The sequence below is a fragment of the Molossus molossus genome, unplaced genomic scaffold (genome assembly GCF_014108415.1).
Source record: "Molossus molossus isolate mMolMol1 unplaced genomic scaffold, mMolMol1.p scaffold_m16_p_9, whole genome shotgun sequence".
Lineage (NCBI taxonomy): Eukaryota > Metazoa > Chordata > Mammalia > Chiroptera > Molossidae > Molossus > Molossus molossus.
Genome location: NW_023425403.1, coordinates 89204327 through 89348505, shown reverse-complemented (window position 1 = coordinate 89348505; position 144179 = coordinate 89204327). Strand labels below are relative to the sequence as shown.

The 144179-nt window shown below is 39.4% G+C and overlaps 2 protein-coding genes and 1 pseudogene across 3 annotated transcripts; 1 reads left to right on the top strand and 2 right to left on the bottom strand.

Moving 5' to 3' along the window:
• Positions 1–40984: 40984 nt before the first annotated feature.
• LACC1 (laccase domain containing 1) lies at positions 40985–54041 on the bottom strand. Of its 2 annotated transcripts, none has more exons than XM_036249979.1 (7): positions 53804–54041; positions 52510–53131; positions 51198–51379; positions 50292–50457; positions 44820–45045; positions 43583–43743; positions 40985–41745 (listed from the first exon to the last, which is right to left on the bottom strand). In XM_036249979.1, the coding sequence occupies exons 2-6, from the start codon at positions 53069–53071 to the stop codon at positions 43584–43586; spliced, it is 1296 nt and encodes a 431-aa protein (XP_036105872.1). In that variant the 5' UTR covers positions 53072–53131; positions 53804–54041; the 3' UTR covers positions 40985–41745; position 43583. The 2 variants fall into 2 exon arrangements, with proteins under 2 accessions (XP_036105872.1, XP_036105873.1); XM_036249980.1 differs by having other exon boundaries at positions 41558–41745; positions 51198–51376.
• Positions 54042–54408: 367 nt separating this feature from the next.
• CCDC122 (coiled-coil domain containing 122) lies at positions 54409–98114 on the top strand. The gene is made up of 7 exons (XM_036250213.1): positions 54409–54439; positions 58089–58172; positions 66307–66388; positions 66894–67009; positions 80540–80938; positions 81947–82063; positions 97881–98114. Exons 3-7 carry the CDS (start codon positions 66343–66345, stop codon positions 98091–98093), a joined length of 891 nt encoding a protein of 296 aa, XP_036106106.1. The 5' UTR covers positions 54409–54439; positions 58089–58172; positions 66307–66342; the 3' UTR covers positions 98094–98114.
• Positions 98115–100333: 2219 nt separating this feature from the next.
• Positions 100334–136900, bottom strand: LOC118622435 (annotated as a pseudogene).
• Between the last annotated feature and the right edge of the window lie 7279 nt (positions 136901–144179).

Genomic DNA, 144179 nt, shown 5'->3' with positions numbered 1-144179 from the left:
AGCAATGTAGACTTCAAGGGCTATGCTTCCAGGTACCAGAGGTTTATCATATTAAATTTATGGAAGGTTCTGGGCCTCTATTGAGCTTCACTCTGTTTTACTCCAATCTCAAAGTACATTTTAAAGAAGGAAAAGGAAAAATTATGTTCTTTAAACTCATTTATTAACTGTGTGCATTTGTCAGTTAGATGAAAAACCAGATGCCAGCCAAAAGCCAAGTGGAACTGAGGTTAAATTTAGACATAGTTAAAGAAAACCATACTAAATATAGTTAGTATTTTATCCATAGAACTATCTATCTAGATCTCTCTATATATATATCAATGTACATTTACATATTTAGAAATATAAGGATGTAGCAGATGTCTGCTGACTTACAGATAGTGAAATTTGTAATACTCAATTGGAAAAGTCTTCAAGGCCATACTTTTTTATTCAATTGCTAGGACCAGTCGATCCAAAACAAACTCTTAATAACAGCATGAGCTTTGTGAAAAACACAAGGAAAAAAATTTTGAAAACAGCTAGTGCCAAAATCACGCTGAAGACTCAGGGCATCTGCAGTCCAGGGGGCATCTGCGTCGGGAGTGGTCAACCGGCTGCGCAGACCGCTCGCAGCCAGGCCGGGAAGAGTTCTCTCCGCCACCCATTTGGATTCCGCATGAACCTAAATAAATACATTCTTTACCTAGAGGTGTGTGCCCACCTTCTGGCGTGTGTCTAGCGACCGGCTTCGAGAGGAGTGGAGTACTGAAATCGGCTGCGGAAACTGGTTCGCAGCGCCTCTGAGCTGCAGTCTTGTTTGCTCTGGGAGAAGCTGGCTGCAAGGAGGAGGCACTGTCTTGCTTCTCCACTGGATCTCAATGAGCAGAATCCACCACCCAGGTCAGGACCCTGTGCGCCCTGACAGGCTCCGGGGCTCTTCCGCGGCGATGCCTCGGTGGGATTTGAGCCTGACATAGAACTTGCCACATTTAATGTTAAAGAAACTTGCAGCAGAGGCATGACTCCGAGAGGCTCTTCCTCCTGGACCCCAAGGGCTGGAAATTGTGGCTGCACGCCTTCCCCTTTCTGCCCTGATGTCTGAGGCTACTCAGAAATAAAAGGCATATTCTTTTGAAGAGAGTTATAGAAACAATGCGTAATACTTGCTAGTTATACATTTTACTAACATCATTAGCAAATGCCACAGGTTATAAATTGCGAATGCTTGAATTTAGAATAGCATTTTGTCCTTAAATTCCCCTTCCTTAAAAGTTGAAAGCCCGTACATTCAGTATAAATCAATTCCACATTTTGGGGAATAGGCAAGAGAGCAGGCTTAAGTCCAGTCACCAGGAGAGCGAAATTCCAGGGTTCACAACAGATGCTGGCACGTCTGTTTTTATCCAGTCATGTGTTGGTGGGAAATCGTTCAGTTGCACTAACTCTTTCAGTATGTAGTACTCCTCTTAGGGTGTCTCCAATTCCTTTCAATTTATTTCACTGACAAAAAGCATGTTTTTAATCTTCCTGCATCACTGAGCCAACTGAGAAAATGGGGAACACAAAATGAGCCCCATTGCTTAGAGAGTATTGAAGCACTTTGTCAATGATGGTAAATCCTGAAGGTAGGTGACAGCCTCTGACGCAGCAAGGATACAGCCCAATCTGCGGAGCCTAGTGGGGAAAAAGGAAAGAAATTGCTTCCTGAATGGAAAATTAAAGAAACCACTATTTAGTTTGGGTGGTGTGGCTCTGTTGGTTGCACACTGTCCCATGCTCTGATAGGTCGAAGGTTGGATTCCCTGTCAGGGCACATGCCCGGGTTTCAGGATAGATCCCCAACAGGGGTGTACAGGAGGCAGCTGATAGTTGTTTCTCTCTCTCCCTCTCTCCCACCCCTTTCTCTCTCTAAAATTAATAAAAAACATTTTATTTATTTTTTAACATATCTTCATTGAATATATTACAGATGTTTCTCCTTTTTCCCCCATTGACCCCCCCTCCTCCCCACTCCCGCCCCCCTCCTGCCTTTACCCACACTGTTTTCTGTGTCCATTGGTTATGCATATAAGTTCTTTGGCTTATTTCTTCCCACCCCCCTACCCCCCTTTCCTTTGAGTTTTGTCAGTCTAACAACCAATTAGTACTTCTCAATCCCTTCACCTTTTTCACCCATTCCAACAACCCCCCTCCCATCTGGCAACCAACAAAATGTTCTCTGTATCTATGAGAATGTTTCCGTCCTGCTTGTTCATTTTGTTTGTAGATTCAACTGTCAATAGATATGTATTCATTGACATTTACTTTGTTTATATTTTTTGGCTTTTTCTTCAAGAAGACCCTTCAACATTTTATATAATACTGGTTTGGTGGTGATGAACTCCTTTAGCTTTTCCTTGTCTGGGAAACTCCTTATATGGCCATTGATTCTAAATGACACCTTTGAAGGATAGAGTAATCTTGGTTGTAGGTTCCTGCTTTTCATCACTCTGAATATTTCTTGCCACTCCCTTCTGGCCTGCAAAGTTTCTTTTGAGAAATCAGCTGACAGTCTTATGGGAACTCCCTTGTAGGTAACTAACTGCTTTTCTCTTGCTGCTTTTAAGATTCTCTCTTTGTCTTGAACTTTTTGCATTTTGATGATGATGTGTCTTGGTGTGGACCTCTTTGGGTTCATCTTGTTTGGGACTCTCTGTGCTTTCTGGACTTGTATGTCTGTTTCCCTCACCAAGTTAGGGAAGTTTTCTGTCATTATTGTTTCAAATAGGTTTTTGATTTTTTGCTGCCTCTCTTCTCCTTCTGGCACCCCCAAAATGTGAATGTTGGCACACTTGAAGTTGTCCCAGAGGCTCCTTACACTATCCTCATTTTTTTGGATTCTTTTTCTTTTTGTTGTTCTGATTGGGTGTTTTATGCTTCCTTATATTCCAAATCGATGGTTTGCTTCTTCGCTTTACCTACTGTACTATTGAATTTGTGTAAATTATTCTTTATTTCAGTTAGTGCCTCCTTCATTTCTGACTTGTCCTTTTTTATGCTCTTGAGGCCCTCACTAAGTTCACTGAGGTTCTCACTAAGTTCATTGCACATCCTTATAAGGAGTTTTTGAACTCAGCATCTATCAGGTTGTTTATCTCCATTTCACTTAGTTCTTTTCCTGGAGTTTTGTTCTGTTCTTTCATTTGTGACCTGTTTCTTTGTCTCCTCATTTTGGCTGCTTCCCTATTTGCTTCTGTGTGTTACTTAATGAGAGGCATGGGGCTAGCTGAGACCAGGTGCTGCTCCTTTGAAAGAATTTAGGAAAACCTGAAGCAGGATCCAAGACAGGCCAATCCTATGGTTAAGCAACTGGCAACAGCTTGGGTGGGCCTGAAAGTTGGGTGGGGCGGGGCCTCAGGGAATCACCTGGGCGGGGCTACCAGTGTGAGCCAGGTTGCTAGAGTCCCAGATATGGCGGCTGTCTGCTGCCCCCGGGAAGGGCTCACCAAAGGAACAAAAGCCTCTGCCAGGACGTGTGTCCAGGAGAAAGCTGCCTCTCCAGCCCTCGCTCCAATGCCAAACAGCTCTATTCTTCCCCATATGTTTCTGGTGCCTTTCAATCTGCCTCCCCCACACTGGAGCCTGGAGGGTGCGAGTCCAAGTAAGTCTGTGCACGGGCCCTTTAAGAGGAGCTGCCTGGGGCTCCAGCTGCCTCAGCCTCCCTGAGCCTCAGTTCCCACTGGTTTTTCCAGCCAGAAGTTATGGGGATTCTCTTCCTGGTACTGGAACCCTGGGCGGGGCACCTGGTGTGGGACGGGGACCCCTCAGTCCTCAGGGAGGACCTTCCCAGCCGAGGTGTCCTCCTGATTTTTATCCGCCACATGTGGGTGTGGGACCAGCCCGTCTGCTTCTGCCCTCCTACCAGTGTCGATGTGGCTGCTGATTTAATTCCGTAGTTGTAGGACTTCCATTCAGCTCGAGGTCAGGCGGTTTTGAATGATGGTTGTTCTGTAGTTTAGTTGTAACTTTGATGTGGTTGTGGGAGGACGCGACACCGCGTTTACCTGCGCCGCCATATTGACCGGAAGTCCAATAAAAACTGTTTTAAAAAGAAATCCCTATAGATTTAGAATATGTTCTTGTTCTTTCTTTCACATCTTACTTGGTTGGGATCAGTGTCAACTAAAGTGATTTAAATACGTTTCAGAGAAAAGCTTTTGGGCACTTAATACAAACACCTTTTATACTTCCTATGAAAGGGTGTTTTTAAAAAGTATATAAAATAAAACAAGCCCGTTACTTTAACCACTTGATAGAACTAAAATAAAAGCTGCTGAATATTTTCATGGAGTCCATGAGCGTCCCATTCTCCCTGCCCTCAGTTCTAGTTCATTTTCTATGCACTCAGCAAGCATTTGCTGAGGTGTCTCAGTAACTTCTTCTCTGCTCCTTTTGAAACAAATGTAGTCTCGGAGGTATTTAGAACTTCTTGGCCAGCAAAAGGGTAAGATAAAAAAGGTGATTCCCACTATACAAATAAAAATTTTTCTGTTGCATTAATTTAGAAGTTTATTTTATCCATCCTACATTATAAAATGCCAGGGAGCAGCAAATGTTAATCATGTATTTTTGATTCAAGAAACACCATGAGTGCCACAGAGTGATTCGCAGTGGACTCGTGGCCTGCTGTCAAAGGGAATCAGAGACCAGCAGGTATCAGTTAGTTCCAGTGCGGCCCAGCCTCGGGTTGGGAGGTGCCCTTCCCCTCACAGCCTCAGTGACCTGCATCTGTATGTCCCTAAGAGTGAATGCCTCCTTATGTGTGGCACCCAAGTACGTCACTCGCCCACCTCAGTCCAGGCCCTGCCTCAGTAATACTACCTTGGTGAGCTCTATGACTCCAGAGACATCCTGGGTATTGACGAGCCTGTCTCTCTGCTGTCTCCTCCTAGTGTAAGACTACTGACTCCAAGATTATTGCGCCCCCCAAGCCCAGATGTGGTAGATGCTTTCCAAAGCAGCTGCCCCGTCCAGGGTGAGGAAAAACTGCAATGAGGGCAGTTTCTAAATGCTGACTCTGGACATTCTTGCTCCCTGTTAATTGCTCCTCTGGCTCCTGTCTTGTGCTTTGGCCCTGAGCTTTGTGAACTGTAACTTTTGGCTCGGGCTCCTTTCCGGTGTCTGTCTCCTGGCTTCCCCCATATCCCAGTAGCAGAATATCCAGCTCCGACCATCAGCCCCTGACCTGGTTCGTTGCACATGTTCCCTTTAGGTCTCCTTTCTTTTCCCCACAGTCCTGGGCTGCAGTCCGAAGGTCACTTCAAAATCCATGGTCTGGTCACTGGCAGCATGTCCTGGAAAGGAGAAAGGAGGCTACAAAAGTTTGTCTTCTCATGTCCTTTTCCTACCGTGAAAAACAGACTGAAAATGTATTTCGCCCTTTGGACTGCATAGGTGTCATAAAGATCAGCGCCCGCGGAGCCTGTGTGGATTAATGTGAAAAGCAGCCATGTAGACGATTGTCCAGCTATTGCCTTGGCAACATCGCCACATTAGGAAGAAACCTATAACACAGCTATAATTATAAAGTAAGGAGGCTGCTTTCTTTTGATGAAACACACCAAACTCTATACTTCTAGGTGCCTCTTGTCTCCTTCAAATTAGCCACTGTGGGAAACCATCACTTATTTCACTCTTTCAGAAAGTAATCTCTGTTCACAAAGATGTTTAGAATGACCTTTTGGTATTTCCTTTAGAACTGGTGGCACTTTTTTTTTTTTTTCCAAATTTACTTAATGGTAAAAAATATATATATATATCTTTGTCCTATTAGGATGGCCCTGAATTTAAAACCACCTAGTTTGGGGCACAATTAGCCAATTATTTAGGAAATATTGGAGAGAGATGAAGACAGGGAGGCAGAGAGAGAGATTCCGCCGGATTCTGAAGTGATGGGGGATGCGTGAGCATGCTTCACGCACATGGAGTGTGGGGGTGAAGGACGAAGCGAGAGAACACATCCCAGGTGCTTCCATGTGTCGCTAGTGACTTGACATCTCACTGAACAAAGAATGTAAATCTGACAGGCCATGCATGCTACAACTCTCGCCCCTGTCAGGAAAATTTCTCAGCTTCAGTCTTGATTGGAAGCACAGGGTTTTTTGGGCTTGTTTGTTTTTGCTTTTTTGAAACAGATGATGCTGTCAGCTGGAAGGCAGAAAGTCCCGGGGGGCACCCCACATGAACGAAGGTCTTTCTTCCACCCAGACTTCACAGAGCCTTGTCATCATCTCTGATTCTTCGGCTGCAGCCACGCAACAAGGGTTGAACATGAAGACTTGTGAATGCTTTCAACTGGATTTTTGAGAAAAAGGTTATTTTGCAAATTGGTCAATTTGCCCCCAAGTTGCAAACTCTTCCCCTCCCCACTCCAATCACTCTCCCCGCCCCCCCCCCCCCCCCCCCCCCCGCCTTTAGTCTCTATTATTCCTTCCCTCAGGCCTCTCTCTGCCTCTATAAAGTCAAGCAATTATTTTCAGCTTCAAGCAGGATGCTGCCCCTTAGGGGACCTCCAAATGCCATAAGTCTGGGGAAAGGTGGGTGATTTACAGATCAACAGAACCTGGCAGACACTGTGGGACACCAAGGGACTGATGAGCATAGCTTTGCTAGCCATAGAAAAATCTGTAAGGAAGAAAGAGAATCAATCCTGTCTCCCTCCTCTGGAGGAATCTGGTTGCTTCTTTTTGTCCCCATTGGCAGATAATTCCACTTTCAGATGCCTACAAAAAAGACAAAACATTCTCATTTTGTGAATTGTGGTATTTTTTTTTTTTTCTTTATTGATTTGAGAGAGAGAGAGAGAGAGAAACATTGATGAAAGGGAACATTGATTGGCCGCCTCCTGCATGCCCCCCACTGGGGATTTGACCAACAACCTGAACATGTGCCCTGACCGGGAATCGAACTGATGACCTCTTGGTGCATGGGTCAATGCTGAAACACTGAGCCACACCAGCTGGGTAAATTCTGGTATTTTAAAACTCATACTGTGTGTGATTTTTGGTTAACAGTAACAATGGACTGAACTCCCTGGGTTTGCAATACTTCCTGGATCCCCAGAGGCCTCTGCCTGTTGGATTCTACTGAGGACCAGGTGAGGCTAAGTCAGGACATAGAAGTCCAGCCCCTGTGTTGCTCCTAATTCTCAGCAGTACTATTCACCATCTCACTCTGTAATTGGCATAGCCACCTTCCCTACTTGCCAGTACTGCCAATTTGCCAAACTTCATGTTTCTATGTCCTATGTTCATGATATATTTTTTTAAATTCCTCTCGTAGATTACTGCTGTATTTTAGAGTAGATTAGTTGGGTCTGTTTTGCCTGCCAGTTAAATTCAATTCAGCTTAACGAGCATTTAAGGAATCATTTCTAAGGACAGATATAAAAGCTGCAGAGTTTACATAAAAAGTTAAGACATAGTTCACAATCTAATTGGGTTTATAATTCAAGTGCAAAAAGGAATGTAAGATAGGAGTGTAAGATAAAGATAAGAGTCTTAGGATACATAAAACGTTGTTCCTTTTCTATTACACTGTAAGAGTTTGGCCATCAGCGATGGGATACTGATGAGAAAAAGGGTGAACAACAGAAAAAAGAAAATGGGCATGGGCTCCGTCAAATATTTCTGTAATGAATACGTTTCGACTTGAGTTCTGAGAGGACACTATGCCCCTCCGGCTACACTGGAAGCCTCTGGATAGTGCTATGTTTGTGTGGTCAATCTATTTTCAGGATATACATATAAAGAAGCCATTGTTTGATTTTTTTTTTTTTAAGACATATTTTTAGAACAGTTTTAGGTTTACAACAAGATTGAGAGGAAGTTACAGAGATTTCCTATATCTGCCCCCGCACATGTCTAGCCTACCCCGCTATCAACACCCCTCACCAGTACGGTGTGTGGTACCAGGAATGAACCGACACACATTGTCACCCAAAGTTCCTAGTTTCACTGAGGGTTCACTCTTGGTGTTGTACATTGTATGGATTTGGACAAATGTATAATGACATGTATCCACCATTATAATATCACACAGAGTATTTTCATTGCCCTAAGGAGACCTTGTGCTATCCCTGTTCATTCCCTGACCCCGGCAACCACTGAATTTCTTATGGTCTCCAGTTATGCCTTTTCCAGAATGTCATGTAGTTGGAACGTATGGATCCTTTCCAGATAGTGTTTTTTCACTCAGTAATATGTATTTAAGGTTCATCCATGTCTTTTCATGGCTTGATACATCATTGCTTTGTAGTGCCGAATAATATTTCATTGGTCGGATGTATCACCCTTTATTTATTCATTCACCTACTGTAAGGAAACACTCAATTTTTCTCTGCCTAAGAAGGAAAAAATGCCCTTCTTTGTCTTTCCTTCCTGCATGTCTCCTGCATTATTTACACAAAACACTTCACTTCTGACACTTCTGGTTACCAAATGCGTGGAAGTTTTTCCTCACAACCACGAGCAAGCCTCTAACACCTGCTGGGTGTCCAGAAGGTGTCGTGGTACCTCTCAGGTTCTGCTTTGCTCAGTGCAGGCAGTGAAGGGAGGCTGAGAAGAAAGCTCAGAGGTTCTTGCAGAAGGGCTATTACTGAACAGCTGAACATACATGTCTGAAGTTCAGAAGAGGGATCAGGCTAGAGGTTCTGATTTGGAAATCATTAACAGGCAGGTGGCTGTTGAGTCAATGGAAACCAAAGAGGTTCTGGGGAGAGTGTGTAGAATGAGAAGTGACCAAAGTCTAGAGCAAAACACTCAGAAATAGAGGAAACCGGTGATCTTTCCTACTGACCCAGAATTGGCATTATACCCTCAGTTTAGATTTTTGAGATCCTCTAAGGGGCTGTTGGGAATTTATTAGTTTGGGCTTAATGAAATATATTTATGTGGTTCTTAGCCATTTTCACATATATTTAAGTTACTGCTAGCTGTCCTAATGTGAGACATTAGGACAGTTCCTACCACTTACCATGCCCATGGTCACAAAACTGTGAGAGAATACGTGGCCCGAGGACGTGTAGTGATATCGGCATTGCAGCTGGCACGAGACATGCGTAGGTAGCAACGAAGTATGGCATGAAATACTCGGAGCCAGAGGCTAGTCTGTGGAAAATTCCTCCAATTACAAATCATGTATAACAGAAACTTGACTGAGGTTTTCCAACTTTGACAACAATCCTTAAAATGTATAAGATTATTCCTATGATGAGTTATGAAACTGAAAAACTGTTTTAAACATTATAAAAAATGAAACAATTTTTATTAACAATACTTGAAGACAGATAGGATTATCTTTTATTATTTTAATAGAAAATAGTATAAAAAACATTGTCATATAAAGAATTAAGCAAAGGTTAAAAGGATTTGCAGTCAAAATATATTTAAGCAGTTATGCAATTAAATACATTATTTATATCTTAATTTATTGATGTTTGGTTCTTGTCAGCTTTCTAAAATTTGTAGTTTATTATGATCTCAGAGATAAACCAAAAAACTTATATGCATGTATGGTGTAACCAATGGACATAGACAATAATGCTTGGGGGAGGGGGCAGGATAGGGAGGAGGATATCTGGGGGGAAAAGAAGAAACATCTGTAACAAAAACAAATTAATTAGTAAAAAAGAAAATTAAAATAAATAAATAGAAAAATCATAGAATTAAACTCAACAACATTACTAATTATATCAAGTATAATTGTTCTAACCACACCAAATAAAAACCAGAGATTGTCAGATCAGTTAAGATGTCAAACACAGCTGCATGCTGTCTACAAGAATCTTACTTTAAATATAAAAATGCAGATATAATTAAAGTGAAATAATTTTTTAAATATAGTCCATGATAATACTAATTAAACAATATCTGGAGTTGTATTACTATCAAAGTGATTTCTAACAAAAGAATATTAGCAAAGATAAAGAGGGTCATTTTATAATGATGAAAGAAGCAGTTCATCAAGAGGACGTAATTCTAAATGTATTTGTACCTATCACCAGAACTTCAAAATACATGAAGCAAAAATTGATATTACTAAAAACAAATAAAGAAACAAAAACCAGACAAATCCACCTGGGTATCAGAGATTTTAATACTGCTCTCACAATATCTGACAGACAAAGTAGATAGAAAATAATTAAATATATAAGAGGCTTGAAAAGCACTATCAATATATCTGATCTAATTAACACTTACAGAAGGATCTATCTAATATTAGCAAAATATCCTTTTTTTAACAAATGTACGTGGAACATTCACCAGATGTTATTAGTTTTCTAAGGCTGCCATAACAAAATAGCACAAATTAGGTGACTTAAAAACAACAGAAATTTATTCTCTCATAGTCGTTGGATTAAGGTCCACCCTAAACTAGAATGACCTTAGGCAGACCTGCAAAGACCCTATTTTCAAATAAGGTCATGTTTACAGATGCCAGGGATTAGGACTTGAACACATCTTTTGGGGGGAACACAAGTCAACCCATTACACCAGATCAAACCATATTCTGAATTAAAAAAAAACAAGTCTTAATAAACATAAAAGGGTTAAAATCATATAATGTACATTCTCTGACCACAAGGGAATTAAAAAAATAATAAACAAAAATATATTCAGAAAATCTCAAAATATACAAAAGTGAAACAACACACTTCTGAATAACCCATAGATTAAAGAACAAATCATGAGTAAAATTAGAGATTAAGGTGAATGAAATGAAAACACAATATATCAGAATCTGTTGAATATACCTAAGGAGTGCTTAGGGACATCATATACCTGTATTAAGTGCTGGTAGCATAATATACTTACATTAGCAAACTAGTAGGACTTAAAATGAATGACTTAAATGTGTACCCCAAGAAACTCAAAAGATAAGAGCAAATTAAGCCCCCAAAAAGCATAAAAAGGAATTAAAATAGATAAGAATAGAAATCAATGAAATAAAAAACAAAAGGGCAATAGAGAAAATCAATGAAACAAAAACTCAGGTTTTTTTAAATTAATTAATTTATTTTTGTTACAGATGTTCCCCTTTTTGCTCCATTGACACCCTCTTCCTCCTCCCTCCCTGCCCTGTCCCCAGCTTTGTTGTCCATGTCCCTTGGTTATGTGCACATGCATATAAGTCGTGTGGTTTATCTCTCCCCGCCCCACCCCCTCTTTTGGGGATTGTCACTTCCACATCTCTGAGACTACCCTGTTCTTCAGACTGTTATGTTCATTATATCCCACAAATAAGTGAGATCATATGATACTTGTCTTTCTCTGCTTGACTTGTTTCACTTAGGATAATACTTTCGAGGTCCCTCCATGTCATCTTAAAGGATAAGAGCTCTTTCTTTCTTACAGCTGCATAGTACTCCACTGTGTATATGTACCACAGCTTTGTTATCCATTTGTCTACTGATGGGCATTTGGGCTGTTTCCAGATCTTAGCTATTGTAAATAGGGCTGCTGTGAACTTGGGGGTACATATATTCTTTCAGATTGGTGTTCCAGGCTTCTTAGGGTATATTCCTAGAAGTGGGATCACTGGGTCAAATGGCAATTCAACTTTTAATTTTTTGAGGTAACACCATAGTGTTTTCCATAGTGGGAGAGCATAATTGCCAATGATACATCAGATAAGGGGTTAATTTAAAAAATATAGAGAGTACTCATACGACTCAACAAAAGGAAGACAAAGAACCCAATTAAAAAATGGGCAGAGGAGCTGAATAGACACCTCTCCAAACAGGACATACAAATGGCCAAGAGACATATGAAGAAATGCTCAACATCACTAATCATCAGAGAGATGCAAATTAAAACAACAATGAGGTATCACCTCACACCTGTCAGAATGGCAGCCATCAACAAATTATCAAACAACAAGTATTGGCAAAGGTGTGGAGGAAAGGGGACTCTAGTACACTGCTGGTGGGAATGCAGACTGGTGCAGCCACTACAGAAAAACTCAGTTCTTAAAAAATCTAGCTAGACTGATCAGGTAGAAGAGAAAACACATAAACTACCAAATTCCTTGAAAGATACAAATAACCAAAGCTCACCTTAGAAGAATTAGCTAGCCTAGATTACCCCTATATCTTTTTTAAAAATTGAATTTGTAAATTTCCAAATGCATGCAGTTTTTTAAGAGTTATCTTTTGATATGGATGTTCATTTTCTCTAGTGGCTTTTAAAAATCCTCTCCTCATCTTTTGTGTTCTGTAGGCTCAGTCTAATGTTGGCTTGCATATTTTTTGGCATGGGAGCCATGATGTTTCCTAAATCTGAGGATTCATTGCTTTCATGCACTCTGTAAAAGTCTCAGCCACACTGCCAGAAGCGAAACCTCCACCGTTCACTCCTTACTAACGGTGGCAGGCTCATCTTTGCCCTACAGCTGCAGACTGTATTTAGGCATACTGCTCTCACCTAGCTCAAGTTCCAGTTCTCAGAGGCACATAATGATTGAACTTCTTTAAATTTAGATAGACTTTTTCTTCCTCAGTCCTCACCCGAGGACATTTTTCTATTTATCTTCAAAAAGAGTGGAAGGGAGGGAGGAAAGAAAAAAACATTGACAGGAGAGGGACACATTGACTGGTTTCTTCCCGCATGACCCGGGCCAGGGCCAGGGACAAATCACAACCGAAGTACATGCTCTTAGCTGGAATCGAGCTTGCAACTCCTTGGTCTACGGACTGACACTCTAACCACTGAACCAAACTGGGCAGAGCCAGATAGATTCTTTTAATAAACCACCAATGCCTTGTTGCTAACTCACGGAATACTGAAAACTACAAACCTGAAGTAGACACCTCTTCTGCTCTCTGCTGAGTCTGTGCCCCTTCTTTGTAATTGTTCTTACCTGAACCCCTGCTGTTATATGTGCACTGTATTACCTCCTCTCCTTTAATTAAGCAAATCAACACAAAGATGAATACCTTGCCCAAATTGAGTTTCCTTTCTGAGAATTTAGAATGAGCACACATGAGACTGAGTCACTTATAGATGGAAAGAAACCAAAACAAATGAAGCAAAGGCCTTTTGAAGGAAGGGCCTAATGTAAGGACCAGAAAGTCCAACTGGTAACATCTCCAGAACTGGCACTCTTCCTAAAAGGATCACATTTCACTGAACTTGAATCCCCCCAAATTACACGGTTTACTTAAGACAGGTGGTGAGGGGATATCCTGGCTCAACCAAAAAGTCAGCATCCCCATAGCAACCATTTTCCAGTCATAAACCCTCAGTCTTTGAGCTGAAGGGTTTACTGTCAGAATAGTAGGTTTGTCATAGAATCGAATGTGTTAATTACCAACTAGAATTCTAATTTCTGTGTCACGAATCTTGTTTTTAGAGATGGCCTAATACTTGTAGTTGTAAACATATGATTACCATGGGCATAAGATAGTTAAACATTTCACCCAGAATTCACTGGAAAGAATTCTTTTGCCTCCTTTAGATAACAAGTGGTCAAGTGTCTTACAGTGCTGCTGAGGACCACTTCTGGCTCCCAGGTTGATTTGCTCAGTGACCACAGGAATGGTTTCACTTCCTGTTCTTCAAGCATAAGTGGAAATAATAATTTCACTTTCTACATGACCAAGAGTTTCAATATGGATGTGTTGATAAGGCAATTTGAGGTCTCAAATGATGGAAAGGAACCAGAAGGGTCAAATGGTGAGTCCTAGGAGAAAAAGGAAGATTATTCTTATTCTTAGAGATTGAGGATTGTCTGCTGTTGTTGAAATCGCAGAGAGGAGTGCCCACGTGGTCCCGGTTATTTCATCAGGGACAGGAGCAGGCAGGCCAAGGTGTGCACATTTGATGTTGCTTTTAGAGTTGGAGTTGAGGGTACTTCATTTACATATGCAAGAAAACTCACACTAAATGGATATACTCGCAACTGCAGGTGAGCACTACACACCAGGACCACAATAGGGACCAAGGAGAGATCAAAGAAAAGACCCCAGTATAGGGACTGACAACTTCAAAGTTCTTTTAAAGACAATGACAGTGACTGCGTGCACACAACTAGTTCTATCATCCCCCCCACTCAGTTCCATCATCCTCATAAATGGTTATGTAAAAAAGTAACTTTTATTTTCTTCTAAAAGAAAAATATAAAAGTTTAATTCCTAATACTTAAGCAAATAATACATAATATTTAATCATACTCAATGCACAACATTAGTTCTATAAATTACCCTTTAGTCCCAATTATGGTCCATTAAGGGGAAAAAGGGAGGAAAGGGAGGGGAAGGGGGCAATAAAAGAGAAAATAGAAAAGAGGAATAAAGAGAAAGGGAGATAGGCATGAGAAAGGTAAAGAGTAACCAAAAAGAGTCAGATATACAAATAAATAAGAGAAACAAATGTAATGACTATTGATAACAGACAAATTTTTTTTTTTTTGGTAAAAACTGAAATAATTATAAAATACCTCTCCCTTCCATTCCTTTTGCTTCCTCTTTATTGAATTTGTAACGATCTTTCCATTTAAATGTCGACAATGAGAACTTATACACATTTGCATTTTCTAATGTTTTAATTTCTAAGTTTTAAAGAATTGTAAAAATATAGTTATCTGGACATTTTCAAATTCTAACAAGGTATCATTTGACAAAATATGCTAAATCTCCTTCTTGCATCATTTTGAAAGGCATCATGATGCAATAATTTGAAAAGTTGAAATATAGAAAGAGATGGGGGGAAAGCCTTATTTATTTTTCCACTTTCAAAGTTCCATATCTTTTTCACCAGAAAATGAACTCTGAGCTTGTTTTCAAGGGCATGTCAATTATCTCTCTGAAACAAAGGAAGAAAAAAGATTACGCTTCTCAATGTCTGTTAGTTAAAATACAATGGAGCTTCTGTCTCTTTCTCTCTTTTCTTTTTTCTTTTTTTTCTTTCTTTTTTTCCTGGCAGAAGGGTTAAAGGGTCAGCCATTTTGTTTCTGTCAAATGAATCTGTCAAAATGTAAATCAGATGAGTGGACAAAGGGGAAAGGTTGCTGGAGATTTGGCCATTATTCCCCATAGCCATGATTACAGCAATATTACCTAAAGAAAGTTTTAAATCATCAGATAAAATTCATAGCAAAGGTCCCATTCTAGAGTGACATCATGCCTAGTGACTACTCCAAATGGCTCAACTATCTAAATTTTCATTTCTTAGTAGGTCAGATTTCCTGCCAACTATAAAATTCTGATTTCATTAATGTACAAAACCTCTACTATAATGTACCCATGGTGCTGAGATTTTCAGGTATAGATTCTCAGCTCTGCAGGATAGGACACCCAGAGTGTCACCTCGTACACACTGGTGCTCTGGGTCAGGTTTGGAAGAGACATTGATTACTATTTTATCACCTAGACTAATATTTCTCACTTAAGTAAGTTATGAACTCCCCTTAAGGGGATAATAATTCTAAATAATCTATTTATTTTATTTTAATGAAAGCATACAACTAGCAATAAATTTCTTACACTTTAAACAATTATACAATTATGAAACCAAAAGGAATTTACAATTATATAATATACATATTAAAACGAAAGTAGGAAAATTTAAAGCTACAACAGTAATTCCGTGCATGGTGGTTTATATAGATTTGCCTGTTCTAGATATTTCATATGAAAGGAATCATCTAATATGTGCTATTTTGTGTACATGTGAATCTTTTACAGGCCAAGACCAAGTCCTGTTCATGGAAGGAGCAGTTCACGAGCAGGAGATGGGCCGTAACAGAAACAGAAAGAGTTTGCAGCCACACAGACCTGAGTTAAAATCTCAGTTCATCAACAACAACAAATTTTGACTTAAAAAAAAAAATCTCAATTTAGCTATTTCCTGATTGTGGAACTTTGGACAAGTCATTTAATCTCCTAGAGTCTCAGTTTACAGATCTGTAAAATGGAAATAACAATTCTTCTCCTGAAAGATGGTTGTGAGGTTTAGGAAAAGGATATAAAAAGTTCTTAGAAAAGAGGTTTCTCAATAAATGGAAGCTTTGATTTGTATTTATCTCTGTATACCCACCATAATTTGCATAGTAGATATATATTAACTAATTAATGGGTAAGTGATGAAGAATTCTAATGCCTTTCCTTCAGAATGCCAGTGGACTTTCAAAGGGTGCTTTGGAGAAAGAGGTAGAGCTCCCAGGGCCAGATCTGTCCTGGAAAATCTAAACTAGTTCTTATTGTTTCTCAGCCACTGTTGTCCCTCAGACACTGGTCAGTGCAGAGAGATAACCAGGCCACCAAACAAATCAGGGATCTGTAATCAGAGAGGAAGCAATTGGGTTCTGGTCCTGATACTGGCATTTTAATGGTACTTTTAAATTTAGCCCATCCACCTCCACTTCTAGTTTTCATTTGCATAGACTTCCTTAAATAACCATATCTGCTGTACCTAATCCAGGACAAAGGACACCTGAATCACAGCTGAAAAGGTATTGTCCTTAAGATAGAAGAGCAATTCTTCTTTAAAAAGAAGAGCAATACCATCTGAATCATGAGTAGAAAACAGTCCAGAAAGAGAAAGGCACAGAATAGGTGTTGATCCAAAGGAAAGAAAAGTCCAACCACCATAAAACAATAAAGTTATACCTAGAGTAGCTACATAAATTAGGAACCTTCCCCATGAGATCAGTCTCCCTCACAGGAAAGAAAGGCACTACTGCCCTGGCTGGTTTGACTCAGCAGTTAGAGTGTTGGCCCTTGGACCAGTCACAGGTTCGATTCTGGCCAAGGGCACGTGCCTTGATGGCGGTTCGTCCCCAGCCCTGGTAGGGTTGTGTGAGAGGCAACCAGTGGATGTGTCCTTCTTAACATGGTTGTTTCTCTCTCCCTCTCTCTCCTCCCCTCTCTCCCACTCTATCTGATGATAAATAGAAAAATATCCTCAGGTGAGAATTAAAAAAAGAAAGGCGCTACCAATCCCATCCCCAAAATAAAGGGAGAAAAGAGATAAAAGAAACAAGTCATAATAATAAGTTTAGCTGAGTCATGCCTATAATAGAGGATGTAATGATTGAAAGAACAGCATGAAAGAAACGGAACACTCTGCCTTAATACAAAAGGGTGCACAAGTAATTCAATCTTATGAGGGATAAAAATGGCAGGAATTTTAAAAAGGAAAGGATCTAGTTTCCAAAAGACAGTAGTGCAAGTACCATGAGTTTTCTGTAGGACTCTTCTTTTTTTTTTTAACTACCATAATCCTGCAAACCATGGGAATAATTAAGGATATAATAATTTAATTTGGAAACTTACTATTGAAGCAATTTAGTTTTACAAAACAAACAAACAAACAAACAGCAAACGTTCCTGGAAACTTGCTATTTCGACATTTTTTATAAAGAGCCAGAAAAATTACCTTCCAGCTAGAAACAACTATGTAAAATTCAGATGTTGAAATATCCAATTGTCGCATGGAAACGCTCGGATTGATCAAGTCTAACCCTTCCAAGCTGGCTGAGGACAATTTCAAACATAGCCATGGGGTAAATGTCCATTACCAGCGTGGAAATAGCCTGAGTGGTCCCATCGCAAGTGGATCTAACTCTAATTTACCCTTTCCCGAGTAATTTATCCTATGATGAGAGAGTGGTCATCCAAAGAGGGCCAATAGGTTTTCCATCCACAAATCTCTTTAAAAATAAGCCAGAAAAAAAAAAAAAAAGAGAAAGAAATATTGATTTCTAACAGATAAAACTCCTTATCAGAGTTGCCTGCTCACATATGTTCATGGGCAAGTCATTTTATTTTATTTTTATCCTCACCCCAGGACATTTTCCCAGTTTTGTTCAGATAGAGTGGGAGGGAGAGGAAGCATGACGTTAAAGGCTCAGTGGCTGCCTCCTGCACGACCCCGAGGGGCCAAGGAGGAATCGCAACCGAGGTGCGGGCCCTTGAATCGAACCTGCGACTCATTGGTCCGCAGGTCCACGTTCTAGCCACTGAGCCAAACCCGCAGGGCTGGACAAGTCATTAAAAACTTCATGCCATCTCCTGGCCTCCCTTTTGTGTGAACAAACATCCTCTCAGGAGTTAGGGACACTTGGGCCCCCGTTTCTCCAGCAAGGGCACACAAGTGGGTACAGCCGCTGTAACTCCCTCAGGAGATTTGCCCGCTGGGAAAGAAGACGTTCTCGGGGCACCCAGACCTGGAGTTCGCAGTGGGGAGTCCCTGCGGGCCTTGTCATACTTCCCACTCCAGCGGGGTCCGTGGAAGGCGCAGGGGATACGTTCCACCGAGGCCACCGGAGCGGCAGGCCCCGCGCAGCCGCAGTGCGCATCAAGGAGGGCCAAGGCCGGCACTTCGCCTGGGCCTCGGGGCCAGAAATCTCGAACCGGAGACAGATTTTCAACACCGAACACCCGTGAAGGGAATCCCTCTAGGGCTGACAAGTTTGGGAATTGGGGAGAAAACTGCAGTAACAGCGTATGGCATTTGGTATTCCCCTAAGTATAACTGAAGGGCACCAAAATCCAGACCCCCAATAACATGACACTCACTGCAAGAAATGAACAAACGTCGGACACCCTTCTGGTAGAACGGAGGCTGGAAGAAACTGTTCCGACTCACCAAGCTTCCTGATCCTTTTAACAGCCACCGTTACTCTGGCTCTTGCCCACGCACTAAACGTGCTTATTCAATTTCTCTCTGACAGGCCACACAAAATGAAGCTTTAGTGATTGGATTTTTGTGCCCTTAACATTGCCCAAAAGTTTTGTTTCAAAAATCGAAATCTACTGTCCAGGCTAGACTTCTGACCTACCTTGGATTCTTTCAGTGACTTGTTATTTATCCAAGTGAAATTCATATTTTTTTTATTTCTCAATCGACTTTCTCTTTTAAAGCACGAGAACAATAATACGGTGGCTATAATTTGCCATAACAGGGTTATGGTGAAGGTTCTGTAAACATTAGCTTATGGAGTTTCTTCTGAACAAATATGAGGAGCCATTTTATATTGGACATATTGATGTAGAATACATAGTAATAGTTTCATAGTGGCTAACAGGGCTGAAAGTCATTACTGTGCCATAGCTAATTAACAGGGACTGTGTTCCCTTAAAGAATGCACCATTTGTAATAGTATTACTTCTCAAAGGAGACTATACTTTATAACTATTGAATGAATCGATTGTTTAATTGAATTCAGTCGATTACCTACTAATGTAAATGTGTTGTTTGTGTGATGTTTGCAGTGGTATATGATTAAAATTGGGGACAATTACCTGAAACAAGGCGTTTTTATTCCCAGGAAAAATGTACCATGAAATGTACTGTGAAATTTTGTTTAGTGGGAAGGTTTTCCTTTTCCTTTGTTTTGTAGGTTCCCCCTGAATGCCTGGTGCTGGCATTTTGGGCAGAAACATCTGTAAACCAGGACCAATTTGTTTTTCCTCAGGCAACAGGGCACAGGGAACTCGCCATGGGACCATGATGTGAGTTGGAGAGAAGGCAATGAGCATGACTTCTGGCCAGGGGTGTCTGGGTTTCGTTTCATAATTTACATTTTTTAAAAATTTTTTATCCTCACCCGAGGACATTTTTGCATTTATCTTCACATAGAACAGGCGGGAGAGAGGGAGGAAGAGAAAGAGAAACATCGATGTGAGAGAGACACATTGAGTGGTTACCACCCACATGACCCGGGTTCCCAACCAGGACCGGGGACAAAGTGCAACCAAGGTACGTGCCCTTAGCGGGAACCGAACCCGGGACTCTGGTTCGCGGGCCGATGCTCTAACCGCGGAGCCAAACAGGCCAGGGCCATAATTTACATTTTTAACAAACTCCCAGGAGATACAGATACCAATATAGACCGTGCCTGCAGATTGTAGATTAGATAAGTGGAAAGAAATTTTTGAAAGAAATTTGCCAGCCTCAATCATTTAACATGGTATGGGCACCAGTCAGGTTTTGTTGTTGTTATTGTTGTTGTTTTACAGAGAAGGAAATGGACATAAGTGATGAATTTTGAAAGCTAGTTAAATAGCAGTTGGTTAAAAGTGGAGACAGACTCATGGATACAGAGAATAGACTGACAGTTGTCAGGGGGGAGGCAGGTGAGGGTTGGATGAGATGGGTGAAGGGATTAAACAAAGAAATAAAAGAAGACTCATGGACACAGACAACAGTATGGTGAATTGCCAGAGGGAGGGGGTTAGGAGGTTAGGGTTAGGGTTAGGGTAAAGGGGAAGTAGAAGAGAGTATATCAGAGATAAATGATAATGGAAGGAGATTCGACTTGGGGTGGTGAATACACAGTACAATATACTGTGTATTGTGGAATTGTATACCTGAAACCTATATGATTTTATTTATCAATGTCACCTCAATAAGTTCAATCAAAAAAAAGAAATCTCTTACTTTCCATCTCAGAGTTGCTATAAACTTTAAATAAGGTTGTATCAGCACACTGCCTGGTATATGAAAGCATTCGATAATGTTATAATTATTATTACTATGATTACTATTTTAGTTTTCTTTTTATCAATTCTAAAATTCATTCAACAGAGCCAGGAATCACCTCAGCATCTTTGCAGAAGTTATTTAATTACTTGGGCCTCAGTTTATTTATCTGTAAAGTGGTTAGAATAAATGATCTTTAATATCTTATTCTAGATCTAAAACCTCTAGTTTTACATGACAGGAATCAATCACATCTGTCTTAATTAAGGTTTTATACTCACTTTCTGCCCACAATTCGGATGTCCTGAAAATCTTGTTTATTTGTCTTATCTAAATTTTTTATCCTGTGGAAAACATTTTTTTAGGAAAAAGTAGATTGGGCTTTAGGTCAGTTTCTACCCCTATTTATGGTTGGGAACTTAGAACCGAGGTACTATAAAGAGAAAAACCCAAACAGGAAAGGTTGTATTTTCTAATCATAGGGTCATACTTTTCCCATTTGTTTTTTTTTTGGTTTGTTTTGTTTTGATTTATGAGGCTTTCCTCAAGAAAACCAAAGCCCCAGGAACAAGTGGTACGGAAAGGAAGCTGCAATTGCTTTAATAAGGTGGCTCTAATTACAGTAACGTCGTAGACTATTTATCAAAAACTGAAGAGAGGAAATTTCAAGTTGTTCTAGGTTTAGAAACTGTAAATAATTCAATAAGATACCACCTTTCACTGAAGGATAACTATTTAAAATTCTGTATAATGACATTCATGTTATCAGTATAACTTCACTTATATCGTGAACAGTAACTTAAGGATGAGAAAGCAAAACAGAGTGGAAACAAAATGCATGCTTGTCAATGGTGCACTTACCACTGACTGTCTTCTTTTAGATGCTCTGACTAAGCCTGTGGCTGGACGTTCCCTTTGTGCTGGAGGGACTGGCACGTGCACATTGCCTCTGACCCGCTCCTGCATCACCGGTTTTCCCACTGTTCCCCGCACGCGGAAATGCTGGTATTTCTCCCATCCCGGCAAACCTAAGCCTCTCCTGGTCCCACAGCGCTCTCTAGGTCCTGTCCATTTCCTGCTTCCTTTTGTAGCAGTGGACCTCGAAGGCACTGTGTTCCTTCTCCCTCTCCATTTCTTGTTCCAGTGGGAGCTGACTCCTATCAGGGTCTCCTTCATTTCTTCTTCTTTTTTAACCTGTTTTTTTTTCTTTATTGAATTTTAGAAAGAGGAGAGAGAGAAACATTGATGAGAGAGAACACCGATTGGCTACCTCCCACATACCTCTAACTGGGGATTGGGCCCACAAGCTGAGCATGTGCCCTGGCTGGGAATCGAACCGGCAACCTCTTGGTACATGGGTCAGTGCTCAACCACTGAGCCACACCGGCCAGGCAGGGTCTCCTTCATTTCAATGAACTGTTACTTGATCACCTTTAACTTTGCATTGCCAAATTCAAAGGTCAATTCCTGGTGTTGGTTGATTGTCCCCCCTTTTTGAAATACTTTCTCAATTTGACTTCCAGAGCACTGCCCTCTCCTGCTTGTCCTTCCCCCTTAGTGGCTGTTCCCTCTTCACCCCCTTTCCTGAACCCTCCTCATCATCCTACCTTCCTCAATGGGGAATTCCCAGAGCCAAATCTGCAGACCTCTCTGCGCTAATTACATTTATTCTCTAGATGGTCTCTCTTCCTGTGGCTTTAAATACCACCTATGTGCCGATGAATCCAAAATGCCTCTATGTTCTGGCGTTCCCTGACCACTCTTTCTAAAATACTCCTGTCATTTTGTGTTTTTTTCTGCTTTATGTTTCTTCACAGCACTTACATTTTAGCAATGATTTTATATTATACATCTATTAATTTATGAATTCGTGTGTTTACAATGACTAGAACGTGAACTGTGTGAGGGCAGGGATTTGGTCTTATCCCTGCTCTATTGCCAGTACCCAGAACAGGAGCTGGTATGGGAAATATTAGGTACTCAATATGTATTTGTTGAGTGTACAATTAATGTCAAAATTCATTCTTTCAAATTGTTCAACACTGATTTATTTTATTATGATTTTTTAATCCTTACCTGAGGATATGTTTTTTAAATTGATTTTTAGAGAGACAGGGAAAGAGGAAGAGAAATAGTGATGTGAGAGAAGCATCCATTGACTGCCCCCCCCAACCATACGCACCCTGATCAGGGATTGGACCCAAAACTTTCGGTGTATGGGACGATGCTCCAGCCAACGAGACACCTGGCCAGGGCCACACCCAGTTGTTCTAGGTAACAGCGCCAGATAAGCAATAGCTGGAACCCTCCGGGGGGCATTGCAGCCATTCTCCACTCCGCGTGCCAGGGTGAATGCAGGTTTAGCTCAGGGCACAGTGAACGGGGAGGCTGGGGAGTGGCAGCAGTTCCAATTTGTGTCCAAACCAGGGAAAGGCAAATTCGTCCAGTCCAGGTGGGAAAACAACAGGGTGGGAGGGCCTTAGCTTGGCGGCTCGGCTTCATAACTATCAGGTGAAGAGTGCAGACAACAGGGCTCCAAACAGCAAACAAGGTTATTATCCAGGGAAACTATCAGATGTCCTGGATCAGAAGAAAATCTGCAAAGCCTGCAGGAGACCTAGTTTCTTAATGCCTGTTTTCTTCATCTCAGAGATGGATCATGGCTGCCTGCAGATGTTCAAGCCCGTATCAGATGCGGGGCTGGGCTGGGACAGATACTGTGGGTAATACAAAGATAAATAAAACAAAATCTCTGCTTCAAAGTTCCCATAGGCTCACAGGACGTGATAAGACAGCTAATAGAAGAACATTACATAACATTTAATGTGCTCAGGGGAGCCATGGGGTCACGGCAAATTATATCTGTAAAGAAGGCTATTTCTAGATTGTGTTTTAATATAGAGCTAGTCTCCTGGGTACAAGAAAAATAACCAGTCACAAATCTCTTCATCTGCAAAATGTAGGCTTTAAACAGAATTTTTAAATGTTTCTTTCCGGTTCTAAATTACTATGACTCTTATTTCACACGCATGCAAACCCTACATGGATATATATATCAACACAGAGAGTGACATCTCATTAGTTTGGACTTTGCTCATTTGGAATTTATGATCAGCATCAGGGTGAGGCCAGTTGAATTTTACTTTTACTTTTACTCTATCAGTGACATTGGCAGCTTGTTCAACACACAGTGTAAACAAATTATAAAAGTAACGCTCAGCAACTGTAAAGAACAAACTGTTTTCAAAGTGTTCAGAGCTCCTGTTTATAAGCAAATAGCTGCAGTGGACGTCAGCCACTTGGACCAGTGTTCTGACACACTTCATACAGATTCCTGAGCTAGGCCCCCTGAAACCAGGGGTGAACGCGCCCGGTCTCTGACCCCATCACCGCACCTGGAGCCACAGGACTCAAAGTCCGACTTGACGAGGGGAAGCAGGATCCAGAAGGACCAGCGCCTGGCCGCTTGGCCCCTGAATCACCTCCGGTATTTCTAGCTCTGGCCCGCAAACAGGGCTTGTAAAAAGTGAGTAACACGAAGATGTAGTTTTCTTTATGAATGGGTTATTATGTAAAATTCATTCACTTAGAACAAGTTATTAGATGCCTGCTGCGCAGGAGGCACTTTTATGTATCCTTGTTACATTATAGATTTCTCAGTACCGTGTGCTTATTTCACCCACAGCTCCTGAAAATATGCTGGAAGAATATCCCATTACTATACAGTTAGCTCTCATGGGAATTTCCATTACATTGCCTCAAACAGTTGCATGTGGACCCCACGGGGAAATGAGAATGTTAGCAAAAATAGAAACTACGTTGATCGGGAAAAATTAAAATTTAGCAAAAGCATTTAGGACCAAGGTCAGAAAATCTCAAGTTCAGAATGAGATGCAAATGGAAAAGAGCCAGAAGGGAATGGAAAAACATACCAGACACCACACGACTAGGAATTTTCATTATACCTTAGAAAAATGATCACAAAGTGAATTCTGAACAGGAGATGGATAAGGGAGCAACATAGGAGTCATACAATCCATCTGGCCGAGTCCAAAGGAGAATCAAGACAGGCCCGATCCTCAACACATTCTTTGAACACACTGAGGCCATTTCTAACGTCTGTTTTTCCTAATGCCGCTCTCCTCGCCCACTGTCTGACTTCAGACCCTGTCCATTCTTCAGAGCCACCCTGCAGTTCAGCTTCCCCTCAGGGCAGCCCCTCCAATTCCTCCTACCCCAAGCAGCAGCCACTGTCTGGGCATCTGTGAGCCCTAACAATGCACAGTTTCCCAATAAATGGCTCTTTAACGGATGTTCTTCTTCTGGATTAGACTGCAGATTCTGTACTTGCAAGACTCATGCCTTAAGCTCTTTAATGATTTATGAACCTACTTCTCCGAAAAGTCATACAAGATATAAAAATTAGATTACATTAATTTTATACTTAATGAATTGCATTTGTTGAAAAGAATAATACTGTAGGAAAGTGAAACTACCCTGGAGAATTTGGGATGTGTGGTACATGATACCTGTTACACTGAAGTCCTTAGAAGACATGAAGGAGGCACTAAAATATGTGTGGCTGGCATGTGGATTGATGGATGAATGGTAGAAGGAAGTTCTTCTTTACTGAGACCTTGCGTTCTAAATTATGTGTTAATAATGTATGAAGTTGACTAGTGCAAGTAATCAGATATGTCCCAAAGTACACTCAAGACATTTACCACCATCACCATCACCACCCCACAAAAAGCCGTTTAGCCTCCTGTATCTATCCTAATTAATAACATCACCCAGAGACCTAAGCCAGGAACCTGGTGGTTACCCAGCACGCTCCCCTTACTCTCATTCTTTATTCCCATTTGAAAGGTTCTGGGACCAATCCCATATCCCAGTTCCTCATACCACAGAGCAATTCTCTGAAACCAGCCGGGTGTGGACACGAGCTACCTAGAGATGCTGTCAGGTCCCACAGGTTAAGGAATCATTACCACAAGGCTGCTCCCCACTTCGGTTGCCAGTCACGAGTACAGGTTGTCACCTGTGCTTCTGACCACCTGGCTGTGGATCACAGGTTCCAGTGACACCCTCCTTGGGTTCAATTAATTTGTTAGAGCGGCTCACAGACCTTAGAGAAACATTTACTTACTAGGTCACCAATTTACTATGAAAGAATATAATTCAGGAACGGCCCGACGGAAGAGAGGCACAGGACAAGGTATGTGTACAAAGGCTCAGAGCTTTCATACTCTCTCTGAGTGAGCCCATCTCCCAGAATCCCCGCGTGTTCACCATCCTGGGAGCTCTCTGAACTCCACCCTGTTGGGTTTTTATGGACACTATGTGACACAGACATGAGTGATTAAATCATTGACCAGTGGTGATTGATTCAACCTCTATCTGTCCTCTCCTCTGCAGAGGTCAGATGGTGGAATTTTGGAACGGAAAGTTCTAACCCTCTGGTCGTAGGGTTGGTTCTTTTGGCAACCAGTCCCCCATCTTTAGGTTACCTAGGAGCTTTCCAAAATTTACCTCATTAACATAACACAAGACAGCTCTCCGCTCCATATCGTTGCCTGGCCAGTGTGGCCGGGTGGTTGGGCATCCTCTTGTGCTCTGGAAGATTGCCAGTTCTCCTCAAGGTCAGGGCACATGCCTGGGTTGCAGGCTCAATCCTTGGGAGGGGCCATGCAGGAAGCAGCAGATAGTTGTTTCACTATCACATCTATGCTTCTCTCTCTCTCCCTCTCCCTTCCTCTCACTCTAAAAAAAAAAAAAATCAATAAAACTATTTTTTAATAAGAAGAGAAATGAAGAAGAGACAATGGAGATGAAGAGAAATGTAGTTCGAAACCTGTACCTTCTTCATAAACATTTAAAAAATATATATCACATCATCAAATTCTGTTGACTCTCAGATCCATCCCTGCCTCTCCATCAGCAGTTTTTACCCTGGTTCAGGCCTTAGCATCTCCACCCAGGCTCTGTGGTCATTTCCTAACTGGTTGCCTTGTACCTGGCCTCCTCTCTCTCCAATCCATGCCACGTACAACTGGGGATGATCTTTCTAAAATGCGAATCTGTTCCAGTCGTTACCTTTTCCAAATATTGTAATGACTTTTAATGCCTAAGAGATGAAGCCCTAATTTTGTTGCATGTTACTCAAGGGCCCTTATAATCTGGTTCCTGCCTTTTCTTTTCATATCAACTTTGGTTCGTTGCCTATATGCATCATGCCTTCTTTCCATGCAAAATTGTCAGACTTTGAAACACCATGCCAGTTCATCTCACCACGTAAAACCATCTATGACTCTGTGTCTACTTAAACTATTTGAGTTACTTTCATACCTAACTCCAGGACCTAACTCCAAGAATCTCTTTCTTGACCATGTCCAAGGCTGATACTCTGGCCACCACTATGCCTGGTAAATGCCTTCCATATATTTGTTCATATACCCATTTTACCAGCTAGATTTTCTCTGCTCTCAGAAGGATAGGGAGGAACAGAGCAGATTCTGATAAGGTGAGAGAGACAGAGTTTGGCATGCCATATGTTGCCATCACCGTAATAAGCACTCACATGTTTGCTGAACACTGGTGAGGCAGTGATGAAAGAGTTCAAAAGAGAAGGGATCTCAGGGGAAGAAAACTGCAGAAGCAAACGTTCAGAAGCAGCAGCAACCTTGCAGTTGGCTGAGACGGTCTCAGGGTGTTGTTCCCCGACATGGCTGTATTGGAGGTTTGTAAGAAGAGGCTAAAGGTGAGGGAAGGAGCCAGTCTGACCAAAGCAGTGACTCGATAAGTAAAACATGAAATGAGACAGAAAAATAACTCGAAGACTTCTGCCCAGGATGCTGGAAAATTGTAGCACCTTCATAGAAAATGGTAAGCTTGGATTGCACATTCAGACCAGTTTCCACCATCTAATTTTGAAAATATGTCTAAGGAAAAACTGAATGGTTACCTCCAACGTCCTTGCCAATCTGAGGGCTTGCGCCACCTGGTGGCAGTTAATTCCATTTTAGATTCATTTTTTAAGTGGCTTAACTCACCAGATTGGTGCCTGCAAACCCTAGCACAATGCTAAGCATGAAGCAGGTATTCAAACATTTTATGTAGAATGAATGAATGGATTAACTAATGAGTTGACTGTATAAACCAATGCTTAAATAAAGCAAAGCTCTGTGGTGAAAGTGCTCTAATCTGAAGGTCGAGAACGTATTGCCAGGGCCCAGGGCAGGCTGCCCAGGAAATCCCACTGCGCATTTTGATGATTGTGAACCAAGATCACCCGAGAAGCAGCGAGAGCGGAAGGAGCGCTCACTCTCTGTCCCACTAAAAGCAGGAACAGTCGTCCCTGCCACTTCACGCTTTGACTTTCGGGGCTTCACTCTATCGCGGTTTTTTCAAATATATTCATTAAAAAGTTGATGGAGACTGAAAATTTGACAGCGCGCGCTCGGTTGTCTGAGTCAATTATACACCCCTGTATTACAATTAAAATTAAAAGTACCGTATGTATTCGAGCACCCCAGGAACCCTTCAACACCAGGTGCAACTGTTAGGGTTTGGAAGGGATTAACCGCGATAAACTAGGACGACTGTCCATCTCCAGCTAGCTGCCCAGTCCTGAAGGACCGAGAGATGACCCTATCGCGAGTTATAAAACCCAGGTCGGAAAAGCACGTATAAACTTCGTAATACCTTCCTTAATTTACTACCCAGGCCCAAACTTTGTTTAGATTCCTGTCTAATGAGCATTGACTTTCTTTGTTCTGTCAGTTTCTCACAAATTTATTGTTTTCAGTTTACAAACTATAAAAAAGATGCCTAGTTTGATTAATTCTTTGAGCCTCAATTTATGATTAAGCATCATATTGTGAGTCTCCTATGTACACGTATTAAATGGTCTTTTTCTCCTGTTAATCTAGTCCTATATCAATTTTATTGTTTTAGAACTAGCCCAGCCAGAAGAAGTAAAGAATGGCAGAGGGTGGGAATTCTCTCCCACTCAACAGCAGACATCTCGTTTCACTCTGTCAATTGAGTTGACCCTAAGAAAGTCACCAGATCTCTGGGTCTCAGTATTAATGTATATAGATCTCTACAGCCATGTCCAGCCCTAACATTATTGACTGTGGCTTCTGTTTATTTGTCTGGGGAAAAAAATTAGGTAGTCAATCTTGATTATTTGTAAAAATCCCTTAAAGTTATAAGATCATGATTTTTGAGTATATATAAAAACATGATTTTTCTGGAAAATTATTATCTAGGACCAAAACTCCTTGGAGAGTCACAGAATAAGAAGGTTTATCAGAGGTGACATGCAAACTGTTGGCAGTTGAATTTGAACTCACAGCTGGAGGAATCTTTCTGACTCTGACCTAGGTGCCCTTGTGATTATGTCCCTCAGCTACATATTTCTAATAATGGCTTTCTAGATGCCATTCCTCCGAGTCTGACCCAGCCCAGGGTCCCCTACAGAACACTTGACCTCTCCCTCAAATCCAGCCATACATGTGGGTGGAAAGCAAAGAGTGAACAAATACTACTATGGATTATTTTAGGCTAATATAAGGCTTAATATACAGAATTATGATATTATATGTTTGTCTAACTTCCTCAGCTAAAATGCAAGATTAAGATGAAAAGAGACTTAAAAAAAAATAGATTTCTAATACCATGTCTTGCATGCAGTAGACATTCAGTATTTTTTAATATTAATGTTTATAGTGAAGAGTTAAAAAGCATGAGTCAATTCTAGGAGTAAGGCAGGAAAGTAAGGAGATGCAAACAGAACAAAACAACAAAACAACAAAAAATGTCAAAGGAACACAAGAGTCCAACTGAAAAGGTCCCAAATGGCCAATTTGATCAAGTAAATAAAGTAAATATTTGATTATAATCCAAAGTATAAAATAAATATCCACAAGTCTATACTGGTATAAAGTACTGAATACATAATAAATGGAAGAAAGTAAACAAATATCCTGTGCAGAAACATTTCCAATAATGTATGCAGATTCGCTGTCCTCCCTAGCATGGCTGTGCACACAGCCCCTGGAAAGGGGACCGAAACAGTACCTTCGCAGTGGAGACCCCGGCAAATGCTGCTTCTGCCAGCGGATCCACAGTGCTGTCATGTTGATAGTACTTACCCTTGACGTGACTTTGCTTCTGTGGCCTTCCTCCCCAAAGCTACAACCCATAACCACGTCTAGTCATCAGAAAAATACCAGAGAAATCCCAGTTGAGGGGCATTCTACAAATACCTGACCGTACTCCTCAAAGCTGCAAAAGTCATGAAAAATAAGGAAAATCTGAGAAACTGGCACAGTCAAAAGGAGATGTGATGCCTGAATGCAAAGTGGTATCCTGGATGGGATCCTGGAACAGAAAAAGGACATTAGGTGAAACAAAGGAAATCTGAATAAAGTATGAACTTGAGATCGTTGTAATGTAACAATACTGGTTATTAATTGTAACGAATGTACCAAATTAATGTAAGATGTTAGGGTTAGAAAAAACTGGGTGTAGGATATATGGGGTATTTGCAATTCTCTATAAATCTAAAAGCTATTCTAAAATGAAGAAATAATAATAATAAAGCATAAGCCATATGGAGATTCAAAGAAATGTCAAAATATTATTAAGTACTATTTGGAAAATTAGATAGCAGAAAGAGATAATAAAGAAACAGGAATTTTTCAATCTATGAAGGAAAAAGAAAAAAGATGATTTATTCAGCCCTGGACGGTTTGCTCAGTGGTTAGAGCGTTGGCCCACAGACTGGTGAGTTGAGGGTTTGATTCTGGTCAAGGACATGTACCTCGGTTTCGGTTTGTCCCCAGCCCTGGAGGGGGTCATGCAGGAGGCAGCCAGTCTATGTGTCTCTCTCACTTCGATGTTTCTCTCTATCTTCCTCCCTCCCACTCTACCTGAGATAAATGGGAAAATATTCTCGGGTGAGGATTAAAAAAAACAAGGATTTGTGCAAAGTTATATAATTTTTTATTTAAAAATAAATATATTTTATTAAGTAAAATATAGGAACAATACAGAAGAAGCCAATAGGGGAAATATAAGCAAGCTTCCATAAATTCTCCATCTAATGCGATTATTATTATTACTCCTTTGTTTTCTATTTTAAAAATAAGTAATACATTTGTGTGGTTTTTCTCAGGTTGTAATCACACATGATATGCAATTTTACTTCTTGGAAGTTTTTCACTCTCTTAATTGAAGATAATAGAGTTAATTGGTTTTATTCTGCATTTTGGACAGAATTAATTTGAGTGAAAAGGAACTATAATACTTCCCAAGATTATATGAATATCCAAAATCCCCTCTGCTTCTCCAGGATGCAGTACAAACCAGAGGGGATGCATACAGTATGACACAGGAGCCTAATGATGTGTCTTGATTTCACTGTGGAGGAGGTGTGACATTTAAGAAACAGAATGATAGAAGGGGGATAGCTCATTGTCAGCAAGAGCCACTGAAATAAGAGGTAGGGCACTAAGAATATTGGAGTTAGAAAATAGTTTAGGGGAATTTTAAAATAGTTTAAGGAGTGAGATATGAACAACTATAAAATTGCAACAAATGAGAAGACCAGGAGGGATCATCTATTTTGCAAATGTGTGGTGTGTGAACATGTTGGAGAGGAGAGTGTAAATGGTAGGAAGTATTAGTATTATCAAAATCTCCTTAGTCACTTCTAGATACCAGCTTGAATTCAGACAATACTGTTTCTTAAGATTTGATGCCATGGTTATTTTCCAGATAAAAAAAGAAGTTTGACATCTTGGATTCAGCTAAATTGGGAACTAGAAACAGCAAACATTCTTGAGTACATATTGCCACCCAGTGGACAAATGTCTATGATGCACAAAGCGTTTGCAAAAGAAAAGACAAAGGAAGACAGATGACAGTGTTAAAGCTTTGTTTATGGGCAGTGAAAACCAGTGACCATAACCTGAATCACACCACTTATTTAAAATGCCAGAGTAGATTTTTTCTTTTATTATTATTATTATTATTGTTTTTTGTTAATCCTCACCTGTGGATATTTTCTATGTTGATTTTTAGAGAAAGTGGAAGGGAGGGAGGGCGGGAGGAAGTGAGAGACAGACAGAGAGAGAGAGAGAGAGAAATGAGAGAGACACATCAACACATGAACTGGTTGCCTCCCGCACATGCTGGCCAACGCTCTAACCACTGACCAAGCACACCAGCTAGGGCCAGAGTAGATTTTAATACACATTTTCAAAATACTCTGATAAACATTATTAGAGGCTTCCAGCAATGAGAGAAAAATGTCATGAGTGTGCCTACCACTACATTAGATACCAAAGTCTTATTAATGATAATGAAACTTATGTCCATGAATTTCCAGTAAGACAAGTCAGAGATGCTTATAGTGGAGCAGAGAGAGGGCTGTCAAGGCAGAGTTTAGACAGCAAATCTTGACTCAGTAGGGTGCTAAAAGCTTTGACCTGAAGTCTGGGAGGAATTACATTTTTGGCATAATAATCCTCAGTTTCTGTTCATCTGAAGCAAATAAATATATATAGGAATAGAGGGAGAGAGAGAGACCATGGATGCAAGTCATGTCATTTAAATGTGCATTGAGGCCATGTTTAGGTACGGATTTCTTAGTGGTTCAAGTTGGAGGGGCACTTCTCTTGGGATAACCCCATGGAATCTTCTGGTATTTCGTAGCCAAGTCTATGTATAGTGTTTCCTAGAAAGAATGAGGAAATGTATGCAATTTAAATGACATTGAAAATCCAAGGAAAACTAGTCTGGGGCTTTGTTTTTTGATATACTTATGCAGTATCCTCACCAAGAGGTTTATTCCATCCCCCTTTGAACACCATCAGAGAGGGAACCCACTAATGTGCTGCTCCTTTGTCGGGTCTGGGATATATTGATCTAACCCTACTTATAAGCCGATAGGTCGGCCTGTCACTGTTTCATGGATGTTGGCAGAAGACACGAGATGCCTGAGTCAGAGACAAAAGATTTCTCTATTCACAGTTAGCAAGAAGGATGAACATCACATTTTAGTTAAGTTTCTCTTACATCCCAAGTCTCATGGAGGCACCAAAGAGGGGCCCAGGTTTATCTTGTGCACACAATAGGCTTGTGTTTTAGGTTAAGAGTACTGAGCTTGGGGAATCCACTGCTTTTATAATAAGTGGTAAGAAAGTCCACCTTTTTTCCAAAGTGGAATCTCAACGTATCTCTCATGGTTGCTTGCTGCAAACTCAACACTGATAAATATCCTGGGCCTGCCTTGCTGGGCTACTTACGGCCCGCGGTGGACTGTCTTTCCCAGCACTCACGCTGATCCAAAATCAGTCTTCCTATTATTTCCACTAATTGATGCTATTTTTTCTATCCCTTCAACATTTTGTACTTCAAACATCTGCAGGGTTTGTCCTGTTGCCACTGAAAGATCTTTTCTCCAAGGTAATAATTTCTAATCCCTTTGGCCATTCCTTCTATGATCTGGCCTCCAGCCCCCTCACCATTAGTATTGTTGTTCTCTGAACTTCATTAAGGGTTACTTCTCAAAATAGGCTAAGTACTCCAATATGATCTAATCACTTCAGAGCAGAATAGAAACATTACTTTGCTTATTCTAGAAATATGCCTCTATATGGCTACTTAAGATCCCGTGACCTTTTTGGCAATCCCATTAATTCCCACTGAAAAATCCTGACTTTTACCGTAAACTGCTATTAACTCGTACACTTAAATTCCATCCTATTGTTATTCCAGAGGATGAAAGCTCCATGTAGTTTTACATTAAAGGAATAACCAACCAGAGTCCATTTAACATCATAGAAAATGTAAGAATAAACTCCTTGTTTTAAAATAGTTGTTATTTAGCAGTTTTAGCAGAAAAGTGGAACTCCTTATTGTCTCCTATTTTGTGAACTACAGACCTCTTCTATCTAAATTGTTCCTTCTCCATGTTAAAATAAATGGCATAGACTCTCATGCTCTTGTTTACATAAGAACCCAACAGCGAGAGGTGTGCTTCTTCCCGCCACCCCCGCACTATTCACGTACAAGAATAGGTAGTTAACAATGTTTAGCTTCTGCTTTAACAAAGAAACTGGCATGGATATATACTTTTCAAAAACAGAAATGTTACTTTAAATATTACCACCAGGGAAATAAGTTTTAAATTTTTTTGAGTTTCGACTAAATTTCAAACACACAGAAAAGTAGAGCAAATAGTACAATGAACCCTCCAGATAACCATCATTCAGATTCAACAATAATCAAGATTTTGCTACATTTGCATCATGTCCCTTTTATAATAATAATAATATAATCATATTATTAAATAATAATTAATGAAATAAAATAATAATTATTAAAGCACTTAGTGGCAACTCACATATAACACATTAGTTTAGCCTTACATAGTTCAATATAGATCAACATGGATATTTTTTCCAAAACTGCAATGTCATTAACATCTAAAAAATTAACAATTTCTTGGTACTATTTAATACCCAGTCCATATTCAAATTTTCCCAATTGTTCCAAAAACATGTTTTTATAGTTGGTTTCTTCTCATTGTAATACAAACTAGGCCCACTCATTGCACAGAACTATAATGTGTCCTGAGTTTCTTTTAATCACAATACTCCCCCCCACAACCTTTAAAGAATTCTTACCCAGATGGGAAGTATAGGTCACTTTTTTTTACCACTCTGAATTTGTGGTATCCTAAACGTAATCCCCCCACTTCCATCTTTCTTATAAATGGATTAGATTTAGACTCAATATTTGTGGAAGGAATATTTCAAGGTGGTTCTTTGTGCTTCCTATTCCAGCACATCGGGAAGCAACCGTGCCTGGTTGCCTCACCAGGATTACATTATGTTAAGGAAATATCCATTGACTCAGGTTTTCTTTTCTTTCTTCCTTCCTTCCTCCTTCTTTCCCTCCACCACTTCCCCCTTTCTCTTGTCAAGAACATATGTTGAATTTTGTCAAGCCTTGTAGGTCTCTATGGAGACAGCCACATGATTTTTCTTCTTATAATTATTGGTATGATGAATTTACAAATTATATAAATGGATGTTCTAATATGGAACTAACTCTTCTTGCATTCTCAAATGAATCCCACTAGCTTATATTGTATTTCTTAAATGTTTTTTATTCAAGTTAATATTTATTTTACTTTTGTTTTTTTATTGAACTTATTGGGGTGACATTGGTTAATAAAATTATATAGGTTTCAAGTGTACAATTCTATAATACGTCATCTGTATATTGTATTGTGTGTTCACCACCCAAAGTCAAGTCTCTTTCTGTCAGGATGTATCCCCCCTTTACCCTCTCCTCCTCCCACCCCCATCCCTCTGGTAATCACTTACTGTTATCTGTGTCTATAAGTTTTGTTTTTTGCTTACTCCCTTCACCTTTTTCACCCAGCCTCCTTTAAACCCCCTCCTCTCTGACAGCTGTCAGTCTGTTTTCTGTATCTATGAGTCTGTTTCTATTTTGTTAGTTACTTTATATTGTTTATTACATTCCAGTACAAGTGAAATCATGGTGTGTTTTTTTTTTTTTTTTTGCATTGATATTCATAAGTGAGATTGACCTGTAATTTTATTTCTTAAATAATCTTTATTAGGTTTTGGTATTACTATACGGTTATTTCGTAAAAGGAATTTTGTAGTTTTTTCTTTTTCTATACTCTGGAACAATTTAAGTAGCATAGGGTTTATCAGGTCTTCAAATATTTGGTAGAATTCCTTGGTGAAATCATTCAGGCCTGAGGCAATTACTGAGGGAAGAAGAGTAACCAAGAGAAGATTTAACTAGGACTCTGGGTTTTTAGGTGTACTTGCATAGAATTATACAAAGTAGTCTCTCTCATACTCATTTTCTTTTTCTGTTTCAAAGGTTACTTTTCCTGTGTCATTTGATATTTTGTAAACTTGTACTTTCTTAATTTGGTTAACTAATAGCTTGTTTATTTTTGTTTATCTCTTTAACCACCTCATTTTTTAAAAATTAGTTTTTGGTTTTTCTCTTTTCTAGTTCATGAATATCGGCCTTTATTTTTTATCAATTCCTACTGCTACTTTTAGTCAACTTTTTTGTTCTATTTGTATTCCCTTGAGTTGAAAATTTAATTCATTTTTATTTTAGTTAGTAAAGATATTTAATACTCTTAATAGAAAATGTAGGTAACAGTAAAGATCATGTAATGTAAGGAAGCAACAAATGTTCCCTGTAACATTTCTTCAGCTGTATCCCATGGATTTTCATTTTTTTTTTTTTTATCCTCACCCGAGGACATTTTTCCATTTTTTGTTCAGGTAGAGTGGGAGGGGGAGAGAGGAACAAAGAGAGATAGAGAAACAGCGATGTGAAAGGAACACATCGAGTGGCTGCCACCCACACAACCGACCAGGGCCGGGGACAAACTGCAACCGAGGTACGTGCCCCTAGTGGGAACCTAACCCGGATCTTCAGGACCGCAGGCCGACGCTCTAACCGCTGAACCAAACCGGCCAGGGCATGGATTTTCATTTTTATTATCATTATTTTCTGACATTCTGTTATAACTCAGTGCCATTGACCCAAACTCCCAGAGGCCTTTACGACAACCAAAGGGGTTGTCAGTTTACTCATTTACTGAAGAACATTCTTCACTAACTAATCCCTAAGTAATCGCTAACCCTGGGGTAATAACTAACCCTTGAGTAATCCTGGGGTCGGCGCCAGGGATAATCTATTGAAAACATCTTGACCTTTGAGATGTCTGGGAAACTGAGTAACAGGTAATTAACTAACTGCTAAATTCCGCTTCTGTAACATGCTTGCTTACACGTAGCAACCCCCCTTACAAAATCCTATAAAAAGGAGCCATTTTAGCTCTCCGAGGCCGCAGTTACTCCTGTGTGGGACACACTGCAGGCTTGCAGACTTAGCTCAATAAACTCCTTTTGTTAAACCCCATCTCGGCGTCTGAGTTTGGTCGATCTCCTGGGTTACAACAATTCTGGTTTGCTTTTGTAACCCCTTTTACTTTTAACAACTCTTACAGCATAGCTTCTCATCTTGCTTAGGTCATGCTCCTGTTGGTGATTTGGCCACATCCTTTATTCTTGAATTTTGAGGGATTTCATGTCATCAACTTTTGCTAAAGATGCTATCAGGGTGGGTTTTTTGTTTGTTTGTTTGTTTGTTTGTTTTCCTGTGGGGTTTTTTGTTTTGTTCTCTATCTTGTTAGTCTGTTTGGTTTTCAGTAAGAGTTTTAAAGTGATTATTCAAAATTGCTATTATGATCCTAAATCTAGAATATCTCCCAACAAATCATTCAGTAAGATAATCAGTTCATTGCAGATATTTTTAAAAGAGATTAAAGGTTATTGTCACAGAGCATTCTAACAATCCCTGAAGTTTGGGTGCCTTTATAAGGGTCCTTCATTAGAAATAACCTATACAAGCATAGTTTTGTTCTGTTCTGTTTTGCAACTAGAGGAGAAGAAACTCATCTCCCCATCTTGTGATTTATTTTATTTCCTTCACCAGCACTCTGAACAGCCCACAGTTTCAAAGCCAAGCCAGGGATTCCATTAGCACTGAGAAAAGCAGGCCCGAGAAGCTCAAAACTTATAATATGAAAAGTAAAGGGTAGAATAAGTATTTTAGCAAATGAAATCTGGGGCATATACCACTCCAATTATATCTTCAGCAAAGCCCACAGTTTTTGAAAGGGAAATGCAGAGTCCTGGTGAAGGAGATTCCCACTCAGACCCTCACATGAGTAAGATCTACAATTAATCATTGAGTACTATCCAGGCCAAATTTTCTGCATGTCTTTAAACAGATGTGATCTTTGGAGGGTCATAAATTAAAATCTATATAAGTGAAACATACGGATAAAAACAGGGTAAAGAAAAGATAAAGCAGATACAGATTCCCTCTATATGTCCTTTTATTTCTTCTAGAGTAGGTTGGAAAATTAAAGATGTGATTTTTCATAAAGTTATAACAGAACAGGACATTAGAATTTTTTCCTGTTGTAAAGTGTTAAATGGCTAAAGTTGAAAACAGTGGCTCCATAGTCCAGAGAGGAACCAGGCACAAAGCAGAATGTGCTATGAGGCAGACCCCAAACAACTCCTGGTACCCCAAAACTATCCTCCACCTGCAGAGATTAGAAATTCAATGCGGGGTTGGGGGGTTGGAAGATGGATGATTTGTAACCTTGTGTTATTGCATTCTTGCTAGCTGGCCAGACCAGGTGCAACTGACTGCTTCATTTGCATGTGAATAAGATAAGGTTTGCACGGGCGGGCTAATGGGTCCTAGGACTCAAGAATGTCTGTGTTTGTTATCTTAGTTTCAAAGTCTCTTTCCACCATAAAAAGCAAGAGACAAAACTAGGCTATATAGTTTATAGAGATGCCATCTCAAGGAAGTATTTTACATAAATCCACTTGTAACCTGGGGGTACCAATCTGCAAATAAATGGAACTGCATCCAAAGATCTGGAGCATTTGCTGCCTTGCAAAGCTCCCTCTCACTCCAAGCAGGCTGTGCTTGTAGTTTCATTCATTGCATTGCATCGATCCCAGCAGGCTGAGATGGCACTTCAAAGAGTGGGAGGGACTTGGTGAGTATTATTTTAAAGAGCAGTATCAGAGTCTTGTACATTTCCCTTTTCTCCTCCAAAGAATTTCTGCCTCCCCCACATAGCCAGGTGCTACAGGGAGCTACTGAGAAAAACATGGAGGCCCAAGATGGAACCCCTCCTGTACAGCAAACCCAACTTTCTTGTTCCTTTAAATGCTCCGCCTTCCCAGAAAAGCAGTCAGCCAAACATCAAGCCAACTATGGACTCTATACTTAGACCTTGTTCCTTCTCATCCCCAACAAGGCTGACTGTGTGACCTAGCCAGTCAGATATCTATATATAATATTTTTTTCTTTATTGATTTTAGAGAGATAGAAACATTGATGAGAAAGAACATCAACTGGCCACCTCCTGCATGCCCCCTACTGGGGATTGGGCCCACAATGTGGGCATGTGCCCTGACCAGAAATCAAACCAGCGACCTCTTGGTGCATCATGGGTCAACGCTCAATCACTGAGCCACACTGGCTGGGCAAGTCAATCAGATATTTTTTTAGTTTTCCTTGTTCTTTATTCTTTCTTTATCCCATAAAAGCTTCCTGCCTTTTGCCCCATTTTATAGTTCTCTGAATACAGACTATCTGCTTCATGAAGCATTCAAGTTTGTGTCATCTAAATAGTCTTCTTTAATATTTTTCAACCTATTTAAAACAGAACATTTAAGAAGTCTTACTAAGCTTGACCTGTGGTTCCCAAGTTCAGGGGTTGCATATGCTAGGATCTGTGCCTTACTCTCTCGTGTAAAGAAAAGATGCTGGCTAGTGGTTGGAGCCGCTTGGAATAACAGAGAAGAGGGAGAGGACTCTGTTGGGAGTATACTGCACATCCAGAATTTGAAGGGGCAAAACAGCCAAGTTTCCTGTAGGCTAAAGACCAATGCTGGACGAGTAGTCTTTAAAAAACTTTGCCCAGGAGAACAGAGGGTGGCTGTGTAGAGTGTACCATGAAAGCAGGAGCTAAACCCTCATCTGGAGAACACTTTGTCTTCATGTGCAAATGTGGAGAGGGTAAATTGAAGAAGTCTCCCACTAACTCAACCTATCTCTCATCCTTCTTTACTATCAAAACTCTGGCAACAGCAGGTGGGAAAGTTGAGCAAGAGAGTGAAAACAGAGAACAAATCGAGCCTTATTCTTTAATGCCTGTCCGGTCCAAGCTAGGAAGGGGGGAAGCTTTAAATTGAGATCAGATTGAACTTGTTAACATTCTAAAATTTGTCACAAGTTAGAAACAGGAAAGTCTAATAATTGGTAAAGTAACATGGTTGAGCATCTTAAAACCTATATCCATTACAAATGTTTTTTCCTTAGAATTATTTTAATGTAGCATTATTTACACAAATTCAACTAAATATTGAAGCTATAAAAGTACCCAGTAAAAATTGACAATAAATATACACACTGAAAAATGGTTTATCTTTATCCTTCCAGATTTTGTATTAGATCATTTCTTTCCCTCTATTTTTCCTTCTATAGATATTAGATGATTACATTGTGTTAATATGCATGCTAGAGACTAAAAATATAAAGATGAATAAGACATGGTCCTTCCTCTGATGGAGCTAATATTTAGTAGTAGACAGTAAATAGACCAACATTTAAAATTCATGACCCTGGCCAGGTAGCTCAGTTGGTTAGAGCATCATCCCAATATGCCAAGGTTGTGGGTTCAATCTCCAGTCAGGGCACATACAAGAAGCAACTAATGAATGCATAAATGAGTGGAGCAACAAACTGATGTTTCTCTGTCTCTCCCTCTCTCTCTCTCCCCCTTCCTATCTCTCTCCAAAATCAATTAAAAAAAGAAATTTTCTATTAAAAAAAAATCAGTATAGCCCTGGCCAGTGTGGCTCAGCGGTTAGAGCATCAGCCCGTAAACCAGAGAGTCCTGGGTTCCGTTCCTGCTAAGGGCACATACCTCGGTTGCAGTTTGTCCCCAGCCTTGGTTGGGGTTGTGTGGGTGGCAACCACTCGATGTGTCTCTCTCACATCAATGTTTCTCTCTCTCTCTTCCTCCTTCTCTCCCTCCCCCTCTATCTGAAGATAAATGCAAAAATGTCCTCGGGTGAGGATAAAAAAAATAAAATAAAATAAAAATAAAGCAACAGAGTATAGCATATGTAGTCACTATGCTATGCTTCACAATTTAAAATTACAATTAAATAAATTTTAGTTTGATCATTAGTACCTCCAAAAAAATCATGTCATGAACTCTTATTTGTTTCCGAAACTTAATTTCTCTTCTTAATAAAACTACAACTGATATTTCCTATTGCAGTTAAGGAACAATGTTTAGATTGAAAACAAAAGTTATTTAAAAATTATCATTGTGGTTGCAGCCTAAAAGTCCTAGAAACCCATATACAAATGCTTAAGAGTGACAGAGATCCTGTAGAGGAAATGAGGTAAAATTACTTAAAAACCTAGTCATTTTGTTTCTGAGTTACTGAATCAATACATTTCATTCAGTATAAAACCGAAGAAGACAACTTTTCACTACATGCTTTGGCACAAATAATTCAAAATCATAGATAATCAAACAATTTTTATTTGGGTTTTGAATATTTTCATACATAGAGTGAAATACATCTAATATTCTGTAAATCTGTAAACTTCAAACAAAATAAAGCACAGTGAAAAATGGGAAAGTTATCAAACTTTCTAAATGTAATGCCAAGGACATAAAAATGCTCCCCTACGTTTTTTGCCTAGAAATAAACTCCAAACTCTAACATGGCATTTGAGACTCTAAATCAGTGTTTCTCAACCTTCCTAATGCCTCGACCCTTTAATACAGTTCCTCATGTTGTGGTGACCCCCAACCATAAAGTTATTTTTGTTGCTACTTCATCACTGTAATTTTGCTACTATTATGTCTTAGGTGACCCCTGTGAAAGGGTCGTTCGAGCCCCAAAGGGGTTGCAACCCACAGGTTGAGAACCGCTGCTCTAACTAATCTGTTTCCAAATTATTTATCCAGTAGCTCCTGTCCGCACCATTCTTTCACTAGAACATATTATAAACTTTCAGTTTCATGTCCTAGTTCATGGTGTTCCCTCAATCTATTGTGGTTATTTTTGTCAAAAGCCTGTACATCTTTCAGGCCCATGTGATCTGTCATTTCCTCTGCAATATCTTTTCTATCCTGCCTTCTCGATAGCATTAATCCTTGCTTCTGTACTCTTCTACTGCTATTAATATTAAATTTAAGTGTTAGAAGTGCTTCTCTCTTCTACTGCATCACACTCACAGGGAAAAAGTCTTACTCATTTTTATTTCACCCAAGCTCCACACAATGACTGATAGAGAGTACCTAATAAATACTGAATTGATGGACCTAGTCTTGATTTATGTAACAAAGAAATAACAAACTTGAAGAATAATGCTCACCTATATAAAATGTATAAGCCACGTCCCACTGGTTTTTCTTTTTGTCAGTTATTGTTAGAATCACAAAGAAAATTATTTGGCTTTGGATAATAGCGAAAATTTACCCTAAACATGAATTGTCCAATGTAATCTTTTCGGTATCAAGTAAATCAAACAAATTTCTCTCTTGCAGTCAGTCAGCTGGGAAGGAGGCAGGAAACAATTACACAAAAATCCAGTCAAGTGTCTGTAAAAATAAATAGAAATCAAATATGAGATCCTTACTAATGCTATTAGAATATAAAAGAAAGAACCATTTAGTCTGTTAAACTCTTTTGTATGTTAAAAGGTTAAAGACATTTTGAAGACTTAAAACTTAGGGAAAACTAGATATATGCTAAAAGGTCCGTGTTAAATCACTGTCATGAAGTATTTTTGTATAACTCTAGAAAAATCTCTAATAAATGATAATTTAATGAAATTGCACTCAATATTGCTCCATGACTGTGAATCAGGTGTAAGCAAACTGTAGTTTGTGGACCAAACCAGGTTACCTCACCTGTTTTTGTAAATAAAGTTATTAAAACACAGCCATATCCATTTGTTTCTGTATTGTTTCTCTCTACTTTTGTTCTGCAAAGTTGAGTAGTTAAAACAGAGATTGTATGTCTCACAAAGCCTAACATATTTACTATCTGGCCCTTTAAAGAAAATTGGCCAATTCCTGCTGTCGATAAACAGATGGAAAAAATCTAGTTGAAAACTAAGCCAGTTTGAGTATGTGTGATTTCTTACTATTCTAGAATTTAGAATATATGCCAAGATTTCTTCTCAACACCAAAAAACTTTTTTTAAAAGAAAGTATAAGGATATTATGACCCAGCAATCCCTCTTCTGGGTATTTATCCAAAAAACTTGAAAATACTTATATGTAAATATATATGTACCCCTGTGTGCATTGCAGCACTATTCTCAATAGCGAAGATATGGAAATAACCTAAGTATCTTTCGACCATGTATTAGATAAAAATGTGGAGGTACATATAGTGCCCTGGCTGGTCTTGCTCAGTGGTTAGATCATCAGCCCATGGACCAAAGAGCTGCAGGTTTGATTCTGGTCAAGGGCATGTACCTCTGTTGGGTTTGGTCCCTGGCCCTGGTCAGGGTTGTATGGGAAGCAACGAGTCAATGTGTCTTTCTCACGTCAATGTCACTCTCTCTCTCTCCCTCCCTTCCTTCCACTCTATCTAAAAAATTAATGGAAAAATATCCTTGGGTGAGGATTTAAAAAAAAAGGATGTGGTACACATATATACAATGGAATACTTTTCAGCCAAAGAAGAGATGAAATACTACCATTTGCAACAACATGGATGGATCTTGGGAGTATCATGCTAAGTGAAATGTCAGACAGAAAAAGATAAGAACTATATGGTTTTAGTAATATGTGGGATATAAAACAAAAAGCAACAAGTAAACAAATGAACTCACAAACACACAAAACAGTATAGTGGTTACAAAAGAGGAAGAGAGGTGGGGGGAGGATGAAGCGGGTAAAGGGTATCAAATACATGGTGACAGAAGGAAACTAGATTTTGGGTGGTGAGCACACAATGGAATGTGCATTCCATGTATTTATTATAAAGTTGTATACCTGAAACCTATACAACATTATTAACCAATATTGCCCCAACAAATTTAATTTTTTAAAAAGGGAAATTATAATAGGAAATGTACAGATGTTGACTACACAGGACAGGTAAAGGACATACATACAGAATAATTTTTAAAGAACAAGTTATTTTATTTTGATACCTTTAGCATAATGAAAAATATGTCTGCCTGATTATTCTTCATTAACTAGGAAAAACAGTGGCTGTTCTTTATTTTAGAGTATATCACTGAAAATTAACTTTTCTACCACTATTGCTTCACTAAAAAGTAGAAACTTAATTCTTCCTATAGGAATAAAGAAGTAAAGTTAAATATAATTAATTATTTTTTAAAATGAGAGGAGAGAAAGGTAGAAAGAAGGAGAGAGGGGAGAGGAAAAGTGGGGGTAGAAGGGAAAGAATTGACTGTACCTCATTCTCTAATTGATATGAAGCCAATCTGTGTACCAAAATTAAAGCCATCTCGGACATGGGAGAAGAACTTGTCAGGATGGCAGGATGTACAGAGGTTCAGACCTTGCTCTTGGTCCCGAATATTCTGTTGCAGAATTCCTCCCTGTTCTAGAAGAATCCTTAGGATAAAGATTTTTCAAAAGATAGCAAGTTTATTTTGTCAATAGGTAAAGCAATATGAAATAAGTATAGATACTGGTGTAAAGGAATTCTGGGAAAGATATGCTTGGAACAGTGCTAACTGTTACTCAGTTATAGAACATGGACTAGAAAGGAAATGGTAGATTTTATCACCATTTGTCACCTAGGTTCATATATGAACTATACAATCTTTCATATTATCCTGCAGACATGATCTGGGTATAAAACTTTGTAATAAAAATCAAGTACTATTTTAGAAGAAACTTTAAAGTACCAAGGCATTTGTAGACAAAATTCATTTGACCCCAACAGGGCATGCTTTTCAGTCATTTACCACCCCCACCTCCTTTCTTCTATTACCAATTTTTTCACAGAAAATTTGCTTCTCCATAAGACTTTATGATATGAAATATGACTATAAATTAGTGATACTTATTCCACAAGTAACATTTAAGAATCAATTTCAATTCTTTCTGCTTATGTTCTAAGTAAGGCAGAACCTAGGCAAAGTGTTGCTGAATGGAATAGAAACATGATTCAAATCAGACATCAATTTCCCTTTGCAGAAAGGACAAATAATTTTTAACAGCAATTAATAGCAAAACTTCATAAATTCAAAAATGCAAGAGATCATTAAAAACTTGAAAGTGACTGTGTTTATAGTATCTATATTTTTGCTAAGAAATATATTCCTCTAGTTAGAGAATACAAATAATTTTAAAATATCAGCTTCCTGATAGTTTTATTATATTTAGGAGAATTTAGCTGAGGAATGGCTATGAAGTAAAGTACATGCCAACTTTTCTATATAAAACTTAACCTTCACTTTTAAATCAATAAGGGATACCGGCCAGGAAAACTTCTGTTATTTAAACTTAGGTGAGAAAAGATTTCATATTTAAAATGAGTTTCTGTGTACATGCAAATGTCAGCTATTTAAATATCTGCCACCTGAATTTTTCTCGGAGTTACTAATTGTTCTCTAAATGAATTTTCATTTTAGAAGCAATAAGCAATAACTAAACTTGCAGTTCTGGAATGAAATCAAATGTACCTGGTGGCTTTACGAATGTCAACATAGGGATTTGATGAGTCAAATAGCCGCACACATTCAGGATCAAGATTATGAAATTCCTTTGCTGATTCCCTTGGAAGAGTAAAACAGCAAGGTCCTACTGAAGGTCCCAGTACAACAATAATATCTTCCAAACTACAGCCATATTCTGCTATCATAGCGTTCACGGTAGCCATAGCAACACCTAACAAAGTACCTCTCCAACCTGGTAAATAGAAAGAAAAAGAGATAAGGACAGTAAAACATAAGAAAATTTCACCTTAATTTTTATCTAAGTTAAAAATAAGCACAATTTATGTTATTTTTAAGTCCAGAAACAGTAAATGAATCACAAAATTAATTAAGCTAAATAAGCAACTAACTAAATAAAACACAGTTTTTAAATGAGGTACACTATACATCATAGCCCCTGACACAGAAGTGACATTTAATGGGGGAAGGGTATCCCTTCCACTTCCTTTTATTAATTGTTTTTTTTAGGGAAAGAGAGATAGAAACATTGATCCACTGCCTCCGGCAGGCCCTCCACTGGGGACTGAACCTGAAACCCGGGCATGTGCCCTGACCCAAAATCCAACTGGGAGCTCTCAGTCCACGGGAGTACACTCAATGAACTGAGCCAAACTGGCTGGGCCCTTCCACTTTCTTTTAAAATGTCCCATAGCCCTGGCCGGTTTGCTCAGCGGTTAGAGCGTTGGCCCGCAGTCCAGAGAGACCCTAGTTGGGTTCCCGCTAAGGGCACTGTACCTTGGTTGCAGTTTGTCCCAGGTCCCGGTTGGGGTCGTGTCAGTGGCAGAGAGTTGATGTGTCTCTCTCACATCAATGTTTCTCTCTCTTTTCCTCCTTTTCCCCCTCTCCCTCTATGAAGATGAATGCAAAAATGTCCTCAGGTAAGGATAAAAAAATTAAAATAAATTAATTAATTAAAATGTCCTATACTTTTGCCTGGCCGGTATGGCTCAGTAGTTGAGCATTGACCCATGCACCAAGAAGTTGCTGGTTCGATTCCCAGTCAGGGCACATGCCCAGGTTGTGGGCCAAATCCCCAGTGAGGGGCATGCAGGAGGCGGCCAATAGATGTTCTCTCTCATCAAAGGTTCTGTCTCTCTCCGTCTCCCTTCCTTGCTCTCTAAAATCAACAAAGACAAAAAAAATTTTTTTAATAAAAAACAAAAACATCCTATACTGCTAGTTTCCACTGGCATTATGCCTTCTTAGTCTTCTCCCTCTCTCTCTCCCTCCCTCACTTTTTTCCACATTTTTTAAAACTGTGAAAAATAACAAAATTTACCTTTTCTTTACCATTTTATTTTTTTAAACTTATCTTTATTGTTGAATATATTACAGATGTTCCTCCTTTTCCCCCTATTGATCCCCTCCTCCCTACTCCTCCCCACCTCCTGCCTTTCCCCACATGTTGTCTGTGTTCATTGGTTATGTATATATGCATATAAGTTCTTTAGTTTATTTATTCCCACCCCCCTGCCCCCCTTCCCTTTGAGGTTTGTCAATCTAACAACCAATTTGTACTTCTTTTTTTTTTTTCTTCTTTTTTAAATTTTATTTATTTATTTATTTTATTTTATTTTCAAATCTTTATTGTTGGATGTAAAATGTATTACAGATGTTCCACATTTTTCCCCCATTGACCCCCTCCTCCCCACTCCCGCCCCCTCCCACCTTTTCCCACACTATTGTCTGTGTCCATTGGTTATGCATATAAGTTCTTTGGTTTATTTCTTCCCACCACCACCCCAACCCCTTTCCCTTTGAGGTTTGTCAGTCTAGCAATGAATTTGTACTTCTTAATCCCTTCACCTTTTTCACTCATTCCCCCCAACCTCCCTCCCATCTGGCAACCAACAAAATGTTCTCTGTGTCTGAGAATGTTTCTGTTCTGCTTCCTCATTTTGTTTGTATATTCAATTGTCGACAGCTCTGAATTCATTGCCATCATATTTTTGATCTTTTTCTTCAAGAAGACTGTTCAACATTTCATATAATAATGGTTTGGTGGTGATGAATTCCTTTAGCTTTTTCTTGTCTGGGAAACTCTTCATATGTCCATCGATTCTAAATGACAGCTTTGCAAGATAGAGTAATCTTGGTTGTAGGTTCTTGCTTTTCATCACTCTGAATATTTCTTGCCACTCCCTTCTGACCTGCAAAGTTTCTTTTGAGAAATCAGCTGACAGTCTTATGGGAACTCCCTTGTAGGTAAGTAACTGCTTTTCTCTTGCTGCTTTTAAGATTCTCTGTCTTGAACCTTTTGCATTTTGATGATGATGTGTCTTGGTGTGGGCCTCTTGACGTTCATCTTGTTTGGGACTCTCTGTGCTTGCTGGACTTGTATGTCTGTTTCCTTCACCAAGTTAGGGAAGTTTTCTGTCATTATTGTTTCAAACAGGTTTTTGATTTCTTGTTCTCTCTCTTCTCTTTCTGGCACCCCCAAGATGCGAATATTGGTACACTTGAAGTTGTCCCAGAGGCTCCTTACACTATCCTCATTTTTTTGGATTCCTTTTTGTTTTTGCTGTTCTGATTGGGTGGGTTTTTTTTACCATTTTAACCATTTTAAAGTGTTAAGTATATTTACATTGTTGCGCAACAAGTCTCCACAACTTTTTCATCTTGCAAAACTAAAATTCTACACAATTTTTTTTTTTTATCCTCACCCGAGGACATTTTCCTATTTTTTGTTCAAATAGAGTGGGAGGGAAAGAGAGTAAGAGAGAGAAAGAAACATCGACGAGAAAGGGACACATCAAGTGGCTGCCTCCCGCACAACCCAACCAGGGCCGGGGACAAACTGCAACCAAGGTACATGCCCTTCGCGGAAACCGAACCCGTGTCTCTCTGGACCGCAGGCCGACACTCTAACCGCTGAGCCAAACCGGCCAGGGCAGCTACACAATTTTTAAACATTAAAGTTTTAAACATTAAATCTCCCTTCCCATCTTTCCCCTGGTCCCTGGCAACCACCATTCTACTTTCTGCCTCTATGAATAGACTACTCCAGGTACCTCATATAAATGGAATCATACACTATTTTTCTTTGAGTGACTGGCTTATTTCACTTAGCATAATGTCCTCAAGGTTCATTCATGTTGTAGCATGTGTGAGGATTTCCTTCTTTTTTAAGGCCACATAATATTCATATATATACACACACACACACACACACACATTACTTATCCATTAATCCATCAATGAACACGTAAACTGCTTCAACATCTTGGCATTGTAAACAATGCTACTATTAGCATGGGTGTGCAAAAATCTTATTAAGATCCTCTTTTCAGTTACCTTGGATACATGCTCAGAAGAGGAATTGCTGGATAATATGGTAATTCTATTTTTAAATTTTTGAAGAAACACCATACCATTTTCCATAGCAGCAACACCATTTTACATTCCCATCAGGGTTCCAATTTCTCCACATCCTCACCAGAACTCCCCTCCCTTTCCCTTCCCCTTCCCCTTCCCCTTCCTTTTCTTTCTTTAACATTAGCCACCTTGATAGGTGTGAGGTGGTATCTCATTGTGGTTCTGATTTGTATTTCCCAATTATTAATGATCTATGCATCTTTTCACATGCTTGTTAATCATTTGTATATTGTCTTTGGAGAAATGTCTATTCAAGTAATTTGCCTATTTTTTAAACAGGTTATTTGTTTTTTGTTGTTGTTAAGTTTAGACGGTTCTTTTTTCTTTGAAATCCTCACCCGAGGATATTTTTTCCATTTATTGTAGAAGTGGGGGTTCGGGGAGAAAGAGAGAGAGAAGCATCGATGTGAGAGACATATCGATTGGTTGCTTCCCACATGACCTCGGCCAGGGCCAGGGACTACACGCCCTGGACAGCAATAGAACCAACAACTCTTTGGTCCCAGGGCCAACACTCTAACCACTAAGCCAAACCAGCCAGGGCTAGGAGTTTCTTTATATATTCTGTATATTAACTCCTTGTTGGATATATGAATTGCAAATATTTTCTCCCATTCCACGAGCTGTCTTTTCACTTTGTTGATTATGCCCTTTGATGCAGAGAAGCTTTTAATTTTGATTCAGAGAAGTTTTTTTTATATTAATTGGATTTAGTGATCCAATTTATTTTTAATTTTGTTGCTTGTGCTTTGTCACATTTAAAAACCCATTGCCTAATCCAAAATCATAAGAATTTACACTGTTTTCTTCCTCCAGTTTTATATCTTTAACTGTACATTTACTTCTTTGATCCATTTTAAGTTACTTTTTATATATAAGATAATGGTCCACCATCCATTTTTTTTGCATGTCAATATCCAGTTTTCCCAGCATCATTTGTTAAAGAGATTGTCCTTTCCCCATTGTAGAGTCTAGGTACCTGGTCAATAATCATTTGTCCATATATAGAAGGGCTCTCTATTCTATTCTATTGGTCTATCTATATGTCTTTATGCCAGTACTATACTGCTTTAATTAGTGTATCTTTATAATAAGTTTACACATCAGGAAGTGTGAGACCTCTAACTTTGTTCTTTTTCAATAGTTACATTTTGACAGCTTTATCTTTGTTATTTTAAAACTTTATGTTTTAAAACCTAAGAAGTAACAAATAACATTCCCTTTTTATATCCAGAACTAAGATTCAAATTTTAAATAACTTTGGCAATGTCAAATAGCAATCCTGACTTCTAGTCATCCAATTCCCTTACTTTAGTCACTTTCTTATGTAGCTATGGCCTTAAAGCAGGCATAGATTTACAAGCAGAAGGAAAGCCAAAAGATCATCCCTCATTTCACATAGATACATAACCACTAGATAATCTAAACTAGTATTTTAAAACACCTCTAGAAAACAAAATTCCATAACCTTAACACACAATCTAAACAACCTTCTTTGTTCTTAGTATATTAAACTAAATGTAATTTTCTAAATATTTCTCGCTTTTTCTTACCTCCTTACCTTTACACATGCTGCTGCATCTTAATGAAGGCCTTTAAGCAACATGCCTAACCTTCCTATTCCTCACTGCCTAGACTTCAAGGCTTCTCAGTGGCAGTACCACACCTGGGGAGTGTTTGAAAAGAATGAAGAGTTTCGTTGTTGCTGTTTTTTAATTACAACAACTGGGAATTCTGAAAGCCACGTAAACTGTCTGTAATGTAAGATTTTCTTGCCCAGACAGTTACTAGCACTCTTCCTGAGAAACAATGGCACCTAGCCAAACCTTATAAATTCCTTAAGAATTAGCCTAGGTACCATTTGGGGGGGGGGGGGGGATTCCACTCTGATTCATATCATTTGACTTAGTTACTCCTTTTATTTGCTTTTATAATAGGAGTATGCTGAACCTACCCCTATCTTTACACTTATCACCATATAAACCTGTTTGTCTATCTTGAAGTTATAATTTTTCCCGTGCCACAAAATGGTAAAATCCTACATGCTTAATTAAGCTTACTTACCAGCATGAGCAACCCCACATGCTATTTTGACAGGATCTGCAAAAATTATCGGTATACAGTCAGCACCAAGAGCTGCTATCGTGACTCCTCTCTGATTTGTGGTGATTCCGTCATAAGATTCAGGCTCCTTCCTTCCCATAACCCAGACGTCACTGGCATGATCAGTCTAATACCAAAGATGTACAATAAATGTTTTGAAAGTAGGATTTCTCATACCATAAATTTTTCTGAAAATATTCATTTTGTACAAAATTATAAAACCAGTTTAAGATTACCAGCACTCATTAAATATATTACTTCTATATATGGTAAAATACCAAATTTACTTATTGTTTAACTTTTGGTATAATCTCTGCATATTTTATTCAAAGGAAAGCAGACTTTAACATTTAAAAATTCAATACTTGCTCATGAAGAACACCTCCTATAGAGATGAGTAAGTCTCTATGTGCAGTACTTTCCACAGTTAATTAATTCATTGAAAGAAATGAATTACCAAGTCAATATTTTTATTTTTCTTAGACTCAATTAAAGCTAGAATTTTGTAACAAACAAAGCACTATCTCATCAATTGTACCCTAAGTTCCTCCTGGTGTTAACTTAGAAGATGATGGCCTTCTTTTCCACAGCTCAGGAACCTTCCTTCTAAATCAAAAAGGGCAGTGGTACCATACTCTATGATAGTTAACTGCACCTTTAGATGTGAGGAGCTCCAGGTAAATATATGGATTATAGGCTATGGTGTGCAGATCAAAAAAACAAAACACTATAAGCATTATCCTAAAGTTTTAGATAAAAGCAAATGTAAAAGTTAAATAGCTTGATTAAGGTCCATTAATCATTAACAGAGTCATAATATACTTCAAATATACTTTAGATCTTCCAAAATATGAAATATAATTTTACCTTTATTCGGTAAAATTTCTTCACATTAAATCCTGCAGCACTCCCCAGCCTACGCAGATTTTCTTGAACAACTACCTTGGGATCTCTCCGTTTGGAACTACTGAAGAGGTTGAATGAACTGAGAGTTGGTATGTAAGATATCCCACCTGTTCTTGTAGTAAATCCATGTATGAAAATATCTGCTGAAGATAAGTAGTGAAGATAAAAAATATACTATACAAAAAACTATAAAAAGCATTACAAACCCTCTCTTGGTAAGACTTTCCCTGATCATTTCAACCTGCATTTGTTTACCTGGCACCTAATTTATACAGCACTTTGTACCTCCATGTGTTCTTATTATACACTGCTTTGTCTTTGTTTTACGTTTCCTACGGAGTTACTGTTCTACAAAGGGTATCTTCTGTCCCATTTGTCTTTGTTATTTCCAATAGCATATAGTTCACAGTAAATATTATTTAACCAACAAGATTGACTATTAAATTTCATTCTTCTGTAATAATGCCAATGAGTTAAGGTTTCAAAATTGCTCAATGGGAGATGCTTAGGATTATAAATATCATTTTAAAGGAAGCCAGGGGCCCTGGCCGGTTTGCTAAGTGGTTAGAGCACTGGCCTATGGACCAAAGGATCTCGGGTTCAATTCCCAGTCAAGGGCATGCACCTGGGTTGCAGGTTCAATCCTCAGCCCTGGTTGGAGTCATGTGGAAGGCAGCCAATTGATGTGTCTCTCTCATACTGATGTCTCTCTCTCCCTCCCTTCTGCTCTAAGAATTAATGGGAAAATATCCTTGGGTGAGGATTAACAAAAAAACAAAGGAAGCCTGGGGAGTTGTCTTAAAGCTGAATTTGCATAAAGCAAATTTACTTATGTAGAGGACTGACTATCCCTTGATATCCTTTGACATCCCTAACACTACCAGACCATCCATGACATTCCCATGTTGCAACTGATGCTAATGAGTACATGAGCCCACACAATCTAGAAAAGAAAGAAGGAAAACAAGAAGTGAAAAACTCTGGGTCTACCCAGAGACATGGAAGTAGGGATCAGACTGACAAATCTTATAGGAAGGGGGTGGGGGGCAGGAAGAGATAAACCCAAGAATTTATATGCATATATGCATAACCAATAGACATAGATAACAATACTGTAAAGGGTGGGGAGACGGGAACAGGGAGGAGGGTGTCAAAGGGGGAAAAAGGAGAAATATCTGTAACAAAAATAAATTAATAAAAAAGATGTGAACAACTTCTAAAGAACAACTGGTTTTTCACATGCATGCTGACAACAAGATAGTGTGAAATATACCTGAGATCAAAGGAGATGTGATAATGGTTAATTCTCCTTTCAGTGCAGGCAGACTTCTCAAATATGTTTCTATTTCATTCTGTACAGCTTCTAGTTCTTGAGTTGTGATCACGTTTATTTCAGTGGACTGCTTCAAAAGACCTCCCTTCACAGTTACCTGTAAATCTTCATACTCAAAATTGTAAACATCAGTGAAGAGTTGATCAATAAAAGCCTTCATTAAGGGCTTCCTGTACATGGGTACAATTACCTTAATGCTGCTTAAATTTTTTTCATCAATTTTTTGTTTAATGGTATACAAAGAGGCAGCCATGCTAGGATTGCTAACAGTCTCAAATTCTCTCAAGATTGCTGATAATCCATTGCTTGTTTCTAATTCATAAGTATCATGGTCACAGCTCCTTTCACAGCTGATGGTACTGCAACCCATTATGCAAAGGAACTTGGCCTTGGCAGCATGATGGTATTGAACAGCATTCAATGTCTTCAGTAATGTCTGGTAATAGTTTTTCTGAGAGTTCAATGTCGAGCCAAAGAGATCAATTAACACTGCTTCTGCCATTATTCAATAACTTTACAAAGCTCTTCAAAGGCTTTTGTGACCCCTCCCCAAAAAAATCACCTGTAAAGAAATATTAGCGTAAATAAGAATCCAATATTAGATCAACCTTTCTACAGTTACAACAGAAATTTGTGGCTGGGGGAAAAAAAAGAATTGCATTGATCTAAAAATGTAACTCTAGACCCCTCCCAGAAATGCTAGTTCACTGTCATAAGAGAATCAAGACAATTAAAGCAAAGCCATCTGTTAATTCATTTTCTGAAAGTATATGTACATCTTCCCAGCAAAACAATAGTTCCTCTGTTTTTGTTTTTTGTTCTCATAGAGAGAATTTTAAGTAGGTAATTACCTGTTGACTCAAAGTTCTGTATTTTAATCACATGGTATCAATTTATGTGATATATCATTAAAGCTGACACGACGGGCATGTTAGGTCACAGCCCTTCCTAAGAAATGCAGGAGCCTGAAATTCAGCAGGTTACGGAGCTGCACTTGAACACCGCGTTTTTAAGAAGAAAGGCGGAGTCACGTTCCTCTGCAGGATTTACACGGTACTCCAGGTAGGGCCACGACCACGGCGCGACTGCGACCTGGAGACGTGCTGCCAGCTGCTTTCCTCCTCCCGTCGCGGGAGTCCTCACCTCGGCCCCGCCGCCGCCGCCGGCCGGTCTGGCGACCCGCTTCCGGGACCCCAGGCTTTCTCCGGCCGCCCCTGCTCACCCCACTCCCTACCGTGCAGGAGTCCCGCTCAGCTTCCTCTCGCCAGTTTTGGAAAACATCAAGAGAAGTAATGGGGTCACCGTGAAGTTCCACAAAACGCGTCTGTCACCGCCGAGTCCCGCGCAGGGCTCAGCCGGGCGCCGGTCTCCACCTGCCCGGGCACCTCCCACGACTGCACCCCGCCTCTTAAGGACGTTCTGACAGCACGCACCCCCCGGGCAGCACCCCGGTCCTCGCCTTCGAGCACCGTCCTTGGCTCGGGTACCCCGTCTGCGCCGGCTGTTAGGATTCGCCCCCGCTGCGCCCCATCCCACCCCATCCCCGAGCCCCACAGAAACCCGGAAGCCGCGAGCCGGACACCTGGAGTGCCAGGCCCCGCCCCTCGGGCCGCCCACCGCCCCGCCCACCGCCTCGCCCCGCCCACCTCGCCGCCGACCGCCTGATTCCCCGGCGTGCGCTCGGCCTGCCCGGGGCCCTGGAGTCTGCTGACTGCCAGGAGGGGAGGCCCGTGGGCGGGGGATCCCGGAGGCGCCGCCCGCGGTCGCCTCAGCAGTTCCGAGTTAGGGCGGCCTGGCGACCCCGCGACCCCGCGACGGGAAGAGGAACAGGAACCAGAGCGCCGAAGGGCCCACGCGCCGGAGCCAGGCGGTCAGCGGGCGGGAGGCCGGGCCGGGCGGTGCCCGAGGGGCGCGGGCGGCGGCGGGACCCCGGCACACGGCGCTGACTGCCGCAGCCGCCCCGCGCCCGCCCTTCTGTCCAGTGAGCCGGCACCGCCTGAGCACGTGGCAGTGCGTTTTGTCCAAGCGTCAAGTCAAGGGCCCCCTCGGGCAGGTCCCCCCCACCCCCCTTTTTTATTTCCAGAAAGGAGTTAGTTGGCCGAATCCTCCGTTGCCTTTTTCCTGAGTCTGCCTTTCTTGCCGACTGGACCGCCACTGCGGCTCCCTCACTTGTGTCGACAGGCGCCCTGTGTGCCCTTTACAAAATAGGTGCCCCCAGCCCTGGCCGGGTGGCGCAGTAGGCGGAAGCGTTGGCCCTTGCATCAGAAAGGTTTCGGGTTCGATTCCCGGTCAGGGCACATACCCGGGTTTAGGGTTTGGTCCTTAGGCCAGTGAGTTCTGGAGGCGGCCCATGGTGTTTCTCACATTGGTGTTTTTCTCTCTCCTTACCCCTCCCTCCCACTCTGCCTGAAAATTAATGGAAAAATATCCTCTGGTGAGGATTTAGAAGAAAAAGAAAAGAAACAATCCCTGGGAGTCAGTCTAGGCATGTTTTGCATTGTTTTGTTTTAATCTGTGCCCATGATTCAAATGCATACTTAATAGGTTTGAAAAAACAACTCCCCTTTTTCCAAGCCAAATTTAAGGCAGTTCCTTGGGAGGGCCACATGATTTCATCCTTTCCATATGCTATTTCTTCAACTTCGAACACCCTTCTCTTTTAAAAAAATTTTTTTTTCCTTTATTGATTTTAGAGAGAGAGGAAGTGAGAGGGAGAGAGAGATAGAAACATCGATGAGAGAGAATATCAATTGGCTGCCGGCTGGGGATCAGGCCCACAACCTGGGCATGTGTCCTGGTGGGGAATCGAACCAGTGACCTCTTGGTGCATGAGTCAGCATTCAACCACTGAGCCACACCACCCTTCTCTTTATATACTTATTTAACTGTTAACTTGTTCAAGACCCTTCAAGCTCAAACATAATCTTCCTTGAATTCCCATTTCTTCACCAAGTAAAATTAATTGCTTTTTTAGCATTTTGTTCATATAGAAGAAGCCCTCTCATAGATGCAGTCTGGACCCATAGCCAAGCAGTACATGGGAAAAAAAATGGATTTTAAACATTGAAATGTACACTAGAATTTATAACGATAAACTTGCTGGTATATAAATTATATCTAAATAAATCTGTTTAAAAGAAAAGTCAGTTAAACCAGAGTCATGAAAAAGTATAACATAAATACCTTAAATATTTTGTTTTAGTCAAAAACAGCTGTTTGCTTGTCACTAGATTGAGAAAGTCCAAGGCCTTTTCTTTGCACATGGCCTGCTGATTAAAGTTCTGCCTTGTATCTCTTGCATAAGCCATACCTCTAAACCACCCCCAAATTTTCTTCCTTTAAGAGGAAAATAACTTACAGACACTTGTGAAGCTGAATATAGATCTTTTAAAAATCTTTAAGTTATCTAATATTCAAACAACTCACCTTTATTGGGTCTTTCCAAAATATTAAACATAGATTTTTAAAGAAATAACAAACTTTATTTCCACACTATTTCATTGGTTTATATAACATTTAGTTAAATTGTGAAAGCACAGTAACAAGTACAACTGACATAAACAGGTTCAGAAACAAACACCAGTAATTTGTCAGTGTACAGATCAGCTAGTAGGAGCAGAAATGGGCAGACTCACTAGAAAGAAGCTTCCTAATCATTCAGCATGATAGGGAAATTAATTGGTTAGAGATGAAATGTTATTAGACTTAGAATCTACTGTACCTCCTAGATTTTAAACATTTGACTCTGTACCTATCTCCTGCATAGAAATTTAGAACATTCTGATGGCAGAGATAGTGCTTAGCTGCTAAGGGGAACTTTTAGGGAAATTCCCAGACATTCTCATATTACCATGTAAATCTTCTCGTGAAAACAAGTGGAAGTTAAAAAGTCTAAACAGCTGTTTTTAAGTCATTTACATTAAGGTTTATGGGTACTTCCAGAAAAGGGCATATAACATGCAAATTTTTTTGTTACAAACTCTGTTACTTTCCTCAGGTTGCCATAACAAATTACCAGAAATTGGATAGCTCAAAATGACAAAAATGTATTCTCTCATAGTTATGGAGGCAGAAGTCTCAAATCAAGTTGCCAGGACTATGCTCCCTTCAAAGGTTTCTGTGCCTCTTCCAGCTTCTGGTGACTCCATGACTTGGCTCTATGGCTTCATCCTTACATGGTCTACTTTCCTGTGTGTCTGAGTCTCAAATCTCCGTCTTTCTCTAATAAGAAGACCCGTGTGGAAATAAAGGCCATATGAGAACAAAAGCTACTAATTCAGAGCTTGCTAGAGCAAAGGAGTCAGCCACCACTGCTTATGCTTTGGCAGAGACTCAAAGGCAGGCAGAGGAGTGGGAAAGCTCTGGTGGAAAGGGGGAGATCTTCAGGTGTGCCCCGATTGGAGGCTGTAGGTGGGCCCACTAGAAGCAGGACGTCCTATGTGATTGACTAAGGGTGCATATTTGTTTTTCCCTGGTTGGTCCCGAGGTAGAAGTAAGGACAAAAATTAAGGGAGTTGTCAGTTATTAATCAAGCATTGGTCATTTTGGGCCAACTGTTAACAGGAGTTATTATTGTTTGGTTTTCTCAATTGTTATTCGAGTTAGAGTTCTGACTTCCTATGAATCTAATTTACAGATTAACAGCCTGGCTTCTTGGTTACTCAGTGTAGAAAAATAGGTGGGTGGTGGTGGTTTCCTGGGTCAGAGTTCTATTTTTATATATGGTCTGGTCACTGCATATTCAGTCTCTCAACTGTCATTGAATTTGGGGTCCACTCTAAATTCAGGATAATCTTATCTTGAGATCCTTAATTTACTCTGCAAATACTCTTTTCCAAATAAGATAACATTCACAGTTTCTGGGAGTTTGGACATGGACATATTTTGGGGGGCAACCTTGACCCCATTACAAACGACTCTTGTTTTTGAAATCATATTTACTTAGTTAAAAATGACCTTTCCCCTACTGTCCTGAATGAGACAAGCAGGTAGGTTAAGAGAACATTTCGCCAAAATCCTATAATTTTCCAAATAGTTGCCTGGATATCTTTTTTTTTTTTTTAATCCTCATCCGAGGACATTTTTCCATTTTTTGTACAGACAGAGTGGGAGGGAGAGAGAGGAAGAGAGAGAGAGGGAAACATCGATGTGAAAGGGACACATCGAGTGGCTGCCACCCGCATGACCAACCAGGGCCGGGGACAAACTGCAATCGAGGTACATGCCCTTAGCGGGAACCGAACCCGGACCTCTCCGGACCGCAGGTGGACGCTCTAACCGCTGAGCCAAACTGGCCAGGGCTGCCTGGATATCTTTTAAGGCTTGGATTCAATCTGCACACCAGTCCTTATATGTCTGCATCCCAAAAGAAGATGTTTTGGTAGTCCAGTATTATCTGTACATTCAGAGAAATCCCACCTTTGATAAAAAGTTATAAGCAACATGGGTAATGTATAAATATTGTCTGTGATAGGAAATTAAGGAATATTACAAATCCTTTGGTTTCTTTCTGTTTACAGCACTCTGAAATTTTAATCTCATTTCCTAGCCAACGAAGAGAATAATCCCATTTCAGCAGATTCTAAGACATTGATATATACCAGGTATGCAATTTTAAAAAAATGATTTAGTTAATCACTTCCCTTTGGATGACTCTGATGATGTTATAACTTCTTGAAAACATGTGGTTGAAAAGACTTAGTCTTTTTTTCTTGAAGTATATATTATTGATTATTACTCACTTGTGTGGTATGTCACATTTTCCCCATTTTGCCTCTGATTTATTTGTTGAAATTGAGCCATGCCGATCTTATTTTATCATGCTTATTATAAATATGGACCACACTAATAAATTCCCTTGATACCAGGAAAAACTTTTATGTCATCTTTCCCCAAGTTTTCTTAGCTTACCTAGTCAAACAGCTTTAATATTAAACTCTCCTTCCCACTTAGGAAACAAAACAAAAACAATTTTATACTTATGTGAAAATTATCTACATAATTTTTCTTTCCTGTTTTTTAATAAAATATCTACTCTGAAGTGGGTGGAATGAAATTATGACCTTAACTACTTAAACTACCTGATAGGTTCACACACCAGCTTTTCCCATTCAAAATGGAAAATGGTGCTTATGTGACATGGGTGCACACATGCAGTTGCCTCCTCTTAATTCTTCTAAGCCAAAGCTCTCTAAAGCTTCAGTGGAGTTTGACAGACTTGCTCATTAACTTGGAGGGAGGTAGCAGATGATGAGTTTCCAAAAGCTGGAGCAATGACCTTTTTAAAAGCTCCTCCCAAGGACCAAGTACAGGGGCTTGTCCATGAATTCAAAAAGAGATCATGTACAAATCATGCTTATCATAGTGCTTTGTTACATTTTAAGTACCTAGTAAATGCTAATTTGGGTCCTAATTGCTTCAAATTCCATCCTTCCTGCTTTTTGATATGTGACCTTTGGCATATTGCCTAATGTCTCCAAGTTGTGGTTTTCTCATCTACAAAATATAGGTAAAAATAAAATCTTGCTTGTGGGATTGCTCTGAGGGGGTGAAAAAGATAATCCATGTAAAAGCACTTAACAGAGTGCTGGTTACTTAGTAAGCAATAAATATTGATTATTGTTAATATAGAAGAATGGTTGTTTATTATAGTATTTCCATTGCATTGTTTTCTGTAAAGCTTTTTTAGTTGAAAGTGTGTGTGATTTTAATTTTGTTTTATATTTAATGTTTGGCTGTTTACTATCAAATACTTTAAGTATTGTGGGTTTGTTTGTTTGTTTTACAATCAGTTACTTAATTCATCTTTATATTCCCTATGATTCCTGGCATATAATATGCATCCACATATGTGGTTTGAATAAAAGAGTAATTATACCATCTAGTTAGTCTCTAAGCTCTTGTTTTAATTTATTTATACAGTTATAATGAATTATCAATAGATGGCAGTAGTTTATCTTCATTTTTATATGTTTGTCTATTCTGCAACAGAAATCCAGAAAAAAACTAAAATTTTCCCAATTTTAAAGCAGACAATTATTCATAAATAGTTGGTTTAAATAAATATCAGCCAAAGAGTTCTTCAGTTTATGTTTCCTTAGAAATATAGATCAAGAAGTACCAGTTACTTTATTTTTTATTGTATGAATCTAATTTTTTAGGTTTGTTTATCAGATACTTTATAGAACCCCAAAATGAGTAAGACTTTGTATTTGCCTTTCTGGAGCTTACAGTCCAATGGAGAAAAACAGTATAAAATAATAGAAAGAATAAGAAATAAAAATATGTTGAGCAGTAGCAATTTTCTAAATGCTTTACATGTATTATTTCATTTAGTCTTCATAATAATTGTATCAAGGCAAGTACTCCTGTTGTTCCTATATACAGATAAGGGATCAGAGGCCAGGGTTATATTTTACCTAATAAACTAGTAAGTGGCACAACCTGTATTCAAATCTAGCTCTATCTTACCCTGGGAACTGTACTGTTAAAAATCACGATATAATAAATATATAGAAACAATTGTATGAGAGAGAGAGAAATCACATCTACCCAGCAAGATCAAGAAAGACTTCTTAAAAAAAATACCATCCAAGAGAGAGTTAAAGGATTGCTTGCAAAGTTGACACGATCAGAACAGGGTTTTAGGGGTATTATCAGTAGAACTGAACTGGAGTGGTGATAGAGTACAATTAGATACTTACTATGTTCCAGGCTCTAGTCTGGGTCTCTGTGCTCATGGAGCTTATATTAGTAAAAGAAAGTAGAAAAGAAATAAATGTATACAATGTCAGTGGTGATAAATGCTATTAAGAAAAAACAAGCCCAGCTAGTGTGGCTTATTTGGTTGAGTGTTGTCCCATGCACCAACAGGTCATCAGTTTGATTCCCAGTCAGGGCACACACCAGGGTTGCAGATTAGATCCCCAGTAGGGGGCATGCAGGAGGTAGCCTATCCATGTTTCTCTCTCATTCATGTTTCAGTCTCTCCTTCTCCCTTCCTCTCTCTCTTTGAAATCAACAAAAACATTTTTTTTTTTTAATGAGGGGGAAAAATTAAGAGGCAGAGTAAGGAAATGGAGGATGAAGGAGGGAAGGTCATGTTTTAGAGAGGGTTATCAAGGAAAGCTTCTCTACTAAGATAGTGTTTGGAAGTGGGAAGGAGTGGTTGGATTCCAATATAATTTAAAGGTGGAACTAATGAGTTAAAAAAAAAATTACATGCAGCTTGTAAGAGAAAGAAAAGAGTCAAGATTCTGGCTCATACTTTGGGTAAAACAATTTGGGCAATATTTGTGGGCCACATACTTGGGGAGGATTTCCCAAAAGGCCTATGAAACATCAACAATGAGCCCTTGTTTATGATTATCTTAAGTAAGCCTGGTTTAGTTGCCCTGGTCTCTGTGTCCTTCTAGAGACCTCCCTGGTAATGCCTCTAGGGTTTTGGGCCTGAACAAGAAAAATGAACTTATAATTTACTGCAATGGAGAAGACTGTGAAGAAGCAGGTTTTGTGGTGGTAATGGATAGAGCCAGTGGACAGAGCCATCAGGAATTCAGTTTGGAACATATTAAGTTAAAATGCCCATGAGAAATCCAGGAGGAGATATCAGTAGGCAATTTGGTATCTAGAACTTAAGAGTGATGTTCAGGTTAGAGATGTAAATTTGGGAGTTGTGAGCCTACAGATGGATTTTAAAGCCATGGAACTGGATAGCATCACCTGCAGAGTGAGTACATGGAAAAGAAGAAGCCTAAGAACTGAGCACTCAGACACTCTGAGAAAGATGAGAAACCAGCAAAGGGAAGCAAAAGTATGGTGCCTCAAGAAGGAGAGCATGATCAGTTGTGTCGCATGATGCAGATAGGTCAAGAAAGATAAGGACTGAACTTGTCCACTAAATGTGGCAACATGGAAGTCATAGGTACTTTGATAAGAACTTTTTTAAAAACTGGGGGTGAGGAGAACTCCAAAAATCTCTCATGAGGAAATCTGGCTATCTATTTTGGAATTCTATATATTTAGGGTTTGGATCACATTTTCATCTGACAGTTTTGAAAAGAGAATTATTCTAAAAAGCATAGTTGTCACCATTAAAAATGAAAGCATAAGACTGAATGACATTAGCGGAGATGGTATGTCTTTCCATTGGTGTAGACATACTTTGGGCGAGAAATAATTTCTCAGAAGTTTATGTTTGATTTTAGCTAATGAGGGGGGAGAAGTGAAACCTGTCAGGAATATCAGTCAACCGATTTGTGATAGTTATGCACCCTATGACCCATTTTCATTATGTATAATACATACTTGGTGTATTTGGAAGCAAGTAATCTTCAGGGTAGGTGCAAATTATAATCATGAAGGGAAGTCAGAGGTCAGCCAAATGTCCAGCCTGAGGAGTCCGTAGTGATGGCCAAGAGGTGAAACAAGGAATAAAGTGCTAAAAAAAATTAGGAAGTAAATCCAGGAAAAGGGTTTGCAAATTCACACTTTTTTTATTTTTTTAATTCCTCACCCAAGGATATTTTTCTATTTTATCATCGGGAAGAGTGAGAGGGAGGGAGAGAAAGAGAGAAACATTGATGTGATAGAGCCACACCTATTGGTTGTCTCCCTCACTACCCGACCAGGGCCAGGGACGAACTGCACCCAAGGTCTACACTCTTTTTAATGGCCATGGGGTGAGTTTTTATTGGACTTGGGAATGGAGACAAACTTGAGAGTTTGACTGACAGAGACTGCACAGTAACTTGATTAACTTATCTATTCTAATCTCTCCTTATATCTGTGTGGCTTTAGGTATTATCTCATGAGTAAGTGAGAATAGTAAAACACTTTATTATTTAAATTGGAAGATAAATTGAAAATATAAAGAAAGTGCTTTCCAGATGAGATCTGTATATATTCATGGTTTTCTAAATTACTACACCTTCACCCCGCCAGTGTGGCTCAGTGGTTGAGCATCGACCCATGCACCAAGAGGTCACCAGTTTGATTCCTGGTCAGTGCACATGCTCAGGATGTGGGCCTAATCCCCAGGGGTGGCATGCAGGAGGCAGCCAATTGATGTTCTCTCTCATTGATGTTTCTATCTTTCTATCTCCTTTCCTCTCTCTCTAAAAATCAATAAAGGAAAGATATTAAAATAAATAAACTACCACACCTTCTTGATTCCTTGAACATATTTGTTTACTTAGAATATTATGCAGCATGATTCTAGAGAGGTGAGTTATAGACAGTGAACCATACAGTAGTTGACCATCTAAAATAAAACTGAGTTTATGCCTGGCCAGTGTGGCTCAGTGGATTGAGCATCCTCCCATGGACTGAGAGGTCCCTGTTTGATTCCTGGTCAGGGCACATGCCACATGCCTGGGGTTGCAGGCTCAATCCCCAGTAGGGGGAATGCAGGAGGCAGCCGATGTTTTCTCTCTCACATTAATGTTCCTATCTCTCCCTTCCTCTCTCTCTCTAAAAAAAAAAAAAAAAAAAAAAATCAATGAAAACATTTTAAAAATAAAGTAAAATAAAACTGATTTTAGATATTTTTTTATTTTTCCCCATCAGCTTGCATTTTATTGCTACTTGAGAGTTTATAGTACTGTGGTTAGGCCCTTTCAAGTAGGCCTTCAAATGATTCTTACTGAAAGAATGAAAACTGTGTTTCACTTTTTGTTGTATTAGTGGAGTTACAATTTTTAGAAGAATAAAATAATCTGTTTTTTAATGGTATAGGACAGTGGTTAAGAGTATATATTTTGGATATAGTCATATTTTGCTTTTTCTGCCACCTACCAAGTCCCTGCCCTTTACAGAGTTATATGTACCAGCAGGGGAAAATCCCACACACTTAGCTTACATTCATCTGCTATTTTCCTGAAACAAGGGTTACTATGGTCTGTGTTCTATTCTTGAAGAACCCAGAAAAGATACTGTGAAGGCCCTGTTGATAACAGGACAGACACATAGGATAAAGAAGTTCTGTCTTATATCTCTCTGCAATCTCTTCCAAGTGAACTTGTCTTAGGCTGTAATGCCTCAAATATGTGCATGCTGGCATCTTGAGTCTGGTTGGCAGATACAGGCATATGGCTCTCCATAGAAAAGAGCAGCAATGGGGTTGTGGTTGTTACTAGGGCCATTCATTGGTAGTCTGATTCCATTCCACTTTGAGTATATAGTGGAAATCACATCCTTATTATCTAAACTTGGGTATGACCACGAATTGGCTTTAGCCAATGGAATGTAAATAGGGGGTATATGTGCCATTTCTGGACAGAAGACTTTGGGAGCATGACTTTCCATGTTTCCTTTCCTCTAGCATGTTGATTGTGGAAGTTTATATTAAAATGGAGCCTCCAACAGCCCGAGTTCCCTTAGATGGGAAGAACATCCCTGCCAACCTAATACTGGCATATAATATCATAAGAAATAAGCCTTCATTATTTTAAGCCAGTGAGATTTTGAGGTTATTTGCAGCATAACTTTGCCTATATTTTTATATTTGTTTTTAATTATAGTTGACATACAATATTATATTACTTTCAGGTGTGAACATAGAACGTTAAAGGTAAAGTGGTGAATGATTAATTATAGTGGGTTCAAGAAGAATGCGAGGAAAGGAAGTGGACAGCAAGCATCTTGGCTATAAAGAAGAACAAAGAAATAGCTGAAGGGCATTATAGGGTAAAGCAAGGGTGGTTATTACTGTTGTTGACTTTATGGTGGGCTGTTCAGGAATACCTTTGACTACGAAGGAAATTCTGTTGATGGAACATTTGAAGTAGTAATGTGCTTGAGTAGAAGAGAAAGGAGTACAAAAGTGAAGGACTGGCCTTAGATAGGGGCTAGGACGCTTTGTTCACTGCAAGTAAAGGCTAGGCTAGATCTGGGTGCAAGGTGCAGGAAGACCGGTAGATGGGGTGATTTTCTGATTCTTCTCTCTCAGTTAAATAAGTAGCTGGATTATCAACTAAAAGAAGAGGGAAGATATGGGAGGTTTCAAGACAGAGGAGAAGGAGTGAAATAAGTATCTGTGAAACTGGGTGAATCCTAATGGCCTAGCATCAATGGTCCCCTTGACACGAATAGTTTTGAAGTGAAAAGGAAACCACAGAATAGGTGTTTTTCTTTAGGTATTTCAGCTATGAGTGTAAGCAAAGCAACTGGTTGGGGTTTTTCCAGGGAAATAGGACAGTGAGAGCCCTGTAAGAGGAGCGAGGAGGAATGCTGAGGGATCTAAGCCAGGTGAGGAGAGAAGTGAAGACGTGACGAGCCGAGGGAGTGGGAAAATGTGGAAGAGTCAATGTGGTTGAACAGCTCTGATAGTAAAACACTAGGAGGGATGCGCTGAAAATGGACAGTAAGAGCTGGAATCTGAGATTATGAGTGAGGTGTAATTATAATCTGTTGATGGTTGGGGAGGATGGATGAGAGTTGACATCGAAGAACTAAGAGGTCAAGGTATTAGAAATACCATTGTATGGATGTTGAAATCCCAAAGAAATATAAGAGGAGTAGTAACTAGATATATAGTAAATTAGATGCTATAATCTAGGAGTAAGGAGCAGAGATCTGGAAGTCGACTGATAACAACAAGGAAGGGTAAAATTTACCTAATAGCCTGATGGCATTAACTTCAAAGAAACTAAGTGGTTTTAGGGAGAGTAGAGGATAATAGTTTGGCAGTAGTAATGGAGAACAGGAAAAATGCCTCACCTCCAGACTTAATGGCTTGAGGATGAGACAGCAGTATCTTTGAGGATTTCAGTTCTAACTGAAAAAAAAAAAAAGTGAAGGGAAAGTTCACTGAAGGGGTTGACTATGGAGCTGGCTGAAAGTTCCTGGGGTCACAATGGAATGATATAAAAGAATTGGGGAGTGGGTAACATAAAATTAGGGGGCTTGCTAAGCCTAATAAAGATGAGTCTTCATGATTAGGGATGACCTGGGGGCCTTAGCTTCTAGTGAGTGGTGTTAACAGGGATGTAAGCTATAGTGGAAATAATGCCCACAGTGTCTTAGGCAGATTGTGAAGATGACAGTATGATTTTGGGGAGAAACAGGGTACCCACCTAACTCTACCAACTCAGCTGTGTTGGTAGAGGGAGGAACTCTTTCCATCGTTCAAAGGAGAAAAATATCTACCCCTTTATCTTATCAGATACTCCTAGATATAGAAGAGATTAAAATACGATTTTAAAGCTGCATAGGGCTTACTCTGGCCAGGATAGCACTGGACAGGAGTGCTGTATTTCCTACATCCTATCCCCATGGCAGAAATTGCTAATCCAACTTGGCACCGTTTCTCCTTGACTTTGGCTATAGCTTTAGACTCCATTTCATCACAGTACTGCAGGTACCAGCTCCTAATCCATAGTAATTAATTAATTACCGAGTATGTCAGTTACTGCACTGACCATGTTATATAGATATTACTTCAGTTATTTACAACTGCTCTGTGAGGTTTTACAGGTGACCAGAAAAGTCAAGAAACTTGCTCAAGATCACAACAGCTGAAAAGCAGAAGAACCAATATTCAAATTCAGCTCTACTTCCTTCCAAAAATCCCTCACTTAACTATTGTAATTTAATTCTTGGAACTAATGATGAAATGTCATTGCTATTCCTATGAGGTATTTGGCAATTCATTTACATTCGGGATCACCAGAATATATGAAAAGAAAAACAAAACAAAACAAAACAAAGTGACAGATTATCAACATTGATATTTTGTAGGAGTAAAGAGGGTGAACCAAAAAGGGGGAAAGAAGAATGTCAGGCAACCAAGAAAGGAAGAGTGAAGGAGTTCTTGCAGACGGTAATGAAGAAATCTTAAATAATTAAAGGATAAGCAGCAACAAAAAAAATACACGATAGGATAATTGTGTTAAAATTTATAGAAAATTGAAGTATTGGGAAGCTATTAAATTTCTCCAGGAAGAAACGTATCCGGTGTTTAGAAAAGACATAACAACCTGAAAATGCAAGCCTGTAATGAAAATTCATCGACTATAATTGCTATATTGTTGCTTTGGCAGCAGTATAATTATAGTATGTGTGTTGGTGGCCTGGATAAAAACAATTGGGACAATCAAAATATTTATACTGTTCTGTAGAGAAACAGGTATAACATTGCAGTCGGCTCTTTTGAATTGTCTATTATTATAGCCTTTGATTTTTGGTTCTGTTTATAAGTCAGAAAGGGAAGATTGCCAACCCTACATTTATTTATGAAAAAAAATTTGATTTTTTATGATTTGGAGTAAAGAAACATGACTTGTTCGCATTCCCATTCTTATTGTGTGCATCATTCCTCTGTCTAGCTCTAGCTGAACGAGACACATCTTCGCTAACCGATGCTGTGGAACAAGTGGCAAAGCAGCAACAGTCACAAACATCAGAAAGAGAAAGAAACCAAAGAGTTCTGCTTCATTTGCAGGTAACCTGTTACTTGTTGTCTTCTAAATGAGTCTTTTTCTTCAAAACTGTATTACATGAGTAACAGGGAAGTTATTGAGGATATTTAATTTGGGGAGTCAATTTTAAACCCATATTTTTTATATTTACCTCTTTCTTAATTATTCTGTTATCCCTAAGTGAACTCTGAATAATCCAGTTTTGTGGAACATTGTATACACCCAGTATACACATGTTCAACAATGTCGTTGTATCTGTAGTATGAACATATAAATCCCAGTGTGTCACATAGAATTATTTTAAATTCACTTCTAGTTGATAGTTTTTCCTAAAATGCTGAATTTAAGGAAGGTTCAGTTTTAAGCCAGTGTTTTGAAAGCTATGACTTGTGAGTTACTGGTTGTCAGTGAACATTTCAAGAAAATAAGGAACATTTCTGTGGTTCTTATATTTTATATTTATAATTCTACAGGGAATCTGAAAGCCATGTTTGATATTTGCATAAAGCATAATTAGATAACTATACTCTGTTATTATAGCTAAGAAAGCAAAATGGAAACAGTACCTTTACTATGTGCTTTGTAAAGGTTTTTTCTACTTAATATATCATAGAAATGAAAAGAAGAGGTTTTAGGTTTGGCTCAGGGGTTAGAGTGTCAGTCTGCGAACCAAAGAGTTTTCAGTGTGATTGCAGCCAAGGCCATGTACCTCAGTTGTGGTCCCCAGCCCTGGTCGGGTCATGCGGAAGGCAACCAGTAATGTGTCTCTCTCATGTTGATGTTTCTCTCTCTCCAATGCCCCCCCCCCCCATCTGAAGATAAATGGAAAAATATCCTCAGGTGAGGACTGGAAAAAAAAAGAGAGAGATTTTAGAACTGAACTCCCTAGTTTGAAAGACAAGACTTGCTACTTTTAGCTCTGTCCTTCTGTTTTTTGTTTTTTTTTTTTCATTTTAAAATGAAAAAAAACCTGCCTATAAGGTTTTCATGATGATAAAATGAATTGATACTTGTAAATATTATGTAAGATATCCTTGCTGGGGACCTGGTGGACACTATAGAACCAGACTTTTTAAAAAATATATTTTTATTGATTTTTTTAGAGAGAGAGGAAGGGAGAGAGAGGGAGAAACATCAGCACGAGAGAGAAACAGTGATTGGCTGCTTCCTGCACACACACTGGGAACTGAGCCCACAACCTGGGCATGTGCCCTGACTGGGAATCGAATTGGGACCTCTCAGTCCATGGTACCACTTCAACCCACTGACCCACACTGGTCAGGCTAGGACCAGATTTTGATACTGGCTTTAGGTAGTATCAGTACATCAGAAGAAATATGATGATGACTATACTATCATGGTAATATGTATTATAAATATTTGCGTTTCATTCATCACTGTTAGAAAAGAATACATGATTACAATAGAATATAATACAAAAATAATAATGTCTTCAATTTTTATAAAGAAATTTCTGTAACACTTTTCAGTCTTCAGAGTTTCACAGATGTTATCTCATTTGTATTGAGGGCCTACTTTCTATTAAGCATTTTTCTATACATAGTCCACTTTTTAAGTTGCTCGTTATCTTTTGAAGAGGGAGACAAAGAAGTAACCAAATAATTACATGCAGGGAGGGCATCAGTGTCAACAGTAGAGGCATGAATACAGAATTAACACTGAAGGAGTGATCATGATCACAAAGACAGTTATGTCCAGTTGAGTTTTTTGTTTTCTTTTTTTTTATCCTCACTCAAGGTCCTTTAAGTTAAAGGACATTTATCTTCAGATAGAGCAAGAAGGAGAGAGGGAGGAAGAGAGAGAGAGAAACATCGATGTGAGAGAGAGACATTGAGTGGTTGCCACCCACACGACCCCACCAGGGCTGGGGACAAACTGCAACCGAGGTACGTGCCTTTAGCAGGAACAGAATCCAGGCCTCTCTGGTCCATCGGCCGACACTCTAACCACTGAACCAAATCAGCCAGGGTGGTTCAGTTGAGTTTTAAAGGACAGGTAGAGTTCACTTGAATGATTGGGTGTGTGGGACAGGTTTAAAGGTTAGAGGGTGAGGAGGACAGTATTCCAGACAAAAGAACCTGAGAAAATCCACAGAGACCTGAAATAACATTGGTACATTCACAGAACTGTAAGTAGTTCAGTGGTGGTATAGCAGAGTGTGTTTTGAGAAGTTGTGAGTGATGTATACCAAGGTATGAAACTTGGGCTTTACTTCAGGGGTGATGGGAAGGTTTTGATGGGCTTTAAGCAAGGGAACAAGTGATTAAATTGGTGTTTTAGAAGGAATATTCTAGATGTGTAAAAAACACTTGTCATAACACAACAGCTATTCATAATAAAAACTCTCAGCAAATCAGGAATAGATGAGAAGTTCCTCAATCTAACAAGGGCATCTGCATAAATCCTACAGCCAACCTAATGGTGAAAACTGAATGTTTTTCTCCTAAAATCAGCGTCAAGGCAAGGATATGCGCCCTTACCAACTCCTCTTCATCCTTTGGGACTGGTGATTCAAGCCACTGCAGTCATGCAGAAAGAGGAAGTAAAATGTATCCTGATTGGAAAGGAAGAAGGAAACTTTTTATTCACAAGCATGATTATCTTTATTTTTTTAATTATTTATTTATTTTTTATCCTCACCCGAGGATATTTTTCCATTTTTTGTACAGATAGAGTGGGAGGGAGAGAGAGGAAGGGAGAGAGAGAGAGAAACATCGACGTGAAGGGACACATCGAGTGGCTGCCACCCGCACGACCAACCAGGGCCGGGGACAAACTGCAACCAAAGTACGTGCCCTTAGCGGGAACCGAACCTGGGTCTCTCCGGACTGCAGGCTGATGCTCTAACCGCTGAGCCAAACTGGCCAGGGCCAAGCATGATTATCTTTAGAAAATCCTAAGGAATCTACTTTTTAAAAAACTGTTAGGACTAATAACTGAGTTTAGAAAATGTATAAGATATAAGATTAATTATGAAAGTCAGTGGTATTTCTAGATATTGAAAGAAACAATCAGAGGTTAAAATTTTAAAAGCAATATAATTTACAGTAGCATCAACACTATGAAATACTTAGGGGTATATTTGATAAAAGGTTTATGTTATAAACCTAAAGTTTATGCTCCCCTTCCCCATTCATATGTTGAAACCCTAACCTCCAATGTGATTAATTTGGAGCCTTTGGGAGATAATTAGTCTTAGATAAGATCATAAAGGTGTGGGGCTCTACTGATAGGGTCAGTGCCCTCAGAAGGAGAAACACCAGAGTGCTCTCCCCTCTGCCATGTGAGGACCCACGGAGAAGGCAGCCAGGAAGAGTTGTCACTAGTATTGGACCATGCCGACGCCTTTCCAGCCTCCAGAACTGTGAGAAAAAATTTCTGTTATGTCAGCCACTAAGTCTACTGTATTTTGTTATGGCAGCCCAAGCAGACTAAGACAATTTGTAAGAACTGTATACTGAAAACTGCAAAACATCACTGAGAGAAATTAAAGACTAAAATAAATACAGAGATGTGCCATTTTCACAAATCAGAAAATTCAGTATCGTTAACATGTCAGTTCTTTTCATTTTATCTATAGTTGAAAATAAATTTTGATCAAAATCCCAGGCAGATTTTTTTTTTGGAGAAATTGGTAGGCTATTTCTAAAAGTCATCGGGAAATCCAAAGGACCAAGAATTGCCAAAATAGCTTTGAAGAAGAAGAATGTTGGATGTTGTTATGTTACCTGATTTTAAAATTCATTATAGAGTATAGTAGTCAAGGCAGTGTGATATGGCATAAAGATAGACGTACAGAACTCTGGAGCAGAACAGAGTATCCAGAAATAGCCTCACATATGTCACTTGAATTCAAAGAGGTGCTATTTGTATTCCCCTCAAGGTATGTGGAAGTAGAGCATTTGGCAGATAATTAGGTTTAGATGGGTGAGACCCTATGATGGGATTATAAAAGAGAGAGACCCCAGAGCTATCTTCCACTCTCTCCCCCTTATGAGGACATTGCTAGAAGATAGTTGTCTGCAAGCCAGGAGCAGGCTGTCACCAGGAACTCAATCTGCTGCACCTTGATCTTGGACTTTCTAGCCTCCGGACCTGCGGTAATAAATGTCTGTTGTTTAAGCCACCTCTCTAAGGTATTTTGTATGTCAATCTGAGCTGACTAAGACAGATGCCAAGGCAGTTCACTAGAGAAACAAATAATAAAGGACAACCACATGCAATAAAAGTGAAGTGGTGTGGCTCAGTGGTTCGAGCACTGGCCTAAACACCAAAGGATTGCAGGTTCGATCCCTGGTCCTGGTTAGGGCACGTGTTGGAGGCAACCAATCGATGTCTCTCTCTCACATCAATGTTTCTCTCTCTCTCTCTCTCTCTCTCTCTCTCTCTCTCTCTCTCTCTCTCTTTCTCCTTCCTTCCCTTCCTTCCACTTTCTGTAAAAGAAAGTCAAGGGAAGAAATATCTCAGGTAAGGATTAACAACAAAAAGGAATCTCAATTTTCACTTCATACCACATACAAAAATTAACTCAAAATGAATCATGAGCCTATTCTTACATTAACTCCACAGTATCTAGGAGAAAACAGGAAAAAAGCCTAATGATGTTGGATTTGGCTAAGATATTTTAAGTAGGATAGAAATTTTAAAACAATGTATTGCTTCTCTGCCCTTTGTCTAAGATCATCAAATATTTTAATCCATCAGATGATATGTTTTCATTGATTTTTAGAGAGAGGGGAAGGGGGGACAGAGAGAGAGAGAGAAACATCTATGTGAGAGAAATATCTATCATTTGCCTCCTGTACACACCCTGACCAGGGTCAAATCCACCACCTAGGTATGTTCCCTGACCAGGGAACCTGCAACCCTTTGGTGTATGGGATGATGCTCCAGTCAACTGAGCCACCTGGCCAGGGCTTTTATATATATATTATATATATATATATATATATATATATATAATATATATATTTTTAAAGTTTTTGTTTCAAAATGCTATAATTAAAATGAACATGAGGCATATTTTCTGGGACCCTCTGGGAATTTGGGTTGTCATAGACTGGAAGAAAATATTTAAAGACATGTCTGACCAATGTACCTGTATTTACACTATATAAAGTACTTTTATTAAGAAGGCAAATAATTTAAAAATGGGAAAAATATTTGAATAGTCATTTCATCAAAGAAGATACTACAAAAGACAAGCACATGAAAATATACTCAATATCATTAATCATTAAGAAAATGCAAATTGAAATTATACTGAGATAGCACTCAATACCCACTGGAATGACTAAATTTAAAAAGACTGACCATAACCACCCTGGTCGGTTTTGCTCAGTGGTTAGTGCACCAGCCCATGGACCAATGACTCATGGGTTCAGTTCCAGTCAAGGGCACATACATTGGTGGTGGTTCATCCCCCGCCCAAGTCAGGGTCGTGCAGGAGGCAACTAGTGGATGTGTCATCCCTCTCGTTGATATGTCCCTCTCATGTCAATGTTTCTCTCTCTCTCTTGCCCTCTCTCCCACTCTCCCACTTTCCCACTCTATCTGAAGATAAATAGAAAAATATCCTTAGGTGAGGATTAAAAAAAAAAAAAGACTGACCATACCAAGTGTTGGTGCAGATATGAAAGTACAGAACTCCCAGACCCTGTTATTTGGAATGTAAAATGGCATAGCCACCTGGGGAAACAGTTTACAGTTACTTATTTATTTATTTATTTATTTATTTTTTAACTTACCTTTATTGTTGAATATATTACAACGTGCCCCCCTTTTTTCCCTGTTGACACCCTCCTCCCCAATCCTGCCCCACTTCTGCCTTTCCCACACTATTGTCCGTGTCCATTGGTTATGCATATATGCATAGAAGTTCTCTAGTTTATCTCATCCCATCCTGCCTCCCCCTTCCCTTGAGATTCATCAGTCTAACAACTAATTTGTACTTCTTAATTCCTTCATCTTTTTCATCCATTCCCCCAGCCTCTACCCATCTGGCAAGCAACAAAAAGTTCTCTGTATCTAGGAATCTGTTTCTGTTCTGCTTCCTCATTTTGTTTGTAGATTGAATTGTTGATAGATATGTATTAATTGCCATTTTATTGTTCATATTTTTGTTCTTCTTTTCCTTCAAGAAGACCCATTAACATTTCATATAAGACTGGTTTGGTGGTGATAAACTCCTTTAGCTTTTTCTTGTCTGGGATCTCTTGATATGTCCGTCGATTCTAAATGACAACTTTGCAGGATAGAATAATCTTGGTTGTAGGTTGTTGCTTTTCATCACCTTGAATATCTCTTGCTACTCCTTTCTGGCTGCAAAGTTTCTTTTGAGAAATCAGCTGACACTCTTATGGGAGCTCCTTTGTAGGTAACAAACTGCTTTTCTGTTGCTGCTTTTAAGATTCTCTCTTTGTATTTAACCTTTTGCATTTTGATAATGATGTGTCTTGGTGTGGACCTTTTTGGGTTCATCTTGTGTGGGACTCTCTGTGCTTCTTGGACTTGTATGTCTGTTTCCTTCACCGAGTTAGGGAAGTTTTCTGTCATTATTGTTTCAAATAGGTTTTCAATTTCTTGTTCTCTCTCTTTTTCTTCTGGCATCCCTATGATGCAAATGTTGGCACACTTGAAGTTATCCCAGAGGCTCCTTATACATCCTCATTTTTTTGGATTCTTTTTTCTTTTTGCTGTTCTGATGGGTGCTTTTTGCTTCCTTATATTTCAAATTGATGGTTTGCTTTTTGGCTTTACCTACTCTACTATTGATTCCGTGTAAATTATTCTTTATTTCAGTTAGTGCATCCTTCATTTCTGACAGGTTCTTTTTTATGTTGTTGATGTTCTCACTAAGTTCCTTGGAGATCTCCTTAAGTTCCTTGAAGATCTCACCAAGTTCCTTGAGCAATCTTCTAACCAGTGTTTTGAACTCTGCATCTGATTGATTGCTTATCTCCATTTTGTTTAATTCTTTTCCAGGAGTTTTGCTCTTTTCTTTTATTTGGGACATGTTTCTTTGTCTCCTCATTTTGGCTGCTTCCCTGTAATTATTTCTATGTACTAGGTAAAGTTACTATGTCTCCTATGCTTCATTGGGTGGTCTATTATTGTAGGTGTCCCGTAGGATCCAGTAGCACAGTTTCCCTGATCACCCCAGCTGGGCCCTCGAGGTGCACCCTTTATGTGGACTGTACACCCTTCTGTTGTAATTGAGTCTTGATTACTGTTGGCATGTCAATGGGAGGGATTTACTCAGGCTGATCAGCTGCAAGGACTGGCTGTGCCCACTGACCACTGGCCTCTGACTACCTTGGAGAATCAGCTGTGTAGGGGCCTACCATACAGAACAAGGCTTACTTCATCAGGGCTCTGGTACCGACTGAGTCTGCTCATTGAGTATGTCACTTGTGGAGGTGGTTGGGTGGTGATGTTTCGATGTGGTCTGAAGTTGTCCACTGGGTGTGCTGGCTCTGGGGCAAGGTCAGCCTCTGCCTGTGTTCTATCTGGGGCCACTGGCATAAGCTACAAAGTGATCTGCAGATGGCTGCTTCTTGTGCTGGACTTGGAGGTGCCCAGGAAGAGCCAAGTTGTGAACCAAGGCTGGCTGTTCTAGTGCCAGGCCTGGGGCCACTTAACGAGAGGTATGGGGCTAGCTGAGACCAGATGCTGCTTGTTTGAAAGAATTTAGGAAAACCTGAAGCAGGATCCAAGACAGGTCAATCCTATAGTAAAGCCTTTGGAGACAACTTGGGTGGGCTTGAAAGTTGAGTGGGGCGGGGCAAACAGTGTGAGCCCAGTTGCTGGAGTCCCGGATATGGCAGCCGTCTGCCACCCAGGGAAGGTCTCACCAAAGGAACATCAGCCACTGCCAGCATGTCTGTCCAGGAGAAAGCTGCCCCTCAAGCCCTCATCCTGAGGCCAAACATCTCAGTTCTTTCCTGTATGTCTCTGGCCCCCCTTAAGCTGCCTCCCCTTCAAGCTCAGAGGGAGCAGGTCTGAGTAAGTCTGTGCGCAGGCCCTTTAAGAGGAGCTGCCAGCAGCCTCAACCTCCCATCAGCCTTAGTTCCCACTGGTTTTCACAGCCAAAAATGATTAGGACTTCCCTTCCTGGCACTGGAACCCTGAGCTGGGTGTCTGGTGTGGGACAGGGACCCCTCACTCCTCACTCCTCAGGGAGGACCTTCCCAGCCGAGGTATCCTTCCTGATTTTTTTTTTTTTTTATCATCCTCACCCGAGGACATTTTTCCATTCTTTGTTCAGGCAGAGTGGGAGGGAGAGAGAGGAACAGAGAGAGAGAGAGAGAAACATCGATGTGAAAGGGACACATCGAGTGGTCGCCACCCACACAACCAACCAGGGCCGGGGACAAACTGCAACCGAGGTACGTGCCCTTAGCGGGAACCGAACCCAGGTCTCTCCGGACCGCAGGCTGATGCTCTAACCGCTGAGCCAAACCAGCCAGGGCTCCTTCCTGATTTTTATCCGCCACACGTGGGTGTGGGACCAGCCTGTCTGCGCTTCCACCCCTCCTACCAGTCTTGATGTGGCTGCTTCTTTAATTTTGTAGTTGTAGGACTTCCATTCAGCTCCATTTCAGGCGGTTCTGAATGATGGTTGTCTTGTAGTTTAGTTATAATTTTGATGTGGTTGTGGGAGTAGGCAATACCACATTTACCTATGCCACCATCCTGACCAGAAGTCCCCAACTACCGGAAGTCATGTTGATTTCTGCTACTCCTTGACCTTCATTCTGCCACTCAGCTTCATGTGAGCCAGGTTCATGTTTGTTCTGAGATGACCTCTCTGCTTCTGTTGCTGGGGACTGTAAAAGCTGTCATATACGGAGTATGTCCTTCTCTATTTGTTGAATTCTGGTTACTCTTCACTGTGCTCGTTTTTCCATATCTTGGCATGTTCCTAGTTGTTCTTCCATTGCAACTCTGATTTGTCTTGCTTCATATTCTAATTGCCTTCTGATCATATATGTTTGTAAGGAAAAATTTTCAGTTAAAGGAAGACTATCTATTCTTTTAGTGAGATTCTGAAGTTGAGCATTACACCAGTCTTTTTCCTTTTCTTCTTTGTCAAGATCAGCAAGAAGTAATGATCTTTCTGTCTCAAGTTCTTCTAAATAACCAGTATTTTCTCTGCTTCCATTTACAAACCCTCTTCTTGGAAATGAACCCGTAAGAACAGAACTACACTCTCCTGAATGACTAGATACAGATCCTTCCCGGCTTCCATAAGAACGGAGGACATTTTGAATGGAGGAAAATTACTGCTATCTAAGTTAAGCTCTTTGAGGCACTTTAATAAATCAGTCTGTCCAGAAGATGTCATAGCTTCATCTGCAATACTTCCTTGTAGTTGTTTAAGTACTTCCTTCATATTGGATACCTCAGTTTCCAGTTTTATAAGATGATTGGAATTATCTTCTAGCTCTTGTCGAAGACTTGAGTTCTCCATCTTCAGTGCCACAACTTGCTTTAACAACTGATCATATGAAGCTTCAGCCATCCTTGGCTACCCTTAGACCCCATTTCCGAGCCCAGCAGTGCCCCCATTCCAGCCCCAGTGACACCCAGGCAGGTTGCAACAATATCAGTTTACAGTTTTTTAAAAGGTTAAAATATATCTACCATATAATCCAGCCATTCAATGTGCAGATATTTGTTTACATAAGGGAAATAAATGTGTATGCCCATTAGAAAACTGGAAACAGCCTAAATGCCCATCACATAAATGGATAAACAAAGTGTGATATATCCACACAAGGAATACTACTCAGCAATAAAAAGGAAGAGCTATTGATATACCCAACAAAAAGGGTGAATCTCAATTATGTTGAGTGAAAGGAGTGAGACTTTTAAAATATAGTTTGTATAATGCTATTTATATAAAATTCTCAAAATGTAAACTAATCTTTAGTGACAGGAAGCAGGTGAATTGTTACCTGGAAACAGAGATAAGGAGGGAAAGATGGATTGTAGGGCAGCAGAAAGAAACTTTTGGAGCTAATGGATATGTTTATTATGCTCATTGTGATGGTCTCATGAGCATAAAGTATGTCAAAATTCATCAAACTGTAAAGTTTAAATATCTGCAGTTTATTTACATCAACTATACTTCAATAAATTTGTAAACAAACAAAAAGGGGAGAAACAGGGAAGAGAAAAGGAAGAAGGAAGAAGGGGAGGGAGAGAAGAAAGAGAAGGGGGAGATGGGGGAGAGGGAGGAGGAGGAGGAGAGGTGAAGGGGAAGGAGAACAGCAACAACAGCAAGAAATATAGTTCTAGTGAGAGGAGGAACTGACTAAAGCCAAGGAGAAAAGTAAACGGTCTTTTACATTATTCCAGGAAAGAGAAGAGATGATCAAATCAGGGGAGATGTCATCTCTTCCTATATTGATCAACAGGGTCAACAGCTTTATCTGCTTGGCAGGGTATGTGCCCCTTTCCTGACCATTCCATGTGCATCACTAGTCACTAATGTAATAAGTATTTATTGAGCATCGCTGTGTGCCAGGTACTGGGAAGATGGTAGTAAAGAAGATGGACAAGGTTACTGTACCTGTGGAGCTTACTTTCTAGTAAGGGGAGGAGCAATAAAGAAATAAAAAGATGGTAACTCCATTGGTTGGTGTGTTAAAAAAAAGAAAAGAAAAGAAATACAATAGAATAATGTGTAGAGACTAACTGGGTTGAAGAGTGGGTGATTAATTTATATTTTGATTCTGGTAAGAGTTCTGAGCATTAATGATAAAGCTAAGTTGCAAAAGACAAGAAACTAACAGGTAATAGCAAGGGGTAGAGAATTCTAAAGTAGAGAGAACAGTTACAAATGCCCTTAGGTGGGAGAGAACTAGGCATATTTAATAAACAGAAAGGGGACTGGAAGATGGGGAGAAAAATATGAGAAAGATAGAATTGTAGATAGGGACTGGAGTATATCGGACTTTGTAAGCCACGTTAGCAATTTGAATTTTATTATTAATGCAGTGGAAAACCATTAGAGGATCTTCAGCAGGAAAGTAACATGATATGATTTATGTTTTTAAAAGATTCTTCTGCCTAATACATGGAGCCTAGTTGAGGTAGAAGGGAGAGAATGGAAACAATAAGACCAGTTAGAAGCTCTGCTGTGCCAAAAAAACTGATCAGAAGTGAATCTTGGATCTTATTTTGGAAGCCAAACAGTCAAGTAAATAGGTGTTGAGGTAAGATAAAGGGATGAATTAAGAATGACTTAGATTTTTGAGTATTCACGTGGAAAGTGGTACAGTTTATTGAAATCAAGAAGACTGGGGAGCCTGGTTGGAGTGGCTCAGTTGCTTGAGTGTAGTCCCATGAACCGAAAGGCCAGGGGTTCAATTCCTGGTCAGTGCACGTGCCTGGGTTTCAGGCTCGATCCCTAGTAAGGGGCATGGAGGAGGAGGAGGCAGCCGATCGATCTTTCTATTTATTTCTCCTTCTCCCTTCCTCTCTAAAATCAATTTTAAAAACCCACATTTTTAAAAATAGAAGACTGGGGAAGGAACATGTTGAGTGTATAAATTAAATTTTCTTTTCTGAACAAGTATAGTTGATATGTCCATTAGATATAGAAATAGAAATATTAACTGGAAATAAAGATTGAGATTTATCAGCATGTTGTATTTTCCAGTGTACTTCTCTCTCTTGTCTTTGTCAGGAAGAGGATAGATTGGGTCTGCCTTTTGAGTGCAGTGACTCCCTCCCAAAATTAAAAGTGTGTTTGAAGAGTATAGCCATACTAGATAGAAAAAAAAAAAAATAGATGGAGGATAGCCTGCAAGTTGTTTTGGTGGCAGTTATATAGAGATAATAAAGATAAAGGTGACTCCCAAAGTAGTACCATTAGTTAATTTGTGAAAATAGAGGTGTGGTAATTTGCATTTTGGTCCCAGTTCTTTTCTTTGTGTATATTCAAACCCTTTGCCATATATCATTATAATACCCTCCCATCATGGGTGGGCATACATCTGCCCCTTGACTGTGAGTTTCATCATGCAACCAGCTGGGACGTTAGCAGATATTATTGAAAAAGCTCTTCCATAACTGGGCTTCCACTCTTCTGCATCTGCTATCATCCTAAGAAGGACATGCTTGGCCTGGCCCACTGGAGGATAAGATACATGTGATGCAAAGGCAAGACACCCCAGCTGGTCCAGGCAGCCAAGCTAAATCATCTAATAGCCAGCCAACCCTCAGACATTTGAACAAATCCAACCAAGGTCAACATCTAGCCAACTTCAGCTGCTCCCAGTCATGTAAAGCAATAAATACTTACTTTGTAAGTCACTGAGTTTTTACTGTTCTGACAATGCATAATTCTTACAAGGAAGAATAGGATGTGACAGTGGGGGAATTAGTCTGATTTTTGGACACAGTGCATTTGAGATGGCTAGTGACACCTAGGTGTAGGACTCAACAGTCACTTAAGTCCTGTGGATCATCAGCATAGACGTAGCTCAAGATGTAAGAATGAATAAGATTACCCAGGGAATATATATAGAATGAAAGGAGAAAAGTATGCTGACTGCACCCTAAAGAAGACCTGCATTTGAAGGAACTGCTGTGACTGAGAAGGAATGCTCAGTGATATCTGGGGAGAACCAAGGAAGAGTGGTGATGTGAAGACCAGAAACAGACTCATAGACACAGAGAAACAACTGGTGGTTGCCAAAGGGGAGGGATGTTGGGGGTCTGGGTGGAAAAGGTGATGGGATTGAGAAGTATAGATTGGCAGTTACAAACAGTCATGGGATGTAAAGTACAGGATAGGAATTATAGTCAATAATAGAGTAATAACTGTGTATGGCGCCAGGTGGGTACTGGAAATGTCAGGGGGAACACTTTATAGAGTATATGATTGTCTAACCACTATGCTGTACACCGGAAACTAATACAAAGTAATACTGAATGTAAACTAATTGAAAAAAAAAATGAAAGAAAATATTTTAAAAAGGAAGTGCTTGTTAAAACTGCCAGATGCTCAGAGAGGTAAGATAACCATCTTTATACTTATTTTACAAATGAAGAAAGTGAGGTTTGGATAGCTTAATTAAGTTTGCCATGTATGATCATATCAACTAGTAAATAGCAGTAAGTGAACTTAGAACCTAGGTCTTTTGATTATTTTTTAACCCAGGGCTTTATCATTTCTGTCATGTTGTCTTTCTTCAGTGTGTACTTTCGATGTAAATATCTTATTAAAATATCTTTTACATATAAAACGTTAAGACAAATAATGCAATTTTAGTACTTAAAATTATATGAACATTAATAAATAAGAAATAGATAACTGGGCTCCCACTGAGATTATTACATAATTTTGTAATATTACTGAATATCTCCTTTCCTTTATACATCAATTTTTCTAGGAACACACAGAGCATCCTTGGTAAATATTTTTAACATTGTGATTTCCTACATGCACTATGGATTGAAAAATGACTTTCATGTTGAGTACCATGAGTTAATAATAATAATGTTGAAATATTTTACAGAATGAACTTCATGCGCTAGAAAAACAAATAGCATCTGTTTCTGCAGAAACTAAAGAAACAGAAAGGCTAATTGATCAGCAAGATGCTGCCATAGAGAATAGCAAACTTCAGTGTGAAAACCTGGAAACACAAATCAAATCCTTACATACGGAAAATGTAAAGCTTCAGTTTGACATAGAAGCAGCCCAAGAAGATTTTGAAGAACACTTAATAAGATATAATGAGTACTATGTAAGAATAAAAGCACATAAAGATAGTTTGGGGGAGGAAGAAAGCAAGTGGTCATTTATGACTGAACTCCATGAAAAACAAGATCTGGTTAAAAAACTAAAAACAATGAAAGAGGAACTTAGGCAAGATCTCCAGAATCCAGAAGGAAACCGGATGAAACAAGTACAGGTTTGAAATATCACTTATTAAAACTTTTTCTATTCTCTTTTTCCATGTACACTTATTAAATTTATCATTAACTTAATAAAATACCCATGGCTGCTCTAACGAGATTCAGAAACTATTTTCATAACTTTAAAAACTTGGATAAGTACATGAGTTATCTAACAACTATACCAAATGTACAAATGTGTAAAGAAAACATTCCACCCTGGCTGGTTTTGCTCAGCGGTTAGAGTGTCAGCCTGCAGACTGGAGAGACCCGGGTTCAGTTCCCACTAGGGGCACATACCTCGGTTGCAGTTTGTCCCCGGCCCCGGTTGGGGTTGTGTGGGTGGCAACCAGTCGATGTGTCTCACATCAATGTTTCTCTCTCTCTCCCTCCTACTCTATCTGAAGATAAATGCAAAAATGTCCTCGGGTGAGGATTAAAAAAAAAAGGAAAACATCCCCAAATTCCCTGTGGATTAATAAAAATGCATAGTCAAACAAAATCACAGTGAACAATTAATCCATTTGTTGCAGAAAGTGTGACTCATAAAAATGTTGAAACCCTAACTTCTAAGTTAATGGATCCAGACCAATCCAAGTCAATTTAGTTATGCTTACTGCTGTTATATAAACAATATGAATTCATAATTACAACTTACACATATTTCTATTTCTTTTACTATTCTTTGAAGATAGTGAGAGAGACAAACTTAAAACATCTGTTATGTCTTACTAGAGACTTGCAAGTGTCCTTTACACTGTTTCTGGACAACTGACACTAAAACTACCACTATCCTTGATGTGTTATTTCATTTGGATTTTAGTTCTAAATGTTCAAATCTAAGGTTTGTTTGTTTGGATAATAATTTTTTTATTATTTGTACTGTAGAAGTAATATTCTAATTCTGTTTATCAAAATTGAATATGATGGCTAGTTTTATTAAATTATAGAAAAACTGAAAATCTTGGATTTATATTGATCATTCATTGCTTGACTTGTATATTTTAAATTTTGTAAACATACAGGAAGACATTACAAAGCTAAAGGATAAAATTACAACTATAAAAGAATCTATTGTTGAAAAAACTTGTTTTCTTGAGGAAGAAAATAAGACACATGAAAAATTAAGAAAAGAAATAGAGGTAAGTCTTAATCGCCTGGATTTTAGTGTTTTATGGGATCGTTTCTTGAATTTATACTATATTCATAATTTCCACAGTTTATTCTCAATCCCCAAACAGCTAGAGAAAAATAAAGAACTATATAAAGCATTAGATAAGTCCAAATTATTAATAAATTATTAGAGATATATGTTTCATTTGAAGATGTTCAAATATGAATGTATTCAGACAAAGCAAGCACTGACTCCTATTTTAATCTGGTCTAAAATTCTTCCAGCTTTCATTTCACCAACAACCTGGTACCCAATTAATGGCTAGAAGACAGAGGCTATTGAGTCAAAAAGAATGACCACTCCTAGATAGATATCAAAGATTCCGCAAAATAGAGTAAATGACAATGGAAGTCAGTATTACAAACCCCTCTGACTTCATATTTGCAATTATTGAGTCCAATTTAAAAAACCGATATGCAAAATTAAGAGTGAGACTCAATTTGGGTACCACTGAGAGACTTCTATAATCATTGTTTAGATGAATGGAGAAGAATATGTTGTTAAGGGCAAATAAATAATTTTCACCCTCAAGACATTAATTTGGAAAATAAAGAGATATATGTCTTTTACTTGCTTGTGACTAATTTGATACATTTAAAAAGCATCTGAGACCAGGCCAATTTTGCTCAGTGGTTAGAGCGTCGGCCCGCAGATCAGAGAGTCCCGGGTTTGGTTCCCCTAAGGGCACATACCTTGGATGCAGTTTGTCCCCGGCCCTGGTTGGGGTTCTGTGCATGGCTACCATTCAATGTGTCTTTCTCACATTGATGTTTCTCTCTCTTCCTGCCTCTCTCCCCCTGCTCTATCTAAAGATAAAATAAAAAAAATGTCCTTGTGTGAGGATAAATAAATAAATAAATAAAATAAATAGCTAGCATCAGAGGTGCCCTGGACGGATGGCTGAGTTGGTTGCAGTGCTATCCTGTACACTAAAAGGTTGCAGGTTTGATCCCTGGTCGGGGCCTGTATTGGAGGGAACTGATCGATGTTTCTCTCTCACATTGATGTTTCTTTATCTTTCTCTCCTTCCTCCCTCTAAAATCAATAAAAGCATATCCTCATGTCAGGATTCAAAAAAAGAATTTGAGGAATTTGAAAATAGAAACCCTTAAGTTTATAAAACATTCTCTTTAAGAAATACCATGATTTTTGTCTTATATTTTACTAGTAATTTAAATAAATAGGTTTCTTTTTGCCCTTCTAGACTTCAAGATTTATTATAAAACTATAGTAAGACAATATATAAGTGAAATAGAAATAGAAGCAATGGCACTGGCTGGTTTGGCTCAGCGGTTAGAGTGTTGGCCTGCTGTCCAGAGAGACCTGGGTTCGGATCCCGCTAAGGGCATGTACCTTGGTTGCAGTTTGTCCCCGGCCCTGGTTGGGTTGTGCGGGTGGCGCCCACTCGATGTGTCCCTTTCACGTCGCTATTTCTCTCTCTCTCTCTCCCTCCCACTCTATCTGAACAAAAAATGGAAAATATCCTCGGGTGAGGATAAAAAAAAAGAAATAGAAGGAATGATTAATGAAACAAAAAACGAGAGATAACCAATCATATATGGTGCAAACAAAATAAGTTAACCATATAAATAAAGAAAACTCAAGAAAAATGTTGAAAGAAAATCAAATTGGTAACTCATAACACATTTCTAAGAAGATTAAAGACAATATAGGAGATAACCATTTATGTCAAAGAGTTATTTCTTTTAAAAGACACACACACAAACTACATGATTAAATATTATTTTACTGTATCATAAGTTTCTCAATTATTGAAATGCACCATAACAATGGAGAAGACAATTCATATATATATGTGGCTAGGAGGTAAGAAAATGTCAAACAAGCCAGCAGAACATTAGTTATATGGTATCAAAATTCTTTTTTTTTCTTTCAATTTTTATTAATTTACTTTTGTTACAAATGTTTCTCCTTTTTCCCCCCTAGACACCTCTCCATTCTGTGCTCCATCCCCCCAGCATAACCATGTCCATTGGTTATGACTACATGCATATAAGTTCTTTGGTTCATCTCATCCATCACCCCTGCTCCCCTACCTTGAGGTTTGTCAGTCTGAACCATACTCCTATCTATGTCTCTGGTTCTATTTTGTTCATCAGCTTATTTTGTTTATTATATCCCACAAGTAAGTGAGATCATGTGGTATTTGTCTTTCTCTGATTGGCTTATTTTGCTTAGCATAATACTGTTGAGGTACTTCCATGTTGTCTCAAAAGATAAGAGATCTTTCTTTCTTACAGCCGCATAGTATTCCATTGTATATATGTACCACAGCTTTTTTATCCACTCATTTGTTAATGGACACGGGCTGTTTCCAGATCTTAGCGATTGTAAATAGTGCTGCTATGAACATAGGGGTACATATATTCTTTCTGATTGGTATTTCAGGATTCTTGGGATATATTCCTAGAAGTGGGATCACTGGGTCAAATGGCAGTTTAATTTTTAACTTTTTGAGGAAACATCATACTGTTTTCCATCGTGGCTGCACCAGTTTGCATTCCCACTAGCAACTACTAGAGTCCCCTTCTCTCTATACCCTCGCCAACACTTGTTGTTTGATGATTTGTTGATGGCAGCCATTCTGGCAGGTGTGAGGTAATTCCTCATAGTTGTTTTAATTTGTATCTCTCTAATGATTAGTGACGTTCAGCATTTCTTTATGGCCATTTATATTTCCTTTTTGGAGAGGTGTCTATTTAGTTCCTCTGTCCATTTTTTAATTGGGTTCTTTGTCTTTCATTTGTTGAGTTGTATGAGCACTGTATATCTTTTGGAAATTAACCCCTTATCTGATGTATCATTGGCAATTATGCTCTCTCATACAGTGTGCTCCCTTTCCATTTTGATAGTTGTTTCTTTTGCTGTGCAGAAGCTTTTTAGTTTGATATAGTCCCAGGTGTTCATTTTTTCCTTTGTTTCTGTTGCCTTAGGTGATGTATCAGTGAAAATTCTGCTGCATATAATGTCTGAAATTTTGTTGCCTACAATTTCGTCTAGTGTTTTTATGGATTCACAGGTCACATTTAAGTATTTTATCCATTTTGAGTTTATTCTTGCGTACGGTGTAAGTTGATGGTCTAGTTTCATTTTTTCGCATGTAGCTGTCCAGTTTTCCCAACACCATTTATTAAAGAGGCTGTCTTTACTGCATTGTATGCTCTTGCCACCTTTGTCAAATATTAATTGACATAATGTCTTGGGTCAATTTCCGGGTTCTCTGTTCTGTTCCATTGATCTATATGCCTGTTCTTATGCCAGTACCAGACTGTTTTGATTACAGTAGCTTTGTGGTATAACCTGATATCCGGTGTTGTGATCTCACCTAGTTTGTCCTTTTTCCAGATTGCTGTGGCTATTCGGGGTCTTTTTTGGTTCCATATGAACTTTTGAAGTATTTGTTCTAGTTCTGTGAAATATGTTGTTGGTATTTTGATGGGGATTGCATTGAATCTATAGATTGCTTTGGGTAGTATGGACATTTTAATGATGTTAATTCTTCCAATCTATGAACAAGGTATATGCTTCCATTTTTTTATATCTTCCTCTATTTCTTTTTTCAATGTCATGTAGTTTTCTGCAAATAGGAATAAGTTTATTCCTAGGTATCTTAATTTTTTTACCATGACGATAAATGGGATTTTGTTTTTAGTTTCTCTTTCTGTGAGTTCATCATTGGTGTATAAGAATACCATCGGTTTCTTGACATTAATTTTATATCCTGCTATTTTGCCAAATTTATTTATTAAGTCTGGTAGATTTTTGATGGAGTCTTTAGGGTTTTCTATGTACAATATCATGTCATCTGCAAATAATGACAGTTTCACTTCTTCCTTTCTGATTTGGATCCCTTTTATTTTTTCTTATTGCTGTGGCTAAGAATTTCAGTACTATGTTAATAATAGTGGCGAAAGTGGGCATCCCTGTCTTGTTCCAGTTCTTAAGGGAAATGTTTTTAGTTTTTGCCCTTTTCTTCTTCCTCTGGAACTCCTATGATGTGAATGTTGTGACATTTTCAGTTGTCCCACAGTTCTCTTAAGCTGTCTTCCTGTTTTTTAATTGTTTTTTCCTTTTGGTTTCTCTGATTGGTTGATTTTTTCTAATCTTCTAATTCACTGATTCGGTCCTCAGCTTCCTCAACTCTCCTAGTTACTACTTCCAGTGTGTTCTTTATTTCTGCTGTGCTAATCTTCATTTCTTCTTGGTGGTTTTTCATTTCCAATTGGTTGATTTTCAATGTTTCTGTATATGTACTCATAGTGTTGAGCTACTACTAATGCTGTTGAGCTTCCTCAAGATATAGGCTCTGAACTCTACCTCTGATAACTTACTTAACTGCATTTCATTTATCTCATCTTTGTTAGTGTTTTCTTGTTCTTTCATTTGGGATTTGTTTCTTTGTTTCACCATTTTGGCTGTCTCAATGGGTTTTGGATACTGTCCAATTTTCCCTGTGGGTGTTAGTGTTCTACTGTTTGTGGCTTCCTCTACTGGGTTTGGATGAGTATGGGAGGACCCACATTAAACACCACTGTCAAGTTTTACTTTCCTGGGTAGATTTGCAAGCCCAGGAAAGGTTCAGTTATCCTCTAGCTTTTTGCCTGAAGGCTATTAGTCTCAGTTACTTGATGAGCCTTGGGTTGTAGCCCTCAGCTGAATGGAAAACTCCCTCAGGTGTTCAGTGTAAGAGGATTTGCAGAGGGTAGGGTAGATGCTGGTTGTTAATGAGCCTCAATTTGCATTTCTCTGGCCCACCTGGGTGGGGTTAAATCTCTGAGGAAGGGGCTGCTGTTTCTCCCCAGAGCTCTGGGAAGGAGCAAGATGGCCACTGTCCTGTGTGACCATGACTCAGTTAAAACTCTAAGCACCCTCCAAGTCCAGAGTGTCCCCACACAGTTCCAGTCCATACCGCCCTCCCTCTGCCGGAGCCCAAGGTGAGTGGCTGTAGCTAATTTAGTGCTCTGGCCAGCCCTCTGTGCTGTGGAGCTGGCTTGGGATTTTAACCCCAAGGGAGTTGCTTACAGCTAAAACAGCTGCTGTTCTTGGGCTTCCAGCCCACCCTCTTGCACCTCCGCAGACCTACCAGTCTCTATTCACTGTTCTTTTTTCCTGTCCATGGTTATATGGGTCCTCTCCAACTGCTTTTCTGTTGCTTTTTCCTGACAATTTGTCTATTTTAGTTGTAATTCCAGTTTGGTCCTGGTAGATGTTCTGTGTAGCTTCCACTCCACCGCCATTTTGGAATCTCCTCCAAAATTCTTTTTTTTCAATATGGATATCCAAAAAACAATAGAAAACATGAATAATCTAATTAATGTTGATAGTAAACATAATGAGGTTCCATATTTATTTCATCAGCTTATCAATATTACAATTGCTAAGATGTGGAGCATCTGAATTCTGATATACTATTGATATGAGTGTAAATTGGTATAAAGCATTTTGGAAAGGAATTTGAGATTACCTAATAATTTTTTATGGTAATGTACTTTATTGAAGTACAATTGTCATAAGAATAAGGGCACAAATTATAAGAGTTTAGCTTGTTTGTGACTAATGTATATGTACAGCCATGTTACCATAACCTAGACCAAGGTACAAAATGTTCCCATCATGACCAGGAAGTTCTCTTGTGCCTCTATCCTCAGGCTACCGCTACTCTGATTTTTTAAAATAGCTTTATTTAGATATAATTCACTTACAATACAATTGACCCCTTTAAAGTTCATAATTTAATGGTATCTAGTATATTCTCAGATAATTTTTAACCATCACCACAGTCAATTTTAGAAGTGTTTACCACCTTAAAAAAGAAACTTCATACTCTTTACCTCTAACTTCTCCATTTGTCTATTGTATTTTTCCATATTTTTGCTCTACCATAGTCTTTCTTCCTTCCTGATGTTCTAAGATTCCTTCTTTTATCAATTCCTTTTTCTTTAGAAAGCTTCTAAATTCATTCTTTTAGGATAGGTCTGCTGTTGATATAGTTTTTTAGTTTTTTCATCTGAGAATGTTGATTTCCTCTTTATTCCTGAAAGATGTTTTTGCTGTATATAGAATTCTGGGTTGACAGTTTTTTTCTACAGTTGAAAAGTGTGTTGCTACTTCTTTCTGGCCTCTATTATTCCTAATGAGAAATCCTCTGCCATTCAAATTGCTTTTCTCCCTATAGATAAGGTATTTGTTTCTTGCTGCGTTTATGATTTTCCGTCTTTCATTTTCAGAAATTTTACTGTTGTGTGTTTTGGCATGAATTTCTTTAAATTTATCCTATTTGGAATGCTCTTAACTGCTTGATTCTCTAGGTTCTGTTTTTTTGCCAAAGTTGGGAAATTTTCAGCTCTTATTTATTTCAATACCTTTTTTTTTTTTTTAGCTTTACCCTCTTTCTACTTTTCTTCCAGCACTCTAATGACACAAACAATAGATCTTTTTTGTCTTAGTCCCACAGATACCCGAGGCTCTATTCATTTGTTTTGTTCAGTCAATTTTATCTCTGTTGTTCGGACTGAGTAATTTTTAGTGTTCTATGTTTCATTCACTGATTCTTTCTTTTCCCCCTACATTCTGCTATTGAACCTGATTCTTAGTTTGATGAGTGATTTTTCTCTTGAAATCTGAACATGTTGGGTATTATTTTTAAGATTCTGAATTATTGTTACTTCTGGGTGACAGTGGAAATTCAGATTCTCTACTTAGCTCCATTGAGACTCATGGAGGGAGGAAAGACTTCTTTTTACTGCTGGCCACATGTGGGAGTTCTGGCTGCCCACTAGGCCTGTACTGACAACCCTCTGGCTGGAATACTCTTAACTGCTTGATTCTCTAGGTTCTCATCAATGCCCCCCATGTGACCTCCACTGATACCATGTAGATGTGGCCTTGTTACTATTGAGTGTGGTAAAAATCCTGACTCTCCACTAGGTCTCTTCTGACATTCTCTAAAAAGGAGAAGGATGACTTATAAGCACTAGATGCGGGTAGAAGTCCAGGCCCCCAGATAGGCTCCACCTACACAATAGTGTGTGGTTTGTTACTGTCCAGTAGAGATAAAAAGTCCTGACTCCCCCGTTAGGCTTCTCTAATACAACCCCCTCCCCTCCTCCCTGGGGAGTTAGACTACCTTGTTATAGCCTAGCAATTGTGGAACTTCAGACTTTTCACTCATCCTTTGCTGGTTTGGGTGGTGGTGGTACCATAGTTCTTTTCTGTGGTGTTTGACTTTAGTAGTTACTATCTGAAAGTTTTCTGTCTTGCTCGGCTACCCTTTTACTAGTTTTTTTGGCAACAGAAAGCAGGCTTTACTTGGAGCTTCTTTCGTCTGCAGTGATGGGCATTTCCAGGTTGCTCTCTTCTCCAGGATCCACTCTGGGATATATGAGGCAAAATGACACATCATCCCTTGGTCCTGTGGTCTCATGACAGTTTCTCCACTTTTCAGAAGCTTCTTATGTTTGTTTTATATATAATGACCAGAAAAATATTTGAAGATATATTGGACAAAATTTTTCCAAACTTAACCAAAAAACCCCACTAATAAATACAAACTTTGCAAACTTAAACACTTAGCAAACCCCCAGCAGGATAAATACAGGGGGAAATAATGACATATGAGGAAATTGCCAATTGCTGCAAACCACAAGTAAAGAAAAAAATCTTAAAAGCAGCCAGAAAAATAGTCACATGAAATACACAAGAGCAATGATTAGAAAAATTAAATTGACTATTATTTAGAAGTTTTAAGTTCATAACAAAATTTAATGTAATGCACAGAGAGTTCACATAAGCCTTCCGCTCCCTCACAGGGTTTCCCAAGCCTCCTTCACTGTCAACATCCCCTACCAGGGGGGTACATTTGTTTCAGCTGATGAATCTACACTGACACATGATTATCACCTACAGTCCATAGATTAAATTAGTGTTCACTCCGAAACTAATTAATATTGTATGCCAACTGTAACTGAAAAATAAATATTAAAAAAGAGAAATCAATTTAAGTAAGATAGCTAGACAATCTATAAATGTTTCAAAATTGGGCATTATAATTCTAAATGACTCATAAATCAAAGAAATCACAAGAATGATGAGAAAATATTTGGAATTGAATGATAATGAAAGCACAACATATGAAAAATTATGGGGTATAGCAAAACAGTGTTTAAAGAAAAATTTACACCCTTAAGTGCCTATAGTAGAAAAAAAAAAGATTTAAAGTAATTAAGCTTCCACCATAAAAACAACAACAACAACTAGAAAAATAATAATAAATCGAGACAAAAGCAAATGAAATGATAACTAGCGGAAATAAATGAAGTAGAAAACAACAGGAGAGAAAATCAACAAAGCAGAAGTTAAAAAGACTAATAAAATAGATAAACCATAGCAACACTCATCAAGAAAATAAAAGATAGTGAGGTTCTATAGACTTAAAAGGATGGTAAAGGCCTAATATGAAAAACTTTATGTCAGTAAATTTGACAACTTAGATGAAATGGATATATCCCTTGAAAAACATATCATAACTAACACAAGAAAATATTAGTTTTATGTTTAGGCCTATGATCCATTTAAAATTAAGCTTTATAAATGGTATGAAATTGAATTTATAATTAAAACCCGTCTCATAAGGAAAGTTTCAGACTGACATAACTCCACTGGTGAATTCTGTCACATTTAAGAGAGAGACAATACCCAACCTATGCAATTTTTTTCAGAAAATGAAAAGAGTAAACTCCTTCCAACTCATTTATAAGGCCATTATAACCCTGACACAAAAAAAGTGAACAAGAACCTTAGCAGAAAAGCAATTATAAATTAATGTCTCTCATGAACGTTGATGCAAAATTCCTGAACAAAATATTTTCTAATTGAATTCAGCTATATATACAAAGGCTAATCTCTTGTGACCAAGTAGAGTTTATACCAGAAATGCCAGGTTGGTTCAACTTTCAAAAAGCAAAAAATGTTATGTGCCACATTAACAAAATGAAAGATTAGGAGATATAATTAACTCAATAGTTGCAGAAACAGCATTAGAAAAATTCAACACCAATTTACAATATCAGCTCTCAGCAAATTAAGAATAGAAGGGAACTTTCTCACCCAGATGGAGGCCACCTATAAAAAACTTACAGTTAACAACATATTTATTTGTGAAATGTTGAATGCTTTTTTCCTAAGATTAAGAACAAAGCAAAAAGGTCTTATCCCATCTCCTCTATGAAACATTATATTGAAGATTGTACCCAGTGCTATAAGACAAGAAGAAAATACTTTTGTATAGCCCTGGCTGGTGTGGTTCAGTGGATAGAGTGTTGGCCCACACACCAAAGGGTCACAGGTTTGATTCCTGGTCAAGGGTATGTACCTGGATTGTAGGCTAGATCCCCAGCCTCGAAGAGGGTATGTGCAGGAGACAACCAATCGATGTATCTCTCTCACATTGATGTTTCTCCCTCTTTCTCTCCCCCGCCCTTCCTTCCTTCCACACTCTCTGAAAATCAAAGGAAAACAATATCCTTTGGTGAGAATTCACAACAACAAAAAATATTTTTGTATTTTTTTCCTCACCCGAGGACATTTTTCCATTTTTGTTCAGATAGAGTGGGAGGGAGAGAGAAGAAGAGAGGGAGAGAGAGAAATATCGACGTGAAAGGGACACATCGAGTGGCTGCCTCCTGCACAACCCCAACTGGGGCTGGGGACAAACTGCAACCGAGGTACGTGCCTTAGTGGGAACCGAACACAGGTATCTCTGGACCGCAGGCTGATGCTTTAACCGCTGAACCAAACCGGCCAAGGCTAATTTTGTATTTTCTTAAGGAACATACAAAAAAAAAAAAACAACAACTAATACACCAGTATGTAAATTTAGTGAGGAAGGTATAAGGATACAAGGTCAAAATATATAAATCAATTGCATTTCTATGTAGTAATAATAAACAACTGGAAAGTGAAATAAAACAAAATGCTTTTCATTAGCACTAAAATCAAAATACTTGTCAATAAATTCTGTGAAAAAATGTGTAAACTTTTACTCCTATAATAAAAATATTACTGAATTAAAGAATACTAAATAAATAGAGTGATATACCATATTCATGTTCTACAAAACTCAATATTTTTAAAATGTTAATTTTCCCAAATAATAATCTATAGTTTCAACAGCATTCCATAAAAACCTCAGTAGGTATTTTTTTGTAGAAATTGACAAAATGATTTAAAACTTACATGCAAAAAGGACCTAGTTCGCCAAAACAGCCTTGACAAATAATAAAGTTGTAACATCCTGCCTGATAGTAAGATTTATTTATTTATTTATTTATTTATTTATTTATTTATTTATTTATTTATTTTTATCCTCACCTGAGGACATTTTTTCATTTTTTGTTCAGATGGAGTGGGAGGGAGAGAGAGAGAGAGAAACATAGATGTGAAAGAGACACATCGAGTGGCTGCCACTTGCACAACCCAATTAGGGCTGGGAACAAACTGCCACTGAGGTACATGCCTTTAGCGGGAACTGAAACCAGGTCTCTCTGGACCACAGGCCAATGCCCTGACCGCTGAGCCAAACCGGCCAGGGCGATAGTAAGATTTATTATGAAGCTGTGATTATGAAGAAAGTGTCTATTGGTGAAAGAATAAATGGACCAATGAAACAATAGAGTTTTGACATCAGTGACACTTTGTTAATTTTACAAAGGTTTCAAAGTGATTAAATGAAGAAGGAAAGCCTTATAATAAGTGTTGGGACAACTGGATATCTGAATGGAAACAGTGAACCCTATGCCTACTTCACAACATACACTAAACTTCATTGGAAATGGGTCATGGATCTAAACATAAAAGCCGAAATACTTAAGCTTTTCGAAGAAACCATAGGAGAATATCTTCATTATGTTGGTTTAAGCAAAAATTTCTTAGGACACAAAGTGTACTATTCATATAGGAAAAAAATGACATACTGGATTTTAAACTTTGAAACTTCTATTCTTCAAGAAAATGAAAAGACAAGCGAATGCTCGTCAATAGATGATTGGATAAAGCAGAGGTGGTACATATATATAGTGGAATATTACTCCCCCATAAAAAAGAATGAAATCTTACCATTTGCAACAAGGTGGATGGATCTAGAGGATATTATACTAAGTGAAGAAAGTCAGAGAAAGACAAATACCATATGATTTCACTTATATGTGGAACCTAAAGAACAAAATAAACAAAACAGAAACAGAACCATAAATGCAGAGAACAAACTAAGGGTTTCCAGATGGGAGGGGGATGGGTCCGCTGGGTGAAAATAGTGACGGAATGAGGAACTACAAATGGGTAGTTAGGAAGGAGCCATGGGGATGTGAAGTACAGCGTCGGGAATACAGTCAATACTGCAACAACTGGATGTCGTGTTAAGTGGGTACTAATCTGGGGGATCACTTCATAAATTATACAATTGGTTAACCCCTATGCTGTGCACAGAAACTAATATAAAGTAATATTAAATGTAAACTAATTGAAAAATAAACTTTTTCAAAGAAAACCAAAAAACAAAATCATGGAGTGCAAGTATTTGCAACATGCATATCTTAGTAAGGACTTACATTGAGGACTTGCATTTAAAGAACTCCTACAATCATTTCTAAAATTAGGTAAAATATGTAAACAGAAATTTCACAAAAGAGGACATAAAATGGGCAATAAGTACATGAAAAGATGCTCGTCATCTTTAGCCATCAAAGTGAAATCATATGGTATTTGTCTGAAAATGAAAACCATAATAAAGATAAATCATTTAACACCCAATAGAATGGTTAAAATTACAACAAATGATCTTACCAAATGTTGCTAAGGGTATGGAGCAACTGAAAATTCCTTGCATTTTTGTGGAGATTATAAAATGGTGTCACTGCTTTGGAAAATGTTTTGTCAGTTTCTTTAAAAGTTAGCATACACCTACCCTATGTCTTAGGGATTCCCTGGCTGGGTGTTTACTTAAGAAAATGAAAACATATGTCTTTGAAAAAACTTGAATATGAATGTGCATAGAAGCTTTATTAATAACAGCCCCAAGATAAAAACATCACAAATGTCCCTCAAAAGCACATTGTGGTATATCATATAATGGAATACTAGTCAACAATAAAAAGAATGAACTACTGACACAACATGGGTGTATAAATTTTTTCAGAAGTCATTGAACTGCACTTAAAAATCTATATATTTAGCCCTGGCCGGGTGGTTCAGTTGGTTGGAGCATCATCCGTACACCAAAAGGTTGTGGGTTTGATCCCTGGTAAGGGCATATACAGAGGTAATCAACTGAAGTTTCTCCCCTTTCCTCTCTCTCAAATCAATTTATCTATATATCCATCCATCCATCCTTGGGTGAGTATTTAAAAAAATCGTGGTATATTTATACTTTCATAAACATATTTAACTATACTCTTTAAACAGCTAAAATAAATAGAAGTTACAGGACATATACAAAGGGCAGTAAGTGAGCGCCAGGTCTTTTAAGTGCAGTCTGTTCTCCATGGTGAAACAATGACATCATGTGAGTGTTTGTCACATATGTGGAGAAGTTGTGACCAACACAGTATTTAGCAATATATTTTACATAACATTCTTCTCAAAACAGGATAGCAGCCCTTTGATTTACAGAAACTGTCTCATTTTATTTATGCATTCATTTATTAATTCATTCAACACATGTATTGAGTTTATACTATGTGCCAGTTACTCTTTTAAATTCTGGCAGTAGAATGGTGAACAAAATAAATTGATAAAATCCCTGTCCTCATGGAACTTGTGTTCCAGTTGGAGAGGGAGATAGAAACAAGATACACAAGTAAGACATATAGACCAGCTGTGGCTGGTGCCCTCGAGTCACACTAAGGGATTGCACATCTCTGTTCTGATCTGTTGTGTATTCATTTCATGCCTTAACTATTGAAGAATAATTTCAGAAGCAAGTTAATATGCAACCAAACACATTTATTAATTAACCAAAACATTTTTCCAATTATTATACATAGATAGGCTATATAGACATATATAATATATACATATATATCAATGGATATATATCCTCTTGAATATATTCAATGTATAAAAACCTGTTGAATATAGCTTCATCATTTAATATAATAATATTCCAGGTTATTTAATATTTATTTCTAATTCTTTTAAAGTCATTTTCTGTTTTGCCAACATATCAACAGGCCTAAGTCACCAATTTGAATGAATTATCTGAATTTAAAGAATTACCAAAAATTGAAAATTTAGAAAGATGTATAAAGTTTACAGCAATTTATGTGAAGTGTTAGTTCCAAGTTCTCACTTTGCTTTTGTAACTATTTGGAGTGTGTGGAGTGTCTCTGTCCAGCTGCCCTGCTCGGCTGCAGAACTGTGCTTCAGTACAATTGGTTCCCTTATAATCCCGCATGCTTTATTTAATGCATTTAAAACATTACTCTAAGGAGTTCGTAGTCTTCGCCATACTGTCCCAGTGATCCATGGTATAGTAAATTAAAGAAGCCCTGACCAAGGGAGGAGCTGGGCAAGTTTCCCTGGGGGAGAAAAAGACAAGATTCAACATGTAGTACAGTCTGGGCCCCAATGACAGCTGAGGAGTAGAGAGAGAGGGACAAAGTCTTAAGGCCCAGAAACCCAGAGTCTTGTCTCCCTACATCCTTCTTAGGCTATAAACTTATTCTTGATATATATTATTTAGTTGTTGTTGTTAATCCTCACCTGAGGATATTTTCCCATTGATTTTTAGATAGAGTGGAAGGGAGGGAAGGATGGTGGGAGGGAGATGGGGATCGAGAGAGAGAGAGAGAGAGAGAGAGAGAGAGAGAATGAAATGAGAGAGGCACATTGATTGATTGCCTCCCACATGACTCTGATGGGGGCCGGCATCAAACTTGTACCTCAGGTATGTGCCCTTGATGGGGAATCGAATCTGTAATCCTTTGGTCCAAGGGCCAATGCTCTAACTGCTGAGCTAAACTGTCCAGGGCTTGATATATGTTATTTTGATAAATTTGGTGAACTGATATTTTGACAAGTTGATCCTTATTTGAATTGACTGAGAACCACCCTCTGAACTTGCTAGAGCATTCCCTTATATAGATGTAAGAATGAAGAGGGGACTTCTCACCACTATTATCCTATCAGTTCATTTAAAAGTGGATGTTTTACTACAGTGAAATATCACTTCACACCCCCTAAGATGGCTATGATAAAGAAGACAGATAATAAGTATTTTCAAGGATGTGAAGAAATTCAAACCCTCACACATTGATCCCGGGAATGTGAAAATGGAAAACAGTCTGTCAGTTCCTCAAACGGTTAAATATAGAGTTCCCATATGACCCAGTAATTTCACTCCTAGGTCTGTTCCCAGAAAAGTAAAAACATATTCACACAAAAGCTTGTACATGAACATTCGAAGCAGCATTATTTATAATAACCAAAAATGGACACAACTAAAACATTCATCAACTGATAAAACGGATAAGTAACATGTATATCGTACAATGGAATATTATTTGTCAGTAAAAGGGAATGGAGTACTGATACATGCTAAAACATGGATGGCCCTTGAAAACATTATGCTATGTGAAAGAAGCCAGTCATAAAAGACCACATTATAAAATGCCCAGAGTAGGAAAATATATATAAAAACAAAGTAGATTAGTAGTTGCCTAGTGCTAAGTGTGGGGGAGTCACTATTAATTAATGGGTATCAGGTTTCATTTTGGACTAATAAAAATGTTCTAAAATTGATAGTGGTGCTGGTTACACAATCCTGTGGATATACTAAAACCCATTAAATGGTATACTTTAAAGGATGGATTGTATGGTATGTGAATTATATCTCAGTAAAGCTGTTAAAAAAAGTTCTTTGTATAGCCAACACTAATCTCGGGAATTTTGACTTTTTCACTTTCTTGTGCCCTGACACCAAAACCCTTGCACTTTTCACTGTGCTTCATTGTCTTCCAGTGTTGAATTGTCTGGCTCGGTGTACACACTGATCTACATACTGGCAGGGAAGTGGACATGATCTAGACCTTTAAGATCACTGAGTCTATGTTTCAGTGAACCACTAGACACAGAAAAAAAACCATTACTCTTTTTAAATACTTTTGTTTTTAATTAATTTTATAGAGATAGAAAGGGAGAGGGAGAGAGAGAACCATTGATGAGAGAGAACATCAATTGGCCGCCTCCTGCATGCCCCCCCTGGGGATTGAGCCCACAACCTGGGCATGTGCCCTGACAGGGAATCGAACTGGTGACCTCTTGGTGCATGGGTCGACACTCAGCCACTGAGCCACACCGGCCAGGCAAAATACCATTACTCTTAACTGGTTGCTAACTGCTTAATAAGTAGAAAGCACTCCATCACAGATGTTTCACTTGGGTTCAAATCTCAAACATCATCACTTGCTAGGTGGGAAACCTTGGTCAAATTACTTAATCTCTTTGATCTTTTGTTTTCTTATACTAAAATGGGTATCATAATATCCACACCATACGGTATTATGAGAATTTATTTATATGTAAAGGCTCTCAGCACAGTACCTAACATATAATAAGTGTCAAATGAATAGTTATAATTACTGTTCATTTTATTGTTATTTATAGTGAGTAATTTCTAATTAAGTGCTTTTCTCTCTAGTCAAAACATTCTTTCTGGCTGTTTACTCTTTATCCTTCTCAAGCCCCGTTGACGTGTATTCTTCTTTTCGTAGGTACAGCATAAGAGATATGGTGCAATTCTTAAGCGTTTGCATTGTCAGGTGAACAAGCTTCAGTCAGATAGAAGGCACTGGCAAGGGAGCCTTCAGCAGCTGGAAGGAACCGCAGCAGAACTAAGAAAACGCATTGCGATGAAAGACGAACATGGCCGCAGGACGATGTCGAGCACAGAGTATTCTCACGAAAACTCTGAGACCGGATGTTGAGACATCGTTTGGATTCTTTTATTTTTCTGGAATTTTATTTATTTTTATTAAAGTATGGTTGACATAAAATATTATATTTGTTTTAGTGATTCTACATTTATATAGCTTACCAATGAGCTTTCAGAGGTCTGTCTTAATAAGATATATTTTCTCTTTTCAGAATCAGTCATTTTTCATTAAAGTGCCTTCCAACCCTACAACTGATAGCAGTAGACAGACAATAGGAATGCTTACAGAAGAATAGTAGACGACTCTGAATATTTTCCATGTATAAGATGTATTGTACTCATGAATGCCTGTTTATAAACTGTTGCCTTCACTATTACATAAAGTAAACAGAAGAAAAACACTTGAATTTATAATGATTTAAATTGTTAAGCTATTTAAATGGTTGTCTATTTCAAATTTTATTAGACTTTGTTTTTTTTACTACTGCCTCACAGCAGTGCATAAATATTAACATTTACAATATTGTTATGTGTTTAATGCCTCAGATACGTTTCTTTGTTTTCTCTTTCATTCAGAAGCCAGCAATCATTTTTCTTTGTTATTAGATAACTTATTTTTAGTGTTGAGCATAAATTTTTTTGTTCATGCTTCTGTCTATAAATTCTTTATTACTATTCTATGATTAAAATAACATTGTGTAAGGCAAACTTATAAGCTCTTAAAAGAAAAATGTTAACCAGTATAGACAAATGTACATTTTTTTTTGAAAGGCAAGTGTTATGTCCGTGGCAACAAATCAAAATATAACTTGTTCCTTTCAAGATAAAAGTGCTCCTTCTCTTGGTTCCATTAAGTCAAATTTTTAGGAATAAAAATAAAATATTAACTATTAAATACATGGTTTTCAATTTTTTAAGAAATTTAAATTTTGTTTTTCAATTACAGTTTACATTCAGTATTGTATTAGTTTCAGGTGTACAGCATAGTGGTGAGATAATCAAATACTTTACAAAGTGTCCCCCACCCCCATATTTTAAGTACCCTGGAACCATATATATATAGTTATCTTAATATTATTCACTATATCTTTTATGCTGTACTTTTACTGAACACATGGTTTTTAAATATTTGCTTTAGGGTTTAATGATTTCATATCAACAACATAAAATTATATCTTAAGCCCTGGCCGGTTTGCTCAGCGGTTAGAGCATTGGTCCTCGGATCAGAGTCCTGGGTTCAGTTCCCGCTATGGGCAGGTACCATGATTGCAGTTTGTCCCCAGCCTGGTTGGGGTCATGTGGGTGGCAACCAGTTGATGTGTCTCTCACATCAATGTTTCTCTTTCTTCCTTCCTCCCTTCCTCTCTATCTGAAGATAAATGCAAAAATATCCTCCTATGAGGATTAAAAAAATTATATTTTAGGTTCATTTTCTCCTCACTTTTCTATGTGCTTGAGATTAGTAAGCTATAACTGATAATATAAACTCTAATATTAATCTCATGTCTAACATTAATAGTTGTATTATGCATTAATATGGCTTATTATGGCTAACACTTTAAATTGCTTATACTGTAACACATCAGCTCTAGTCCATGACTCAGAAACATGGCTATGCATAAAAACAGTTAAAACTGTAAATGTGGCATAAACCTACTATGCTCAGCAGAAGACAAGGCTGAACCAATGCATATTATAGAAAAATATTTAAATGTAATTTGCATTTTTTTTTATCCTCAACCAAGGACATTGTTTTTGCATTTCTCTTCAGCGGGAGGGAGAGAGGGAGAGAGAGAGAAAGAGAAACATCGCTCGACCCCAACCAGGGTCGGGGTACGTGCCCTTAGTGGGAACTGAACCTGGGACTCTCTGGTCCTCAGGCCAATGCTCTAACCACTGAGCAAAACCGGCCAGGTGTAATTTGCATATTTAAAAGGCTCTTTTTATACTTATACTTTATAATTTTATTTAAAGTTAATGAAAGAAAAACTCTAGTTTTTAAAACTTATAATAGTTTTTTCCCCTGGATATAAGTATTTAATGATTATTGATAAAATAATTTTCACATTCGAACCTTTAAATCTGAGGAAATCACTACTGCACACACAGGACACTCTAATAGTGCTGTTTGCATGCCATCATCGGTCATGTGAACATTTTTCAGAATAAGGGAATGATTCTAGAATATCCATGGTAAAAAAATAAATACTATTCTCTTATGCCAGCAATACTCACTACGGGCTCTTAGATTCCAACTACAGTCTGGTGTGTTCCAGCCACCGCCTATCCACTTCATGGTTTTGAGAGCAACAACGTAAAAAACAGCTGCAATATCACAGTCTTGCTGATCTTCCAGGTTCCTGTGACCAGTCTACCCTTGGGCCCCCGTGGCTTCACCCCAGCACACTGTGTGGTGACCTTGGCCTTGAGAAGAGCTTGGTCCCACTCCCCCTGGCCATCCTCTTCCTCCTCCTCCTGCTCCAAGTCAGCAGACACGCTCTTGATTCTCTGGAGCGCAGCCTTGAAGCTCCTCTCTAGGTTGCAGGTTGGTTTACTGCTGCGGCTCAGGCCAAGGTCAGGCGAACTTTCTTCAATTTGATGCCCTGCCTTATGGCAGCCAGAATGTGCTCATTGACAGGCACGGGGAGGGGCCAAAGCGGCATTTTCACCTTCTTGAGAGGGGTTCCGTCACTTCATCCATAGACTCTGGTCATTTAAAACTGAGGAATCATGAATCTTTCAGCAGATGATTCACACACTCGAGGAAGTGGCTGATAATTTTTTACTGAAATCATGATGTGTAAATTCCGATGATTTGCAGATTGAGAAGAAAAGGAGGAAGCAGGGAGGAGGGGAGGTGCTGGTAGGGGCAGTGGTGGAGGGGGAGGAGGAGGAAGGAGAGGAGGTGGTGGCGTGGTGGCAGCAGTGACAATTCCTCATTGGATTTGGAGTGTTTGGTCACCACCTGGAACAAAAATCGGGACAGGGATATTCCCAGGATAGTCTTGAAACTTGGGGGTTTTCACATTGCCAACATCAGATGAGGGCCCACTTCTGGTTTTCCTGGAGGATGGATGGATGAACACCTCCATCTCAGAAGTCCCAGAGAAGTCCAAACTACCTGGCAGGTTTGGAGCCTCAGGTTCTGGGCAAGGGGTTTTTAGTAAGACTGACCTGGACATCTCTCTTTAAATGCTCTCAATCGTTTCAGTGTCTTTTGATGTTCTTGGTTTATCCATTCTTTTTTCTTTTGCTTCTCTTCTTTTATCTTGTCTCTTTTCATCTGAATACTATGGTGCCGATGAAAATACCTTATACTTTCTTCAGCCTGTTGCAATCAGAGCTGATGATTTTCTTTGCATTGATCCTTCCTGTTTTGAGATGGGCTCTTCTGATGCAGATCCTGCCCCCGTTATGCTCCAGCGGCTGGCACCGCGGGCTGAGCTCTTCATCCCCAAATCCTCATCACGGAAGCCCATTACCTGATCAAGGATTTTAAGTAATATTTCTTCCTATTTTAATATCTCGAATCTAACCTCATATAGTTCTAACTGAACTTCAAAATGTTGTCTTTCTAGTTCATGTACAACATCTCTCTATATTTTTTTGTTCTGGAAGATCGTCCATCTCTCTCTGAATTTCAGCTCTTTTGTGATTTAAACACAACTCTTTGGCTCTCATGAGCTGCAGTGTCTCCCGAGCTAACATCATCAACTTGAGTCTTTCTAACCTGGGAGTTGCTGTGGCCCAGGCAGCCTGACCAAATCTCTTCTCATCTTGTTCCATTTGTTTCTGCATCCCTGCTAATACTTTTCCTGGTTCTTTAAAATAATTCACTGTAATATCTTGAATAGAGACGATAGCTTCTTCAGCCTGCCTGGTCCGTTCTTGGGCTTCCTTCTGCAGGGCCACTATCCTTTTAGGACCGAGCTCCTCCTCATCCACGGACTTCAAAATGTCAAGCTTCCATGAAGTTGCAGCTTCTCCCATGTCTCTAAATGGCTGCAGTAAATACTGGAAGAACATGGTTGCCACGGTAACTAGTTCCTGGTACGCTTCATCTTCTCCATAGACTGCCATTAACGCTACCATTATGCTGGCCCTTTCATGGCCTGGGAGAATCTGACGCAGCCCTGCCACCGCCGCCCAGCGTGGAGGGCCAGCAGTAGAGCGCTAGGCAGGCCGCACCGCCACAGCCATCGCCGCCAGGCCCAGGTGGCACTGTAGCCGCTGGCTCAGCTCCGGCAGGGCTGCCTCCCCAGGGCTGCCCAGCGCCTCCATTCGAGCGCCCCCAGGCCGCAGGTGCCGCCGCCTGCCTCCAGGTCCAGTGGCGCCCCGGGAAGTAGCATTGCAGGGGCCGCCGCGCTGCCAGCGGCTGGTGCGCACCGCGGAGCCCAGTGCCCAGAGCAGGTCGGCCCAGCTGGGCAGAGACCCAGGCTGGCTCCGCGCCCACTGCTGCTGCTGCTGCTGCTGCGCACGAGGTCGTGCAGGTGACCAGAACTTGCCCTCCAGCGTCCTTCCAGGCTAGGAGATAGTGCAGCTGATGCCCATGGGGCTGGTGAACCGCGGACACGGCCCCCAGCCCTCCGCACCCGAGGCTACTTGTCGTCCAAGGCTGGTGGTCAGTGGCCTGGCCGCGGCCTCCTTGCAGCCCCTGGACAGGACAGGCTGCACCACTGACAGTTTTCGCTCTATAATAGGGTTTACAATATGTGTACATAATAGTTAATACCTTGAATTATATTTTTGAAAAGTTTATTTTAAAAATAAGATATAAGGATCCAAGATGGCGTGCAGTAGGTGCAAGTTACAATCATTTCCTCCCAGGACCAAGCTGGAAGTACAACTAACATACAGAACAATCAACCTGAATAACCAACTGAAGACTAGCGGAACAGAAGTCACAGAAGCAAGGATTTATGGAAGGAGCCACATCAGGACTGGCAGGAAGGCGGACAGACGTGAAAAGCGCTCACCCCGCTCCCACAGGCAGTGGCTGGGATTTTGGAGAGATCGCTCAGGGGCAAAGGGTCCCCCTGAGGAGCATAGTGTCTCAGCCCCATGTGGGCCACTCCTGCCCAGAGCACCAGAGCTGGGAAGAGACACACATAACATCAAGCTGAGAAAATCAGGGAAGATTCTGTCCACCAGGAACAGAGGAGAGTCTGCTAGAGTCCCAGGCACCTTCTTAAAGGGACAACACACAAAATATACTTTGCAACCACTCACCCTGGGCTCTGGCTGAGGGAGAGCAGAGGGGACTAGAGCTGTGTGAGGAGAGACCAGGGTTTGTGGCTCCAGGGATAGCAGCTGGTGTCCTTGTGTTGAGTCCCTCTCCCACACCACTGGTGCCTTTTTCTTGAGTGAAGGACTCCTCTCCATACAGCATCAGCTTGGGGGAATGCAATAGCCCCACCCTCCAAACTGTCCTTGGACCCACCCCGTGAAGCTCATTTCCTGCAAAGGAGTCAGCTGCCTGGGCCCAGGTGCAGAAGAAGTCCAGGCAGACTCAGGGACATGTCCGTGACTGGGTTGTGTGGCTCTGGGGCAGCGGGCCATTACCCTAACCTTCAGCTCCCCACCAGCAACTCCCCATCCTGGGATTTCCACTATTCCACCAACTGGACTCCCAGGAGCGCCAGCCTGGCAACTCATGGTGGTCCCACCCTGCCTAGCTCGGGCTCGCCAGGAGGCCCAGGCAGAACCCAGGACAAACTGAGTGCTGTGGCTCTACGATGGGGCCATTTTCCCTTACACATCTGACTGATGCAGAGCCCTCCTTTCACACAGCCCAACCTTGGTCAGTGTGGGCCTGATAAACCCTGCTAGCTTCACTGTGATGACTCCCTGAGACCCCCACCACACCACAAATGTCTGCAGCCTGGGACTTTTCTGAGTGGCCTTAGACCTAGCATTGGCACCAAGTTCAAACCTGTATCTTTGGGCAAGAAAAACAATAAATAAACAGGACTTCATGAAACTAAAAACCATCAACAAAATGAAAAGACAACCCACTGAATAGGTGGACATATTTGGCAAAGATATACCTAATATAATATCTAAAACTTATAAAGAACTCATAAAGCTCAACACCAAAAAAACAATCAGCCCTGGCCAGTTTGGCTCAGCAGTTAAAGCGTCAGCCTGAGGACGAAAGAGTTGCAGGTTCGATTCTGGTCAAGGGCACGTACCTCGGTGGCGGTTCATCCCCATCCCTGGTCGGGGTTGTGCAGGAGGCAACCAGTCGGTGTGTGTCTCTCACATTGATGTTTTGCTCTCTCTCCCTTTCTCCCTCCCACTTTATCTGAGATGAATGGAAAAATATCCTCATGGGAGGATTAAATAAACAACAACAACCAATCTAATTAAAAATGGGTAAAGGATATGAATAGACTTTTCTCCAAAGAGGACATACAGATGGCCAATAGATGTATGAAAAGATGCTCAATGTCACTAATTATCATAGAAATGCAAATTAATACCACAATGAGATATCACCTCACACCTGTCAGAATGGCTATCTTCAATAAATAAACAACAAATGCTGATAAGAATGTGAAGAAAAGGTGCAGCTACTATGGAAAACAATGTAAAGTTACCTCAAAAAATTAAAAATGAAAATGCCTATGACCCAGTGATTCAACTTCTAAATATACATCTGAAGAAACCCACAACACGAATTTGAAGGAATATTTTCATCCCTGTGTTCATGGCAGCATTATTTACAACAGCCAAGCTATTGAAGCAACCCAAGTGTCCATCAATAGATGAGTGGATAAAAAAAGCAGTGGGCCCTGGCCAGTTTGACTCAGTGGTAGAGCGTTGGCCCATGGACCAATGGGTCATGGGTTCGATTCTGGCCAAGGGCATGTGCCTCAGTTGTGGTTTGTCCCTGGCCTTGGTCGGGGTTGTGCGGGAGGCAACCAGTCAACGTGTCCCTCCCACATCGATGTTTCTCTCTCTCTCCCTTTTTCTCCCTCCCACTCTATTTGAAGATAAATAGAAAAATATCCTCGAGGGAGGATTAAAAAAAAAAGCAGTGGTACACATTATTACTCGACCATAAAAAAGAACAAAATCTCACCATTTGCGACAGCATGAATGGAACTAGAGGGTATTTTGCTAACTGAAAGAAGTCAGAGGAAAAAAAACATATGATTTTACTTTTATACGGAATCTAAAGAACAGTATACATGAACAAACAAAACAGAAACAGACACATAGATACAGAGAATAGGATGATAGTTTCCAGAGGGGAGGGGATTGGGGGACTGGGTAAAAATGTAAAAGGATTGAGATATACAGATTGGTAGTTACAAAACAGTGATGGGGATGTACAGTACAACATCAGAAATATAGTCAATAATATTACAATAACTACAGGTCGGTTTATAACTGAGAGTAAGCAAAACACTAGAGTTTATCCTTGTATTATTATTTATTAATAATTGTATTATTCTCTATATGAACAACCATGGACCTACTTTTGCCTGCCCCTGTATAAGGACTATAGGTAGGATCTGCAGGAGAGCATACACAATATGTAACAAGAAGAAGACAGAAATGGGAGGAACTGGCTACATGTGACAACTATCTTCCAGTTTTATAGATATTATTCTACATATGACTATGGACATTCCTAAAAAGTACATGCTAGAATAATCTCCATTGGGAAGTCAGGAGACTGACAAGCCATGGGAGGCACAATGGATTAACCACAATCAAGAGAGGGAAACTTAGGGGGTTGGTCTGAACACCAGCCTGTTTCAGAGCTGGAACCCTGGCTACACCAGACCTTCCCAGTGGCTGTGCAGAAAAACGTGTTGGTGACACTGGGCAAAGATGTGGTCTTCCACTGCCGAGAGGGGATGGGAGTCAAAAGCCCAGAAAACTACTTGGATAGCTGTGATCAAGAAGGTGACTCAGAAAAGTAACCTCAGAATGTGAACTTACTTCCTTGGTAACTGACCACAACAGAACTTGGAACCCTTGTTACCAGGCACCCACATTCTAGTAACAGCCTTCTAGCCAGCTCACTTGGCAAGAGACACTAGATAGCGAAGGATGTTGTCTTGCTCTTTCCCATATATATATTTTTTATCCTCACCCGGGGACTTTTTTTTTCTTTGCATTTGTCTTCAGATAGAGCAAGAGGGAGAGAGGGAGGACGAGAGAGAAAAACATCAATGTGAGTGACACATCGACTGGCTGCCACCCACACAACCCCAAGCAGGGCTGGGGACAAACTGCAACCGAAGCACGCGACCTTAGTGAGAATCGAACCCGGGCCTCTCTGGTCCACAGGCTGACACTCCAACCGCTGAGCCAAACCAGCCAGGGCACTCTTTCCCATATTTTCTGGGGCTCAGGCATCGGAAAACCTTGCCACGAGAGCCTTCTTTGATGCTGCCGAAGTTGGCTGGACACTCTCCTCGAAGTCTGTGGCCATCTTCCAGCAGGTTCGCTGAGGTAACACTAGCTACGTATGTCAGGTCAGTGTAGGCCGCTTCACCTCTGTGAGCCCTTCCCGGGCAGCTCCCATCCCATCCTTTTTTATGCGAGGAAAGAGACTTGTAGAGAGCTCACTCTGAGCAAGAACAGGTTGTTGTGCGGTACACAACCTGTGGTCCTTTTCAAATCACATTTGGGGACAGTTCTTGCAGGGAGAACAAGAGGTTGCTTAGGGGGTTTTCTTCCTGTGCCAATGAGCTTCTGAGGCTTTCGAAGTGTCATATTTGTTCTCTTTCTGGTGGAGGTCTGAGCAAACTGTGTGTGTATTACCCAAAGTTGTAGGTGACTCAGAAATCATGGCTGTGCCATAACCAGGATCATGGTGACAGCAGGCCACAGAGGGCTCTTTAAGAGGCTCCAAGGTGTACCCTGAGACCTAAAGAGGAAACCACCTATCAGGACAAGCTGAGAGCTCGAGTAAGCAAGAGGAGACAAAGCAGAATGGTGATTTGGGGGAGTTCGAGGGACCAGGTCTGTCCTGACTTAGGGGTACACTGGAAAAGACAGAGAACAAGGCAGCCTAGTTTTTATGGCCTCACATGTGAACTGTTCTGAACGTTATCAGATTCAAATATATTCTTCAAACTGTAGGTTTTCATTTCAGATTCACTCATTGTGCAGTATATGACACATTTTCATCTTAAGTGCTGGGCTATGGACCTGAAATATTCGCAGAACTGAGGTGTGGCCGAGTGGCGATGACAATACCATACCAATGAAAGGCCTAACCAGGAAGCTGGGTTATTAAAATCATAACCTTATCTCTCTTCTAAACCAAATATGTGCATTTTTCATATTCTGATCTTGATGTTCTTTTGATATCAAGACCTTGACTCATGTTACCCTAGGAAAACCAGACTCAGTGCTTGGAGGGTAGTGGACAACATGGACCCCATCACCCCTGTACTGAACAGATCTTCTACAGGCTTCTGCTGAGACTCCTGTCCAAACCATTTATTGTCTCAAAGTTTCAGCAACATCTCCAAGGCCTTTAGTGGACCACCTGCCATTCAAAACTTCAGGCATATTCCTGTGGGTTCTCCGCCCATGACTTCCTACTCTCCTGAAAACTGGATGCTGGAGGTTCTTCTGAGCATAGCGAGGCCTGGAGCCTTGGGATAGAAGTCTTTGTGTATAGTGGCCAGTAACCAGGCAGTGGTCCACTGACCCACTCATTGTTGGATTTGGGCCAAGATAACCTGACCTTAGTCTCTGTACTTCTTTTTGGAAAAGGTTCCAAATCACTTGATCACCACCTTGGTGCTGATGAGAAGGCTTCATGAGTGAACCAGACATCCCAGAGCAAAGCAGACATACAAAAGAAAGGGGAAGGTTCTGACATACATCTTAAAGGCTCCTGGATTCTGCAGGTCCTGCTCCTTTTCCCTCCTTGGCCCAGGAGAGCCCATGACTTGGAGACTTAAGGAGGTATGTTGAGTAGTGTTTTCTCGGCTCAGGGTGAAGTTATAGCGCTGGCCACCAGGGGCATCCTGAGTCCAGTGGGTTCAGTTGGAGCAACTGGACCTGGAGAGTCACCTTGCATCTTGTTGTCCTTTTCCTGTTTCAGTAAGGTGTGCACCACTCAGTATCAGCATCTCTCCCTAATATCTAATCTTGTTAGTGGTGGGATGTTTCCTCACAGCTCTTGCCTCAGTAAAGGAGCCCTAAGAACGTGAATTGTGCCAGTAATGAGAAAAAACAACGTCCTTGCCCTCTAAGCACTCACTTTCAGGAAAGCAAGATGGACAATTCCACTTCACAAAAACAAATGCAACAGAGAAGCAGGTGCCACTTAAAAACAGCAGGGTGCCGCCAGGAGCCTGGGTTTCACCGTGAGGGAGACTGGAAGGCAGCATGAGGGTAGGTCTGTGTTTCCATCAGCATAGCAAAAACGATCCAGCTACTTCGACTGACAAAAGCACACAGCTGAGCAGAGACTGGAAAATGAATGTGTTTGGACAAAGAGATCACACTAGGCCACTGTATATGCAAAAAGCCCGGGAGAAGAAGGGGGGTAGAGGGAGATGGGCAGTTTTGGGAACTGGTGCAGTCATAACCAAACACGTAATCTGTTGTTATGTGACAACATCACCCCATACTTAGTGTTTTAACTGACAGTCACATAGTTTGTCACCATTCTTTGTACGAGAAATCCATCACGACTCACTGGATGCTTCTGCCAGTTCCCTAGGGCTGTGGTCACACTGAGGCAGAGTGTTCTTCACTCAGCATGTGAGCTCACCCAGTGGGTCCTAGCAGGGTCACATGCTGGAAACCAGAGCTCATCTCTGCTTTTGGTCTTCCTCGGACCGAGGCCACGTGGTTCTCACCAGATAGCAGCATATAACACAGAAGCTCATTCTCCATGTGGACCGTCGGAAGGTGAGTCCTAGCGAGAACACGGGTCTGAGTAGCAAGCAGTTCGGCATTGGGCTTTTCATAAACATTAAGGAAATGACGTTGGAGTACTTTGCCATGTTCTCTGCAAGTCATTTAATCCAGCCTGTGTTTAAGGGAAGGGCATTACATGTGGATGTGCTAGCCAATACGTGGAGATCGTGGGGAAGGCAAGGAAAAGGCCAAAAAACTTCATGACTTGCACAGAATCACAGACTGGTCCCAATGCACACCCGGGTATGAAACTTGCTGTGTCCTCAACGTGCAGTCCCGGCAGCGCCCGGCCTTCAGAGGGGCTCTCGAAAGGCGGTGCTGCTCTAACCGTGTACAGACGTGGGTAGAACTCGCATCCCTGCCAATCATCTCTCCAGTCTGTGTGTGGTCAGAGCATCTGTATACTGAGCTCACACTTCTGTAGTTCTTAATATTGTTCCTCTTTCAATATTTGAAAATATGAGGCCAATAGTGGGGCTGGGACTTGACAGAGTACATGACAATCACACTCTAGAGGTAATGGTGTGATCCGACCTGCCAGATTAAGGCTTTATTCTCTTTCAGCGGTTTGGTGTTAAAAATGACAAATCTGAATGTCTAAGGAAGTTCTTGCCTGTTCCTCCTTTGGGGCCATTTTTTTTCTGGGCATCCGATTAGTGCCCTCCAAACACACACACACACACACACACACACACTATGTACAGGGGTAGACAAAATTTCACAGTTTTCAGTTGTGAGTGTGCAAAACGCAGTTTATTCTTGTATTATTATTCATTATTTTCCATGTGAACCACTGTAAACCTACTTTTGCTCACCCCTGTATGTATGGTGCCAGTTGGGTACTGGAAGTATCGGGGGAACACTTGGCAATGTATATGATTGTCTAACCACTATGTGGTACACCTGCAACCAATACAAAATGATACTGAATGTAAACTGTAACTGAAAAAATTATTTTAATTAAATAAAAAGTAAGATGTAAAGAAAATAGGTATAATCTGCTTAAGATAATGTTTCCTATTTGAGAAAGTAATTTTAGTGTAGTTTTCTAAAATATCTGTGAGAGTAAATGAATCTATTTAACAGTTTGTGACAATCAAAAGAATTATTTGAAAGAGAAAACATTTTTTCTTCCTTGTTCTTGAAAGACATTTCAGATGATGGAGGCTTTCAGATTAACCAAGAACTAACCCTTGAGGTATCCTCAAATCTGACCATGTATTTAGTGGATATGATATTTCAACATGGTCACAAACTCTAAAGTGAGAAAATTAAAGTGATTTAAAAATTTCTCTATAGTAGAACCTGACTTATAATATGAGCTCTTCTGCTTAATGGCCTTTCACTCACCTGCTGTTGGTTTAAAATTCTGTCTCTTTTAGGTAACCACTCAGGTCAAAATGTCCCTTCTTTTCCTCATTTTTTTCTTGGAAGAAGTCTAGGTTCCTGGGGGCCTCATGTTGCTTTGTCATCAGTGGAGGTGTCCTGGTCCAAGTGCTATTTTCTAACCTCACCGGCCTCTGCAAAGGTGTAATACATTCTTCTTCATCTTAATTATCATCTTTTGTCCTACTGTATTGACCATGGTTTTCTCCAGTCAATGTGGTCAACTTCCTTGTCCAATCACAAGGCCTCTACTGGTCCTATTTAATTCTCACTTTCTGCATCTTGGCCAAATTTTCCCTCTGGAGGGCTTGCTGTTTCACTCATGCCTTCTCCCTCACCCTTCGACTTCGGGTATAAATGAGTCCTCCGAGGCTCCCAGGGCTTTGGGACTCAGTACATTTTTTCCTCTCTCAAAATGTCCAGTCTTGCCTTGGCCAGTGTCGCTCAGTGGTTAAAGCATCAGCCCAGGATCAAAGGGTCTTGGGTTTGATTCCTAGTCAAGGGCACATACCTGGGTCACAGGATTGATCTCTGGCCCTGGTCAGGGTGCGTCTGGAAGGCAACCAATCAATGTGTCTCTCTCACATTAATGCCCCCCCCCCCACTTCTTCCCTCCCTTCCATTCTCTCTAAAAATCAATGAAAAAAATATCCTCAGGGGAGGATTAAAAAAAATGTCCAGTCTTCTGCAAAGGAAAGCTATTATTTCAAGAATATTATTTGTACTATGGAGTTTTTAAAAAGCCTAATATGGAGTTTAAAGCTAATGATGACTTCTTACATCTCAGCAGTATATGTCCTGGACACAAGCCTGCTAAGTTCAATTACCGAAATAATTAGGAAAATGTAACTAGTGGCAGGAAGCAGAGGAAGGAAAAAAAGCCTCACGATTAATATATCAAAATATTACTTACTATATGTGCAATCTATAGGAAAATTATAGCTTATCAATGCAAAGAAATTGATACCTACTTTTAAGCCATATCTTAACTAAGGAAAATGCAAGATAGTACACATTGAAGCCAGTCATGTTAACCACAATGGACATGGTCATGGTCAATATAAGGGATCTATATGTTATCTGTTAGACCATGCCTTTCCAGTCAATTGATTAGTCATGATATTTTTCAAAATGCTACAGATATGAAATAGCCCTGATAACAATAACATACTGAGTAATGATGCTCTGAAATGCGTATGTATGTGTGTATTTCACTTGATTGCCAGAATAATGGTTCAAGGCATGTATTATTATCCCTAATTTACAGATGGAAAAACTAAGGCTTAGACAGGGTAAGTAACTTGCCTGAGCTCCTATCACAAAGTTCATCAGGGGCAGTAGTTACATTTTCTTCCTGCCACTAGTTACATTTTCATAATCATTTGGGTAATCACAGAGCTCATCAGGGGCGCAATAGAAACCCAAAGTTCTATTTCTTTATTTAGATGGTACTGCAAGAAATGATGCCAAGGGTAAGCCTCAGTTTTACTATGAGTAATACTTTGTTTCTATATTCAATCAATTCTTTTAATAGATAGCAAAGCATAAAATAAATTTATCCAAAAAGAGAAATCTTCATGTAAGAAACTTCAAAGTCCTAACAAAAAGTAAAAAGCGGAACAGGCTGAAATCAACAACTCTTCTTGGATCCCTAAGAGAGGTGAGGACACGGGGAAAACTGATGCCCCCAAGACTAGAGAGATAGACAGGTCAATACAGGGAGTTACCACTGACCAGAGTAGAGACTCACAGGTAGAAATCACCATGGGAACCAGTGCCAGAATAGGAAAACCTCAACTATAATTGATGAATTTCTGGAGGTACAGTGGACAACTGTGAGAGTTAAAACAATATTTTGAGAATTACTACGAAGTAAAAATTATATAGAATTCTCCTCAGAAACCACACAAGCAAGAAGAGAATAGAGCCCTGGCCAGTTTGGCACAGCGGTTAGAGCGTCGGCCTGCGGTCCGGAGAGACCCCGGTTCGGTTCCCGCTAAGGGCACGTACTTCGGTTGCAGTTTGTCCCCGGCCCTGGTTGGTCGAGCGGGTGGCAGCCACTCGATGTGTCCCTTCACGTCGATGTTTCTCTCTCTCTCTCTCCCTCCCACTCTATCTGTACAAAAAATGGAAAAATATCCTCGGGTGAGGATAAAAAAAGAAAGGAAAAAAAAAAGAAGAGAATAGAGTGAAATACTGAAAGTGTTGAGAAAATAAAAAAAGGAAAATCCTACCAACCTAGAATTCTGTACCCTACAAAATTATCCTTCAAAAGGAAAGAAGAAATAAAGATTTTTCCCAGATAAATTGAGAGAATTTGTTGCCAATAGACCTGCCTTATAAGAAATATTTAAAGTGCTTTAGAGAGAACCATGGCCGGTTTGGCTCAGTGGTTAGAGGGTCAGCCCATGGACTGGAGAGTCCTGGGTTTGGTTCCCACTAAGGGCACGTACCTTGGTTGCATTTTGTCCCTGGCTCTGGTTGGGGTCGTGTGGGTGACAACCAGTTGATGTGTCTCTCCCACGTTGATGTTTCTCTCTCTCTCTCTCTCTTCCTTCCTCTCTCCCTCTTGCTCTATCTAAAGATAAATGCAAAAATGTCCTCAGGTGAGGATTAAAATAAATAAATAAATAAATAACTAAATAAATAAATAAATAAATAAATAAAGTTCTTTACAGAGAGGAAAAATAATATAGATCAGAAAATTGGGTCTAGAGAGATTCCAAAATGGCAGCAGAGTGAACGGAAGCTACACAGACCATCTCCCAGAACCAAACTGGAATTATAACTATAATACAGACAAATCGATGGGAAAAAGCAACAGAAAAGCAGCTTGCGAGGACCATATAACCAGGTACACTGACTCGATCCCAGTAGGATTGCAAAGGCACGAGACGGGGGCTGGGAGCCCATGGTCGGCAGCTTGGCAGCGGCCTTAGCTGGGAACAGCGCCCTCGGGTTACACTCCCAGGCGGCTCCACAGCGCAGAGCCGGGACAGAGGCTGAAACAGCCACAGCCACTCACCTTAGGCTCCGGCAGAGGGAGGGAGGACGTGACTGGAACTGTGTGGGGACACTCGGGATTTGGAGGGTGCTCAGAGCTTTTCTGAGTTGCGGCCACGCAGGACGGTGGCCATATTGCTCTTTCTCAGGGCTCTGGGGGGAGGCAGCAGCCCTCCCTCGAAGATCAAACCCCATCCTGTGGGTCATTGAAATGCAAATTGAGGCCCACTAACAACCAGCATCTGCCCCATCCTCAAGAAATCCCCTTATGCTGAGCACCTGAGGGAGCTTTTCAATCAACTGACAACCCAAAACTCTTCAAGTAACATGGACTGCTAGCCCCAGGCAAAAAACTAGAGGATAACAGTACCTTTCCTGGAACTTTAACCAGGAAAGTAAGACTTGACAGTAGTTTTTAATGTGGGTCCTCCCTCGCTCATCTAAACGCAGGAGAGGGAGCCACAAACAGCACAACACCAACACCCACAGGGAAAACTTGACAGGCTCCAAAGCCCACAGTGATAGCTAGAATGGTGAAACACAGAAACAAAAGCCAAATGAAAGAACAAGAGACCATCACCGAAGATGAGATCAATGTGGAGCAGTTAGGCAAGTTAACAGAGCTAGAATTCAGAGCCCTGATCTTGAGGAAGCTCAACAGCATGAGTAAGGACATAGAGATGCTGAAAATAAACCAATTGGAAATTAAAAACCACCAAGAAGAGATCAAAAATGACATATCAGAAATAAAGAACACACTGGAAGGTCTAAAAAGCAGGGTAGAGGAAGCTGAGGACCGAATTAGTGAATTAGAAGACAGGGTAGAAAAAATCAACCAATCAGAAAACCAAAAGGAAAAAACTATTAAAAAACAGGAAGACAGTTTAAGAGAACTGTGGGACAACTGGAAACGTAATAATATTCGCATCATAGGAGTCCCTGAAGAAGAAGAAAAGGAGCAAGGGTTAAAGAATATATTCAAAGAAAAAGTGACAGAAAACTTCCCTAATTTGGTGAAGGAAGAAGGCATTCAAGTTCAAGAAGCACAGAGAGCCCCAAGTAAGAAGAACCCAAACAGGCCCACACCAAGACACACAGTAATTAAAATACCAAAAATTAAAGACAAAGAGAGAATCCTACGGCAGCAAGAGATAAGCAACAGGTTACCTACAAATGAAACCCCAGAAGGCTCTCAGCTGACTTGTCACAAGAAACACTACAGGCCAGAAGGGAATGGCATGAAGTAATCAAGGTCATGAAAAACAAGGATCTGAATCCAAGACTACTCTAACCAGCAAAGCTATCATTCCAAATAGAAGGTCAAATAAAGAGCTTCCAAGACACAAAAAAGCTAAGGGAATACATTAGCATCAAACCAGCACTGCAAGAATTGTTAAAAGGACTGCTGTAATTAGTAGAAGAAACAGGAAGAAAAATATATCAAAACTAAACAAAAATGGCAATAAATAAGTACATATCAATAATCACCTTAAATGTAAATGGTTTGAATGCTCCTAAAAAGACACAGAGTAGCTGATTAGATAAGAAAGCATGACTCATCTATATGTTGTTTACAAGAGACCCACCTCACAACAAAAGACTCACATAGGTTGAAAGTGAAGGGATGGAAAAAAATCTTCCAAGCAAACAGAAAGCTAAAAAAAAGCTGGGGTAGCAATACTCATATCTGATAAAATAAATTTCAAAATGAAGGCCATAACTAGAGACAAAGAAGGCCAATACATAATATTGAAAGGATCTATCCAACAGGAAGACATAACCTTGATAAACACATATGAACCCAATATAGGGGCACCAAAATATATTAAAAATCTTCGGGAGGACTTCAAAGGAGAAATCGACAGCAATACAATCATAGCAGGGGACTTCAACAACCCGGAGATACCACTGAATAGATATTCTAGACAAAAAATTAGCAAGGAAACGGAGACTCTAAATGAAGCACTAGACCAAATGGATTTAATAGATATCTATAGAGAATTAAACCCCAAAACTACAGAATTCACATTCTTCTCAGTGCACATGGGACATTCTCAAAGATAGACCACATGATAGGACACAAACTAACTCTCTACAAGTTCAAAAAGATTGAAATCATATCAAGCATCCTTTCAGATCACAATGGCATGAAACTAGAAATCAACTGCAACAAGAACATGCAAAGACATTTGAACACATGGAGGCTAAATAGCATGTTATTAAATAATGAATGGGTTACTGTGGAAATCAAGGAAGAAATTAACAACTTACTGGACACCAATGAAAATGAACACACAATGACACAAAATCTATGGGATGCAGCAAAAGCAGTTCTGAGAGAGAAGTTCATAACACTACAAGCCTACCTCAAGAAACAAGAAAAATTTCTAATTGACAGTCTAACCTCACAACTTAAAGAATTAGAAAGCAAACAAAGAGGAAACAGCAGTGCAAGTAGAAGGAAGGAAATAGTAAAGATCAGAGCAGAAATAAATGACAGAGACAAAAAAAAACAATTCAAAGGATGAATGAAACAAAGAGCTGTTTTTTCAAAAAGATAAACAAGATTGATGGACCCTTAGCTAGACTCACCAAGAAACAAAGAGAGAGAACTCAAATACACAAAATCAGAAATGAAAGAAGAGAAGTAACAACTAACACGACAGAAATACAAAAGAACGTTAAAAGCGACTATGAACAACTATATGGCAACAAATTCGACAATCTAGGTGAAATGGACAAATTTCTAGAAACACACAGACTCCCAAAACTGGACCGGGAAGAGATAGAAAACTTGAACAGACCAATACCAACTAAGGAAATTGAAGAGGTAATCAAGACTCTCCCAGCAAACAAAATCCCAGGCCTGGATGGCTTCACGGAGGAGTTTTACCGAACATTCAAAAAAGAACTAACACCCATTCTCAAACTATTTCAAAAAATTCAAGAAGGAAGACTTCCAAACTAGTTTTATGAGGTCAGCATAATTCTAATTCCAAAACCAGAAAAAGACACTACAAAGAAAGAAAACTACAGGCCAATATTCCTGATGAACATAAACGCCAAAATCCTAAACAAAATACTAGCAAATCGGATCTAGCAATACATCAAGAAAATTATTCACTATGACCAAGTGGGATTCATCCCAGGGATGCAAGGCTGGTACAATATTCGCAAATCAATAAATGTGGATACACCACGGAAACAAAATTAAGAATAAAAACCACGTGATCAACTTCCGGTCAAGATGGCGGCGTAGGTAAACGCAGTATCGCGTCCTGCCACAACCACATCAAAGTTACAACTAAACTACAGAACAACCATCATTGAAAACCACCTGAAATCAAGCTGAATGGAAGTCCTACAACTACGGAATTAAAGCAGCAGCCACATCCAGACTGGTTGGAGGGGCGGAGGCGCAAGGGGTGGCGGCGGCTGCGCAACGGGCTGGTCCCACACACACGTGTGGCGAAGAAAAATCAGGAGGACACCTTGGGTGGGAAGGTCCTTCCTGAGGACTGAGGGGTCCCCGTCCCATACCAGGTGTCCTACTTAGGGTTCCAGTGCCAGGAAGAGAAGTCCTCATAACTTCCGGCTGGAAAAACCAGCAGGAACTGAGGCTCAGGGAGGCTGAAGCGGCTGGAGCCCCAGGGAACTCCTTAAAGGGCCCGCGCATGAACTTATGGGACTCTCTCCCTCTGAGCTTGGAGGGGAGGCAGCTCCAGGGGTGCCAGAGACATACAGGGAAGAACTGAGCTGTTTGGCACTGGAACGAGGGCTGGAGAGGGGGCTTTCTCTGGGACAAACGTGATGTAAGAGGCCTTTGTTCCTTTGGTGAGCCCTTCCCTAAGGCGGCACACAGAAGCCATATCTGGGACTCCAGCAACCTGGTTCACACTGGAAGCCCGCCCTGGTGACTCCCTGAGGCCCCGCCCCACCCAACTTTCAGGCCCATCCAAGCTGTTGCCACTTGCTTAACCATAGGATTGGCGTGACTTGGATCCTGATTCAGGTTTTTCCTAAATTCTATCAAAGGAGCAGCATCTGGTCTCAGCTAGCCCCATACCTCTCGTTAAGTAATACACTGAAACAAACACAGGGAGGCAGCCAAAATGAGGAGACAAAGAAACAGGTCCCAAATGAAAGAACAGAACAAAACCCCAGGAAAAGAAATAAGCGAAATGGAGATAAGCAACCTAACAGATAATGAGTTCAAAATACTGCTTATAAGGATGCTCAATGAACTTAGTGAGAATCTTAGTGAACTTAGTGAGGGCCTCAAGAGCATAAAAAAGGACCAGTCAGAAATCATGGATGCACAGTTAGAATTGAAGGAGGCATTAACTGAAATAAAGAATAATTTACACAGCTTCAATAATAGAGTACGGAAATCCAAGGAGCAAAGCATTGAGTTGGAATATAAGGAAGCAAAAAATGCCCATTCAGAATAGCAAAAAGAAAAAAGAATCCAAAAAAATAAGGATAGTGTAAGGAGCCTCTGGGACAATTTCAAGCATGCCAACATTCGCATCTTGGGGGTGCCAGAAGGAGAAGAGCGAGAACAAGAAATCGAAAACCTGTTTGAAACAATAAAGACAGAAAACTTCCCTAACTTGGTGAAGGAAACAGACATACAAATCCAGGAAGACAACATGGAGGGACCTGGAAAGTATTATCCTAAGTGAAATGAGCCAAGCAGAAAAAGACAAATACTACATGATCTCACTTATATACGAAATATAATGTACATAACAGTCTGAGGAATACGGTAGACCCAGAAACATGGAAGTAGGGTAGAGACTGACTATCCCCAGAAGAGTGGGTGGTGGGGAGAGGTAAACCACAGAACTTATATGCATGTATGCATGACCAATGGACATGGACAACAAAGTCAGTGATGGGGCGGAGGGGGGGGGGATGGGGAGGAGGGTGCCAATGGGGTGAAAAAGGAGAAACATCTGTAACAAAAATAAAATTAAAAAAAAAAAAGTTGGGTCTACATAAACTAAGAGAGAGCACAAAAAAAAAATAAGTGAAGTTCAAATAAAAACTTTTATTTTTGTTATTCTTTTTTTTTTTATCATCACTCGAGGACATTTTTGCCTTTATCTTCAGATAGAGCTGAAGGAGAGAGGGAGGAAGAGAGAGAGAAACATTGACAGGAGAGAGACACTTCGAGTGGTTGCCACCCACATGTCCACAATGGGGCCTGGGACAGATTGCAACCAAAGTATGTGCCCTTAGCAGGAACTGAACCTTGGACTCTCTGGTCCTCAGGCCGATGCTCTAACTGCTGAGCCAAACTGGCCAGGGCTATTTTTTCTTATTCTTATTTAAAAGTTTTATTATTGTTCAAAATAATAAAAATATCAACATTCTATTTTATTATGTATGCTTATGTATACATCTTATATATATATATATACATACGCTTATGTATGCTTGTATAGAATTAAAAAGAGTGACAGCAATGATACGAAGGATAGAAGCAGGAATTAGAATTATTTTGTTATTATAAGGTACTCACACTGCCTGTGAGATGGTGTAGTGTTATTTGAATGTGGACTTAGAGTAGTTGTAAATGTATACTACAAACTGTAGAACCACTAAAACAAAAAATGTAAAAATAAGTGTAACTGATGTTTTCCCAAAAAAGAAAAAATGGAATAATATAAAATGCTTGATTATAACCACAAAGAGCTTCTGCACAGCAAAAGATACAGTCATCAAAATGGACAGGCAATCCACTGTATGGGAGAACATCATTGCCAATGATATATCAGATAAGGGGTTAATTTCCAATATATATAGAGTACTCATACAACTCAACAAAAGGAAGACAAAGAACCCAATTTAAAAATGGGCAGAAGAACTAAATAGACACCTCTCCAAACAACACATACAAATGGCTAAGAGACATGTGAAGAAATGCTCAACATCACTAATCGTCAGAGAGATGAAATTAAAACAACAATGAGGTATCTCCTCACACCTGTCAGAAAGACCACCATCAACAAATCATCAAACAACAAGTGTTGGCGAGGGTGTGGAGAAAAGGGGACTCTAGTACACTGCTGGTGGGAATGCAGACTGGTGCAGCCACTATGGAAAACAATATGGTGTTACCTCAAAAAATTAAAAATTGAATTGCCATTTGACCCAGTGATCCCACTTCTGGGAATATACCCTAAGAAGCCTGAAACACCAATCGGAAAGAATATATGTACCCCCATGTTCATAGCAGCCCTATTTACAATAGCTAAGATCTGGAAACAGCCCAAATGTCCAGCAGTAGACGAATGGATAACAAAGCTGTGGTACATATACACAATGGAGTACTATGCAGCTGTAAGAAAGAAAGAGCTCTTATTCTTTGAGACTACATGGAGGGATCTGTAAAGTATCATCCTAAGCAAAACAAGCCAAACAGAGCAAGACAAGTATCATATGATCTCACTTATTTGTGGAATATAATTGAACATAACAGTTTGAGGAATGGGATAGTCCCAGAGACGTGGAAGTGGGGTACAGACTGACAATCCCCAGAAGAGGGGGTTGTGTGGGAGAGATAAACCACAGAACTTATATGCATGTATGCATGAACAATGGACATGGACAACAAAGCTGGGGACAGGGTGTGGAGGGGGGAGGGGGAAATTAGTGGGGGGAAAAGGAGAAACATCTGTAACAAAAATTAATTAATTAATTTTAAAAAAACACAAAGAGCTGAAGACAAAATTAGGAACAAAGAACAATGGCAACAAATTGAAGATCGCATCAAACATGATAGATTAATTAATCTAACTAGATCAACAATCACTTTGGATGTCAATAGTCTGAATGCACCAATCAAAAAACAGACCATCAGAGTGGACCTCAAAACATGACTCAGTCATATGTTGTCTGCAAGAAACCGACTCTAAATATAAAGACATACATAGATTAAAAGTAAATAGATAAAAATATAGTATACTAAAACTAATTTGTGAAAAGCAGGAGTAGCTATGTTAATTTCAGACAGAGCAGACTTCAAAGTAAAAAGAGTTTTCAGAAATAAATAAAGACATTACATAATGATAAAGGAGTCAGTTTTTCAAGAGACATAACAGTTGTTAATGTGCACAAACCTAAACACAGAGTCAAACTATGTGAGGTAAAAAGTGATTGAACCTGCCCAGAGAGTTAGATGAGCCCACTATGACAGTTGCAGACTTCAGCACCTCTTTACAGAAACAGATAGATCCAGCAGGCAGAAAATCGGTAAGGATATAGTTAAAAGTAACAACACCATCAATCAACTGGAAATAATTGTAGTTTATAGATTACGTCATCTAACAACTGAAGAATACACATTTTTGTCGAGCTCACATGAAACGTTCACCAGAATAGATGACATTCTGGGGTTAGAATACACCTTACCAAATTTAAAAGCACAGAAATAATAAAGTGTCTTCTGTAAGACCACAATGAAATTAAACTAGAAATCAATAACAAAAAATAACTGGAAAACCCCAAAAGGTGGAGATTAAACAATCCAGTTTTAAATAGCACTTGGATTAAAAAGGAAATCTCAAGAGAAATTTAAAAAACATTTGGAACTAAATAAAAACGAAAACACAATTGATCAAAATTCGTGGGATGCAGTGAAAGCAGTGCCAAGAGGGAAATTCATGGAACTGAATTTATAGAGGAAAGAAGATCTATAGTTCATCACTAAGTTTCCACATCAGGAATCTGGAAAAAGAACAACAAATTAAATCCAAAGTATGCAGAAGAAAAAAAAATTAGAGCATAAATAAATAAAATTGATAAAAGAAAATCAATAAAAAAAAAAACAACAAAATAAAAAGTTGATTCTTTGAAGAGATCAATTAAATCAATACATCTCTAGCCAGACTCACTATGGAAAAAAAAAAAAAGGGAGAAGATACCAATTATAAATACCAGAAATAAAAGAGAGGATATCACTTTGTTATTATATAAGGATAACATTACCCTAATATCTAAATCAGACAAAGACATCACAGGAAAAGAAAACTACAGACAAATATGTCTCATAAACACTGATGCAAAATTCTCAACAAAAATATTGCAAATAAAATGTAGAAAAGTAAAAAAGAATTATACACCATAATGAAGTGAGATTTATTCCAGGTATTCCATGCTGGTTCAACATCTGAAAATCAAATGTAATCCATATCTACTGACTTAAAAAGTAAAATCACCTCATCATATAAATAGATGCATAAAAATCTTTTGACAAATATCAACGCAAATTCATGATAAAACCCTAAGTAAACTAAGAATAGAGGGAATCTTTCTCAACTTGATACAGACTATCAACCAAGAACCTACAATAGCTAGCATCATAAGTAATGGTGAAAAACTCTAAGCATTCCTATTAATATCAGCTACAGAGAAGAATATCCCTTCTTACCAGTCTTTAAAACATCATATTAGAAGTCCTTGATGATGCAACAAAACAAGAAAACAAAAACATACAATTTGGGAAAGAAGACATTAAACTGTTGCATATGGCATGATCATGTAGGTAGAATATGCAAAAGAATCAACAAAAATCTCCTGAAACCAATAAGCAATATAGCAAAGTTATAGGTTGCAAGGTTAATATAAAAAAGAAAAACCAATTGCTTTCCTATATACCAACAATGGCCAATTAGAATTTGAAATTAAAAACACAATACCATTTACATCAGCACCTGAAAAATGAAATACTTAGGCATAAATATAATAAAATCAATGTAAGATCTTTAGAAGGAAAGCTACCAAGCTATGATAAAACAAATCAAAGAAGAACTAAATAAATGGAGAGATATTTTATATGCATAGATAGGAAAACTCAATATTGCAAAGATGTTAGTTCTTCCCAACTTGAACTATAGACACAATGCAATCCTCATAAAACTCCCAGAAAGTTATTTTATGGATATTGACAAGCTGCTTCTAACATTTATGTGACTAGGCAAAAAACCCAGAATAGCCAGCACAATACTGAAGAAGAACCAAGTTGGAGAACTGATCCTACTTGACATGAAAACTTACTATAAAGTAACAGTAACCAAGACAGTCTGGTATTGGTGAAATAATAGAAAGATCAATAGAACAAAATAGAAATTCCAGACATAGTGCCATAAAAATACAGTCAACTGATCTTCGACAAAGGAGTAAAGGCAATACAATGTAGCAAAGATAGTTTTTACCAAAAAAAAAAAAAAAATCATGCTGGAACAACAGGACATCCATATGCAAATAAATAAATCTAGACACAGACCATGTACCCTTCACAAAAATTAATTCAAAGAGACCTAAATGTAAAATGCAAAACTAGAAACCTCCTATAAGATAATGTAGAAGAAAGCCCAGATGACCTTGGGTATGGTGATGTCTTTTAAAATACAACACTGAAGTCACAATCCATGAAAGAAATAATTGACAAGCTGGACTTCATTAAAATTAAAAATTCTGCTCTGGCCCTGGCCGGTTTGGCTCAGCGATTGGAGCGTCGGCCTGAGCGTCGGCCTGCAGTCCAGAGAGACTGGGGTTCGGTTCCCGCTAAGGGCATGTACCTCGGTTGCAGTGTGTCCCCGGCCCTGGTTGGGTCATGCGGGTGGCAACCACTCAATGTGTCCTTTTCACGTTGATGTTTCTCTCTCTCTCTCTCTCTCTCTCTCTCTCTCTCTCTTTCTCTCTCTCTGTCTCTCTCTCTCTCCCTCCCTCCCTCCCTCCCTCCTTCCTACTCTATCTGAACAAAATATCGAAAAATGTCCTCGGGTGAGGATAAAAAAAAAATCTGCTCTGTAAATGACACTGGCAGGGGAATAAGACAACCCATAAACTAGGAGAGAATATTTGCAAAAGACACATCTGATAAAGGACTATTATTCAAAATAGACAAAGAACTCTTAAAACTCAGCAATAAGAAAACAACCAGATTAAAAAATGGGCAAAGACCTGAACAGACACCTCACCAAAGAAGATATACAGGCAGCAAATAGGCGTATGAAGAGATTCATCACATCTCATGCCATCAAGGAAATGGTTATTACAATGACAATAAGATACCACTGCACACCTATTAGACTGACCAAAATCTGTAACAATGACAATACCACATGCTGGTGAGGATGAGGAGCAACAGGAACTCTCTTGTTCATTGCTGGTGAGAATGCAAAATGGTGCAGCCACTTTGGAAGACAGTCTGGCAGTTTTACAAAACTAAACATACTCTTACCACATGATCCAGCAATCACACTTTTCAGTATTTATCCAAAGGAATTGCAAACTGATGTCCACACACAAAATAAAAATACTTATATCAATTTTATTCAGAATTGTCAAAACTTGGAAGTAACCAAAGTATTCTTTAGTAGGTGAATAGATAAATAAACCATGGTATATCCAGGCAATAGAATATTATTTAGCGCCAAAAAGAAATGAGCTATTAAACCATGAAAAAACAGACAAAGAAACAAACAACAACAACAAGAGAAACCTTAAGTGTTTATTTACATTTGTGTTACATGTGTGAAAGAAACCAATCTTCAAAGGCTATGTATGGTATAATTCACCCTATATGACATTCAGGCAAAGGCAAAACTATGGAGACAGTAAAACTGAAGGGCAGTGGCTGCCGGAACTGAGGGAAGTAGGGTTGGAGGAGAGATGAGTAGGTAGAGCACAGAAACTTTTTGTGCAGTGAAAATGCTCTGTATATTGTAATGGTGGATATATGTCGTTATACATTTGTCCAAATCCATAGAATGTACAACACCAAGAGTGAACCCTAAGGTAAACTGCAGATTCAGGTTGATCATGGTGTGTCAATCTAGGTTCATCCGTGGTAAAAATAAACGTACCACTCTGGTGAATGATGTTAATAATGGAGGTGGCTCTGCATGCGTAAGAATAGGGCATACATGGAAAATTTATGTACCACCCACTCAACTCTGTTGTAAACCCACAACTGCTCTAAAAAATATAGTTTTTTTTAAGTAGAAAGCACCCAAACGCATAGATATGCTATATGAGCATTAGTGTCAGTAAAACAGTTTGGCTAAGGAAAGTGAAATTCTGCTATAGAAACTGCTTTAGAACCTTTTCAAGTTCACGTAGGTGATTGCAATTAAAACTCTGTTTTGTGTCATCTTGTCGTTCACATGGAATCTATTATTCATCCATAAAAATCATTAAGGCTTATGTTAATAGCATGGAGATTTGGGACCATTTTTAGTGGGTGGATTCAGCAGTTTCAGAAGAACTTGTGGTTTTGCAACTAAAAATGATTTGATTAGCTAGCTGCTCAATATTATAAATATTTTATTTTTCATTAAGCTTATGATTACTGAAGCTAATGATCAGAAGCTAAAAGTTATGTGCAAATAAAAATATTCTATGCTATATTTGCTTATTTGAATTTATAATGCATTTCTAAGGGAAGGGGTTTATTTAAAAGTTTGCTAAACTTTTCTAGTAAATTCAGCAGTGTAAGGCATAGGTCTCCTATATCACATTAGCTACTATATAACACTTTCTCCTAAATGTTACTGAACTATGACCAAAACCAGGAAAAATAAATTGAAACAGAAACTAGTAGCACAATAGATTTATTCAATACATAGCTAAGAATGGGATGTTCCAAATTGCTTTTTTTTCTCTTCTGTATTGTTTCATTTAAATGACGGCTATGAAATGTAGATCTTGAGAAAATAAAAATAGCATACGATTTGGTAATGACAAAGTTCTGATTATATAATCCAATGAAGACAGACATATGAAGTATTGAAACCAATCTCTTTTTTGGGGGGGACACATAGATTTTACTCTTTATTTTTGATATAGCTTTCTTGTTGAAAGTATTACAGATGTCCCTCCCATTTTCCCCCATTGACAGCCCCCTGCCCCCTACTGCCTTCACCGCATTGTTGTCTGTGTCCACTGGTTATGCCTATATGCGTATAAGTTCTTTGGTATTCTTCCCCCCACCTCCCTTCCCTCTGAGGTAAGTCAGTCTGTTCCCTATTTCCATGTCTCTGAAACTTCAATCTCTTAATTAATGAGATGGTGTATTCCAAAAGCAAAACCAGAGTCCATGTGGCAGTTTTACAAGTCTTTTTATTCAAAAAATTCTCTTGCAGAAAAATCATGTCAAATTAGAATAAAACACTTAAATTACAGATATTTGCTAGTATCATTCAGTTATAGAGCACAAGGTAATTTAAAGGTAAGGATAATACACTGCTAGTCTAAGATACATTTTCAAATATTCTTTGTCCAAAGTGTTTGTCAAGACCTACAATCCACCTCATCTACTATTACTCATTACTCCCATGATGCTGCTTTACGTAGAACAGACACATGTAAGCCCCACGCTTGCTCTGGAGAAGCTTCCCCAAGGTGTTCCCAAGACTGCTCCTCCTTGAACCCATATGCTTCTTGGTGTATATGGCATGGAAAACATAGCAAGCCTTCAATTTGCATCTTCTGTGACCAGTGGTAACTAAGTGATGAAGCCAGATCTCAGCACCTCTACTTGGCTGAAAATATCACACAACTCTCTCTTCATCTTCCTTTTCCACAAAACCCTGTACAGTCAGTCATTCTCAAGCATCTTTTCTTAGAGTGAGACCTCTTTGAGGACACTCCATCCCTTAGATGTGATATTGGCTTTATTGGGCAGTTAGATCGTGTTAATATTATTTTAATTTGTGCCTCATATAGATTTGTAAAAAGTACTCAATTCTCAAAAAGGTCCATTCTTTTCTGATCTTTCACCAATTCGGATTATTCATCTTCTAAGCCTTGCAGTCTCAATCTGTCAGTGTCATTTACCCATAAACAGTTTCCTAATAAAAGTGTAATTCTCTCATTTCTCTTTTATTTCTTGCCACCAAAATGCCACTTTCTCATTCAGAACATTCTAATTTTTTTAGTCACTGAATAGTCACATCTTCAGGCTCAAATTCTCATTTTTGTTGTAACTCCAAAATTTAACTTACTGGCCAAAAATTCAAAAAATTTCTTCATTCATAACTGTCTTACGTAAGAGAATCCATCTTTTCTTTAAAATGCTTCACAGAGATTCACTTTCTCAGAAGCATTGTGTAGTGGACATGGTCAGTACTCTGCCCAGGTCTTCTTGCATCTTTTTAAGTATTTTTTAAGCACCCTTCTCCCAACTGAGACATACTTTTGCTTCCAATAGCCATCACCTAACACTGTCTGTGGGAGATTTGCTGCCCTCAAAAGAACTTTGCCCGATAAGGCAGCCTTGCTTGGCTTCTTTCTCCTTATCAGTCTTGCTTCTCTGTCCAATTTCTCCTGAGAGCACTTCAGTAATGAAGCAGAGTCACCTTCTGGGAATCCCGAACTAAGTCACCTTGCAAAAATAATCACACATTGAAATCTCTATTTTTAAGAAATGACTATTACTCTACTTCTGTTCCTAGTTCCAGATCAATCCCACTCGCAGGAGGAGGAGGAGGAGGAGGAGGAAGAGGAGGAGGAGGAGGAGGAGGAGAAGAAGAAGAAGAAGAAGAAGAAGAAGAAGAAGAAGAAGAAGAAGAAGAAGAAGAAGAAGAAGAAGAAGAAGAAGAAGAAATTTAACATCTTTGAAATTAAATCACTGTCCCATTTAGTATATATATTTTTTAATTTTCTTTATTGATTTTTAGAGAGAGAGGAAGGGGAGAGGAGGGAGAGAGAGTTAAAATATTGATGAGAGAGAACATTGACTGGCTGCCTCCTGAATGCCCCCCATTGGGGATTGGGCCCACAACCTGGGCATGTGCCCTGACCAGAAATCAAACTGGCAATCTTTTTTTTTTAATTTTTTTTTTTGGTACGTGCCCCTAGCGTGAACCAAACCTGGGACTCTCTGGTCTGCAGGCTGATACTCCAACCGCTGAGCCAAACTGGCCCAGGCAAACTGGCAATCTCTTGGTGCATGGGTCAACGCTCAACCACTGAGCAACACTGACTATTTAGTATATTTTAATATTATTTGTTTTAAATCAGAAAAGCAAGTGAAAAGGCACAAGCATTATTCCATGCTTTAGTACAACAATTAAAGTACACTACTAGCCTTCAAATATATCAATCACCATTTTGTATTAGTCTTTTTTTGATATTAGTGTCCTTAGGCACTACAACATTGCTACATATAATAAATTTATTAAATAAATCTTTATTCTGAAACCCCAATTTAATTGTTTAGAATATTTTCTCAACTATATTGAGATCACATGATTTTAGACAGACTTATAAGAAGACTCATGCAACCAGACAACAAAGGTGCTATCTCGGGAAAACATTTTGGTCACTCTTAGTCTAACTAGATTTCAAAGACAGGACAGGACTAAATCATGGTGCACAGGTGCAGAGCCTTTAGCCTTATAAAACCTTCCTGGTTCTCTCAAACCATTTTCCCCCATCTTTTCCATTTTTTAAAAAAATTAGCAATTGTCCCTTCTAATCATTGACTATCCCACTTACATCTCAAGAACAGTAGAATAACATTCTGTTGTCGATCAAGAGTAATTGACTCAGAAAATGACAAAGACGCGGATCTATTAAGACAGAGCATTGTGAAATATCAGTTGTAGCATATCATCATGGTATCAGAAAATTTAAAGTAATTGTAACGAGTATTTATTGCTAATACTATTTTATAATGTCTCTGTGATGTCCTGACTATAGTACCATTAAAATATAAGATAAGTAACAATTATTAAAAAGATTATTGGTGTTGCAAAAATAATTGTACCATAGGCTAAAGTAAATACAACCCCTTTTACTTTTTTTAAATTATTTTATTTTTTGTTACAGATATTTCTTCTTTTGTTCTCCATTGACACCCTTCTCCCCATCCCCCCTACCCCGTCCCTGGCTTTTTTGTCCGTGTCCATTGGTTATGTGTACATGCATATAAGTTCTGTGGTTTATCTCTTCCCTCCTCCCACCACCCTCTCTTCTGAGGATTGTCAGTCTGTACCCTACTTCCACGTCTCTGGGTCTATCCTATTCCTCAGACTGTTATGTTCATTATATTCCACAAATAAGTGAGATCATGTGGTATTTGTCTTTTTCTGCTTGGCTTGTTTCGCTTAGGATAATACTTTCCAGGCTCCTCCATGTCATCTCAAAGGATAAGAGATCTTTCTTTCTTACAGCTGCATAGTACTCCATTGTGTATATGTACCACTGCTTTTTTATCCATTCATCTACTGATGGACACTTGGGCTGTTTCCAGATCTTAGTTATCGTGAATTGTGCTGCTACAAACATGGGGGTACATACATTCTTTCCGATTGGTGTTTCAGGCTTCTTAGGGTATATTCCTAGAAGTAGAATCACTGGGTCAAATGGAAGTTCAATTTTTAATTTTTTGAGGTAACACCATATTGTTTTCCATAGTGGCTGCACCAGTCTGCATTCCCACCGGCAGTGTACTAGAGTCCCCTTTTCTCCACACCCTCTCCAACACTTGTTATTTGATGATTTGTTGATGGTGGCCATTCTGACAGGTGTGAGGTGATACCTCATTGTTGTTTTAATTTGCATCTCTCTGATGATTAGTGATGTTGAGCATTTTTTTCATATGTCTCTTGGCCATTTGTATGTCCTGTTTGTTGACTTTCATTTTGCTACAGTGTAAACAGAACCTGACTGGTGTGGGTTATAGCCAAAAACAGTGAGCTGATAGCAAATAAGCAATCTTCATGTTCTACAGTCTCTGTGTTAGGTAGTTGCAAAAATAAATGCAATGTAATTCTTTCTCTCCAGCAGATCAATTTCGTTGGGAAGAGAGTTAACTACAACATAACACATTCCACAATAGATCGAGTTCTGTGGAAACACAAAATAAGGAGCAATTAATTTCAAACAGGGGCGGGAAGCCTCAAAGAAGGGGTGAGATTTGAGGTGCACTGAGGAGCAGTGAAGTTCTCATGATAGTTTCCACCTATCAGACTTTGAAATGTTTCTGTTTATTTCCCTTTGTAGCTCCACCAGCTGGTAGCTACCTGGCATGCATTAGAGCTTCTCTGGTAAATGCCGAATGAATGGGTGGATGAGATAATCAGCCATTATTCCTATCGGTATCTCCCAACATTCTCATCTTTAGTCTCTCTTAGCTCTAATCTTACTGTTAGTACTATTGTTTGAGTTACCTTTGAGTAAACACTGGGCATGTGATATCTCACTGAAAAGAAAGAAAACGGAAAAACTTTCCATGGACACAAAATTCATTTCACACATAAACAGAAACACTTAAAAATTTGTCCCAACCTGCTTGTTCACCCTCATTTTTTTCCTTTTCTGTTTAACAATAAGCCCTAGATTCCAAACAAAACAAAATTCTGACTCTTCTGTAAGCATTGTTTTTTCACATACTGTTTTCTCTGCTGAAAGCTCTCCTACATTCAGGAGTCAAGTCCAACGCAGCCTTCAGAACCAAGTTCAATGGTTATAGTTAGTGTAGAGCTACACATTTAAAATGCCTCAATTTCTCTGCAAGGCCACAGCTTAGAAGTACTGAAAAATCTACATCATGATTTCTGAATCAAAGTAAATGTTTGCTTCCCTGGCTGGTTTGGCTCAGCAGTTAGAACGTCGGCCTGAGGACCAAAAAGTGTCGGGTTCAATTCTGGTCAAGGGCATGTACCTTGGTTGAGGTTTGGTCACCTGCCCTGGTCAGGGTCATGTGGAAGGCAACCAGTCAATGTGTCTCTGTCACGTCAATGTCTCTGTCTTCCCTCACCCCTCTCCCACTCTATCTGAGATAAATGGAAAAATATCCTCAGGTGAGGATTAAAAAAATAATAATAAAAATAATAAATAAATGTTTGTTTACCATGAAGAGAACTTACATAGAGATTCTTGTTTAAAATAGGTAAAGATGATTTTACAATTTTAAAATGGGTTTTATATGGGTAGTTTGGCATGGGATTATTTGATTGACAAAGGATGATACCAAATAACAGACAATTCATTTATCATTTATAAAGGAATGTGAAAATTAGTTGTTCCAGGACTACTTCCAAAATCTATGCTTATGATTTTTGTTTATTCTCACCCGAGGACATTTTTCCATTTTTGTTCGAATAGAGTGGGAGGGAGAGAGAGGAAGAGAAGGAGAGAGAGAAACATCGACGTGAAAGGGACACATCGAGTGGCTGCCTCCTGAACAACCCCAACCGGGGCCGGGGACAAACTGCAACCGAGGTACGTGCCCTTAGCGGGCACTGAACTCCGGTCTCTCTGGACCGCGGGCCAGCGCTCTAACCGCTGAGCCATACCGGCCAGGGCTGCTTATGATTTTTAACCCAAAACATGTGAATATTTATAAAAGCCAAAACTTAAAAAAGAAAAAATTTTCTAGAAAATAAAATACTTTAGTTAGCTCTAATAAAAGTAAACAAGCTTAAAAAGCCCTAAGAAATATGCTTTTGTGTTCAATTATAAATACTTTGATTGAACCATGCTTTTAAGGAGTTTTATATATTGAAAATTTATGTAAATTGTTTCATCCTTTTAAAAAGAAAGCTGTAACAAATTTCTTGAAAATATAACAAGTGGACTTTATAGGAATACAAAAGAAAATCTTTATTAAAAATTGAAATTATAACATTTCTCTAAATATATTATATATTAATCATAAATTTATTGCATATTTAGGATAAATTTAAGCAATTTCGCTTTGTTTTTATCATTCCTATATGGGTTATGCATAATTATGTAGTTTAACTATAATTCTAATATAATTTTTCCCAATGACACACTTTATATCTTTCCTAATTACATCTGTAGCAAAATCATTTTCAGAAAACCTATGCCTATTTTTTATTCTTTTTTTTTTTTTTTTTTTTATCCTCACCCGAGGATATTTTTCCATTTTTTGTACAGATAGAGGGGAGGGAGAGAGAGGAAGGGAGAGAGAGAGAGAAACATCGACGTGAAGGGACACATCGAGTGGCTGCCACCCGCACGACCAACCAGGGCCGGGGACAAACTGCAACCGAAGTACGTGCCCTTAGCGGGAACCGAACCCGGGTCTCTCCAGACCGCAGGCCGACGCTCTAACCGCTGAGCCAAACTGGCCAGGGCCTATTTTTTATTCTTTACATCACTAAAAATAGCCTCTCTTTTATTCACTTTCAAATATTCCTTATTTCTTCCCTTAGAATTACAATATTCATCTAGCTGATGGTACAGGGTATTTTTCAGAGTTTGATATCAGAAGTATCCTTAACCATGCTTATTAGGCCTCAGAGAGTGATAATTTTCTTGAACAAAGGGAGTTTGAGCTTTCATTAGGATGTTTCCCAGATGCTCTAATTTCAGGTACAGTTTAGTATAATTATGGCTGTTTTAACCAGGAATATCTTACAAATAATCTACATAGCAAAATGGAAAAGCACTGTGTTGCCAATAAATAAAGAACCACAATAACATGGTTTAATATCCCATATACCTAAGGGAAATGTATATTCTGTGATAGGAACTATTGTAATTGCTAATACATTACCATTTAGGCAAATAATTTCAAAGAATACAGGTCCTTGAACTGTAGCATTCTTTGAATCTGCATTGAAAATGCAGCACTATTTAATATGGCAGACAACAGAGTGGAGTGACTGAAAAAATGGAAGCCAAGATTTTACTGTCTATGTTTTCTTGATTTTTATGGTCTTGAGTTTAACATTTAAGTCTTTAATCCATTTTGAGTTTATTCTTGTGTATGATGTAAGAAGATGGTTTAGTTTCATTTTATTTTTTTGCACATATCTGTCCAATGTTCCAAACACCATTTATTGAATAGACTATTCTGTTTTTGCCTTTCTGTCAAATATTAATTGACCATTAGGCGTGGGTTTATTTCTGAGCTCTCTATTCTGTTCCATTGATCTATATATCTGTCTTATGCCAGTATCATGCTGTTTTGATTACAGTGGCCTTTTAGTATAGTTTGATATCAGGTAAAGTGATTCCTCCAACTTTGTTCTTCTTTCTCAAGACTGCTGTGGCTATTCGGGGTCCTAGAAGAAAATGTAGTCAGTAAAATCTCAGACATTTCTCAGAGCAATATATTTTTTGATATATTGCCTCAGGCAAGGGAAACAAAAGAAAAAAATAAACAAATGGTACTTCATGAAACTAAAAAGTTTTTGCACAGCAAAGGAAACCATCAATGGAATGAAAAGACAACCTGCTGAGTGGGAGAACACATTGGTCAATACATCTGATCAGGGCTTAATATCCAAAATTTATAAAGAACTTATAAAACTCAATACCCCAAAATACAAACAATCCAATTTAAAAAGGGGAGAAAGGCCTGAATAAACACTTCTACAAAGAGGAGTTATGGATGGTGAATGGATGTATGAAATGATGCGCAATTTCACCTCACACCTGTCAGAATGGTTATTGTCAATAAATCAACAAACAACAAGTGTTGGAGAAGATGTGGAGAAAAAGGAACCCTTGTGCACTGTTGGTGGGAATGCAGATTGGTACAATCACTGTGGAAAGCAGTATGGTGTTAACTCAAAAAAATTAAAAATAGGACTGCCTTATGACCCAAGCATTCTAGTTCTGGGAATATATCCAAAGAAACCCAGAACACTTATTAGAAAGAATATATGCAACCCTATGTTTATTTATAATAGTCAAGATTTAGCAGCAGATCAAGTGCCCATCAGTAGATGAGAGGATAAAAAAGCTGTGGTACATTTATACATGGAATACTATTCATCCGTAAAAAAGGAAATCTTACCTTTTGCGACAGCATGGATGGACCTGGAAAGCATTATGCTAAGTGAAATAAGCCAGTCAGAGAAAGACAAATACCATGTGATTTCACTTATATGTGGAATCTAATGGACAAAATAAACTAACAAAGGCGAGACAGACTCTTGGATAGAGAACAGACTGACAGCTGTCAGAGGGGAGGGATTTGGGGGCTGGGTGAGAAGGGTGAAAGGATTGAGAAAAAAAAAAATGATTCATGGACACACAACTGTATAGTGATTGTCAGAAAGATGGAGGGATAGAGGAAGATAAAGGGGGGGGGATAAATGGAAGGGACTTGCCATAGGGTGGTAAACACACCATACAATCTACGGATGATGTATTGTAGACTATATACAACCTATATAATTTCATTAACTAATGTCACCCCGATAAATTCAAGAAAAAAATTAATTAAAAAATAAAAATAAAATAAATCCTCATAAAGGATTTGACAATGTTAACTTTGAGAAAGTGAGAGAAACATCTCAACTAATTAAAGTGTTAAGACACTAGGTTAAGACACTCTAGACACGGTGCCTCAAAGACACGGTGCCTCAAAGACACTTCTCTTTTACTTTTCTCCGTCTGTGGTATTTAAATCAGCAAAATATATGGTGTAAAAGCGCAAAGAGTATTATATCCAAAATTTCTCTTTTATATCGTCTTTAAATGGACTGACAGAATTCTAAACCAATGCCAATCGGATTCCGCAGTGGTAACAACGGCTCCATCCAGGTTTGTATTTCCATAATGACTCTCCCGCACCACGACATACACATGGTGTATTTTCTAAATCAGTGAAAAAGCTTTAAAAACATTAGTTTGTTCTCAATAAAGATCTAACTGATTCTATCATCTGTTCTACAAGTTACATATTATCTGTAAATAGTAAGATATGAATCAGTAAAATTAGCAAATATTTTTTTAAAATGAAAGGCTAAATATACCTATTAAATAATGAGGGAGAAAGAGCTTATTAATATGAATATTACCAAGAGTATGAATTCATTGAATGAGTTAAGAGGGAAAGTAGATTATAAAACATTGTGGACAATATGTTCTAATTATGATTTTTAAAAGTGACTATGAGCTGCATCTCAAAATGTTGGCAACATTTAGCCCGTGTCCAGCCCAATTACTGTTTTCTCTGGGCCAAAAATCCCGTTTTTCTATGACAACTCATGTGACAGAAGTTTGGGTCCCTTCAGTATCCTAGTCACAACCATGGAGATACACTCTGCCCTGACGTTGTCTTTTGAAAGATGCAGAACCGGAAACGATACTTGACAGTGGTCTGATCAAGTATCACCCCATACTTGGAGCTTGACTTTTTTATTTAATGCAACCTAAGTTTGCAAAGGTTTTTACGGTAGTCATATCATATCACTCACTCACATTGAACTCACTCCCCAAACTGAGTGCATATGTTGGCATACAAAGGGTTACATTTTTTGCCTGAACTTGGAACCATTATTTAATACATTTTTCTTACTGACTCATCTTGAACCTTAAGAAATGGCAGATGGAATGCCATATTTGACAAAAAAATTGGTTTAGGATAGCGAATGTTGTAAATTGAAATCGAACATTGTATAGTTAAGAAAATAAATTTTAATTATAGTTTCAATAGCATGTGTATTCTTTCTATAGCATCTTCCAAAAGAGAAATTATACTCTTCAAAAGAGTCATCGTAAAAAGCTAACATTTACTGAGCCTTTACTGTGAGACACTATGTAGTAGATTATAAATGTTTCCACTTTAGAGATCAAAAACTTATTTATTTACTAAGATTCTTACATAAAGAAAAATCTTGCTTCACCAACTCTGGTTAACCAGAAATACATGTGATTCATACGAGAGAAGTGATATATATACTAGATTCTCTCACTTTAATTTTCAGTTTTTAGAATAATGAGCCGAATCCAAAAGGCACTGGAATGAAGAAGAAGCTTTATTTAGATAAGAGTTTGCAAAGCAGGGAGACACAGCCTCAAGTAGAAACCAAAAGTGTGCTCTGCAGAGACAAAAAAGAGGTCATTTATTACAGAAACACTTCCTACCCATAGTTTCCTATCAGCCTGTTCCATGGAAATGAGGTTTATACGTGGAATACATGGATGTCCAGTTTGGATGGGTCCAGGCAGGTCACAGTCTGTTGGCTGGTTGATAGGATTGCCCTGTCAGAGCTCAGCTCCTGCAGGTTGCCCCCGAATGTCTGAAGAGGTGGGCCTGGTGTGGGAGCAGGGAGTTCAGCCTGTGGTTCTTCCTGGTCTGGGGAGCACATTCGAGACCCCATCAGTCAAAAGCCAGTAGAGTCCATTTTGAATTTAGATCCAATTAACCATAAGGAATCTAAGTCCATCTTAGTAGATAATTTTCTTCTCGGGATCTACATCTAACAACTTCTAGTGGTTATAAGTCATCTTTTTGAAACATTATAACAAACTCATAGATTTTAATATATTTAATGTTTTAATCAATGATGATATTATTATCATTAACATTCAAGTAACCCATCTCTGTGGGAGATTCTGCAGGTTAGTTTTTATATCCCTTGGCACAACCCCAAGTTCTTCATAGTTTATTTGCGTTCAAGACTGACAAGTTGTCTCAGACTTATCTTCCACGTCCCTGCCTGTCTGAAACCTGCCACGTCACCATCGAGCTCTTATTACTTCATTAGGAAATGATATTGGGGGAACAGGCTGAGCATGAAGTATGTTCATGGATATCAGCGTTGTCTTGTTTCTAGGGCTGTTCAGCAGGCTGAAGTAGGAGATAATATTTTTGGATAAAAAATAAATAAATCATGAGTTCAGACTGTATTTTCAACACAAAGATTGCATGGAGTTTTACTTAACATCCTAACTGTTAATATCCTAACTGTTTCTATGCTGAAAATCTTAGTTTCTAAATCACATTAATAAGAATATTTATTTTTCAAATCACCACCACAAGATAATTTTAGTACATCAAATACATTTTAACTTATATTTCTTAATAATTATGGATCTTTAATATGGATCCTTAATAAATATGGATCCATAATAATAATTATGGATCTTTACCTCATTGTTTTGAACAGCTATTCCCTCAGTATGACAGGTAACGTAGTGGTAAATATAGAAGCTGTAAAAGAGAAGACCCAACTCGAAATACACCTGAGAAGTCCTCTGTTTGGTTTGTTGGCTTATTTTAAAACTGAACTCAACATCTCAGATTGCACGTGGAGCGCTAATATTTACTGAACACCTATGAAGTGCTAGACATTTACTAGGGCACCACACAAATATGTACCTTGAAGTAATTAAGTATTCCAAGGTTCTGGATTATTTGTTCAACAATTGTACACTTGCTAACTGTACCTCTCTGCAACATAATATGATGTGCAATAATGTTCTTTTCTCCCCTTCGTCGCACACCCTGCGGTGCCAGTGAGATACGGAAACGATGCATCAGTGCAGCAACGTTGAGAGGGTGAGTATGATGAAATCCCACTATGCCTCACACATTTGAGGAGGAATTAAAAAAATGAGCTATCTTTGGGATGGTGGGCAGCATTTTGATGGAAAGAAAAGGAAAAGATGGGAGATTTCAAACCGAGTGGTCGCGTGCTGACGCAGCCACAGCACGCAGGTCTCACGGGGCAAGGAGTCAAGGCGAACGGATGCCTCGGATGCGCTGAGATTCGGAGGCTGGGGACGCTGGGCAGGCTGCTCCGTGGAGAGACGAGAAACATCTCTGAGAGTCTCCACCATTCGTTCATCCGCTGGTCCTGCTTGCTCTGGGGTGTTTTGGGCATGAAATACAACTGTGCCCTGCTTCTTTAGATAGTGTTGTATAAGTATTATTATGTATAATAATTCCATCATGATGATTTAAAAGCATGAGTCTGCAAGAACAGTGTTCTCTATAATCATTAAAGTAACTCTCTCTCCTGAAAGCTACCCTCAACCAGCCAATTTATTCATCCAAGCTAAACTGGAAACTACTAACTTGGGAGCAAGCCACAAGGCCTTTAAAAGAGCAACCTATACTTTTTCCTTGTAAAGGCTAAAAAGAAATAATAAATATGAAATGGTAGCAATTTAAAAATTTTAATTTCTCTCTTAAAGTCAAACAGTGAGCTCAGACATTTTTATTGTGTATAATTCTAAAAGCAGCTAATGGGCTGATGCCATATTATCATGCCTCTTAAAAGCAAAAAAAAAAAAAAAAAAAAAAAAAAGGCCCTGGCCAGTTTGGCTCAGCAGTTAAAAGTGTGGGCCCGCAGACACAAGAGTCCCAGGTTCGGTTCCTGCTAAGGGCATGTACCTTGGTTGCAATTTGTCCCCAGTCCTAGTTGAGGTGTGGGTGGCAGCCACTCGATGTGTCTCTCTCACATTGCTGTTTCTCTCTCTCTCTTCCTCCCTTTTTCCCTCTCACTTATCTGAAGATAAATGCAAAAAAGTGTCCTCGGGTGAGGATAAAAAAAAATTTTTTTTTTAAAGCAAAAAGAAAGGGCCTAGAAAGTTTTACTTTGACACATGCTTGAACCAAACCTGCCAGAATATATTCTACAACCCCCAAACGACAGCAGGTCAGACCCAACACCAGGCTGCCTCTGAATCAGAAAACCCTGGACAGTTGCATGAGTTGTAAGGGACCGGTTAGGTCTTCTCACCTTTCAAATCCTTGACTCTTCACACGGAGTCCGGGAAGTGCTGCCTCACCTTCTGGCCACACCTCCCGCCGAGCCGAACATTCCACAGACTAGTTGACACAAACGTCTATGGAGCAGCCGCTCGTTCACGCTGCTCGGATCCAGGGCAGAAAGACAGGTGCAGTTCCTGAAGTCATCCGGCTTATAACCGAGGGGGAAGGCAGATGCTAAATAACTGCAGGGCTAATTGTTGACTAGTAAAGATGGCAAGTGCTCTGAAGAGGCGGGGAAAGCCTAAGAGAATGAACTCATCTGGGAGCTCAAGTGAGACTGTGTCTAGTTAAGGAATGCTCCACATGTAGCAACTTGTTTTCCCCTTGGAGATTCTACAATCATGGAGAAAACAAGCAAATTAGCATTAGCGAGCTCGGGGCATGCAGGAGGGAGCCAGTGGACGTTTCTCTCTCACATCAATGTTTCTATCTCTCTCTCCCTTCTTCTCGCTCTAAAAAGAAATCAATAAAAAACATATTAAAAAGAAGAAGACAAATGGATTCTTCTTTCATGATTATGTCTGTAGCTTGAGTCATACCTGCTAAAACAGTAAGCCTACTATAAGAATACTGCCCCTTGAAATTGTGTGCATAGGGCCCTAATCATTTAATGTTTTGTCCATTGCAATAAATTCCCTTGGACTTCCTTCGAATAGTTGTAGAGGAGAAGTCAATTGCCATTATCTCACAGGAGGCTGGAGGAGCAATTTACTTTCCAACCAATTTGAAACCATGGAAATGATGATATCCAATGAGGAGTGACTTCTTGTTTCTCATTCAAGGTTTAAAAACTGTCTTCTTTAGTAAAGTAATGTGGAGAAAGAAATTTCTTCCTCTCCTTTCCTCTCCTCGTCCTCTCTCTTTCTTCTTTTGTCAATTGATCAGTAGCAGTTCAATATCCTGAAGTCTCTGCTATCACCAATTGTCACGGCATTGGCTTCTGGTCACTGTCTACTGCCGAGACTTTATCTTGTCCTTGTTGTGGCAGGAGGGGACTATGATGTTTTGACAATTTTCTATTCCACTGATATTCTCTGTTAATTTTCAAGGTAGTTAGCAAAGTGCTTTACTCTGTGTTGAGGGAGTGGGGATCTGTTATCTGGCATTTACCCAAAATTAATAACAGTTCTAAAAGAACAAAATTTCATACTTAAAAGTATGCGATGCTACTGTGTCATTGGATTCACTTTCCCTCTAAAGAGAAATTATGTGCTGTTGGGTCAACGTTGTCAACTTTGACATACTTAGTGGGAACCACAAAGGAACCTACAAAATGGGTCTGCAAACTGACAAGAGGGCACCGTGATTGGGGGCCCTTCAAGAACACACAGCTATGTGTTCTGCCGCTCACCCTGGCTCTCTGACTTGTCAGATCTTTTTTTGTTTTTCAATTACACATCTCTGAATCCTTAGAAAGATTAAAACAAAAACCTAAACCTGGCAAATCTTAAAATTCTGGAGGGGAAAAAACAAGGAAAATGGAACACAGAAATGGCTGTTCTCAACTCACAGCACAGAATATGTTTGGGGGAAGATGACATGATTTCATGGCAATTTCAGGTCAACAGTTCAATGCTACATCTCTTAGGCTCATCCCTTAATTGCTTATGAGTTCTTTTACAATAGTCCTCAAAGTTCCCTATACACCCATAAATGCCTGTGTAGTGAAATAGGCAGATCAAAACTCTCATTTTTTAAATGTGTTCAAAATCACAATTTATAAATGAATTGTATATTTGAGATCAGCTAGTTTTTCCTGATAAAATAGGTGTTAGACATGCAGACCTTATGCCATCACCATTTCCATTGATTACTGACAGAAATATTAGTGTGGCATACAATTAAATAAAGCGATTTCAAATGGAGGGAAGGAGGGTGTTTTGTCCTAATGTGAATCATTTTATTTTTATGAAACCTATTACACACATCTATTTATTAGCCATTCACACATCCTCTAGACACTTATGTGCTATGCAAAAAATAGTGAAGGGCTGAGAAAGATCCCATGGTACTGTACTGTGGTCATTAACATTTAAAATCGGGGAAACAGTGCAGAGTGGGCAGTAGACCAGGTTAGACGTGATAGCTGGGCGGCACCTGCCTGGGAGTCATGCTTCTCAGCGCCCCTCAGGGCGATTCTCTCCTCAATGCAAATGACATCTCTTGACTCCCTACTTTCTCTATCCTTAAAGGTTGGGGAAAATGCTTGGGGAGAGAAAAACACTGGTGAAGATTCCTAAGGTCTTGTTTTATAAAAGCTTTTCATTTTACACTAATTCATAATTCATATATTAACCAGGTAGTTCTTGCCTGGCCAATGTGGCTCAGTGGTTGAGCATCAACCCATGCACCAAGAGGTCGCCGGTTCAATTCCCAGTCAGGGCACATGCCCAGGTTGTAGGCCGGATCCCCAGTCGGGGGCATGCAAGAGGTAGCCAACCGATGTTTCTCTCTTTCTCTCCCTCTCCCTTCCTCTCTCTCTCTCTAAAAATCAATGGTAAAAATATCCTCTGGTGAGGATAAATAAATAAATAAATAAATAAATAAAATCACCAAGTCAGAAGGACTTGGTCTGGGAAGGGTCGAATATGAATGACAAGATAATGATGTTCAGAGGGTCTCTTAATCTAAGACATAACCTACTCTGTGACCTTGTAATCGCCAATTTGCAGAATAGACAACAAACTCTGCATTAAAAGATCTTTTGAATAGTCTAAAAAATTCATGTCTTATTCCTAGGGAGGGGTATGAGAAAAAAAGTTGCCTCAAACAAGTCACTAATTATTGAGCACTTGCTCTGGATGTGATACTACGAAAGATATAAATAAATGCCAGACATGGTCCCTGCCTCTGGTGAGCATATTTCCAATGAGTTGCAATAATTGTAATAACAATGCTCACATTACAGATCACTGCATATTTTCCATCCTTACTTACACCCTCCTTCTTCAACCCAGCGTAGGAACTATTTAAAGTCTGTAACTAGATGTCATGTAGGGGTATATAAGTGCTGTGGTTTTAAGGAAAGAAGAGACCACTGTGGACAGGACTGGCCTAGGAGAAGGCTTTGTTGAGCGCCTTGACATGAACTGGGCTTGATGGCAGAATTGGCTCAGGGAAGAGAAGGGTGTTCCTGGTCTGGGGATGTCTTTCCCGGGGTCACTGTTGTCCACCAGGGAAGTCAGAAACAGTTATGATTTGCTGACACTCAGGAGGCCTCATTGCCTTCATAATGCACCACCCCCGCCAGGCTGGGTGCACCGCATACGAGCCAACTTCTGTGAGAGGCGGGATAGCCAGACCTTTGTCCACACTGCCACACCAGTCACCGTGCACTCTGCGAGCCACACACGCCGTCACCGTAACAACAGGAAGCCTTTGCCAGGCCAAAGCAACGGGTACTGTATCTAGAGGAGGAGCACCATGTCTGAAAACATCGTCGCACAGAGAACGGATGGTTTATTGATATTATAACACATGGTAAAATAATAGTTTATGTTTTTAGACTTTATAGGTCATATTCTGGGCACCTAAGTTCATTCTGGGAGAGGTTGGTTGCCATCAACAAACCTCATCAAGAATGGGATAAAAGGAAGAAAGGTGGAAGTGGGGAGTAGACGAGAGCGAGGGTGCCCAGGGGTGCCGCAGGAAGGAGGAGGCACCCAGGAGGCAGTGGAGCCGCCTCACGGGCTGTCTGCTCCGCAGCTGTCCCGAGGACTGCCTGTGCAGGCCGGTCCGGACTTCCCCTGCAGCGCAGCCTACCAAGCCTGGCGGACGCTGGCACGGCCTGGGGAGCCACCCAGCGAATCAAATCACTAAGAAGGGACCCAGAAATGTACAGCTTTTCAAAAGTGCCACCAACCCTGGGTGGTTTGGCTCAATGGTTAGAGTGTCAGCCCGCAGACCAAAGAGTCATGGGTTCGATTCCAGTCAAGGGCCCGTATCTCGGTTGTGGTTCTGTCCCCAGCTGGTCGGGCCTGCAGGAGGCAGCCAGTTGATGTGTCTCTCTTACATCGATGTTTCTCTCTCTCTCTCTCCCTCCCACTCTGTCTGAAGATACATTGAAAAATGTCCTCGGGCAAGGATTTTTTAAAAAGTGCCACCAATGGTGCACTTGGGCGAGCACATGTGGCCCTAGAATAGTCCTCCCAGGAAGGCCTGAAATGGGCTATCTGGAGTCTGATTTTAGACACCACAGAAGCTACCGAGTAAAATTCCCAAGGGTATGGGGATTATCCAACCCCAGTGTGCGTAGGAACAGCCTGTTAAGTGAAGATGTCTGAGCACCAGACCAGAGCATGGTGATTCAGCATGTCTTAGGTTCAGGCTGGGAACCCGTGTCTTTCACAAGCTCCCAGATGACCCCGACTGGGGTGGCTGCAGGACAATTTGAGACACCGTGTTGGGTGTTGCCAGGACACGATCACAAGCCATCTTGTGCAGGACTGAATGTACACTGGGTGATGGAGAAACCCAGCTTCTTCTTTCCACCATGTGGGAGCATAAAATAAGATTTGTATACACTACGTAGGTCATGGCCTACTCGGTAAGAAAAGCGTTTCTCTTCTCTTCCTCTTCTTTGTAAAAAAAGAAATCCATTTGACTCTGAGGTGGATCAGACTGGTGATGGAGAGGAGAGTTTTCTGCCGAGCAGAGGAATTATTTCATAAGTGGAGGTTTCTCTCCATTTTAATTTGGTGATACTTACATGTGGGGTAATTTCACTTGCTTTCTAGAAAGATTGTTTAAAATATCAAGATAGATTTCTATGAAGGCAATTATTTTGTTTTTATTAAATATTTCTTTTAATAGCAATAATAAAGTGACTTAGAATGCATCCATAAATAAACACAGCCATTTAAAAAAATGTATTGATGTCTCCATGACAGGTAACCAAGGTCTTTTCTTATTTATGTGGTGTGTAGGTCTTGAATATGCACAACAATGAGATCCTCTGTAAAACATGAACAAAGTGGAAATGAAAGTCCAGTAGATGGCAGTGTTTGCTTTTCACAAGTGAATTCAGCGAGGGAACATTCCCTTCATTCCCAGACGTACCTTCCAACAATAATATAAATCCAACTTCCATTTTTAAAAGCATCGCTTACAAGGAGCCCCATCCTTATGTCCTTTCCGAACCCACACTGAGTAACTCTGTCACAATTTATTAAATAGAAAAGTATTTAAGATTATTAATCTTTTCTGAGAGCAGAAAGCATTTCACTTGCCCCCCCCCCCTTTTTTTCCCAATGCTGCTGGGCAGCTGTATCCGTCCCCCACCCCAAATCAGCCCCCATACAAGCACAGATACTCTCTCTTCAAAAAGATGTAGGTTAAAAGTCAATTTCAGACCAGGATGCACTTGTGTTTAAGTGAAATTGTGTTTGTATTGGGATTACAGCTGGCGATTCTCTGGCATTCCCTCCCCTACACAGATTATAATACATTATAAACAAGTACTTCATTGTCTTTTGACATGAGAAAGAACGAATGTGTGATCGATGTAGGTAGGACGCCGCACTCAGAGGGCACCGGGATGGGCTTAGAAGTCCCAGGTCCAGCACTAATGAGACCCTGGGTGCAGCGATGAACTTTTCTGAGCGTAATTGTACTATGTCTGTAGTGGCAATAACAATGCCTACTTCACAGGGTTGTAACGAAAATGAAACTAGACAATTTAAGCATTCAACACAATGCATGATCCATGGTAGAAACTCAAGTAGACCACTACTCTTGTTTAGGTTTATATTAAATTAATCTCCGAGAGTCAGGCATGCCGCACACAAAACGGCAAGAACTTCAGAAAAATAAATTCCATAATTTACATTGTATTTGCTCTAACTCTCCCCCGACCTGGTGATGCTGCGTCCCTATGTTTTCTCATCATTCGCATCAAACCTATGTTTCTAAGCTTTTGGGGCCTTAGGGCCCATGGAGGCAGTTCCGCAAGCACCATTTACTGCTGAGGCCTAAGGCAGCTCTACCCTTTCATCTTCCTCTCAGCCGCCAACGCCAAGTTAACACAGAGGCGAACACACGGCTGAAGCGTCTGGCGCAGTATCTCCTTTTCCCATCTTGGTGTAAGATGATGAAAATTACATATTGTCTACAAGAACCGGTATTTCTACTTAGTGATAGTTTCCCAACATCAAAACACTAACTACATCAAAATGCCAAAATATTCTACTACGAATTAAATTTTGATATCTGTTGGCATTCAATTTGATTAAAATTCAGAAACCAAGCAGACAAAGATTAACAAAATAAACTAGAATATTCAGAAGGAAAAAAAAAAATAGTAGAGAGAAAAGGAGGGGAAATCACCCGAATAAACAACTTGAA

Excerpts from the sequence above, each read along its gene's own strand:
- LACC1 (XM_036249979.1), bottom strand. The coding sequence starts at position 53,071 with ATGGCAGAAGCAGTGTTAATTGATCTCTTTGGCTCGACATTGAACTCT. Across the intron at positions 50,458-51,197 it reads AGAAATTTTACCGAATAAAG|ACTGATCATGCCAGTGACGT; the intron begins GTAAAATTATAT and ends CTTTGGTATTAG. Across the intron at positions 43,744-44,819 it reads GACATTCGTAAAGCCACCAG|GATTCTTCTAGAACAGGGAG; the intron begins GTACATTTGATT and ends CTTTATCCTAAG.
- CCDC122 (XM_036250213.1), top strand. The coding sequence starts at position 66,343 with ATGTCAGGCAACCAAGAAAGGAAGAGTGAAGGAGTTCTTGCAGACG. Across the intron at positions 66,389-66,893 it reads TGAAGGAGTTCTTGCAGACG|CTCTAGCTGAACGAGACACA; the intron begins GTAATGAAGAAA and ends TCCTCTGTCTAG. Across the intron at positions 82,064-97,880 it reads AATTAAGAAAAGAAATAGAG|GTACAGCATAAGAGATATGG; the intron begins GTAAGTCTTAAT and ends TTCTTTTCGTAG.